General features: G+C 39.5%; 1 protein-coding gene and 1 long non-coding RNA gene across 2 annotated transcripts; one reads left to right on the forward strand and one right to left on the reverse strand.

Annotated features, from left to right (window-relative positions):
- The first annotated feature begins 17,117 nt into the window (after positions 1-17,117).
- Positions 17,118-111,088, forward strand: LOC124789824. The gene is made up of 6 exons (XM_047257309.1): positions 17,118-17,382; positions 42,878-43,072; positions 77,876-77,961; positions 86,280-86,404; positions 100,852-100,977; positions 110,740-111,088. Exons 1-6 carry the CDS (start codon positions 17,291-17,293, stop codon positions 110,869-110,871), a joined length of 756 nt encoding a protein of 251 aa, XP_047113265.1. The 5' UTR covers positions 17,118-17,290; the 3' UTR covers positions 110,872-111,088.
- LOC124789825 lies at positions 88,352-111,774 on the reverse strand. The gene is made up of 2 exons (XR_007016172.1): positions 111,585-111,774; positions 88,352-88,555 (listed from the first exon to the last, which is right to left on the reverse strand). It is a non-coding gene; the product is annotated as an uncharacterized LOC124789825 (long non-coding RNA).
- Positions 111,775-144,179: the final 32,405 nt, after the last annotated feature.

The raw sequence follows: 144,179 nt of genomic DNA on the forward strand, positions 1-144,179 counted from the left end.
AAGAGTACTTGTATACCTTCGGACTTTAGAGAAACCTCTGAAGGATGACTGGGAACATTGTCAATTAAAAGGATAGCTTTAGTGGAACCTTTTTTTCTTTAGCTCTTTTCTTGCTGCTGCTACAAATTTTTTATGGAACCACTTAGAGAATATAGTATTTTTCTGTCCATCCACGCTTTCTTCTGAGCACAATACTGCACTGGTAGAGTATTTATGTCAGTGTGTTGAAAACAACGTGGATGCTGTGATTTTCCACTCACCATAAGCAGTAGTTTATGACTACCATTTGCATTACAACACGCCATTAATGTTACGCACTGTTTCTGTTGCTTGTAACCATGAGCTTCCTTCTCATTCTTGGCAGCTAGTGTTTCTCATTCTTGGCAGCTAGTGTTTATGAAGGAAGCATCTTGTAAAAGATGCCTGTTTCATCAGCATTATACAAGGCATCAGCAGTTCCTCTATTATCTTATCGTTAGCTGAGTGACTTTCCCCAGTGACTGTCAGCTGCCAAATGCCCTGTCATTTTTTCCAGTTTGATTGCCAACCTTTGCTTGCTGCAAGTAAGTTAATACCGCCAAGTTGTGTATTAAATGCAGCTGCTTTTTCCTTTATAATTGGGCCACTGACTGGAATTCCTTTATTGTGTTGTTGTATGAACCATCTATAAACAGCTACGTCCAGTTCGTCATTCTCACTGTTTTGCATAACCTTCCGTTTCCCCAACTCACTATCCACTTGTGTTGAGTACTGCCGAATAAGATGTTCTTTGTTTTTGATGTCATAAATAGTTGCTCGACCAACATTGAACTCAGCAGCAATGGCTTTCTGCGAAGAACCCCAATTTAACTTATCTGAAATTTCGAGTTTCTGCTTGAGGTCTAGTGTAACGTGTTTCCTTTTAAAAGACATGGATCCAAACTGTAAAGAAAGCTACAAATTCAAATACAGTATATAAAGCATTGTTTAACCAAGCGTTGTTGTGCACGATGATTCATTGTGCATGTTTTTGGATGTGCGATGGATTACTGAGAGGCCAGACTGCAGAGGGCCGGATTAGTTAGAGTGTAGTGTATGCTCAAGTGCCAGTATTATAGATAATAACATAAATAATAAACAACTTTCATAATGCACAAAATAGTATTAAAAAAACTATAAAACAAATAGGTAAAGAAGCCGCAATGAAAGAAAACATACTGCTGCATGTAATCAGTGCCCTTCTTTTGGTGCCAACGCCGGAATGATGCATAAGAGAGAAATGGTTACAGGAGCGTGACCCTCAGAGGGGCCCCTCGTATCCTGTGGCATGCTGTTGCAGGAAAAGAATGATAAAATTCCGTATCAGTGCATGAACAACATTATCTAGATAATGCAGTATATTATATAAACAGAGAAGTAACTAGAAAATACAAGAGTTATGCGTACAACGTATGGAAACGAAGTAAATATGTAAGGCACTCTATACTAAGTGAACTATCAGTAATAAATTGTCGTCAACATACCGTTTATAATAAATAGTTTTATCTTTTAGCTGCGGAAACTTAGCAAAAAATTGACATTCTAAATCGTTGACAGAAATATCTGCTAAAGTACCAGCTAGACTATTACCCATCCCAAGACCATCTTTTTGACAGTAAATTTTGCTGTTGAAGGTAAAAAAAAATTGTAAACTAAGACAAATTCTAGAAATTTGATTAGTTCTGTACATTTTATTAGTAATAGAAGGTGACACAAATGAGGTCAACACATTTGCCCCAACAATAGGTAGCATGCACCCAAAAATAACTTTTACTACTGAAGTTAAAGAAGAGGGCTCCATTAACTATTTTGACCTTACTATTAGGAAAGTTAACAACAAATGTAAGTTTTCAATTTTTAGAACACCTACAGATAGTTTCATCAGCGCCAGTTCATACCTTTCTCCCCAATATAAACAGACCTCCATGGTTCACTGGCTTCTTTGTCTACCTTTGGACAAAAGCGAAATATGTAAAGAACTCAGTATTTTAAAGCAGGTTGCGGTAGCTAACTGCTTTTCTGTAAATGATGTCATGCGCCCCTACAATAGGCTTAAGAAACGTATAACAAACAGCGCACGCACGCACGCGCGCGCGCACACACACACACACACACACACACACACACACACACACACACACACAAAGTAGAACCAGTAAAGACAGAACGAAAACCATTCCTATGAAATTTAATTGGAAAATGTCCTTGCAAATAGAAAAACATTTTAAAAAGTTTGATGTCAGATGTGGCTTTCGGATTAACAACACCCTAAAACTGCAAATAAAACATAAACTGAAAGCGATGTATGACAAATTTGATGGCTCTGGAATATACAGGATTGACTGCAGTAAGTGTGACAAATATTATGCCAGTCAAACAGGCCGATCTTTATCTTAAGGTTTAAAGAACATTCACAGCCATGGAACAAAACTATTTTGGGACAGAATTTATCTGAAACTGGTCAGTTTATAGGGAGAAAGAATTGTATGTGTATTCTCCAAAGAGTGGAAAATGGCCGTGCCCTTAATTTGTTAGAGGAGCTTGAAATTTATGAAGCAAAAAAGAAAGAACCAACAAACCTGCTTAACTGGCAGAGTGACTTCATGCCCAGTGCCTACTTTGCTTTGTTTGACAATGTTTTACTTTAATCACTGAACGCCTCTGTTATATATAGTTTATTGATAGTTTCACATAGTATAGGGTGCCTCACATATTTGTTTTTGTATGTTGTATGCATAACTCCAGTATTTTCTTGTTCCTGCTCTGTTTATATAATAAACTGCATTAACTAGATAATTTTGTTCATGCACTGGTATGGAATTTTATCATTCTTGTCTTGCAACGGCGTGCCGCATGGTACGAGGGGTCCTCTGAAACTCACGCTCCTGTAACCACTTCTCTCGTATGCACAGCATTCTCACGTTAGTGCTAACAGAGGGCGCTGATTATATGAAACAGTATGTTTTCTTTCATTGTGGCTTCTTTAGCTATTTGTTTTATAGTTTTTTTATATTATTTAGTGCACTATGAAAGTTGTTTATTATTTATATCATTACCTATAATATTGACACTTGAGCATATGTCAAATACTGTCTCTTAACTCTTCCTCTTTTTAGCAATCTAACTTTTGTGGTGTTATACTTCATCACTTTTTATTACTGTAATGTCTCTTATACCTTATAAGACCATTATAGACTTTACCAATTGTTTTCCCCCTTTATTTTTCATTGTTCAATTAATCATTGAAGACTTGTGTATACCTACAGTAGTGACATCAGGTGAACTTAAAACACAAACATCTTGTGGCTGCTGTACGGCAGTTTGTTTTGAACACTAGTGCTGCTGAAAGGATGACTTGTACAGATTTATGTATATTTGACAATGCCACTGTAGCTGCAATACATTAGGACATTGTTTTTATAAAACAGGCATGCCTCTTGATACTCAAGGCAAACAAATGTATATGTATGTCAGTAGTACTTTTCATTATGGGCTATTTTCTTGTTTTAAGCTGTAGACAATCGGCTAGTGTATTTATGTTTTGCCATATTTTGCTGCAGATCCAAAAATGGTCATTGTAGACCAAAACTGGTAATCTGTTGACAAAAAGTTTGTGATGATAGATGTAAAGAAAAGGAAATTTTTTCTATATTCGTGTCACTGTTTTATTTGTGACAATGTCGCAGCTTGTGGACCTAGCATTTGCTCCTGAAATTTGGTCAGAATCCCTTTCCAAGTATGTTGCCATTATCTCCGTGTTATACTCCTCCAGCTCTCCATCTGTTTGTATCTGTCCCCATACTGTGCTCATCCAGTTATTTCAAACTTTGTTTAGTATGAATTTTCTCTGCCTCATTTTGCGATTTATGTAGTCTATTATGCTATTATGTTAAACGATTCAAAATCCTGCATGGAATAACAATAACATGGAAAGTAATGAATTTTTGAAAATATGTTATAACACGATAGATAACAAATCTACTCATCCAGGAGGAAATACACATAAAAGTTAAGAAAATGTGCAAGCTTTTGGAGTCATTGGTGGTTTTTTGTACTGCCTGAAGTTTTGTAAGGGAAGGAAGAGGAATGAAGGAAAATTACTAACTGAACGGAATGGAAAGACTGTTTGTTGAGGACTGCACCAAATGAGTTTTGAAAACATGGGATCTTAAAGATGGAATTCAGAGTAGTAAGCAAGAAAGAGATTACTGACAAAAGTCATGCAAGAGTTAATAAGAGCAGAAAGCTAATTGCATTCATTATATCTGGTGGACATGTGTCATGGAGAATAAAAGTGACAGTAACCTAAAATGGAGTGAAGAAAGGAATAGTTACTGAAAAGAAGAGCTGAGACCAAAGAAAACACTAGAAATGCCAAGTTGGAATATCAACAATATTGTGAAAGGAATAGATTGCTGCTCACCATAAAGGGGACGCATTGTGTTGCAGACAGGCACAATGAAAGTTAAACACTCAGCTTTTGGCCAGAGCCTTCTACAGAAAAGAAAACACATACAAGCAAGGACACCTCATGCGTACATGATGATATATAATGGTGTGTGTGTTCTGAAAGTTCAACGTGTTAGTCTGTTCATTGTGCCTGTCTGCAGCTCAGTATGTCATCTTCATGGTGAGTAGCAATCTGTCCATTTCGTAATATTGTGAAGACCAAAGAAATTAATGTAAATTAACGCCAGGTGGTTGGTGAGAACTGAGAACATGTAATGCCATTTCCCCCAGCTGTGTTGTTCTGAGAAACTGATGTCTGAGGGAGAAATCTGACTGGCACGTTTGGTGAAACAGGCACTGAGATCGTGACTGTCATGTCGTAGAGCATGCTCTACCACAGGTTGTTGTGTAGTTGATTAATTCATTCAAGACCAGGATAGCACTGAGTGACAAGTGGTGTGCTCCAGAGTTGTTTGTTGGAGGACCGTCAGTACCAGAATTGGATGTGATGGCCCGAGAAATCTGCTTTTGAACTAGTTTAGTGAGGTAATTGCTTCCAGTGAAGGATGAGGTGAGAATGGTGGTGTATTAGTGTACAGTGTCTGCTTCTGAACAAATATGTTCACCTTGAATGCCAAGGCTGTGTCAAGGGAACGTTTGACATGGAAAAGACGGCAACTGTCAAAGTATAAGTACTAAATGATTAATGGAAAATCTCATATAAAGATGTGAAACAAATACTAACAAAGAGATAGAGGGGCTGGCCAGTACTTACCTCAGCTCAGTACAGCCGATAGATACACAAAAAACAGAACCAAAGTAGTTAGTAGATTTAATGTTAACAGATGAGTGTAGCTGACCATCAGTGAGGATGAGGTCAACATCAAGGAAAGTGGCATGGGATTCTGAACATGACCATTTGAAATTTAATTGGGAGGATTTGTTTAGAGATTCCATAAATTTTAACAAGTCAGCCTGTGACCCCCTCCCCTCTTGCCAATTGGTTTTGCAATAATATAACAGTGACTACATATGCCTAATGAATTTCATTTTGGATGAGGTTATCACCTCCGAGGAAAATGTGACCAGTTACTGAAGAGAAATGTACAACAGGCCATTCTAATGAGCAATCTATTCTACTCCTGCATATTCCATTTATTTGGATTTGGTTTAAAACTTACAGTGGCATTACTTACGTAAAATTTGAAATGAAAAGTGATACCAAATTACTCAGTCCACAACAAATCTAATTGACACAAAAATTAGTTAATATTATTGCAGCCCAATTGGGCATTGTTCGTCCAACATCAGGTCAATAGTGCGGAGAGCAGTGAAAATGTGTCACAACAGGAGGTTCACCCAAGTTTCTAACAATGCAATACATTACAAAATAATAATGAATAAAGAAAGTGGTTGTCTTATATTGTTAATGCTCAGATCTGTTAATTTAGGAAAAGGTACTTAAACGCGTTATTGAAAAGTAAATGATTGACTTGCTGTCGCTATTTCACTACGACACTGATTTACGTAACCTTAGATTAATGTTTACTTTTGTGCACTAGATTCCTGGACTAGGCAAGCTGTGTACTTTGAAAAGATTGTAATTACTTTGAAATTTTGCTGGATCAAGTAAGCAATTGTTAACTTTCAATAGATAGACAGTAGCAAAATGTGAACCAAGCTGGTACACAATAGCCTTATTACAACAAACACAGAGATGACATATGTGAAGTTAATTTATTCTTTTCTTTGATTTCCAGTTGTCAGAATTACTTTAGTTTTATAATTTTAAGTTACTTTACTTTACATTGTCTTCACTCAATGAGAAAGAATGACTTGTCTTTAAATATTACTGAGCAATACTGATAACTTTTGAACCATAATTATTAATTACTTTCAATTATATTTTTAGCAAAAAAACAAAATTGGAAGTGATAGTCTTTAATCACTTTCCTTTTAGGTATTTAAGCAATGACACTGAAGTATTCAAAAACTGGAAAGGAGTGGGTGCTTAAGTAGGTGACAATGACTGAGGGTAATTAAAAGATCGGATACATGCAGTTTTTACGTACAACACTTATTTTTGAGATCAAATTCACTGTAAATGTGGCTGAGTAATGTCAGACAAAAGTTTCTAATGTGAACGAAAATAAAACCTCGTTTCAATTTGTTGCAGGTGTTAAGTTGTCATCTACAATGCTCCCATTGCTCCATGTAATACTGTGAGCACATCTTGATTCACAGTGACCAATAATGGGGTAGGCTGTTGATGTTATTGGACCGCTTACATCACCCCACACTCGTCGTTCTCTTGGTGCCTCGCTGTAATGATCACGCCTCACATAGGCTCGACTTTCTACAGTACGTGTGCTAACTCTCACATCTCACAACCAAGTGAGCCTCCTCCACACTCTGCTCTGACATCGCATTTGTGTCCAGGGACAGCACTCCTACACAAGTCTTTACTGTCTGCCAACAATGTTTCTTTTCCTAACTATGCTCAAGAGCAAGAACCCAGAATAAGTACAAAATAATTTATACATGCACAGTACATGCCACATTTCTTATTAGCAAATAGTATCTAAAGTAGAATCATTCTGCAGTTAGCTTCAGATGCTGGTTCTCTAAATTTTCTCACTCGATAGTGTTCTTGAAAAAAAATATCACCTTCCCTCCAGAGATTCCCATTTGAGTTCCCGAAACGTTTACATAATACTGGCGAGTTGCTTGAACCTACCAGTGATGGATCTGGCAGCCTGCATCTGAATTTCTTAGATGTCTTTTTTTAATTCAGCCCAGTACTCTCAAGTAGTACTCAAGAATAGGTTTAATATAGCATCGTACTTGTGGTCTCTTTTACAGGTGAACCACACGTTCCAAACTTCTCCCAATAAAGTGAAATCATCCATTTGCCTTCCCCACTACAGTTCTTACATGCACGTTCCATCTCATATTGCTTTGCAGTGTTACGCCTAGATATTTAAACGAGGACACTACTAATGCTGTATCCAAATATTGCAGGTTTGTTTTTCTTACTCATATGCATTAACTGACATTTTTCTACATTTAGAGCTAGCTGCTGTCCATCACACCAACAAGAAATTGTGTCTGTTGTCTTGTACCCTCTTACAGTCACTCAGCTTCAACACCTTCCCACTTGCCACAACATCATCAGCAAACAACTGTGGATTGCTGCCCACCTTGTCCACCAGGTAATGTATGCATATATAAAATGGTAGCAGCCCTGTCACACGTACCTGTACCATTTGTGATGGCATCTTTCCTCTGAAGAACACTTGCCATCGAGGACAACATACTGAGTTCTGTTGCTTGAGAAGTCTTCAAGTCACTGACATATCTAGAAATGTATTCCATATGTTTTTATCTTCCTTAAGTCTGCAGTGGGACACCATATAAAATACTTTTCGGAAATCTAGAAATATGTAATCTTCTTGTTGCCTATCATCCATAGTTTGCAGTATATCATATGAGAAAAGGGCAAGCTGAGTTCTGCACAGCTGACACTTTCTACAACCACATTTATCTGTGGGCATAAGCGTCTTGGTCTGAAGGAATTTTATTGTATTATGTTCAATAATTTTGCAGCAAACCAACGGTAAGGGTGTTGATCTGTAATTTTTGGATCCGTTCTTTTATGCTTCTTATATACAGGACTCTCCTGTGCTTTTTTACAGTCACGTGGGACTTTGCACTGGGTCAGAGATTGGTGATAAATGCAGGCTAAGTAAAGGGCCAGTGCCATAGATTACTCTTTTTGCAAAGAGTTGGGATTCCATCCAGACTTGTGACTTGTTTGTTTTCAACTCTTTCAGTTGTTTCTCTATGCCAGGGATGCTTATTAGTATGTCGTCCATACGAGATTCTGTTCAGTGTTCAAATGAAGGTATGTTTGTAAATTCTTCTGTGTAAACAATTTCTTAAATGCAGGATTTAAAACTTTGGCTTTCATTTTGCTATCTTCAACTTCTGTAACAGACTGGTCCATGAGAGACTGGTTGGAAGCGTTTAAACCCACATAACGTTTTTACATAGGATCAGAATTTTCTCGGCAAGATCTTTTGCTTTGCACATATATCTCTTCACAGATGCACAGATCTCTACTAACCTGTACCTGTCATCATTTGTGCATTCTCTTTCAAACCAGGAGTGCAATAACCTTTGCTTCCTCAGCGTTTTCCGAATCTCATTGAACATTGTGATTCTTTTCTGTCCTTAATCCATTTACAAGGCAGATAGTTCTCCATACCACAATATACAGTCAGTTTAAATTTTATCAATAATTCCTCTGTGTCCATCTTACTGGAACTAGGTGATGTCAGTTCATTGTCTAAATGAGGTTTTAACAACTTCTTATCTGCTCTTTCTAGCTGAAACACTCTCCTAGCCTTCTCGACTAATTAATTAGCTTTCATAACCATAGTCGTTGTGATATCAAGGTCACTAATCCCTATCTCTGTACTGATGCCATCGATAAGGTCTGGCCCCAAACCTGGTCCTCAAACAGATTTCCCATGCTATGTCATGATAAGCCCCTAAGTTTCCCACAACCCCCAAGAACCAGCTGCACAGAAGAGCCCCCCTCCCACCCACCCACCCACCCACCCACCTACCCCCCTCAAAAAAATTACCTACTATCATCCTGGACTGGAACAACCAAAGCATATCCTTCTCTACTATCTGCCATTGTGCCCAGAAATGAGGGATATGCTACTCAAGATCCTTCCTACCACTCCTCTCTTGGTATTATGCTGTCTACCCGACCTACTCAATATCCTGGTCCATACCTATGCCGCACCCACTACCAACCCCTGACCACACGCGTCATCTCTGTGTGGAAGACCTAGGTACAAGATTTGCCCGATTCACCCACCCAGCACATCCTGTATCAGTCCTGTCATAGGCGGGCTTATCCTATGCCACCAGAGGCAGAGCCACCTGTGAAAGTAAACGTGTCATATTTCAGCTCTACTGCAATTTCTGTACAGCATTTTATGTGTATATGACCATCAGCCAACTGTCTACCCAAAAAAAGGGCCACTGCTGAACTGACCGAGTGCTGCTTCACAACCTGTGTTATCTCCCCTCCCAACACTGGCTTTCCTGAATTACATAGATGGGAACTATCCTAGTGACACATCCTTCTTTCCTGTAATCCTAGCCTCAATCTCCACAACTCTCTGCATCCACACCCTATTCCTGACAGTCTCCCCTTCCTCTGTTCTGTCACAGCTTCCTAACCCACTCCGCCACATCGTTCTCATAGTGCAACGCACTAACTCATGGGGTCGTATGGGCATGTCACATTCCTATCTGGCACACCTGCTGCTTCCGTCTGAGTTACGAGCCAACCTCTCCAAGACCACCTCCCGCTCCCAGTCCACTCCACCTGCCACAACCCCTCACCTGGTCTTCCTGCCAAATTGCGGTCTTGGTGTTGTGCATCCAGCCAGCACAATGTAGCTGTACGGGTGCATTTATATGTGCCTATTTATGCGTACTCCAGATCGAAAGAGGATTCATCTGAATGCTAGCAAACTTTTCAGTGTTGTTTGGGCTGTTGACAACTCAACCACCTATACAATTTGGTGAGTTGTCATCTTTACTCACAAATTATTTGCTTTGTACTTCCACATTTGATAATCCACACACACTCCTCTATTGTAATCCCTTGAAAGGGGGCCAAAGACAACTAATAAAGCTTCTTCTACCATCTATAAGCAATATTAATGTATTGCCCAATATTTGTGTTAATGATGATTTTAACTTTATGGGCATTAGGGCCGTGGTCCAAGGCATATTTCTCTTCCCAACATTTTGTCTTCCAGTACTGAGTTGGCATAGCCTCTGATGATATATCCAGCATTGGAAGATGAAACATTAGACAGAGAAATATGTTGCAGACCACGGCCTAATGCCCATAAAACTAAAACCACCAAATATTAATGTAGTTGCTAATACGGCTAACAGCTTCATGACGTACTGTGGGTCAAGTCATGTATTTGTGTTGCATTAAAACATTGAAACATATATCAGACATTTGCACTCCCGACACCATTGACTCCTGTTGCATACATACATTTTTAGCAAAGAATGTCTGCAAGTTTGCGGTGGATATATATGTCACAAGCCATTAAAGAAATAACACTCCTTTTGCTTTATTCTAGGAGGGTTTTATTCTTCATGCCTATTCCGTATATGTTGCTTTTTATTAATGTATTGGAGTAGTTTACTACATATCTTACAGTGTTTTAACTTTCAATTACAGCCAGTCCTCCGAAATAGGTGGAATATTCTCTTCTAGGCACACGCTGATTTAACCAGACATATTACCCATCACTAGTTCCTTTCTGTATCTGACTTCAGCCTCATTTGTTTTAGAGGAAATCAAAACTCGTGCAATACTGTTTGAGTTTGTTCATGTACAGAATAGGCTGAGGAGCAGGCATCATTAAAGAGTACGAAAGGAAAAATGAAAACAGTTGTTTATTCCCGTATAAATTACGATATGGTATGCCAGAAGTGATTTTCCAGGACAGAAGGTATTCACATCTGAAGAGTGATAAACATGTGGGACCTAGGTCTCTGTAGGAACAAGGAAGGAAGCGTATCCTAACCAGTTGAATGCCGGTAAAAGAGAGAGTGGGAGGCTCAGACTAATGCTCCTCAGTGGCAGGCAGTAGCCACCCCGTACACTGTTTAAGAAAGGGCTCCTTTTGTGTGCAAATTCCAATGTTACAACAAAAGTATCAGCAACCATTAATTATTTTATGTTGCAGTTACATTCACATTCAGATTTTTGGTGTCTAGATCAGGACACATTGGTCATTGTCAAAGCATTATTTAGAGTCTTAAATCATTATGACATACATTTCAACAATGTAGGAAAAGATAGTGTCTGGAGTTTCCAGTGTTTGACATACATTTCATATATTTATTTAGCTTTAGGAGCAGTGGTCTACTATCTGACAATTTTTAACAGTACTTTTTGCTTTGGTTAGCAAATCTCTTCTTCTTATTCTTCCTTCACATTTTCGCTGAACCCTGTGACAGTCCTTGTTTGTGTTTCTATTGTACACTTTTTTCTGTTATGACCTGAGCCTAACTGCCCTGCATATTTTATTGTTAACATTGGACCATTATGGTCAGATCTTTGTCTACGCTCCTCCTTATTACAGGTGGATGCTTCGCATCCTGGTGTCTGAGTGACCTGCCCTTTGTTTTTTTAAGCTTTCCCAACCCATCCTTTTTCCTCACTGACAGAAAAAGTGTTAGCTTTGAAACTTAGGTCGTGTCTCTCTCTTACATTTTAATGTGACTGTTAGCAGTACCACACATTTCATCTTTTGAAGGCAAATACTGGCCACCTGTTTTGTAATAAACTTGCTAAACAATGGCAAAGCTGGGCTGGAATAATAACAATATGGAAAGGATGCATCACTACTCACCACATAAAGAAGGCATTCAGTGGCTGACAGGCACATTGAAAACACTGCTAGACATGTAGGCTTATACAGGACAACAATTTGCAGCCTCAGCATCAGTTTTCAGTGTGACTCAGCAGAAGTGATTTTAGCATCCAGCAACAGACCAAAGGAGACTATCAAGAATTCTTATAACTATGGGACTATGTTAAGTCCTCCATCAGGCAGAAACCAAACAAGGTGCGCGTACGCGGGCCACACACACACACACACACACACACACACACACACACACAGAGGTATAACTTACACATGCGTGGTCACTGTCATCACGAGGTGCTAAGGCCTGTTACCAACTATTTTCTGAAATGAGCAGCGATCGTTGCCAGTATGGGTAGCGGGGACACGAGAGAGAGTGGGGTGGGGAGGGATTGCAGGTAGAGATGGTGAAAGATGTTAGTGCTGCTTTGTGAGTGTGCAGGAACATGGTGGGGATACAATAGTGGGCTGCTAGGTGCAACACTGGGAACCAGTGCTTGTGGTAAGGGGGAGGGAAGGGTGTGAGGAGAGAAGTAGAGGAGAGGAAAGGGCTGTGGATGTGCAATGGTGTGTGTGTGTGTGTGTGTGTGTGTGTGTGTGTGTGTGTGTGTGTGTGAGCTGGAGAGGGAATAATGAAGGGGTAGGCAGCTGGAAGATAGTGACTAGTGGAGGGTGGGGCTAGTGGTGTCACAGGAATGAAGAATATGTTGCACAGAGAGTTACCAGCTATGCAGTTAAGAAAAGCTGGTGTTGGTGGGATGAAGGTCTTTCTCTGAGGGCTTCACTGGCCGAAATTATCCTTTCCAACTTTCCCAGAAAAAGACCTCCTGTGCCTTATATCTCTAGTCACCTACAATCTCTCACATACCACTGTTGGCCACAAAGGAGTACCTCACTCTTGATCCAGCACCACCCAGAACGGGAGCAAATCAACAAGTACTCTGCTAGGGTTTTGACTACCTCTCATTGTGCCCCAAACTGAGAAATATCCTCCCCACCCCTCCCTCAATGGTTTTCCACTGGCCGCCCGACATACACAATACTCTTATCTGTTCTTCTCCTCTCCTGTCCCTGCCCCCTGCTCTGTGGCTTGTATTCCTGCAGTAGACCTAGATGCAAGACTTGTCCCATACTTGCTTCACTACATATACTCCAATTGCATCACAAACATCACTCACCCCTTCAAAGGCAGGGCCATCTGTGAAAACAGCCATGTGATCTATCAGCTTAGCTCCTACCACAGTGCCCCATTCTGTGTGATCGTGACCACAACAAGCTGTCTGTCTGAATGAATAGCGACAGCTAAACTATGGCCAAGAGCCAGCTAGATTGCCCAGTCATCAAGCAATGTGCTGGCATAATTTTCTCAATTTTGACAACTGCTTCACAGCCTTTGCTGTCTGGGTTCTTCCCACCGATACTATCTTTTTTTTAACTACACAGATGGCCGCAGTCCCTGCAACATATCCTGCATTCCTGTAAATCCTGACCTCAACCTTAGCTACTCCCTGTCTTCCACATGCCCATCACCTTCCCTGCTCTCATTCCCAGCAGTGGGTCTGCGTAGCACTTTGCTCTTTTCTACTTTACTACTCTCCCCTTTGCCCTTCCCCCTCCCCCGGCACAGCCTCGTGATGCTGCACCTAGCAGCCCACTATCTTGCCCCACCACAACCATGTTCGCTCCCACAGGCAGCACTGTCACCTTCCCCCACCCCCACTCCCACCCCCACCCCTGCCCTCCTATTCCTCTCCCTCCCTGTCTCCTACTCTTTCATACCTCCACTACCCATACTGGCAAAGATTGCTGCTCACCTCAGACACAGTCGCTATCGGCCTTTAGCAACCAGAGACAACAGTGGCCAAACATATGCGAGTTGGGCATTGGCGAATATGTGTGGGTTTCGTATTGTCTAGATCTGATGGAGGACTCAGTCTGATAGCTAATAATATCTAGCAGTATTTTTTTTTTACTATTTTTTTTTTATTTTTTTTTTAGTGTGCCTGTGTGCCTTTCACAACCTTCTCTGTATGGTGAGTACAGTCCATCCTTTTTGTATTGTTGTACGTAGTTATTTGTGTATTCCATAGATCATAATTGTGACCCCCTCACTATTACACGCTGAGATATTCTTCTATGGAGTTAGAAGGAATGACTGACTGGAGTTTGATCATGTGATGTACATAGTTCTTTATTTATTTGTCTTGATCACAAAGTTTTTTTTTTTTTTTTTAAAAAAAAAAAAGTTGCTGGTTTCATCTATACAATAGCCGTCTTCAGGCTGTACAATAGAAGTAAAATAAAAACATTACTATCTACTACAGTAAGAGATTAAAATCAAAGGACAGAAAATGTAAGGTAAGCATGATATACCTCTCATTCTGCTGCACGGCAACATTTTATAACCATGTAAAGGTAATGAGTTTAAAGTGCCATGCACATACTTCAACGAGACATGTATAGGATGCAAAGCTATCCTAGAGGTCGTCGATGCATGCATATATGAACCTCCTCTTAATTAGTTTCTTTAATCATCTGTACATTGTGTGTGCATCCACAACCTCCAGGATAACTTTGCATCCTGTACATGTCTGGCTTATATTATTTTTACATGGTTGTGACTTGTTTCTGTGCAATATCATGCTTGTATTATATTTTCTGTCCTTTATCTCTTATTGTATGAGATAGTAATGTTTCTCTTCTGCTTCTAATGTAGATCCTGAAGCTTGCTATTGTGTAGACAAAACTGATAACACTGTTCAAAAAACTTTGTGATTGAGGCAATTAACAAATTGTGTAGAAGCAATTGTCAAACAGGTATAATTTCAGTTTATGTTAAGAGTTAATTTTCTTCACATTGCTAGGTAAGCGGCCAAAATTTTCTGTGACCGAATATCTCACTTCTTTCTGTATCATGCTAAAACTGGGTAGTGAGCTGTGCAACTCATTCCTGTTCCTGGTATTGTGTTTATAAATTTTACTGGTGTTTGTCAACTGTGACTGACAGTTGACGACAAGAAGCTGTGAAGCCCCCTAGAATAATGGATTTCCTGTTAATCTACATCTACCTCAATTCTCCACAAACCCCTGATGGTCTATGGTGGAGGGTACTTCTAGGACCACTAGCTGATCCCCTGCCTTCCCTGTTCCATTCGCAAATGGTGCATGGGAAGAATGATTATTGGTAAGCCCCTGTATTAGCTCTAATTTCACAGTTTTTTCATCATGGTCATTTCATAAGATGTGTCTGTGAGGAAGTAATATGTTGTCTGATCATCCCAGAAAGTACTGTCTTGAAATTTCAATAGCAAACCCCTCTGTGATGCATAATGCCTTTCATGCAGCATTTTCCACTGGAGTTCGTTAAGCATATTTGTAACACACACATGCTGATTAAATGACCCCGTGATGAAATGTGTCTGTCTTTGTTGGATCTTCGCTGTCTCTTCTATCAGTCCTGCCTGATATAAGGGTCACAGACTGATGAACAGTATTCAAGAATCGGTCAGACAAGTGCCTTGCATGTCACTTTTTTCATGGACGAGTTACATTTCCTTCAGTCTGTCATCTTCTTTTCCTACTATGTGTCTTATATGGTCATTCTTCAATAGTGTAGACGTATAGTAGTGGATTTATCTTCCTATGTATGTGCAATATGTCACATTTATTTATATTAGAGTCAACTGCCAGAGACTGCATTGTTTGCCAGTCTTCTGTAGGTAATGTTGGCAATCAGTACTGTCTTCTGGCATCGATTCTTTCTTATAGACAACCGCATCATCTGCGAACAGTCTTAAAGAGCTTCTGACACTTTCTTCTGGGTCATTTATACACCCCGTAAACAGTAGTGGTCCTATCATACCTCCTTGAGGTACTCTGGAAGTTATCTTTAGATATGTAGATTTTTTTCCATTAAGAGCAAATGCAAGGAGGTAATCAATCCAGTTACAAATCTGCTCTGATACTTGGTAAGCTTATACTTTTTTCACTAACCTTATTTCTAAGTTTAGTGATTGTTTTATGGAATTTCTGTTATCCTTTCATTTTTGTTTATTGATGTTAGAAGTTCATTCTTTTTGTCTATATATCTTCTTACATCTGTTATGACAGATACTAAATCAGTTTTCTCTTGGATCTACTGATTTGCCTAAGCTGTAATGTATTGTTTAGCTAGTAGCAGTTTCATTTGTTGCTATATTTATCCTGTAGTTCTGCCTGTCAGATGATTTTACTCTAAAATATAAACTTATAATACTGGAAGTCCATTGGATAGTATGGATACAGCTTTGGTCAGCCTGGGTGGCACTGGCAATTAGCTGTGTTATTAGCTTCTTCTCAGAAACATTCAGATCTCAAAGAGTAGACACAAATTCTGACAATCAAAATGCAAACAGATCTTGTTTAAAGTGATTAGCATTCCAATGTTCACCGAAATAATGTTTTTCAGCTTCTTCTTCTTCTTCTTCTTCTTCTTCTTTGCAACCCCTTTCCATTCTGTACAACTTGTAAGGAAATCTAAATTCAAAAATTATTAGAAATTTGTCATCACAGGATCAAAAAATTTCTTGTCATTAATGCCACATTCCAATGTCCTCCCACTCAAGAAAATTAGTGCTTAATGTCAACAGTTTATGCTCACAGTTCCTGATGATCTTTCACCTAAAACTGAACATGGTGTGTAAGAAACCTCTTGTAACATCTGTCTGTGATCCTGGATTCAATATTTGTGATACTGAAAATGGCCAGGGCCTCCACAGTCATCCTAATTGGTTGTTGTGTTACTTCTTTGCAGGGAAGAACATATAACTGACTTTAAATTCTAGGATAAGAGGCTTCAGTATTAAAGCCTACCAATTTTCTCTCTACTGATCCTTGCTCGAGTTGAAGAAAAGAATTATTTCCAACGAGGTGATAGATTTCAAACAGAAAAGCAAACAAAATAGGTCTCAAAGATAACAAATGGTACTAACAAATGTTTGTTAGTATTTGTGCTGTTCCTAGGATTGATATAACATTTACATAATGTCTTGTTATATGTTGCAGATCATGTCCATACAGATATAATTTTTGTTTATGCGTAAGCTTAGTGTGTCAGATACCACAGCTGTTCAGGCAGGAAGTTATGATAACTTTGACCTTTGTCAGACTTACTGATAGCAGAGTAAGACACCATGAAGCTCTGCAGTAATCTCATCCACTGCCATATTTGTTTTGTCAACTGCACTGCTGAGACAGACTTTTTGGCTGCATGTCAAAATTTGGGAGTTTTTGAGAACTAGTATAAAAGAGTGGGAAACTGTTTGTGAGGAAAATTTGTGTGTGTGTTTTTCTTTGCCAATATCATGGAAATTCATATGTATGCTAGACACACAGCTATTCTGTGTATACTTTCCTTTGTTATCTCTTGGGCAGATGTAAACGCGCTACGACACAGGTATGCCAGTTATTTTTTCTCATGACCCATAACTGAATTTCATGCAGATTGTTATAAAACAAATTCTCTTGTAAGTAAATGCTGTCAAAATTATTATGAAGTGTAATAACAAAAATACATATAGTTCATGCTAATTTTAAAACAGTAAAAGAAAGTTTTCATAATAGGGCATTCTTTGTTTGACATAAATCAATTGAAGAAAGTATTCTGAATATTTAGATTATCCATACATGGAGCTACTCAAAAGCAACTCATTTCTGATTCGAGTTAGAATCAGGACACTTGGGAGACACTTCATTTGTAAATCAGTCCAATTCTGCACACAGCACTACCAGGCACAAACTCGCAAGTAACCAGTTTGTAAGCAGCTATAAGTAACTCACCTTACCAGTAACCAATGACTCTAGTTCCTCATTTCGGAGAGATCAAGTGTGCTGATAGTGAAATAAATTTCTTAATGCCATTCCAAATGTGCATTAAAATCTTTTCCTAAATCTACTTAAAAACATTTTCAGATTATCCAGATTTTTCTTTCGTCAGATTAATTCCATTCAAAATAATGTGATTAAAGTGAATGCTTCATCTGCTAAAAAATAACAGAGGGAAGGGCTATCCTTCGCATAGTAATTTTGGAAGGGATGGAGTATCAAGAAATCCCCTTTATAAATCACTGTAGCGCTGTTTAATTATTTCATAAAAAAGATAATTTAGAATCTGTCTTTCTGCAGTTCCTTCACTGCCAGGACAAGCCTGTAGTTCACATCTTTGTGGATGTATGGATGAACTTGACATAATCGACATACCAAACCCAAAGATACTTGAGCATAATGGCAATTGGTCACACCTGTCCTCCAGGCTCACACATGGCATTCGCTGTTTCCATTCCTTCACAGGAACACTATGCGTGGAACTGCGTTGTCAGAAAGTCCAATCAGTGATTTCGATCAGCAAACAGTTCCTTTCTTTCAGTACCTCCATATATGACAACCTCATTTGTTGGTCTGTGTAAGTACCTTTAAAATGGCTGACTTTCACCACTCACATGCTTACACAGATGAACACAGACAGTTATGCTGCTACCAAAATAAACAAATACACACACATAATGGGTTTTATATAGCAGTGTTGAACTGCAAATTCTATTTAAATATAACAAATTTATGATGACAAACAATCCATCATGAGCGCTGTTTACAAAGGAAAATGACCACTTGAGTATCTAGGCTACTAAGTAGACCTGACATATAATTTACGAAATTAAACATCTATCCCTGCTACAAAGTAACTCTCTAATCTTGGGAGCCTCTGTGTGTCAAAGGACATAATGATAACATTTTAGTAGGTGCTGTAAAGTGACTTACTGTAATATAATTTGGGCACATTAACCAGTAGTCATACATAAATAGGAAGAGGACGGTGAGAAAAGCAGAGCACTACTTTTGTGTATGAAATATAGAATTACTCTGAGTGAATACGTCTCATCGAGAAGTGTAACTCCATTCTGCCCGGGTGATCATTTTTATAGTGAAGTGTATTAAGCTGATGGATATTTCCATTTGCTGTTATGTTAAAGAATTAAGTTTCCCAGTAAAACATAACAAAACTTTAACAAAAAAAAACCTCAGCCTGAGACTTGGTAGGCTCTTCCACTGTTGTATTTACACCATGAAAAAAAGTTTTGCATCACCCGGTTCCCAGAACTCCTGAAGATAGATGTTGACTGCGGATATTGTATCACAGACACAGTCCCTTTGATTGTTCAGAGATGTCACTAAACCTGGCCAAAGATGTAAGCAACCTTGTATGAGCAGTGTCTGCTAGACAGAGGGGGTCCGATAGCCGATCAGTTCCAGTTGTTCCTCCAGGAAGGAGGTAGACGGCTAGTGTTGTCTGTAGTTCAACCATGCCTAGACGGTCAATGCCGCAGTTCAATCGCTTCCCCATTGTTACTTTGTGCCAGGAAGGACTCTCAACGAGGGAAGTGTCCAGGCATCTCGGGATGAACCAAAGCAATGTATGCTGTTCGGACATGGAGGAGATACAGAGAGACAGGAACTGTCGATGACATGCCTCATTCAGGCTACCCAAGGGCTACTACTGCAATGAATGACCGCTACCTATGGATTATGGCTCAGAGGAACCCTGACAGCAACACCACCATGTTGAATAATGGTTTCCATGCAGCAACAGGACGTCATGTTATGACACAAACTGTGCACAATACACTGCATGATGCGCAACTTCATCCCGATGTCCCTGGCGAGGTCCATCTTTGTAACCATGACACCGTGCAGCGCGGTACAGATGGGCCCAACAACATGCCTAATGGACCGCTTGGGATTGGCACCACATTCTCTTCACCAATGAGTGTCACATATGCCTTCAACCAGACAATCGTCAGAGACGTGTTTGGAGGCAACCCGGTCAGGCTGAATGCCTTAGGCACACTGTCCAGTGAGTGCAGCAAGGTGGAGGTTCCCTGGTGTTTTGGGGTGGCATTATATGGGGCCGACATACTGGTGTTCATGGAAGGTGCCATAATGGCTGTATGATTTGGGAATGCCATCCTCTGAACCGATAGTGCAACCATATCGGCAGCATATTGGCGAGGCATTCTTCTGCATGGATGACGATTCGTGCCCCCATCGTGCATAACTTGTGAATGACTTCCTCCAGGAAAATGACATCGCTAGACTAGAGTGGCCAACATATTCTCCAGACATGAACCCTATCAAACATGGTTGGGATAGAGTGTAAAGGGCTGTTTATGAATGATGTGACACACCAATCACTATGAGAGGTCTATTTCGAATGACTGTTGAGGAGTGGGACAATCTGGACCAACAGTGTCTTGTCAAACTCGTGGATAGTATGCCACAACGGATACAGGCAAGCATCAATGCAAGACGATGTGCTGCTGGGTATTAGAGGTACCAGTGTGTACAGCAATCTGGACCACGACCTCTGAAGGTCTCGCTGTATGGTGGTACAACATGCAATGTGTGGTTTCCATGAGCAATAAAAAGGGTAGAAACGATGTTTGTGTTGATCTCTATTCCAATTTTCTGTACAGGTTCTTGAACTCACAGAACCGAGATGATGCAAAACTTTTTTTGGGGTGTGTTCTTTATACAATAATTAAGATGTTTTTGATACATTGTTAGTTCTTAAAAATGATTAATTGTACAACTAAAATTTACACTCTTACGCAAGTCCAAGCATTGAAAAGTGTTCTACAGTAAACAGAGATCCTCTTTACCTAATATGAGGCATTGTTGAATATGTTTTTCTATAAAAAATTTTATCCGTTACATGATGATAACAATTAGTTAAAAAGCCATTAATTTTTTTGGGAACAAAATTAATTTCCAAGCTACTGAATGTTGATTTAGTAATGAACAATATTCGTCTACATTCCTAAGTTAAGCAATTTCAGCAACTGGTATCATCAATTTTTTGTGGAATTTTCTAATAAAGTAAATTTAGTTAAAATAATTATTTGAAAGCCAGGAAGTATCCTAGTTGAGCATAAGGTAATTACAAACATGATACAATTGGAAACAAGATTAACCATGTTAACAGATATCTACAGAATATATGTTCTACATGTGGCCAGTGTATTGGGATGATGATCATTCCTGTCATTGATAACTTCATGATATTGTTACCATGTCTGCTGCATTAGAGTAGCCACTTGTTGATATATTGCCCGTGTGTCTCCATCTTGGAATCCTCAGCTGACATTTTTTTTAAACCGTTTTTCTGACATTGAGCCAGCAAAAGTCACTGGCATTGTAAAAGGTGGTTGACTACCAGCAATAGAGGATGAGCCTTCAGCAATGCCACCCACTTGTGCTGGCAAAATACCATGGAAATTGGTGAACAAACGTTGACCAAAGATTTGAAGGGAGAAGCCAACAGGCGATTTGTCGTGTATAAAATAATTCTCTTTCTGATGTTCCATTGAGTCAGTTACAAGAATACAAAAAAAGTATGTTAATTGATCGTTTCATTGGTTTTCAATAGAGTATTTTAAGCATTGTAAAGGAAAAAACACACAATGGTGAAACAGCCAAACATCAGTTTGTAAAATAATAAATACTGTAGGCTATTACATGAGGGTTGTGTGTTTTCCCTTCATAATGTGAGGGCAAATTAGAAAGCCTTTGCCCCATTTTTTTTTAGTCACATTACAGCTGTAAATGGGAAGTCAACAAATCTAATCCCAGCATTGGGTCTGTTTTGGTTCATGCCAGCCATATCTGCTGGTAGCACTGCCGCACGGCGCTGCTGTCAGTTGTTAAAGATGCTGGTTGTGCTTCACATGTCCACGGCATTAGAGTAACGAAGTGCGATTCGTTTTCTATGGAGCAAGAGACAAATGCCCATCAAGATCTACAGGGATATGCAGCCCAAGTATAGGGAAAACTTTCTTGCTTTGAGAACTGTGAGGTGGTGGTAGTGGTGGTGGTGTGAGTTCAATAAAGGCGGTCAGTCTTGTATGACAAAGAGTGGTCAGGGAGGCCCCATTCATGACTGATTGACAACATTTCCCATGTGGATGCAATGGAGGAAGCAGATCGGTGTGTGCAAATCACGGTCATTTCCTGGGAGCTTGGCATATCGTATGGAAGTGCCTACGACATCGTTAACAGGTCCTTAGGATACTGGAAGATTTCACGTCAGTGGGTGTCTAAGTAGTTGGATGACATGATGAAAGGCAAGAGAATTATGTCTTCACTGAATCATCTGGAACAGTACTCCAAGAAGTGTGAAGGTTTCCTGGACTGCATTGTTACTGATGATGAAATGTGGATACTGCATTTCTCGGCAGAATCCAAGCAGCAGAGCATGGTGTGGGAACGTTCAGGTTCGCCTGTGACAAAAAAATTCTGTTCAGCACCATCTTTTGGGAAAGTAATGTTAACGGCCTTCTGGGACAGCCATGGACCGCTCCTGCTGGATTTCATGCCACAAGGTGCAACCATCAATGCTGACAGTTATTGTGCCACACTGTGATGTCTGAGGGCTGCCATCAGGCGAAGGTGCTCAGGGATTCTCAATGTGGATAGTGTGATTCTGCTCCACAACAATGCGAGACCACTTGTGGCAATATCAGAACTGTCAAAAAGCTCTGGGCAGTTTGCTGGGAGATTCTGGACCACCAACTGTACAGTCCAGACCTTACCCATAGCAATTTTCATGTTTTTGGACTGCTAAAGAAGTTCTTGTCAGGACAGCAATTCACGAGAAATTATGAAGCAAAGACAGCAGCTAGATGGTGCTTCAGTAATCAGCTGGATGAATCCTACCACAGAGGCATCTCAAATTTAGTGCTGCATGGGAGAAAAGTGTGAATTGGTCTGGGGAGTATGTGGAAGAAGTGTAAAGTATGTAGAATAGGGTGTGTGTGTGTGTGTGTGTGTGTGTGTGTGTGTGTGTGTGTGTGTTATTACCTGTATGTTGAAAGGATCTTCCCCTAGAAAATGGAATTTAGCCTTCTCTCTTTCATTCTCTGTTTTGGTGCGAGTGTGGTCACTAATTGATTGGATTCCATTACTGATTTAACATAAGACCAAAAATTCTAAGAATTTTTTGTCAGCTTGGTAGATAGAATTTAACTTTCAAATTATGCACAGTTCTCTTTTTGCATATTTGAGCTTTGATAGTTTTTTGTTTGTCAACCAGACTTTCATTACATTTAAATTCGAGGTGTTCTCTTTGCTTTCAGTGCAGCTTTTTGACTCAGCTGATGAATCACACCTAGTCTTTCCCATCCTCTCACAACCTTGATCAGCATATACCTGTCTAAAGCATATTGTACAATACTTCTTAATTTTGTCTGTTTACACTCAGTTTTCATAGTTTCAGAGATGAATGTTTCATACTGACTGCTCTAGTAATCTGAGATCTGTTTCTTGATCCACTTATAACAAAGGCTGTCAGTAAACCATATGTTTATGGGCATTTTTCAACATAGTAGCCTTTTAGGGCCACTCACTTTTGCCACTGGTGCTGCAGGCTCGTTATACCCTCTTTGTAAAACTTTTCTTTCTGCCTGGTAAAAAAGGCCTCTACGTCAACCATGACCTCATCTGACTGAAAATGAGTTCCATGTAGATGTTTCTTGACCTTAAAGAAGAGATGAAAGCCCGAGTGGGATCAAATCAGGTGAATAAAGTGGGTGTCAAAGCATTTCAAAGCCACAGGACTCAATGACACGCATCTCAGTGACAGATGTGTGCAAAGGTGCATTGTCCTGATGAAAGAGCTCTCTTTTTGTTAACATCCCGACACATTTCGCTTTGACAGCCTCCGTGAAATGCACACATAGTGCATCTGACATCACTGAGTGTGCTGTCCATGTGTAGAATGGCGAAGGCATGCAATCTATCTGCATTTGATTGTGATGGTCCAGAGATTTGGCACTAGCATTTTGAAAATTTCATGACTTGCCAGGTGTTCAAGGAGTACTGTGGTGAGTGTCCAACACACAGCAAAACCAGACATCATGGTGTTGGGCAGCCACCCCTCGTTACAGATGTTGGACACTGTAGGGTGGGCAGACAAGTAAAATGGAAAAGGTGATGATCTGTGGTGGAACTAACATCTGAATTTAATGTTGGGCAGAGTACAAGTGTATCTGAACACACAGTGCACCAAACACTTCTAACGATGGGCCTCTGCAGCTGATGACCTGTGCATGTGCCACTGTTAACACCACATCAACAGCTATGATTGAAATGTGCACATGACCATCAGCACTGGATGCCGCCACAGAGGTAGAACATTACACCACCTGATAAATCCCTTTCATTGTGCAGGCATGAGGGCAAGACTCGGTCATCTTCCAGGGGAACAGCTCCTTGACACCTGTATTACGGGACACAGACAAGCTGATGGCAGCTCCATTATGTTCTGGAGAACATTTATGTGGACAACCATGGCTCCAGTGGAGGTCGTGCAATACACCATGATGGCCAAGGAGTGTCATACACTGGTTGTAGACCATGTACACCCCTTCATGATGATGATGTTTCCCAATGGCAGTGGCATTTTTCAGCAAGATAAATTGCCCTGTCTCAAGGCCAGGAGTGTGAGGAACTGGTTTGAGGAACACAGTGGTCAGTTTCAGTTGATGCGCTGGCCCCCCAACTCACTAGATCTGAACCCAATCCAACACATTTGTAATACGATTGAACTTGGCATCAGAGCTCATCGCCCCCCCCCCCCCCCCCCCCCTCCCCAGGATTTGTAGGAATTAGGTGACTTGTTTGTGCAGATGTGGTGCTGACTCCCTCCAGCAACCTACCAAGGTCTTATTGCTTCCATACCATGATGCTGCAATTCATAATACCAACTTTTCTCACAGTATGTTATTTTTTAATTGCAAACCTTATACAGTTGCAGTGAAGGGTTTGCAATCTGTGGCAGTACTTGGAATTCTGTACGTCCCTAATTTAGAACAATATCACACACACCTCAGCATGTACCATATGCTCTAGTCACTTTATAGTCTCATCCAACAGCTGGTAAGCTGTATCAAAGCACTGCACTGAACAGTTATTTGAATGTCGTGAGTGGCAGTTGAATCTCGTGAAAATAAACTTTTAAGTATAGTTATTTATAGGTCCCCTGACTCTGACTTTAGGGCATTTCTGCGTAAGCTAGAGATGGTTCTTCATTCAGGGAAACAGTAGCACAACCACGGACAATATTTTTATTCATTGTTCTTTGGTAGGTAGGTATTCTGGGTAGTAAAAGGATGAATAGCCTTTCAGACCATGATGCACAAATTTTAATGCTAAAACGTTTCTTCATACAAATAAATGTTATATATACTTGGAAACTATGTATAAAAGCTAATCCAAAGGCAATAGAGAGTTTTTTTTAACCTTGTTAAGGAACAAGAGTGGCAGGATGTTTATAGTGCCGATAACATAGATGATAAATACAATGCTTTCCTTAACACATTTTTCATTCTCTTTGAAAGTTGCTTAACATTAGAATGTTCAAAGCAGGGTACTAGCAGTAAAAGGCAGCCTGAGTAGCTGACTTGTGGAATAAGGATATCATGTAGAACAAAGTGGGAATTATATCAAAATGTTAGAAGTAGTAACAATTGAGCTACAGTAACCCATTACAAATAGTACTGTAAGGTGCTTAAAAACGTTATTTGGAGGGCACTCATTCATGAAGGAAGTGTCTGGTCAGTAGCACAAGGTCAAGGATATGAAGTCAGTACATAGTAAAAATATTTCAATTACATACAAGTCAGATATATGTACAGTATTTAACAATCACTTTCTCAACATAACTGATGAATTACACAAAACCTTAGTTTCAGCAGGGAATCATGTAACCCTCTTGGAATATGTCTTTTTGAGACTGATATCTGAAATACTCTTCCACGGTACTGACAGGGAAGAGACGGAGTCAATAGTTCAACTTTCGCCATTGATTTAAATCAATGCCCACTCACAGGTAATGTCTGTAATTCCTTTGTGTCTTAATTTGTAGTGGCTACTGGATAAAAATGAAGTCAGTTCTTTCAGACATGTCCCAAAGAACAAACAATACATACACAATATATAAGAGGGAAACATTCCACGTGGGAAAAATATATCTAAAAACAAAAGATGATGTGACTTACCAAACGAAAGCGCTGGCAGATCGATACACACACAAACAAACACACAAAATTCAAGCTTTCGCAACCAACGGTTGCTTCATCAGGAAAGAGGGAAGGAGAGGGAAAGACGAAAGGATGTGGTTTTTTTTATGAGGGAAACATTCCACGTGGGAAAAATATATCTAAAAAGAAAGATGATGAAACTTGCCAAACAAAAGCGCTGGCAGGTCGATAGACACACTAACAAACACAAACATACACACAAAATTCTAGCTTTCGCAACCAATGGTTGCCTCGTCAGGAAAGAGGGAAGGAGAAGGAAAGACAAAAGGATATGGGTTTTAAGGGAGAGGGTAAGGAGTCATTCCAATCCCGGGAGCGGAAAGACTTACCTTAGGGGGAAAAAAGGACAGGTATACACTCGCACACACACATATCCATCCACACATACACAGACACAAGCAGACATTTGTAAAGGCAAAGAGTTTGGGGCAAACTCTTTGCCTTTACAAATGTCTGCTTGTGTCTGTGTATGTGTGGATGGATATGTGTGTGTGCGAGTGTATACCTGTCCTTTTTTCCCCCTAAGGTAAGTCTTTCCGCTCCCGGGATTGGAATGACTCCTTACCCTCTCCCTTAAAACCCATATCCTTTTGTCTTTCCTTCTCCTTCCCTCTTTCCTGACGAGGCAACCATTGGTTGCGAAAGCTAGAATTTTGTGTGTATGTTTGTGTTTGTTAGTGTGTCTATCGACCTGCCAGCGCTTTTGTTTGGTAAGTTTCATCATCTTTCTTTTTATATATATATATATATATATATGATATGAATATAATAGAGGGAAACATTCCACGTGGGAAAAATATATCTAAAAAGAAAGATGATGAAACTTACCAAACAAAAGCGCTGGCAGGTCGATAGACACACAAACAAACACAAACATACACACAAAATTCTAGCTTTCGCAACCTATGGTTGCCTCGTCAGGAAAGAGGGAAGGAGAAGGAAAGACAAAAGGATATGGGTTTTAAGGGAGAGGGTAAGGAGTCATTCCAATCCCGGGAGCGGAAAGACTTACCTTAGGGGGAAAAAAGGACAGGTATACACTCGCACACACACACATATCCATCCACACATACACAGACACAAGCAGACATTTGTAAAGGCAAAGAGTTTGGGCAGAGATGTCAGTCGGGGCGGATGTACAGAGGCAAAGATGAAGTTGAAAGACAGGTGAGGTATGAGCGGCGGCAAATTGAAATTAGAAATTAGCGGAGATTGAGGCCTGGCGGATAGCGAGAAGAAAGGATATGCTGAAGGGCAAGTTCCCATCTCCGGAGTTCTGACAGGTTGGTGTTAGTGGGAAGTATCCAGATAACCCGGACGGTGTAACACTGTGCCAAGATGTGCTGGCCGTGCACCAAGGCATGTTTAGCCACAGGGTGATCCTCATTACCAACAAACACTGTCTGCCTGTGTCCATTCATGCGAATGGACAGTTTGTTGCTGGTCATTCCCACATAGAACGCTTCACAGTGTAGGCAGGTCAGTTGGTAAATCACGTGGGTGCTTTCACACGTGGCTCTGCCTTTGATCGTGTACACCTTCCGGGTTACAGGACTGGAATAGGTGGTGGTGGGAGGGTGCATGGGACAGGTTTTACACCGGGGGCGGTTACAGGGGTAGGAGCCAGAGGGTAGGGAAGGTGGTTTGGGGATTTCATAGGGATGAACTAAGAGGTTGCGAAGGTTAGGTGGACGGCGGAAAGACACTCTTGGTGGAGTGGGGAGGATTTCATGAAGGATGGATCTCATTTCAGGGCAGGATTTGAGGAAGTCGTATCCCTGCTGGAGAGCCACATTCAGAATCTGATCCAGTCCCGGAAAGTATCCTGTCACAAGTGGGGCACTTTTGGGGTTCTTCTGTGGAAGGTTCCGGGTTTGAGGAGATGAGGATGTGGCTCTGGTTATTTGCTTCTGTACCAGGTCGGGAGGGTAGTTACGGGATGCAAAAGCTGTTTTCAGGTTGTTGGTGTAATGGTTCAAGGATTCCGGACTGGAGCAGATTCGTTTGCCACGAAGACCTAGGCTGTAGGGAAGGGACCGTTTGATGTGGAATGGGTGGCAGCTGTCATAATGGAGGTACTGTTGCTTGTTGGTGGGTTTAATGTGGACGGACGTGTGAAGCTGGCCATTGGACAGGTGGAGGTCAACGTCAAGGAAAGTGGCATGGGATTTGGAGTAGGACCAGGTGAATCTGATGGAACCAAAGGAGTTAAGGTTGGAGAGGAAATTCTGGAGTTCTTCTTCACTGTGAGTCCAGATCACGAAAATGTCATCAATAAATCTGTACCAAACTTCGGGTTGGCAGGCCTTTCTTCATCAAACAATTGTTAGCTTCATTTCCATAATCTGCCACCACCAAACCACTCCTTTTAATACATCCTCACGTAGTTTTTTCGAAATTTTCCCGAATTTCTCCACCCTTTAACGTGTTTTGGCGGCAACACAACCACCTAACCTTTATGCACATCATTATCTACCTACACAAGTTCACCACAGGATCAACATAGCCCAGCCCTAACCAACCCTTTTTCGCCTTTTTTCACACCAGATCTCCATTTGCTTTCTAATTTTACCTTTATCTCTCCCCATATATTTTTTCATATTTATTTTCATTTTCATTTCAGCCTCGTGTTCCACTTTCCACCTTCTAGTACCATGTCACCCTCACAACACCTTCACAACGACCCCATTAAGTTTTATTTACATTCCCTCCGCAAACATGCCTTCGCCCTAGCCAGATTACACTCCCATATTTTATTTTCTCAGGCTTGTCTGACATTTGGCATCACCCCCAAAGGCCTCACACTTAAAGTTCCCATCTCTGGCTGCAACCCTTCTTTCCATCAGTCCCTATACCAGTTCCAAACCAAACAATCCATTGCCCTCACCCACCTAATCCTTCACCTACACATCCACTCAGCCAATCAACACGCCCATCAACTCCTATCCTTAATAAAAATCCTCAATCTTTCCTCTCCCACATCCACACCTGTTGTTCAGAGCATCCTCCTACAGGCCAACCGCAAATTAGAACAGCATGCCACCCTCCACCTTAAAAAACTATCCAATCTCCTGGTTTCCCACCTCCGGAAAGGCAACTCACTCACCCTTCACAACCTTTCCAGCAAACCTCAACCTCCTCTCATTGCACACAAACCCAGTCTCTCCCATCTACTCAATCTCCCACTTCCAGCTCCACTCCCTCCAAAACCTCAAAATTCCAATCAACGCAATCTGGAACCACAACACCCCAATTCAGTAGTTAACCTTTCCTCCAAACCTCTCTCCCAATCCGAAACCTCTGTCCTATCCAAAGGCCTCACCTTCAGCCCCACTCCCAGATTTAACCAAACAGCCCTCGTCAAAGATTTACTGTCCTACACCCCTACTCTCTGCTGGAAATATCACTTTGCCACGAAGAAAAATGATCCTAATCCTACTCCTAATGATCCAACTCCCCAAGACACTATCCAAATTGAACCATGCCTGGAACAGTTCCGTCCTCCGTCACAGCGGGACCCACCTCCTCTTCCTCAAAATCACCCTCTCCTAACCTTCCAGGAATTTCTGACTTCCAGCCTTGCCTCTCAATCCTTCTTAAAAAACCTTAATCCTACTCCCAACATCACCACTGCTGAAGCCCAGGCTATCCGTGATCTGAAGGCTGACCGATCCATCGTCATTCTTCCGGCGGACAAGGGTTCCACAACTGTGGTACTTGATCGTCGGGAGTATGTGGCTGAGGGACTGCGTCAGCTTTCAGACAACACTACTTACAAAGTTTGCCAAGGCAATCCCATTCCTGATGTCCAGGCGGAGCTTCAAGGAATCCTCAGAACCTTAGGCCCCCTACAAAACCTTTCACCCGACTCCATCAACCTCCTGACCCCACCAACACCCCGCACCCCTACCTTCTACCTTCTTCCCAAAATTCACAAACCCAATCATCCCGGCCGTCCCATTGTAGCTGGTTACCAAGCCCCCACTGAACGCATCTCTGCCTACGTAGATCAACACCTTCAACCCATTACATGCAGTCTCCCATCCTTCATCAAAGACACCAACCACTTTCTCAAACGCCTGGAATCCCTACCCAGTCTGTTACCCCCGGAAACCATCCTTGTAACCATTGATGCCACTTCCTTATACACAAATATTCCGCATGTCCAGGGCCTCGCTGCAATGGAGCACTTCCTTTCACGCCGATCACCTGCCGCCCTACCTAAAACCTCTTTCCTCATTACCTTAGCCAGCTTCATCCTGACCCACAACTTCTTCACTTTTGAAGGCCAGACATACCAACAATTAAAGGGAACAGCCATGGGTACCAGGATGGCCCCCTCGTATGCCAACCTATTCATGGGTCGCTTAGAGGAAGCCTTCCTGGTTACCCAGGCCTGCCAACCCGAAGTTTGGTACAGATTTATTGATGACATTTTCGTGATCTGGACTCACAGTGAAGAAGAACTCCAGAATTTCCTCTCCAACCTTAACTCCTTTGGTTCCATCAGATTCACCTGGTCCTACTCCAAATCCCATGCCACTTTCCTTGACGTTGACCTCCACCTGTCCAATGGCCAGCTTCACACGTCCGTCCACATTAAACCCACCAACAAGCAACAGTACCTCCATTATGACAGCTGCCACCCATTCCACATCAAACGGTCCCTTCCCTACAGCCTAGGTCTTCGTGGCAAACGAATCTGCTCCAGTCCGGAATCCTTGAACCATTACACCAACAACCTGAAAACAGCTTTTGCATCCCGTAACTACCCTCCCGACCTGGTACAGAAGCAAATAACCAGAGCCACATCCTCATCTCCTCAAACCCGGAACCTTCCACAGAAGAACCCCAAAAGTGCCCCACTTGTGACAGGATACTTTCCGGGACTGGATCAGATTCTGAATGTGGCTCTCCAGCAGGGATACGACTTCCTCAAATCCTGCCCTGAAATGAGATCCATCCTTCATGAAATCCTCCCCACTCCACCAAGAGTGTCTTTCCGCCGTCCACCTAACCTTCGCAACCTCTTAGTTCATCCCTATGAAATCCCCAAACCACCTTCCCTACCCTCTGGCTCCTACCCCTGTAACCGCCCCCGGTGTAAAACCTGTCCCATGCACCCTCCCACCACCACCTATTCCAGTCCTGTAACCCGGAAGGTGTACACGATCAAAGGCAGAGCCACGTGTGAAAGCACCCACGTGATTTACCAACTGACCTGCCTACACTGTGAAGCGTTCTATGTGGGAATGACCAGCAACAAACTGTCCATTCGCATGAATGGACACAGGCAGACAGTGTTTGTTGGTAATGAGGATCACCCTGTGGCTAAACATGCCTTGGTGCACGGCCAGCACATCTTGGCACAGTGTTACACCGTCCGGGTTATCTGGATACTTCCCACTAACACCAACCTGTCAGAACTCCGGAGATGGGAACTTGCCCTTCAGCATATCCTTTCTTCTCGCTATCCGCCAGGCCTCAATCTCCGCTAATTTCTAATTTCAATTTGCCGCCGCTCATACCTCACCTGTCTTTCAACTTCATCTTTGCCTCTGTACATCCGCCCCGACTGACATCTCTGCCCAAACTCTTTGCCTTTACAAATGTCTGCTTGTGTCTGTGTATGTGTGGATGGATATGTGTGTGTGTGCGAGTGTATACCTGTCCTTTTTTCCCCCTAAGGTAAGTCTTTCCGCTCCCGGGATTGGAATGACTCCTTACCCTCTCCCTTAAAACCCATATCCTTTTGTCTTTCCTTCTCCTTCCCTCTTTCCTGACGAGGCAACCATAGGTTGCGAAAGCTAGAATTTTGTGTGTATGTTTGTGTTTGTTTGTGTGTCTATCGACCTGCCAGCGCTTTTGTTTGGTAAGTTTCATCATCTTTCTTTTTAGATATATATATATATATATATATATATATATATATATATATATATATATAATTTATTTTTGAGGATAAGGGGCAAAGGTCACGACATTGGTAGTGTGTGGATAAGTTGAGAGTCTGATGGAAGGCATGCTTGGGTAGCCCATGCAGCTCTGATGACCTCTGAGTTTGGATGGCTTATTGGTCAGAGCATCTCCCTACTAGGCAGGAAACCTGGGTTTGAATCCAAGTCTGACACAAATTTTCAACTTTCCCAATTGATTCAACCAACCTTAGTTGTAGCCAATGTCTGTAATTCCTTTTTGTAGATTAATCACATCCAAGTAATAGCACATAATGAAAAGACAAAATTGGACACTCTATACAAACTAATTATTGCTGCCACCTACTGCTCATGCCAAGGAGTACAGCACTATACAACAAATTCAACTTACAGGAAACTAATGCTCGATAAATACACAAATGATTATGAAAAGTTAATAAATACTACTCAACACAGATAATGTGTTACTGTTGTCTTCTTCACAGATGTACATAAGAAAACAAGTACACTAAATGTCATATGCGAACTATATACAGCATGATTCTGCCTTCTTCATGCTCATTTATGATTAGAATGCTACAGTATTGCCAACTCCAAAGGTCTTTAATAAAACTCTGTGCTTTGTACACATTTTTAAAGTATTGTTTGACAAACACTGTGGTTCTGATGTGACAAATGTGGCTGAGTCAGATCCCAAAAACAATACTTCATCAATAGGTGATACATCAACTGAATTTGTGCTTATATATGCACAGGTACAAAATGAGTGCCAATGGCCTTGCCACAATGGTGACACCGGTTCCTGTCAGATCACCAAAGTTAAGCGCTGTCGGGCTGGGCTCGCACTTGGATGGGTGACCATCCGGTCTGCCACAAGCTGTTGGCATGCAGGGTGCACTCAGCGCTTGTGAGGCAAACTGAGGAGCTACTTGAGAAGTAGCGGCTCTGGTCTCAGAAACTGACATAGGGCCGGGAGAGCGGTGTGCTGACCACATGCCCCTCCATATCTGCATACAGTGACGCCTGTGGGCTGAGGATGACATGGCGGCCGGTCAGTACCTTTGGGCCTTCATGGCCTGTTCAGGAGGAGTTTAGTTTTATAAAATGAGTGCTATGCTACGTAAATTATATGTACAAATAAGAACCCAGGTTTCATTAAAAGTGGATTTGGTAAATTTTTAATTCCGCTTGCAACTATTACTTCCGAGCTTTGTGATGATCATTTTGCCATCCTTCATGATTAATGAAGTGTTTTCTTGACACCTTGTGGAATGACATGTCCACTGCTGGAATTCTCACTCATGATGCTAAAGATAAGCAAAATGAAGCTAATATGCAAACATGGATGTGAGTTGGGCTACTACAGCAAGCATAGTGCACAGCAACATTCAAACAGCGTGCCCATGGCTAACTGAGGTAGTCACTAGGGGCAGGCTGGTCACTAACTGAAGTCATCTAATCCACCATGCACATGCAGCATGATTCCAGTGATACCAGACACAGTGTCTTCATAGGGCCCTCCATTGGCAATGTAGCTGATACATGTAACTACTTCCAGTGTAATAAATAGTATTTCTTTTATGGCCATGTGTCTCCTTGTGTTCCTAGTTAGAAGGAAATTGCTAATGAGTGAGGGTGGGAGTTTCATGTATTTCAGATCCTGTGGTTTTTCTGCCATTCAGCTCTTCCTTGGAGGATCTACTCCATTTACATCTCCAGCAACAGCAGACAAATATGGCCATGCTGGGGGTGGTTGTTGGCTACGGTGACCCAGGTTCTATTGCCAGTAGTTCATCCATCCTCTTTGCTCAACCTCCCTCCCCCCCCTTCCCCCCCCCCCCCAATTGTTAATTCATCAAAAGTCTTGGATGCTTATGAGAAACAGCTTTGTCACCATTCTGTCATTCTGTGGCCCACAAGGAGGTCTGTAAGGCTGTTTTCTTATTGTGGATCCCCCTCGTATGTATCACTGTGTCAATTAGCTCCTCTGCAAGAGCCAACATCACTTGCTTCTGACGATATGTGTTAATTGCTGTCGTCCTACCACCACAAGTGTATGCACGTGGTAGCTGCAGGTGTTGAATTCTACCAAAGTCATAAACAACAGCAGCAATTGTATTGAGCTTGGGCGGCCAAACTTCACCACCTCAGTTGTAAGTGTCAGTTCATCACTCGTGAGTCTCAGGAGTCTTATGCGGACACCATTGTCAGACACAGTCATTCATTTGGCTCTACACAAGGAGGCACATCAACATGCCCTTCAGCTTGAGGACCCTATGTTAGAAGAGGTTTTCAACATTGCATAATCATTCAAAGTCTCCAACACTGCAGGCTGCCAATTAGAGGGTTGGAGTGATGTCACCATTGTTGACAGTATGCATCCTCAGCACACAGAGCCTAACGAGGTGTGGGAAGAGGCGGTGGCCACACTACAAACAAGTCAACTGGGCCGATGCAGTCAAACATGCCTTTAGCAGCAGGAACAGTGAACACTGCTTCCTTCATGTCCCTCTTGTTTTGCACAGCATTAGGAGGCAGCCAGCCCTAAGTGATGGACCTTTTGCTATAAAAGTAAAAAAAAGTCACTTAGCAGTTATATGTCAATCTCTACCTTTCTAGGAGCCATCGCAGGAATCAGCGAACGCCGATATTCACGCTGTTCCATCATCATGTTTGCCATTGTCTGTAGGCCACAACAAACTTTTCATTGAATTGCAAGTGAGGGCTAAACCATTAATCCTACAAGTTAACACTGGGGCCGCCATGTCCTTACTCAGCTCAGACGTATGCCAGGCTAGGGTCCCCATTGTTGCCACAACACGAGTATTGATTGGTAAGCTACAACAAACTGCAGGTTCCTATTCTTGGCCATTCACTACCGAAATAGTTTACAAGTTAGTTGTCTGTTCTGTTATGTATTTGGTAGTTAATGACGCGAGTACCGAAAGTATGTTTGGGCTAGATGCCTTTGCTACTTTAGGTTCTTCTATTATGGACACAATGCATCTCGTGTCCAACCAGATGCCTTATTAAGTGTTGGATTCCTTGTGTTCTGAGTTTTTAGGTTTGTCCGCCCTGCGATAGGTTGTGCAAGCACTTTCACAGTGCACATCGCCCTCGAATCCTCCACCTGCCCTCACTTTTTTTGGGCACAGCCAGTGCCAGTAGCTTTACACAACAAGGTTAAGATGGAGCTGCATGGGTACATCCTTAGTGACTGTAAAGAGCCATTCAGTCAATTTCTGCTATGTGATGACTTTGAGGTCACTACTAATGCAGTCATTGATATGTATCCCCTACCTCACCCAGAGGAGTTGCTCACAAAGTTGACTGTGGGTCAGTTCTTTTCGAAAATAGACTTAGCTGAAGCCCACCTTCAGATTCCGTGGATGAGACATCAAATCAGTTGCTTGTGGTTAATAAGCCTTTTGGCCTCTTATCGGTATCAACAGCTAATGTTTGGGGTAGATAGTGCACCTGACACATTTCAATATTTTTTAGACCAAGTTACGTCTGTTGCCCCTCAGTACATTAACTGTCATGATGATATGATTTTGATGGGTGCTACCTTGGTGGATCACCTATGTCACCTCCATTTATTGTTTACTGTTCTACAGGCTATGGGCCTCAAACATAATTTTGCCAGGTCTCACTTTTTCCATTCTTCCAGTGTTTATTTGGGTCAAGAAATTTCCCAGCAGGGCATGCGCCCCATGGAACAACATGTCACCACAATTACAGCTTTCTCTCATCCATATAATCTACAAGAAGTTCTGGCATTCCTTGGTAGTGTGGCATACAGTCACAAGTTTATTCCTAGAGTGCCTACTATCACCTACCCATCACATCTGTTAGTTCAGAAACATGCTCCTTTTGTGTGGTCTGCTGTGGAAATGGATCTGGTACTCCAACAGGTTGTATGCACAATACAGCATGGGTGGCTCTACTGGCACTGAGCCAGGCATCGAACCTGCTTCAGAAATTTTATGTGCTATGGCATTGCCTCACTCTTTCAGATGATGTTATTTTCCTATCAACAGAAGGGTTTACTCACTGTGTCACGGTCTCAGTGGCTCTATGGTGGGAAGTCCTCAGCTTATTACATCAGGGCCACTGGGAAGTCTCTTGCATAAAACTGCTAGTGTGCCACCATGAGAAGATGGCGATGGCATGAATACATACTTTTCTTGCTTCACTCGGGGCCCAACCAACCTAAATCCATCATTGCCTCCTGGAGGTAGCTCTTTAGCTTGACAGGTAGCTGCTTAGATAGATCTATGTTCAATAAATTATATTCTTGATAAACAAAGTGATGTGGAACATGTCAACTGAACAAAAGCTTGTACTCAATACTCTAGAATTCCTGTGTGGTACAGGAATTGTTAATGAGAAACAACTGCACCTTACTGTGATGAAGCAAGCTGGGATAATTTTAATTCCCCTCTTGTTATGCTTCTGCCTCCTTAAATTCATTTTGTTCCTTTCAACTATGTACCATTAACATATGTGAATATGATCTGCATTTCCACAAAAGAGAAAGGTTGGACCTTAGTTTTAAAGTAAATAACACCAGATCTAATTTTGTGCTTAGTTTTACATATGTAATTGATTTTCTAATTTATTTTGACTATTCCTAGTTGGTACCTTTCATCACAGGGTGAAATCAGTAATTGTTTCATAACTTAAATTCTATTGTTGGCATATAAACAAATATAAATCCTGCACTGATTATAAACGTTTGGAAGATGAAATGCTAGTAATCTTGAAGTATCTATTTGCCTATAGTCGGAAACATGTTAGCAGAGCCAGTCCTTCATTAATTCCAAAGTAATTAACAGTCTTGTCAGAAGTATTGTTTGCAGAACTATATTTGTTAATTTCATGATTTAAACAAATAATTTGGCCTAACTTTTGTAGTAGAAGAAACTGTTAAAAAGAAGCAATTTTTTGATGTATTCAATCAATTTAATGAGTTAAGTTTTAATCGTAATTTATGTAAATTTCACTTGAAACAATGTGTAGTTTCAGCACCTATTATTGTGATGATATATAAGGGCCCAAGTTTTGGTCACGAGACAGTCAGTCCATGGCCAAGTTTCAGATGAGTAACCTGTGCTGGTTAGAACAACAACAATGCTTCAAATTAATTGTGGAATAAGTGTTAAAGCCCCCCATGAACCATGGACCTTGCCGTTGGTGGGGAGGCTTGCGTGCCTCAACGATACAGATGGCCGTACCGTAGGTGCAACCACAACGGAGGGGTATCTGTTGAGAGGCCAGACAAACATGTGGTTCCTGAAGAGGGGCAGCAGCCTTTTCAGTAGTTGCAGGGGCAACAGTCTGGATGATTGACTGATCTGGCCTTGTAACATTAACCAAAACGGCCTTGCTGTGCTGGTACTGCGAACGGCTGAAAGCAAGGGGAAACTACAGCCGTAATTTTTCCCGAGGACATGCAGCTTTACTGTATGATTAAATGATGATGGCGTCCTCTTGGGTAAAATATTCCGGAGGTAAAATAGTCCCCCATTCGGATCTCCGGGCGGGGACTACTCAAGAGGACGTCGTTATCAGGAGAAAGAAAACTGGCGTTCTACGGATCGGAGCGTGGAATGTCAGATCCCTTAATCGGGCAGGTAGGTTAGAAAATTTAAAAAGGGAAATGGATAGGTTAAAGTTAGATATAGTGGGAATTAGTGAAGTTCGGTGGCAGGAGGAACAAGACTTTTGGTCAGGTGATTACAGGGTTATAAATACAAAATCAAATAGGGGTAATGCAGGAGTAGGTTTAATAATGAATAAAAAAATAGGAGTGCGGGTTAGCTACTACAAACAGCATAGTGAACGCATTATTGTGGCCAAGATAGACACAAAGCCCATGCCTACTACAGTAGTACAAGTTTATATGACAACTAGCTCTGCAGATGATGAAGAAATAGATGAAATGTATGACGAGATAAAAGAAATTATTCAGGTAGTGAAGGGAGACGAAAATTTAATAGTCATGGGTGACTGGAATTCGTCAGTAGGAAAAGGGAGAGAAGGAAACATAGTAGGTGAATATGGATTGGGGGGAAGAAATGAAAGAGGAAGCCGCCTTGTAGAATTTTGCACAGAGCATAACTTAATCATAGCTAACACTTGGTTCAAGAATCATAAAAGAAGGTTGTATACCTGGAAGAATCCTGGAGATACTAGTAGGTATCAGATAGATTATATAATGGTAAGACAGAGATTTAGGAACCAGGTTTTAAATTGTAAGACATTTCCAGGGGCAGGTGTGGACTCTGACCACAATCTATTGGTTATGACCTGTAGATTAAAACTGAAGAAACTGCAAAAAGGTGGGAATTTAAGGAGATGGGACCTGGATAAACTGAAAGAACCAGAGGTTGTAGAGAGTTTCAGGGAGAGCTTAAGGGAACAATTGACAGGAATGGGGGAAAGAAATACAGTAGAAGAAGAATGGGTAGCTTTGAGGGATGAAGTAGTGAAGGCAGCAGAGGATCAAGTAGGTAAAAAGGCGAGGGCTAATAGAAATCCTTGGGTAACAGAAGAAATATTGAATTTAATTGATGAAAGGAGAAAATATAAAAATGCAGTAAATGAAGCAGGCAAAAGGAATACAAACGTCTCAAAAATGAGATCGACAGGAAGTGCAAAATGGCTAAGCAGGGATGGCTAGAGGACAAATGTAAGGATGTAGAGGCTTGTCTCACTAGGGGTAAGATAGATACTGCCTACAGGAAAATTAAAGAGACCTTTGGAGAGAAGAGAACCACTTGTATGAATATCAAGAGCTCAGATGGAAACCCAGTTCTAAGCAAAGAAGGGAAGGCAGAAAGGTGGAAGGAGTATATAGAGGGTTTATACAAGGGCGATGTACTTGAGGACAATATTATGGAAATGGAAGAGGATATAGATGAAGACGAAATGGGAGATAAGATACTGCGTGAAGAGTTTGACAGGGCACTGAAAGACCTGAGTCGAAACAAGGCCCCGGGTGTAGACAACATTCCATTAGAACTACTGACGGCCTTGGGAGAGCCAGTCATGACAAAACTCTACCATCTGGTGAGCAAGATGTATGAGACAGGTGAAATACCCTCAGACTTCAAGAAGAATATAATAATTCCAATCCCAAAGAAAGCAGGTGTTGACAGATGTGAAAATTACCGAACTATCACTTTAATAAGTCACACCTGCAAAATACTAACGCGAATTCTTTACAGACGAATGGAAAAACTGGTAGAAACGGACCTCGGGGAAGATCAGTTTGGATTCCGTAGAAATGTTGGAACACGTGAGGCAATACTAACTTTACGACTTATCTTAGAAGAAAGATTAAGAAAAGGCAAACCTACGTTTCTAGCATTTGTAGACTTAGAGAAAGCTTTTGACAATGTTAACTGGAATACTCTCTTTCAAATTCTGAAGGTGGCAGGTATAAAATACAGGGAGCGAAAGGCTATTTACAATTTGTACAGAAATCAGATGGCAGTTATAAGAGTCGAGGGGCATGAAAGGGAAGCAGTGGTTGGGAAAGGAGTGAGACAGGGTTGTAGCCTCTCCCCGATGTTATTCAATCTGTATATTGAGCAAGCAGTAAAAGAAACAAAAGAAAAATTTGGAGTAGGTATTAAAATCCATGGAGAAGAAATAAAAACTTTGAGGTTCGCCGATGACATTGTAATTCTGTCAGAGACAGCAAAGGACTTGGAAGAGCAGTTGAACGGAATGGACAGTGTCTTGAAAGGAGGATATAAGATGAACATCAACAAAAGCAAAACGAGGATAATGGAATGTAGTCAAATTAAATCGGGTGATGCTGAGGGAATTAGATTAGGAAATGAGACACTTAAAGTAGTAAAGGAGTTTTGCTATTTAGGGAGTAAAATAACTGATGATGGTCGAAGTAGAAAGGATATAAAATGTAGACTGGCATTGGCAAGGAAATCGTTTCTGAAGAAGAAAAATTTGTTAACATCGAATATAGATTTAAGTGTCAGGAATTCGTTTCTGAAAGTATTTGTATGGAGTGTAGCCATGTATGGAAGTGAAACATGGACGATAACTAGTTTGGACAAGAAGAGAATAGAAGCTTTCGAAATGTGGTGCTACAGAAGAATGCTGAAGATAAGGTGGGTAGATCACGTAACTAATGAGGATGTATTGAATAGGATTGGGGAGAAGAGAAGTTTGTGGCACAGTTTGACTAGAAGAAGGGATCGGTTGGTAGGACATGTTTTGAGGCATCAAGGTCTCACAAATTTAGCATTGGAGGGCAGCATGGAGGGTAAAAATCGTAGAGGGAGACCAAGAGATGAATACACTAAGCAGATTCAGAAGGATGTAGGTTGCAGTAGGTACTGGGAGATGAAGAAGCTTGCACAGGATAGAGTAGCATGGAGAGCTGCATCAAACCAGTCTCAGGACTGAAGACCACAACAACAACAAGAAGTGTTAAAGAATTAGGCTGTGCGTAAAAACAGTGACAGTGTCTGCTCCATATGTACCTGATTATTCTTCAAGATCTGTGGACTTTGTGGTTAGGTTTTACTGCTCGTAGATGTTCAACAAGAAACTATTGTAGCAGTATGTGGAGTTCCGCCTGCTAACTATTAATGAGGCTTGTCAAAAGTTAAACAATAGTGCACTGGCTGTATAACTGTGTATTATTAGGGGGTTGTGAACAGTGAAATTAAAGTACTGTAAACCATAACTGTGCATATGTCGGCTACATCATTTAAAGTAGTCAGTGTCGCAATCCACACAACCCATTTTTCAGCCAGTAAATCGACACCGAGAGCAATCGTCAACAAACAAAGAAATTAAAAGCAGGCAGAACCACCACACTACATCTGAAAATACTTCTGTCTGTCAGACATTTCACTTCCTTGTGGAGAATGTTAAAGAGTTTTATAGCTCAGCACTTTACTCTTTCCTGTGTCAGTCTTAGATTCTGTAGAATGAAATGCAGATCATTTTCCCTTCTAGTATTGTATTTGTGAACGTCCTCATTACTCTCAGACTGCAATGTCTTGCTGACAACAGATTTTTCAGTAAATACACTGCACGACAGAATTAAAGGATCACTTTTTTGAAACCCTGTAACTGTCTTCCATTGTGACATAGAAGTTTGAAATTTACCTCAAGGGTGCGCACAACCTTCCTCTCTAATGATGCAAAAGCTTGGCACTCTGTGACATTGCCCTTGGGCTCAATGACACTTCAAGCACAAGGTGTAAATGCGTGCAAAAGAGCTCAGAAATTTGTGTGATGTGTAAGGTGGTTAATGATGTCATACTGGCACAAAATTTCACCACAGTTCTGTGCAAGCCACTGTAGATGTGTCACACGCTGGGAAGGTCGTCACACCTCGTCTTACACACGTTCACCCTTTCTTTTGGTATCTGTGCGACAGATGTCAGAACAGCGACACCAAAGGTTATCGAGATTATCATCCTGATGCTCATTGCACTGAGAACTGTCACTTTAGATGGTGAAGAGTGTTGGTGTCAATGCCCTATGGAAAGGAGTGGCTTTATTGATGCTCTTTATGCCACCCTCTGAGGCTTTTTCGTGTCAGTTCTGAGAAGCAAAGTGTCAAATCTTTTCTTCAGCCACTCATAAGAAAACCATGTGATTTCAGCACTGGGTATCACTGTTCTGACCCCGTCAAAAAAAGGGATGAAATGTGGGTAAGAGGAGGTGTGACGACCTCCCTGACATGTGGCACATCCACAGTGGCTTCAGACAGAATTGTTGTGAAATTTTATGCCGTTGTGACATGATTAATCCACCTTACAACTCACATGAACTTCTGACCTGTTGCTTTTTTTGCATGTGTCGACACCCTACTGTCTGAAGCATCTTTCATCCTGAGAGTGACATTGCATAGTTCCATGGTCATGCACCATTATAGAGGGGGGTTGTAGGCACCTTTGTGCCAAATTTCAAAGTTACTCATCAGAATAGGAAAAAATTATAGGGTTTCAAAAAAGTGATCCTTTAATTCTGTTGCATTGTGTGGATGCACGAATAGGCTGTGATTAATATTCATTGTTGCATAAACAGATGCTTGTATGATGCACTTTTGTGAACACCACAGATAATTCAAATTCCTTTTTGTGCAATCAACTTCTTTCCATTGAGTGATAAGTTGCTGCCAGAAAATTATCCTATAGGACATCAGTGATTGAAAATAGAAGTTATTGGTTTCTATGCCCCCCAAAGATGTGAATTCTGGTTAAAATGTGTGATCTAAAACATTTTAGCAGGTATTCTATATGAGTTTTCCAGTTTAAGTTTTCACCAATATGCAACACAATAACTTGTTAACTTTATATCCCTTCAATTAATTTTTGTTGGTACACTATGTTAATAGGAGGTGGAGTATTTTTGACAATACAGAATTGTAGGAGCTGTAGTTTTTAAACTTTCGGAACCCATTGTTAAATATTTACAAAACTGTAATTTACTAGTTTTGGTATCACTGTTCCTTTGTATGTTCCAACAATAATGTTTTTCTTATCTGCTAAAAGGGCTAATTCTGTCTCCAGTTGATAATTAACAGAGAGCAAGAACAGTAACAAGTCCCTAATTGAACCCCTGCGGAATGGTTATTGTGATTTCTCCCATGCAGATAATGTGGCAGTGTCCTTTGTCCTAGTGTAATTTCCAGCATTCTGTTTCCCAGCCACACACATGCTGAACCATATTTCCAATAATAACTACTTTAACTGGAGAACCCCCTCTCACTTGACAGCATTTAAGGAAAACATTACTTGTTACAAATATTTAAACTGTGTCTATGTTTATATCACCAAATATTTTGAAGCAATTGATTTCTCTCTTAAAACAGATCCAATGAAGCTGTATACAGGAAGAGAAGAGAGGTTATAATTGATCCTGATGTAAAGGAGACGTTAGAGCAGTTAAAACAAGACACTAAGCTGCTAGAGAGTGCTCTCATAAATCACAGAAATAGTTTGGAACAGCTTGAAGATAACATTGCAGAAATGAAAGCAGCCTTGAACAAGCAGGATAATAACACAAGGCATGTGGTTAGTTTATACAAATTCATTCATGAGCACCTGATTAAGAGACAGCTACCAAATATTTTATGAAGTGCTCTGTCTTCATTGTGTGTAAATGAGCATTATTGCTATACTAGTTGAAATAATTATTGTTTCTAGGAACAATCGCATGAATGTTTTTACATAACTGGTTTCAATACTCTCAATAAATCTTCAGATCTAAAAGTAAAACTTCAGTGTGCTACATGGAGGAGCATGTATTGGCTGTCTTGATCAATTATTGATTAACAGTGGACCTGGTTATTTCATTTTTACTGTGTATTTTAACTTGTGCACATAGCTTTAGTATACATTGATAGATTTTTTTCCCCCTATCAGTGAGTAAAACATTTACCGGTAGACTGTCTTTCTTGATGAAATTTTAGAATTGGCTCTTTTTTTAGATTCTTAATATTATTGTTTGCAAAGAAGCTTTCAGTTTCTTTTGTTTATATGCCTTGTTGTAAATGAGAAAGGAGAGTATTTTTTTGTTGGTCTAGGGAGTTACGTAGCTTCTAGGTCACTCCTTGTAGTTGAAGCTGCATCAGAACACTTCATGAGATCTGTCACCCGATGTAACCTCTGGTGTATTTATCTTTTTCTTTTTAATCCGGTCACCATAGTAGATTCTCTTGAAGCAGAGGTCCTGCTAATCATTGCCTCTAAAATCCCATGTGTAGCTGAGGAGAAGCTTGACTTCTTCACATTCTGTAGCTGTTATGGGAGCAAAAAAAGATAACTTATACTTAAATCATGAAAAAGCACATCCATTAATATCCTTTTATATTTTCTTGAGTGGGTGTACAGATCATTTGAGTGACTCATGAATTAAAGAAGAACACAACTTTTTATACAACATAAGCCTTGAAGGCTCAACATGAGAATACAGATTACAATATATCACATTTGTCACTAAACCATCCTTTCTTATTTTTATTCTTGGAGAGTGTGGTTGCTCTTTGATGATCAAGCTACGATGCCAAAACGTAAAAGGCCCCACCCACAGCAGGTGAAGCCATTTATTTGTCATCACATCTTGCTGTTTTCTCATATTTTACACCTCCCATTTAATACCTGCACACCTGTGCACAGTATATGTTCTGCAACTATCTCCTTGCTTAATATTACTCTGTCACGATCATCTTTCCTTTCACTACACAAAGAGTGTGAAGTGTCGTTTGCCTAAACGGCATGTTCAAAATGTATTTCTATTGCCAGTTTTTGTTGCTGATATTTTCTCTTTTTTATTTTTTATTTAATTTTTATATATTTCATTTTCTTGCATGTCTGCCTGGGATATTTTTATTTTCTTTTTATTTATTTATTTATTTATTTTTTTGCACCTTATTCCTTTTTGAAGGTTTTTTAAAGTAATTATTCCTCACCTTCCTGTAACGTCAATTTTCATATTTACCAGTTTTTTTATAAAGTGTATGGATTGGCATGTTTTAAAAAAGGCCCAGCATTATGCCAATCTATTTCTACTCATTTCTGTCTGAGACAATTTACCTTTCTTTCACCATCTGTTTATTAGTTCATCACCTTAGTACAACTAGATAACAGCAAATATATTGGAAGAAATATGTTTGAAAATTTAACAGAATTTTAAAGCTTCACTATACTATGTTTGAAATAATTCTGATCTGATGTATTTAATTTGAAAAGTATAGTACTTGTATTTGTTGCACTGGTCCACATGGTGAGTTACCTGCTTGTTATTTCCGAAATAAGCCAATTGCTATCTATAGTAAAGTATTTATTTGCAGAAAAATACATAGTGTTGTTGAAAGATGCAAAATTGTTTTAAACATACACAATAATGCTGAATATTCAGGAATTCATTCACTTTTTCACCTTTTTTTGTTTCAAAAACAATTGCAGTTGCCCGAAGTCATTTACTGATTTTCAGATGATGATTTACATCTTTTTGAATCTTCATGATGAAATAGGTTTTTATAATATGGCCAATATTCTGATCTGAGTGCAGGAAGCACTGACTTGAACAGGGGTGTCAAATCATTGCACTTTTTCTCTGTTATAGCTAGGATGGATGTGTACAAAGATTTGGTGTCTGACAATGTGATCATGTTGACTTTTCTTGTTACAGCCCAGAACTCTAAACACTTCAACAAAGTGTTCTTTGTATTGAATATAATAGAAGGAAACATTCCACATGGGAAAAATATATCTAAAAACACAGATGATGTTACTTACCGAACGAAAGTGCTGCCAGGTCGATAGACACACAAACATAAACGTGAAATTCAAGCTTTCGCAACAAACTGTTGCCTCATCAGGAAAGAGGGAAGGAGAGGGAAAGACGAAAGGATGTGGGTTTTAACGGAGAGGGTAAGGAGTCATTCCAATCCCGGGAGCGGAAAGACTTACCTTGTAATTTACAAATGTCTGCTTGTGTCTGTGTATGTGCGGATGGATATGTGTGTGTGTGCGCGAGTGTATACCCCTTCTTTCCCCCTAAGGTAAGTCTTTCTGCTCCCAGGATTGGAATGACTCCTTACCCTCTCCCTTAAAACCCACATCCTTTCGTCTTTCCCTCTCCTTCCCTCTTTCCTGATGAGGCAACAGTTTGTTGCGAAAGCTTGAATTTCACGTGTATGTTTGTGTTTGTTTGTGTGTCTATCGACCTGCCAGCACTTTCATTCGGTAAGTCACATCATCTGTGTTTTTAGATATGTTCTTTGAATTGTAAACAAATAGATGCCGTTTTATGAAGTTTACCCATCACATCCTCTGCTGTTTGACTGGCTTCATATTCACATCTTCTTTCTGCATAGTCATGCAGTGATTCAGACAATACTTCCAATTGATAATATTCTCATGGCTTATTTCATGATCAACTTAAGGTTTGTTATCCTTCCTCCTTACACTTCTGACAATAGTTGTCTGATCAGCAGGCTATCTTTTTTGACTCTTTTTAGCTCATTTTTGTTTGGTCGCTTCCTTGTCTGTTCAGTTCAAATTTTGCAATTGATTTTAAACTAACTTTCCAATGAGCTAGAGACTTGAAACTTTCAACATAGCTTAGAACCAGATGACAGTGTAGTACTGACTTTCTTTCTTGTCTGGTGTGTGGAGGACAGTACTTTGTGCATCATTGCCATTTCACCCTTTTCCCATTCCAGTCACAAATGGTTGCTGGTAAGCCTCTGTATGTACTTGAATATCTGTAATTTTTATCTTCATGGTCTTTTCACAAGGTATTTGCAGAAGGAAGCAATATAATGATCGAGTCAGAAGAAGAGAAACTGAAATAAACCTGTTGTAATCACATCAAGATGTTTGAAATCGATTGAAAAATTTCACACATTCAAGACTATAAAGAGGAAAATAATTATTTCAACAAAAATTGATATTTAATGTACCACGTCTTTAGATTGGACTACAAAGTACAAAATAATTTCTGCTAGCTGCTTGCAGATTCCTAAACCCATACAAATGATCCTAAAAACTTTTTATTCTGAATTTTTGTGAAAATACTTGTAAGATTTTAAGTGAAAAACGTGGGATGCATGCAGTACATAATTGATGCAGGAATAGTTCACCTCTTTGCTATATTCCCAACATAGTATGCTAGTGAAGTATTACAACTAAGTAACTGAAGTTATCTACTTGTAGTATTATAGTTATCTCATCATTGGCAATCCCTGTTACAGCTCTACTGGGCAACTCAAGATATCTGTTTGTAGCACAGAAATACTCCCTGGGTTTAATACCTATTTGTTGAAATGCAGTAAATCCAGAGAGGTGTCCAGTTGTAACATTGAATAGAGCATATCGAACTAGACAAGAGTCATACACATAACTCAAAGGTTCAAAACATCATGTTACCTTGTTGCAGTAAGATGACAAACTAATTCCTATGTATTGTCAAATTGTAATAAAAATAGTAAATGGCTTACTGATTTATATTTTTAATTTTTCATAGTTTAGTCAGTCTTTCATTTTGCAAACTTCCTGGAGCTGTGTTTTGATCCAGGTCATTTCAGTTTCCTGTTACTTGAGACTGAGTTATTTTCAATTTTAATTTTTGCATATTTTGGTATGAGTAATGGTTATGAACTTTTCTTACTATAATCAATTTTAGCATTACTTGTAATAACTTTTATTGTCAGTTTCATAAGCGCTCTAATATATCTGTATGCTTGTATCAGAATGTATTTAATAAAAAGTGAAAAGTTGATCATTTTCATTGTCATTGCTGCATTCACTAAAGTAACTTTGGTTTCAAAACACAATCACATTTATGTTTTTGGGTAACCAGTTCCAAATGCCTTAAAAGTTTATAGGGGCTTAAAAACAAAAATTAAGACTTCATTTTGTTGCATAGAATCAGCATATGCTGTCACTCATCAGTTGTTCGTTATGTGCATCAGTATATCAATCCGACAAAACCCGATTAAGCTCATATCCATTTTATCTCTTTTTGCCTCATTGACATTTCCTGGATTTCAGCATCAAAACGACTTCATAACTGCTTAAAACCAAAATTGCAATTCTGGCATTTATGATAAATGTGTACAGCCAATGGGAAAAATATTGTTCAACATTTTTTTCATATAGGTCATGCCATCTCTTCCTAGGGTCCCGAATGGTATTTTCTACAAGAGAGTGCTGGTAAACATCAGAAATGAAACTAAATATCCTCAAATATTCAAAAACAAATTAAAAGGATGCCTCATTCATCACTCTTATAATTTATTTGTATATTTGGATTCATGGATCTAAATGCCAAGTAACTGTAATATTTGTATTAAGCAGGCCTTCACTTTGGCAGTATACAGACAGTTGATAGACATCTGTGTAAAGTGTCAGTGACAGTGGAGCACAAATGGCAAAAGTTCAAAACCATCATTTAGTATCCCTTAGACAAGTATGTTTTGAGCAAGATCTTAAGAGATGGGGAAGACCCACTGTGGTTTAATAGCTGTGTTAGAAAACTGCTATATAGACAAAGAGAAATTTATCACATATCCAAGAGAATTCAAAACCTAGTTGATAAACAAAAGCTGTAGGAAGCAAAGATCAGCGTAAGGAGAACAGTGAGACAAATGAACACTTACTTTGAAAGTAAAATTTTGTCAACAGATCTGATGAAAAACACTAAAAGTTTTTGGTCTTACATAAAATCAGTATGCAGTTTGAAATCACTTATTCAGTCACTCACTGACCATACAGGCACCAAAATGGAGAATAACAGAGATAATGTCAAAATACACAGGGGAGGGGGTGGGGGGGAGTAGCATGGTGAAGCTGAGAATCTCTAATGGGCAGATCTTTGAAGATGGACACAAGCTATCTGTGAAAGCATGCTCCAAAAGTTTCAAGAATCAGCATTAATTCAGTAATCTGGGAGTGTATTAGAACTACGTATATATTGCTCCTATTGGAGAGAGATTAGAGTTGCATCTGAGGTGTGCATGTCCTGATCAGTAGTGTCCCAGGTGTGCTCCATAGGTTTGAGGTAAGATGACTGGGGCCCACCCAAGCATGCTCATTCCTGTGAACTGTTTCTCAGTTTTATCAGAATTTGAGTGTGATGGAATGGAGCATCGTTGTGCTAAAGGGGCAGATCATATGCAGGATGCTGTAGGTGAACAAAGAGATATTCACATGATCAGACAGATTGTTCCTGTAACAGTTACCTTATTTCATCCCTTGCAAATCTCCCCCCACAATACATTAACCATCTGCATGGACAGGATGTTCTTGTGAAGCAGGTTGCATCACCTCCTGTGGTATTTTCAGATCTACATCTGTCCTCTATAAATTACTGTGTATGTCATGGCAGAGGGTTATTTTTTATTGCACCCTATATTTAAGTTTCTTCCCATTTCATTCAGGGTGGGGTGTGCAAAGTATGGCTGCTTGTCTGCCTCTGTTTGAGTCATTACTTGTCTAAGTTTGTCTGCTTGATCTTCACAGGATAGATACAGACAGGGCTGATGAATAGTTTCTGTGCAGAAATATGTATTTTGAAGTTTACTAAGCAAGTTGCAGTGAGCTGCTTGCTGGTTTAGATTTTTCAGTATACCTATCACCTTCTTGTTCCAGATCAGAAAGCCTATGATAATTTTCACCACCCTTTACTGTATACGCTCAGAGTTCCCTGTAAGTCTAATCCAACATGGGTCCCATACACTTACGCAATACCATTCCATATTAATGTGGTAGAAGAGGAGTAGTATGGCTTTTGACATGGTAGATCAACAGTAGATCCAGTCTTTAGCTGAGTAGGAGACAGTTGTTGGAAAGACATTGGGGGTATAGGAAAAATCTGGTGATGACCTGTCTTGGTTAGTGAAGGCTCACAATAGTGTCCACAGAGAAAATGTATGGAAAACTTGGGAGGAAGGGAGTTGAAAACAGACAATTGAACTTATTCAAGAGATGTGTGACACCTGTGTCCAGACCTAAGTTAGAAGAACTGATTGACTTATGAATGTTATGGGCTTGAGACAAGGAAGTGTGATTTCACCATTATTATTTATAACAGCAATGGATGAAGTCATGAAAGAGACAAAAGAAGTTCATAGGGAAAGGGAGATGATCTTATGGCTATTTGCTGATGATATCATGGCTTGAGGAACCAATGGTAAGGATGTACAAGAACAAATAGATGTCTTAAATGAAAACATCAAGAAATATGGAATGAAATGCAGTGTGGAGAAAAGTAAGACTATAATGGTAACCAGAGGAGACAGAAGGCGAGAGAGAAAGGACAGGCTATTGAAATTGTGGATAATTTTAAATGCTTAGGAAGTGTGATAATAGAGAATGCAAGAATGGAGGCAGAAGTTAACTAAAGGGTACAACAGAGGACTGCATTTTACCAGTGTGTGAGGAACTTAGTCTAGGGAAGGTAGGTGCCTTGAAGCATACAGAAGTACTGTAGAAGATATACTTCACACCCATGCTAACACGTGCATCAGGGACCTGAACAGTGACAAGAAAAGAGGAGTGTAGAATTCAAGTTAGTGAAATGAAATTCCTAAGAAATATGTTGAAGAAACAGAATGAGAAATGAAGATGTTAGGAACAAAACTGGAGTAGAAAAGCTACATGAGAGAATTGATGGCCTGATGCTGGGTAAAGGGGGAACTGACACTTGCACAATATTCAAGTGTGGAGCAGTGCAAGGGTTTCGTATGCAATTTCTTTTTGAATACAAACTGCAGTTTCCCAATAGCCTACCACTGACTAATAGCCAGCCATTATCTTAACGTACCATAGGGTTCATACTGAGGCATATAGATAGTCATTTTTTGCTTGCTCTATTTGTGAGTGCAATAGAAAAGGAAATGACTAGCAGTGGAACAAGGTACCTTCTGCCATGCACCATACAGTGGCTTGTGTAGCATGGATGTAGATGTAAATACAACCAGTCCTATGTGGGTGTTTCACTTCATATCTCTACCCATTGTTTCTCCTAAATGTTTTGTAACATGACAGACTCTATTTGTGACTCATTAATCCTGCAGTCAAAAGATACTACTTTTACATATTTCGTCAAGTGCAGAACTTTGGCAACTCTCTCTTTCAATGGACAGAAACGCAGTCTTTAAACCACTCTGATAGTTTGTCAAGCTCTAACGAATATTACTGCAGTTTTTATTGGATAGAACTTCCTCATAAATAACTGTATCATCTGTGCAATATGCCTAAGATTGCAACTGATACCATCTGCTAAGTCATTAATGTATAACATGAACAGCGATGATACTATTATGCTCTCATAGCGCACACCAGAAATTATTTCAGTGCCTATGGACAATACTTTGTACCAGACAAAGTGCTGTGTAATTTGTAATCTTGCCCTCCCTCACAAAATTTGTTGTTTGTCACTCTTAAAAATAATTTACTCTTTTAATAAGCTTTTAGAGGAATAAGATTTACAAATAACTTTTTTAATTATGTTCTTTTCTTGCAGTTGGCTTCAATTCTTCACGTCTGGGGGTTGATTCTTGAGGCTGAAATTTTTGACTTTGTAGGTTCCAAATGACATGATAATTCTGAAGTAAACCTGCTCCATAATTTGTGTTTCTGTAATTTTTTTATTCTATCACATTTTTCTATGCTACACTGTCTTTACAATCTCCACTTTTAAATCAAAAATTACATTGTTATTGCCAAAATTAGAAACACTTCCAACCACATCAGAGGCATGCCCACTACTAACTCATTCTGCAGAACTAACAATATTCCAAAGAAATTACAAATTTTCTTAACAAATGAATATCCACCAATTTATGTTGTTGTTGTTGTTGTTGTTGTTGTTGTTGTGGTGGTGGTCCTCAGTCTAGAGACTGGTTTGATGCAGCTATTCTATGCAAGCTTCATCATCTCCAAGTGCCTAATGCAACCTACATTCTTCTGAATCTGCTTAGAGTATTCTTCTCTTGGCCTCCTTCTATGATTTTTACCCTCCACACAGCCCTCCAATACAAAATTGGTGATCCCTTGGTGCCTCATAATGTGTCCTACCACCTGATCCCTTCTTCTAGTCAAGTTGTGCCACAAATTCCTCTTCTCCCATCTAATCTTCAGCATCCTTCTGTAGCACCACATTTCAAAAGCCTCTATTCTCTCCTTGTCGAAACTATTTATCGTTCATGCTTCACTTCCATACATAGCTACACTCTGTACAAATACTTTCAGAAAAGACTTCCTGACACTTAAATCTATACTCAATGTTTCGCTTCTCCAGAAACGCTTTTCTTGCCATTGACAGTCTACATTTTATATCCTCTCTACTTTGACCATCATCAGTTATTTTTCTCCCTAAATGCCAAAACTCATTTCCTACCTTAAGTGTCTAATTTCCCAATCTAATTCCCTCAGCATCACCTGATTTAATTTGACTACATTCCATTATCCTCATTTTGCTTTTGTTGGTGTTCATCTTACACCCCTCTTTCAAGACACTGTCCATTCCATCGAACTGCTCTTCCAGGTTCTCTGCTGTCTCTGACAGAATTACAGTGTCATCGGCAAACCTTGAAGTTTTCATTTCTTCTCTGTGGATTGTAATTCCTACTCCAAATGTTTCTTTTGTTTCCTTTACTGCTTGCTCAGTGTATAGATTGAGTAACATTGGGGATAGGCTACAACTCTGTCTTACTCCTTTTCCAACTACTTTACTAGTAGTAGTAGTAGTAGTAGTAGTAGTAGCAGCACCTTTATTCATCTGTAGATTTCATTTTACAAGAATATAGGACATGTAAAAATATTTACAAGTTTATCCCAATTTAAAATAAACTAATTTGTATACACATACACTTACAGACTTCTAGTTAAAGACAGTCATTAGATTTACTCCTGGTATACTATACTTTTTGTACAAATTACTTATTACATAATGTAATGCCACACTGTTCACTCATATCTCATTGCCAGTCACTGCACACACTATACACACATTGTTTCATAACACTTCACTCACTACACACACACACACACACACACACACACACACACACACACACACACACTGGTGATCTCTGGGCCATTTTCTGTAATGCAGCTTCCCATTTGCTATCTTGAAAAACTGAGTCAGCATCCCTCCATAATGAGTGAGATGTTGAGCTCAGAAAGAGGAAGAGATGTTAGTATTGTGCTACGCATAGCTTGGGGGTAAGTTTTTCTAGAAAAGGAAAAAAGAAGGAAATAAACATAGTTTGAAGATGTTATGTGGAGTTTTGGATGTTTTATAATCATTATTATCATTTATTTGTATAACTTTTTTTAACCAAACCCCTACTCTGTTTTGTCTAAGTAATCCTTCAGTGTATAAAATGTATTGCATAACAGGTACTTTTTAGCTGCCTGTTTGTTGTTGTTGTTGTTGTTGTTGTGGTCTTCAGTCCTGAGACTGGGTTGATGCAGCTCTCCATGTTACTCTATCCTGTGCAAGCTTCTTCATCTTCCAGTACCTACTGCAACCTACATCCTTCTGAATCTGCTCAGTGTATTCATCTCTTGGTCTCGCTCTACGATTTTTACCCTCCACGCTTCCCTCCAATACTAAATTGGTGATCCCTTGATGCCTCAGAACATGTCCTACCAACTGATCCCTTCTTCTAGTCAAGTTGTGCCACAAACTCCTCTTCTCCCCAATTCTGTTCAATACCTCCTCAATAGTTATGTGATCTACCCATCTAATCTGCAGCATTCTTCTGTAGCACCACATTTCGAAAGCTTCTATTCTCTTCTTGTCCAAACTAGTTACTGTCCACGTTTCACTTCCATACATGGCTACACTCCACACAAATACTTTCGGAAACGACTTCCTGACATTTAAATCTATACTCAATGTTAACAAATTTTTCTTCTTCAGAAACACTTTCCTTGCCATTGCCAGTCTACATTTTATATCCTCTCTACTTCGACCATCATGAGTTATTTTGCTCACCAAATAACAAAACTCCTTTACTACCTTAAGTGTCTCATTTCCTAATCTAATTCCCTCAACATCACCCGACTTAATTTGACTACATTCCATTATCCTCGTTTTGCTTTTGTTGATGTTCATCTTATATCCTCCTTTCAAGACACTATCCATTCCGTTCAACTGATCTTCTAAGTCCTTTGCTGTCTCTGACAGAATTACAATGTCATCGGCAAACCTCAAAGTTTTTATTTCTTCTCCATGGATTTTAATATCTACTCCGAATTTTTCTTTTGTTTCCTTCACTGCTTGCTCAATATACAGATTGAATAACATCGGGGAGAGGCTACAACCCTGTCTCACTCCCTTCCCAACCACTGCTTCACTTTCATGTCCCTCGACTCTTATAACTGCCATCTGGTTTCTGTACAAATTGTAAATAGCCTTTCGCTCTCTGTATTTTACCCCTGCCACCCTCAGAATTTGAAAGAGAGTATTCCAGTCAACATTGTCAAAAGCTTTCTCTAAGTCTACAAATGCTAGAAACGTAGGTTTGCCTTTCCTTAATCTAGCTTCTAAGATAAGTTGTAGGGTCAGTATTGCCTCACGTGTTCCAATATTTCTACAGAATCCAAACTGATCTTCCCCGAGGTTGGCTTCTACCAGTTTTTCCATTCGTCTGTAAAGAATTTGCGTTAGTATTTTGCTGCTGTGACTTATTAAACTGATAGTTCGCTAATTTTCACATCTGTCAGCACCTGCTTTCTTTGGGATCGGAATTATTATATTCTTCTTGAAGTCTGAGGGTATTTCGCCTGCCTCATACATCTTGCTCACCAGATGGTAGTTTTTTGTCAGGACTGGCTCTCCCAAGGCCGTCGGTAGTTCTAATGCGATGTTGTCAACTCCCGGGTCCTTGTTCCGACTCAGGTCTTTCAGTGCTCTGTCAAACTCTTCGTGCAGTATCGTATCTCCCATTTCATCTTCATCTACATCCTCTTCCATTTCCATAATATTGTCCTCAAGTATGTCGCCATTGTATAGACCCTCTATATACTCCTTCCACCGTTCTGCTTTCACTTACTTCTTTGCTTAGAACTGGGTTTCCATCTGAGCTCTTGATATTCATACAAGTGGTTCTCTTTTCTCCAAAGGTCTCTTTAATTTTCATGTAGGCAGTATATATCTTGCCCCTAGTAAGATAAGCCTCTACATCTTTACATTTGTCCTCTAACCATCCCTGCTTAGCTATTTTGCACTTCCTGTCGATCTCATTTTTGAGACGTTTGTACTCCTTTTTGCTCATTTACTGCATTTTTATTTTTTCTCCTTTCATCAATTAAATTCAGTATTTCTTCTGTTACCCAAGGATTTCTACTAGCCCTTGTCTTTTTACCTACTTGATCCTCTGCTGCCTTCATTACTTCACCTCTCAAAGCTACCCATTCTTCTTCTACAGTATTTCTTTCTCCCGTTCCTGTCAATTGTTCCCTTATGCTCTGCCTGAAACTCTGTACAACCTCTGGTTTAGTCAGTTTATCCAGGTTCCATCTCCTTAAATTCCCACCTTTTTGCAGTTTCTTCAGTTTTAATCTACAGTTCATAACCAATAGATTGTGGTCAGAGCCCACATCTGCCCCTCCAAATGTCTTACAATTTAAAACCTGGATCCTAAATCTCTGTCTTACCATTATATAATCTATCTGAAACCTGTCAGTATCTCCAGGCTTCTTCCATGTATACAACCTTCTTTTATGATTCTTGAACCAAGTGTTAGCTATGATTAAGTTTTGCTCTGTGCAAAATTCTACCAGGCAGCTTCCTCTTTCATTTCTTAGCCCCAATCGATATTCACCTACTACATTTCCTTCTGTCCCTTTTCCTACTACCGAATTCCAGTCACCCATGACCAATCATAAACTTCCTCGAGAGTTTCATTTGCTTTCTCTGTAAGGAGTTCACTTGTTTTCTCAGTGGCTATAATATTCCTGTCATCAGCGAACAGAATTTTTTCACCATGAGTAACACTACTGGGAAAGTCATTGATGCATATCAGGAATAGTATTGGTCCTAAATGCTACTTTGTGGAACCCCTACATTGATGTATTTTGGTTCTGATAAGTGTTTTACAATATTCTTAGATCTATTTGAAGTGTGTGTTATCTCTGCCCTTTGCACACTATGTGTTAGATATCATCAAAACCAGTCATTAGCTACCCCTCTTATTCCTAATGCTTCTAATTTATTTAATAGAGTCTTGTCTTTGACTGTATCAAAGGCCTTAGAAAGATCCAAAAATATGCCTGTGACACACTCATCTTTGTCAAGAGCATCAAGTACAACTTTTGTAAATTCTACTATGGCTGACTCTGTATTTTTGCCACTTTGGAAACCAAACTCTGATTCGCTTAAAAGATTTTATTTATTCAGGTAATTCATTAATCTGTCTTTCATATATGCTTCTATTATTTTTGAGAATGGTGACAGCAGGGAAATGGGCCGGTAATTTTCTATGTCTTCTGCATTAACTTTCTTAAGCAAAGGTACAACTCTTGCCTGTTTTAACTGCTCTGGAAATGGCCCTGATGTTAAGGATTCATTTATTATATCTGTTAAGGGGCCTTGTATAATCTCTACATTGTTTGAGTACACACATTGGTACTTCATCTAAGCCAACTGACTTTTTATTTTTTAGTTTTTGAACAGTTTTATTGACTTCATTCTCTGTGATTGGAAGTAACATCATTGTATTTAGTGTAACATTATTTACAGGGTTATATTTGTTTTGGGGAATTTTTGCTGTAACTTCTCTGCAATACTTGGAAAATGCTCATTTGCTAAGTCTTGTGGATCATTTATTACTTTATCCCCTTCCATTAGCAGTATATTATTCTGTGTTTGTTTTCCTCTCCCTGTTTCCTTTTTTATAACATCCCAGATTGCTTTGCTTTTATTCTCTGCATTTGTATATTATTTTTTCATTAAATGACTTTTTTGCAGCAGTCAGCACCTTCCTGTAGATCTTTTTGTATCCATGATAGAAATTTCAGAATTCTGGATCATTGAGACTCTTTTTCATGGAACTGAGGTATTTAAGTGATTGGGAGGACTCCTTAATACGTGCGGTTATCCACCTGTTTTTGTGAGATTTTGATACAGACATACATACTTTTGGAAATGCCTTTTCAAAGTTCAGTTTAAATCATGTGGAGAATTTAGAGAATTTCATATTCACATTGGTTTCCCTATACACTTCATCCCAGCTTTGTTTTGCTAGTTCTTCTGAAAAATCTTTTATTTTGATTTCTGACAGATGTCATTTGTAGGCTTGTACTTTAGGGAATGATTCGATGCCTGATTTTACTGTTGTTATTTGACTGAGATGGTCTGATAGTCCGAGATCTTTTACAGCTACATCACATTTTTCCCTGTCCATATTTGTGGCCTCATGGTCAATTACTGAAGCGGTCATTGTAGTAACCCTTGTTGCAGTATTGACCAATAGGGACATTCCAAAACTTTGAAGGATATTTATGAGGGTGCTGCTGGATTCATTTATGATGTTAGTGTTAATGTTAATGTCCCAACACAGAATTATGTTGAACTTTGTACTTGAGACTAGAACTTTTGTTAATTTATTGAAAAAAGTGTCCACAGTTCCACTGGGAGATCTACACACACACACACACACACACACACACACACACACACCACACACACACACACGATTAATTTCTCTTACTGTACTGAAGTCATGTCTTGATTTGAACTGTGTTACTTTTCCTGATATAAATGCATGATCCTCCACCACTTGAAGCAGTTTTACAGTAAGAGCTTGCCCTTTCATATGATGGTAATAGTACATGTTGAATTTGTGTGTCTCTACAAATGTTTCTTCGTCCCTTTGATGCCCCTCAACTCTTACAACTGTTATCTGGATTCTGTACAAATTGTAAATAGCCTTTCACTCCCTGTATTTGATCCCTGCCACCTTTAGAATTTGAAAGAGAGTGTGAGTGTTTGGGTCATAATCGTTATAAATAACAACCCGTTGATCCACTCGTTAAAACAATGAGCACATTTATTGTCACACTTCAGATATACATCTTTACACATCGAAAGTATCACATAGACAGAACATAATGGCCGCCTTCGCCCAAGGAGTTTTTGCACGCCAGAGATGTTATGGCACGTCAGTGTTGCCACAGAGTCTCTCCCCCCCCCCATCCCCCTGCAGTGAGGAGCACGTGGCTCTGGCTGTTGTGGGGGGAGGGTGCAGGTGTCGCGCCGTCTTTGTCCGGAGGTGGAACTGGGCAGGCCGGGGCGGGGCCGGGGTTCGATCCCTTTTGGATGGAAAAATTTAATCACGGTGCCACACTGGTGGGAGTATGCAGCGACCGGTTTGTGAGCTGACAGGGGGAGGGGGGGGGGGGGGGGGAATACATGGAGACACGGTGTACAACACGTACAGTGTCCCCGTGGCGTCAATGAAAGATTGAATGAGGGAAGGATCTAAGGAATTGGGGATCGGTAGGACTGGAGAATGGAAAGTTGGAAGATGTCATCATCGGCGGAGTGGGGGAGGGGGGGGGGGGGGGGGAGGGGAGGGGGAGCGTGGTTGACTAAGAGAGAATCATTTGTGGTAGTTATACAGATGTAGACGTCAATGGAGACGGTAGTGGGTTGTTGAACGTCGGGTGAGAAGTGTGTGACAGGTGTAGCAGGAGAGGGTGGGGTGAAGGGTGTGGACCCCGGACCCTGCCCAGTGAGGATCCCCGGCATTGGGGAAGGGGGCATGGCCGGTGTGTCGTCCCTTGAGGAGGCAGTGGTGTGGAGGTCATCGTCTGTCGTGGTCGGTGGCGTTGGGTCGCTGGAGGTGTTGTCGTCTGCAGTGACCCACACCAGCTCAAGTCGAGACACTGACACTGTCGAGAGTTTGCCTTTGATACAGATGTCAAATGTATTTGACGGGCACCTAAGTATCCTGTAAGGGCTTGTGTATGAGGGTTGCATGGCGGCACGCACTGTATCGTCCCTAAGCATTACAGCTTCACACGTGGCTAAACACTGGTGCACGAATGTTTTAGGCGAAGTGTGTGCTTTCAGAGCGGGTGCTCTCTGCACTCGTATTGTCTGTCGTATGTTCTCGATTAGCACAGGGTATTCAATGGCATTGCCTCGACCCATCTAGTTGTTCTTTTGATAAAAGTAAGCAAGTATCGGTAACCATCCACCTGGGGAAGGGGGCAGACAATGTCGATGTGGATGTGGCGGAGTCTGCCAGAAGGAGAGTGGAAGATGCCTGACGGAGTGTGCAGTGGCATCCGACTTTGGACCGCTGGCACGAAATACAAGTGCAACACCAGTCACGACAGTCTTTGAGAAGTGAAGGCCATACGAAACGCTCGGCGATGATGCACGTAGTTGCGCGAATGCTTGGGTGGACGAGACTGTGCAGTGCGTCAAATACTGAGCGACGCAAAGACGAGGGGATGAGGGGGCGTGGCACGCCAGTGGAAGTGTCACACCATAGTTCCGAGCATGTGCCAGGGATCATCTTGCGCACCAGGCACAGAGAGTGATTATTGTCAGATAAAAGCCTTGCCAAGGAGTCATCATTTGTTTGCGCTTGAGCAAGAGCGTCGAAGTCGATTGAGGAAGATATGCCTGAGATCTGGGAGAAATAATCAGCAGCTATGTTATCGGATCCCCAAATGTATTGTACATTAGTTTTGTATTGTGAAATGAGGTCGAAGTAACGGACCCTCCTAGGAGGTGGGTCGGCTGGAGGGTTCGTGAGTGCTTGGGCGAGAGGTTTGTGGTCTGTAAATATCATGAACGGGCGTCCCTCAACATCTTCACAGAAATATCTAATGGCTTCGTAGACAGCTAAGAGCTCTCTGTCAAAAGCATACCATTTGCAGTGAGAGGGAGAAAGTTTTTTTGAAAAGAACTTAAGAGGATGCACCACCTCTCCTCTATGTTGTTGAAGTACTGCGCCGATAGATATTTCACTAGCATCCGTGGTGAGTGAAAGTGTTGCATCTGGATGTGGATGGGCAAGCGTGATGGCTTCCACAAGTGCGGTTTTGAGTTTTTTGAAAGTCGCATTCATGACCTATGTCCTCGGCATGCACCTGTCACCTGAAGTTTGTGGCCCAAGCAATATGTAGTTCGGCAGCTCTTGGAAAGTGGCGGCAGAAAAAATTGATCATTCCTAAGAACTGGCGGAATTCATGATATGTTTCTGATATCAAGAGCTGTTTGATAATGTCTATTTTCTCTTGTGTGGGCCGGATACCATCAGCTGAAACTGTGTGTCCCAGAAAAACAACAGAATCCTGTCTCAGTTTGCATTTGTCTTTGTTGACGATCACACCATGGGATTGTAATGTGTCGAACAGTGCCTCGATGTGAAGCTCGTGTTCCTCCCGAGAGGAAGAAAAGATCAAAATGTCGTCCAGGTACGTGTAGCAGAAACGTAGGGGTCGTAACACCGTATCTAAGAACCTCTGCCAGGTTTGGGCAGTGGTTTTCAATCCATAAGGTCTGTGAATGTATTCGAAGAGGCCGAGGGGTGTGGTGATGGCCGTTTTAGGGATATCTTGTTCGTACATTGGTATTTGGTGATACGCTTTCTCACAGCTACCACACTGAGTAGCCTGCCAACTGAGAAGCGAAGTCCTGAATGTTCGGTACTGGATAATTGTCCATGATTGTGCGGTCATTGAGATGTCTATAGCCACCGCAGAGTCTGTAGGAACCATCTTTCTTTGCGGTGAGATGAATCGGTGACGACCAGTCACAGGAGGATGGGAGTACAATGCCTGCTTTTAATAGGTCCGAGATGATTGCTTTCGCCACTTTGAGTTTGTGTGGATTCAGGTGTCGTGGTCAGTGTCTGACTGGAGGGCCCCCAGTCGTGTTGAGTTTGTGACATGCACCGCTCGTGATTGATAACATGCTACACGCGCGGGGTGCGTCGTTAGCTTTTGAACACTTGTGCAATGAGTCAATGATTTGAGCACACGCCGGTTTTTGCGAAGAGCGAATACCTTGAGGTGAGGCGAGTTCAGATTTCGTGCTCTGTAATGTCTGTTCAGTACGCTCGATAAGGGAGGTGAGCTTGGCCTGCGTTTGCTTGAGTTCACTGATTTCTTGTCGCTGTAGTAGCACACCGCAACTTTTACTAGTTAACTTGGCTGCAAGAAGAGCACATTCGGTCTGCAATAGTGAAATGTCAATGTTTGTTGACCGAATGGGTGATACAGATGCAGTGGCCATGAGGACGATAGTCTTTTGCGAAGGTTGGTGGACTAACGTACTTCGCAGAATGTCTAGCGAAAATTTGTAGTGTCACAGAAAGTCAATGCCTAAGACCGGACAAGTCACCTATGCCACATGAAAAGTCCACGAAAACTTCGTTTTTTGACAGTTTGAGCATTAACTGCGCCGTACCTAACACTTTGATATGAGAGTCATTAGCCGCACAGAACAGTCTTGGCGAGGAAGTTAACACAGTAGGTGTGAGAGCTGGAGGTATTACACTCGTATCAGCACCACTCTCAACGAGGGGGATGACATTAGTATTTTGTAAATGAATCCAGAATTAAATTTAATAATAAGCATCAGATTTTCTAATTAATAATAGGACTTTTAAGTGTGCCAGATATTTTGTAATTTCAACTTTTTCTAAAAGAAGAGTAATTTTAACTGTACATACAGAGTTAGTACATATTGATAGAGACAAAGAAAATAAATTAATTTCTTTTTATGTATTTTAACCTGAAATATAATGCATCATATACAAAATCATATGAAACTATTTTAGTTAAATATCTGAGACAATATTAACCTGTTTAAAAGGTAGAAAGTATTTTTGGTATCAATAACTTCTGTTAAATAAAGGTAATGTTGGAGGAGGGTGTCTCTTTACAATATCCCCTTCACAAAATTCAAAAACAATGTGTTTACAATATTTTGTGACACACTATAAGGTGTACCAAACAGTGTACAATGTGATGCCAAAAGATAGAATACAGATGTCTAGAAGTATCTGATGCATAACATATTACAGAAAACATAAGAAAAATATCTGCTATACAAGTCATAATCTATACATATTTCAGGACATGGCATTCAGATTTTCAGATCTGAGGAACATTCTGTCACAAGACAGTTGATACAAAGTCAAAACTACAACATTGCAACACTAAACCAGAGAAATAAATACAGAGACAAGGTGAATTACTAGAATTACAAATTGTAAGTTTACATCTCTAAAATCATACTTTCAAAACCTTCAAAAGAGAAGAAAACGGCGAGTGAGCTGACTTGAAAAACTCACGACAACGGGTACAGACCAGAGGAATATACTCAATCTTGAGTAGGATTATAGCTCAAAATCAGTCAGCCACATAAACCACAGTACTTAAGGATATGTTGACTCATAAAAGGGCAAAATAATGAAAAATATTAGGGCCTAAGCTTACGATGTGGGGGCTGACCCATGAATCCGAACCACACCTGGTACAAACCAGCAAAAAATGTTTTGACACAACAAAATGAATAAAGCTCATAATCATATCAATAAGTTCAATCATATGCAAAGAGTAATTGTAAGAAGCATCAAGCCTCAATCAATGGTTGTACCCTCTCCTTCAGTACACACACATAGTTGCAATGACCAGGGATACCCAAAACAAAGTTAAACATGACTTTGCCCACAACTCAACTTCCAATCAGATACAACATTGCATTACTCAGGATAAATACAGGTACACAGAGTCTAAATATCTTTGAGTGGTGACATAATCAAGTAGCTTGAGGACCAAAATCAGTGTATGAATGCAGGCATGTATACATCTTGTTATATTGTCTATACTAACAAATGTTGTCTACACTGTTTGCTAATTGTCCATACAAACTAACCTACATACATAAAGGTGTAGATGAGTCATTTACAATTGATAAAAAAAAATAAAAATAAAAACTGATTTAAAGTTACATAATGTATTGGGAAGTTAACCCCATACTTGAAAAAACATACATTTATGTAGACTAACACTGTCTTTGGCAGTCTTGGCACACAGTTTACAAATCTCAGTCACTACACTGATGTGGTTGACAGATGCTTGAGTACATTACTCTTGTTAAGTCGACTGGTCCAGCCAGGTACAGCCATTCAACAGTGTAGGGAGTGGATCTGCCCACATCTTTCAGTTTCCTCCCCAGAGTTCTCATCACATGCTCCAACAGATAGGTAGCTTCCTGTTTAGCATTCACATCAAATCCTGAGACATTGTTTTGTGTACTAAATATATTGTTCAACACCTTCTTCACATCACACAGCATATGCTCTCCCTATTTGTATTCCAGAAGCAATTACGTAGGATTTACATCAGATAGGATTAAAAAGTGTTCACATTTGAAACTTTAATAAACAGAGCTAAGTGCAATGAGCAAAGAAAAAAAAATTGAACTAACAAGGTGATACACAGAGATATACTAAGATACTATCCCTAATTTTTGCAGTACAAATTATGAACATTGTCCCAATTCAAAATTGTTAAAGGATCTACTCATTTAGTCTCATGGCATATATGTATCAAATTCTAAATCACAAATCTATTATGGAACATAATTACATAGTGTATAATAGATTTTACCACAGTCAATAGATAAGACAAAACTTTAGAAATCACATCATCATACATATTACATTCCTGACAAACAATACACGTTTATAGAGTCTTATGACTCTGTAAATAGATTTAATCTCAGTCAATAGATAAGACAAAATTCTAGAAATCACATCATCTTGCATACTAAATTCATGACAAACAAAACACAATTATATAGTATTCTAAATCTGCAAACGTAGTGTATATTTTCTTCTAGATTAGGGGTCATTATGCATCCATGTTCAAAGGTTTTGTCATCTATACTAAATGTTATCAGTACTTGAAATTTTACATACTTGCTTTGCTTACCAGTAGCTTTACACGTACAATGGACATTTCCACAAAATTCTTACTATACTTCATCTTGTCTCAATCAAACAGTTCCCTTCCCACTGATCAGTCTCAATCTTAATGTAAGGACACCCAAAATCTGAATCATCTTCTCTGTTATTAGACACTTCATGCAAAAGATCACTTTCTATTTCATCAAATGCTGCATCCACATTGTCTTTGCAGGGTTTATCAACTTTATTGGTATCATAGTATTGCTTTGGTTACTCATATTGTCAGGTAAAGACTGAACACAATGAAACAATTCTATAGCACAACTGACATCACTTATTACAGACGGAACACAAAATATGTTACTGTCAAAATTACACTTCCTACTTATATCTTCTGCCACTTCATTTACCAATTTGGATACAAATTTTGTCTAACTACAGCTAACTTATTCCAGAACACACATTTATCTATGTTATCATCAATCTGGTCCCAAACAAACTTCGAAAAGTTTTCACCTTTATTCTCTAGGCTTACAGATAACTCACCTTTACTGTTTGAATCATTACTCTGTATGACTTTAATAAAAAATTGATTTGACTGGACTGGTATACTTTGACTCTCAGTTACATCATCACATACATCACTTATTTTATCTGTATTGTCAACATCATTCACAAATAACTCTAAAACTTCATTGTTCTTATATTCCACAAATACCTGACACTCACCATCATCTTCATAATATTCTTCCAAAATTATTTCAACAACAACATTAACACAAGTCTGATCTCCATCAGTCATTTACCTCACCTACATTCATTTGCAATAAGCTACCAGTGTCAGACTCAATAACCTTAGTTATTTCATGGCTCTCATTCACATATACACCAAAAATACCACCTAATTCAGATCCAATACAGTTATCATCTGATTTACATGCATCAATAGCACTGTTTTCTGACCAAGAGGAGAAATTATTAGTACATTCTACGTCAAAATTCTCGTTACTCTCACATTCTGATTTGTGATTAGCACCTACATCACTATAATTAAACATAGTATCCCAAAACTTTTGATCAAAACATAAATGAGGAATCTGCTATTTCTTCCGTTCAACTTCAGATACCTGTGACACATTATTAACACTGTTATTATTGTCTAATTGCAAGTGTAAATTAGGGATCCTGTACTTGTTGTGTTTCCTCACCCCAAAACTGTAGCCCTTCATTGAGGCACACTGCCATTTCCTGAGTAATTACCTCTATGATTGTTTCTCCTGTTAAGCTGCTGATAGTTATCCCCAGTTTTCCTACTCTGTTGATCTACAAAATTTCTGTCTCTCTTAACATTCTGACCATGATAGAATTAGCATTATCTCTGTTTCTGTAGTTATTACCATTCCATCATCCCAATTGTTATGGTACATATGTCTTTCTACTGCCTTATCCAGCCTGTCAACATATTGTAAAAATGGTTCAAGGCAATTGTCAGGTCTGTGTACTAAATCCCATTGCAACCTTTCTGGTAATCTCCTTTTGAGTGCATCGGTCAGTGTCATTTGGGCAAATAGTTTGTCAGGGTATGTTAATTTCTTAAGCTGGTTCTTACAAAATTCTTTCAGACTACTGTCCCTATTCCTATAATTAGGACCATTCAAAAATTCGCTTTTAATTCTCCCTTGTTCAGCTTCTGACCAAAATTTATTTAAATTTTTTTTTTTTTTTTTTGAAACTTTCATATTTTTCCCACTGACTTAAATTTAAATTTACTCAAGACAGAGATTCGCCTTCAAGACATCTTTTAACAAATTTAATTTTTTGATTGACACTCATGCCTGACACAAAACTATCTCTACAGTGATGCAGAAAATCCACTGGATGTAAATTGTCTGATGGAAAACTTTTGATTGGAATGTTGGACTATGCATTACCATTGTTTGAATACAGATTTTTGTGAGTACAATTTTCCTGAACTGCTGAAATTTTTTGATCTAAAACTTTTACATTAGTTTGCATATTGTTTTCAACATTTAAAATTTTTTGATCTAGACTACTAAAGTTCTTTTCCATTTTTTCCACTTCGGCCTTCTGTTCAACTCTGACATCATTAATATTCTTCAGTTGTTATCTTGCATATTCAGCAGTAAACTCCTTTTCCAAAACAATAAATTTATTTTCTAAAACATCAACTTTTCCATTCACACTTTTTAATCCCTCCGTCAACCATTTTTTAGCTGCAAAACCTGATTTGGTTTTGGTTGGTCTATTTGGTATTGTACTCTGTCCATTTTACTATTGTTTTCAGTTCTTATTTCAGTTAGCTGATCATTGCTGCACTAAATTTGATACTGTTATCTGTCTGCATTTCCTCTAGTTTTGCCAAAATCAACTGCATGATATCAGTTTGTACTGTTTCTTTGCTGACTGTGATTTCACTTGGTTCAAACATGTCCTGGCTTGGTCCTACAGCTTTCACTTCTACATCACTACTACCCTCATCTCTAGTCATTTTGTTACCTATCTCATGTTTCTATATACAAATTAATTTCACAAGGTTCGCAGGAGAGCTTCTGTAAAGTTTGGAAGGTAGGAGACGAGGTACTGGCAGAAGTAAAGCTGTGAGTACCAGGCGTGAGTCATGCTTCGGTAGCTCAGATGGTAGAGCACTTGCCCGCGAAAGGCAAAGGTCCCGAGTTCGAGTCTCGGTCGGGCACACAGTTTTAATCTGACAGGAAGTTTCAATTTCACAAGTAGTTTGTATTTATCCATCCTTTTTTTATGTCCCTTGTTGTAGATGTAAAGTCCTCTTTCAATTTATCTGGTCCGTCATTGTTGGTAGTATTTCGTCACTGTTGATACAACTTTGTTGGGCAGCCCTCGGTCTTCTTTCATCAAGTGATTGCAACTTCATTTATATATAAACTGCAATGACACAAATTACTTTCCCTTCTTCTGCAACAGACAAAACTTCATTATCAATCAATCGATCCTGGATGAAGCCACCAATTGTAATCTTACCCTGTCTCACAAAATTTGTTGTTTGTCACTCTTCAAAATAATTTACACTTTTAATAAGCTTTGAGAGGAATAAGATTTACAACTAACTTTTTTACTTACATTCTTTTCCTCATAGTTGGCTCCAATCCTTCACGTCTGTGGGTTGATTCTTGAGGCTGAAATTTTTGACGTTGTAGGTTCCAAATGACATCATAATTCTGAAGTAAGCCGGCTCCATAATTTATGCTTCTGTAATTTTTTTATTCTTTACATTTTTCTATGTCACACTGTCTTTACAATCTCCAATTTTAAATCAAAAATTACATTGTTATTGCCAAACTTAAAAACACATTGTGAGGTAATGGGGAGTTGTGGTGCCCTGAAAATATTCTAAGTTCGGAGTTGGTGTGGCCGCACGAGCCACTCAGCGTGCACAGACTGCTCTTCAGGCTGACCACATGGTACTGGGACGTTGGCCAAAGGAAGAGGGGTCCAGCCTGAACTGCTTGGCTGGGAATTCAATGGTGACACTGTGTCAATGAAAGAGACTTGTATGCTGAGAGTGCCAAAGATGACAGACTTTGTGAAACCATTATGGCAGACATTTCACAGTTCGGATAGAAATTAATAGTAGCCAGATGAATAATGATACCTCAAAAAGAAACAAGTACATTACTGTCATTTGCACGAAGCTTCTGATGATGTAATCAGATTTTCGATATCTTTATTAGTTTAAACTTTAGTATCATACAGCAAATTATACAAGTAACCCCCAGCAATGAATTTCCAAAATCCAAACAGTTCATCCAATTTCATCAATCAATGTCTCTTTCAAAAGCTATTAGTGTAAACCTAAATTGGTATAAATTACAGGCATGTAACTTGAGTAGTACATGAGTTATTAGAGGTAAAAATAGCCGATTACTATCGATCCTGTCATGCCGTAAGTACTCCACAGTTACATGAAAAAATGGTAGCAGCATGCTTATAAATATATTTATTCATCTATGCCTTTGTTTTATCTGATATATGCTATTCGTGAAGAAATTGGTCAATTATTTGCTGTGTTTTAGAAAGCACAGAGACATTAGGCTACTGGCCTACTTTTGCTTGCTATTCCTTTGATATATGTTTATTTAATTTGTTTATGTATTTAATAATGTATGTTAGAGCATGTTTATGGTCCAGCCTTAGGAATGTTTATTTAATTTCATGTTATTTAAATGTAAATTCAGTATTTTGAATGTGTTTCAATACATTTGTGAGTATGTGTTGGCTTTGAGGCATGGAGGGAGTGCTCTAGCCAGTCACAGTGCTCATGAATGGGGATACTGGGTGGAAGTTGGAGAAGAGCATCGTTTCAAGAGAGGACAAGGGGCAGTTAGGAAGAGTGTAGTGCGAGTGGATGGCAGAGGACACGGGGAGAGTCCGGGACGGTATGGCGTGACAGACGGTCGGCAGAAAGACTTGGACAGTGGAGCAGTTTGCACGTGGTCGTGGAAATATTTCGGAGTGCTGACCTGTGCTCTAGTGTGATTTCCGTGGCTTCTGCAGTGAAGATGTAGTATATGTTCAGAAGTGAATATCTCACGAGCTATGTTGTTGTTCAAAATTAATTATGTGGAATAGGAATCTATTGTTTCCCTGTTATTCAACTTGTATTTTATTTAATTGCTGGACCGTCGACACCAATAAGTGTTTTGTAGAAATATACCGCTTTCTCAAAGTACTTCTACTATCATACTTGTCATTTAAAGTCAATAAGATAGTACCTGCAGATTTTATTTAATTGCAATCTTTCATTTATAAATTTATATGTTACATTCATAATTTGAAATTGCCAAGTGATAGAAACCTTCGACCATTCAATTCATGTGTGTATTCTTATCATGTACTGTAGACTCAGCAGTATTTGGCCTGTAATGCAGCAACTACGTATCCCAGCCCCTAGACAACAAAACCACCCAAAACTTTTAACATTGCAACTCTGAGTCAGAGGGTATGTAGTTGAGAGGGCCACACCACATCATTTCATTCATCATTGTTTCTGGAAAGCCCGTAACAGCCAACCGCATCAGAGGCATGCTCACTACTAACTCATTCTGTGGCGCTAACAATATTCCAAAGAGTTTACAAACTTTCTTGAAAAATGAATATTCACCAGTTTATGTTATTCTTTTACATATGAATCCAGAATTCAATTTAATAATTATCACCAGATTGCATAATTAATAATAGGCATTTTAAGTGTGTCAGATATTTCGTAATTTCAAATGTTTCTAAAAGAAGAGTAATTATAACTGTACATACAGAGTTAGTACATACTGATAGAGACAAAGAAAATAAATTAATTTCTTTTTACACATTTTAACCTGAAATATAATACATCATACACAAAAACATGTGAAATTCTTTTAGTTAAACAGCTGAGATAATATTAACCTGTTTAAAAGGTAGAAAGTATTTCTGGTATCGATTACTTCTGTTAAATAAAGGTAATGTTACAGAAGAGCGTCCCTGTACAATTTCATATGTTTAAACTTTTATATTTGGTATGAACATTTTCTTTATAAGCCTCACTGATCAATGTAGTAGTGAATCAAAAACTTTTCATAAGCCTGGTTCATGGTGTGGGTTCCTGTGTCATGTCCTAGTTCATGAACCACGGGCGACGTATGAGTGGCCAAGTAAGTGGTCCTGACAGTCGGGATACCAGTTACTTTGGATAAGGCTGGGCATCTCGGACATATTCTGAGTCGTGATCACCTTTGTGCTCAGACGGCAAAGACTACTAAATCCACTGGTTAGTCCCTCAACCGTTCGGGGTAAAGCTCAATGGAACCCAGGGCAAGTAAGGCTAGCAACCTGCTTCCCTGGTACTTTAAATATGATGCTGGCAACAATCAGAGCAAAATGCCTCGGACCTTTGGAAGTGACGGAGTCCCACCTCTAATTGAGAAACCAGGGACTCCTAAGATACAACTTGGCAAACGAAAGATGGGGAGCTGTTAATATCAATGGGGGCTACTCAGGGACAAAGGTAGAGCTGGCAGAGGCTGCAAGTAAGATGGGGTTGGATGTTTTAGCTGTTAGTGACATTCGGGTAAGGGGTGAGATAGAAGAAGAAGTGGGAGAATACAAGGTCTACCTGTAAGGAGTCAAAGCAGGAATAGCACAGTGGGGTGTAGGGCTTTACATCAGGAAAGAAATGGAACCCAGCGTTGTTGCTATAAGGTATGTAAACAAATGACTGATGTGGATAGATTTGACAGTGTCTAGCAAGAAAATTAGGATTGTGTCAGTATATTCACATTGTGAAGGGACAGATCAAGATAAGATGGATAGTTTTTGTGACGCACTCAGTGATGTAGGTGTTAGAGTAAAGGACAAGGACAGTGTTCTGCTCATGGGTGATTTTAATGCCAGGATTCTAAATTGAACAGAAGGGTATGAAAAGGTTATGGGTAAATTTGGAGAGGATTTGGAGGCCAACAGGAACGGGAAACAACTCTTGGATTTCTGTGCCAGTATGGGCTTAGTAATCACAAACTCATTTTTTAAACATAAGAACATTCACCGGTATACTTGGGAAGGCAGGGGAACCAGATCTGTCATTGACTATATAATAACAGATCAGGAGTTCAGGAAGGCTGTGTATTCAGGGGACTCTTTGATGACACTGATCACTATTTAATCTGCAGTGAAATTGGTATTGTGAGGCCGAAAGCGCTGGAAGTCAGGTCCATACGTAGGAGGATAAAAGTGGAGAAAAATCAAGATAAGGAAATCAGGCACAAGTACATAACAGTGATCTCAGTTAGTTGAATGTAGTCAATTACAGTCATTGGAAAAGGAATGGACAAGGTACAGGGACACAGTACTAGAAGTGGCTAAAGAATGTCTTGGAACAGTAGTGTGTAAAAGTAGGAGGAAGCAAACAGCTTGGTGGAATGACACTGTCAAGGCAGCCTGTAAAAGGAAAAAGAAGGCGTATAAAAAATGGCTACATACTAGAACTCAGGAAGACAGAGAAAGATATGTTGAAGAAAGAAACAAAGCCAAACAGATAATTGCAGCATCCAAGAAGAAATCTTGGGAAGACTTTGGAAACAGGTTGGAGACACTGGGTCAAGCTGCTGGAAAACCATTCTGGAGTGTAATTAGCAGTCTTCGAAAGGGAGGTAAGAAGGAAATGACAAGCATTTTGGACAGGTCAGGAAAACTGCTGGTGAATCCTGTGGATGCCTTGGGCAGATGGAGGGAATATTTTGAAGAGTTGCTCAGTGTAGGTGAAAATACGATCAGTAATGTTTCAGATTTCGAGGTAGAATGGGATAGGAATGATGATGGAAATAGGATCACGTTTGAGGAAGTGGAGAAAATGGTCAATAGATTGCAGTGCAATAAAGCAGCTGGGGTGGATGAAATTAAGTCGGAACTCATCAAGTACAATGGAATGTCAGGTCTTAAATGGCTACACAGGATAATTGAAATGACCTGGGAGTCGGGACAGGTTCCATCAGACTGGACAAAAGCAGTAATCACACCAATCTTTAAACATGGAAACAGAAAAGGTTGTAACAACTACAGAGGTATCTCTTTAATCAGCGTTGTGGGTAAAATCTTCTCAGGTATTGTTGAAAGGAAAGGGCGAGTATTAGTTGAGAACCAATTGGATGAAAATCAGTGTGGGTTTAGGCCTCTTAGAGGTTGTCAGGACCAGATCTTTAGCTTACGGCAAATAATGGAGAAGTGTTATGAGTGGAACAGGGAATTGTATCTATGCTTTATAGATCTAGAAAAGGCATATGACCAGGTTCCTAGGAGGAAGATATTGTCTGTTCTACGAGATTATGGAATAGGAGGCAAACTTTTGCAAGCAATTAAAGGTCTTTACATGGATAGTCAGGCAGCAGTTAGAGTTGACCATAAATTGAGGTCATGGTTCAGAGTAGTTTCAGGGGTAAGACAAGGCTGCAACCTGTCTCCACTGTTGTTCATATTATTTGTGGATCATATGTTGAAAACAATAGACTAGCTGGGTGAGATTAAGATATGTGAACACAAAATAAGCAGTCTTGCATATGCGGGTGACTTAGTTGTGATGGCAGATTCGATTGAAAGTTTGCAAAGTAATATTTCAGAGCTAGATCAGAAATGTAAGGACTATGGTATGAAGATTAGCATCTCCAAAACGAAAGTAATGTCAGTGCAAAAGAGATATAAACGGATTGAGTGCCAAATAGGAGGAACAAAGTTAGAACAGGTGGACGGTTTCAAGTACTTAGGATGCATATTCTCACAGGATGGCAACATAGTGAAAGAACTGGAAGCGAGGTGTAGCAAAGCTAATGCAGTGAGCGCTCAGCCATGATCTACTCTCTTCTGCAAGAAGGAAGTCAATACCAAGACTAAGTTATCTGTGCCTTATCAATAAGGTTGAGGTTACGGATATGAAAGTAGCTAGGATGATTGTAAGTACTAGTAGATGGGAACAATGGCAGGAGGGTGTCCACAATGAGGAAATCAAAGAGAAACTGGGAATGAACTCTATAGATGTAGCAGTCAGGGAAAACAGGCTTAGATGGTGGGATCATTTTACATGCATGTGAGAAGCAAGGTTACCCAAGAGACTCATCGGTTCAGCAGTAGAGGGTAGGAGGAGTCGGGGTAGACCAAGGAGAAGGTGCCTGGATTCGGTTAAGAATGATTTTGAAGTAATAGGCTTAACTTCAGAAGAGGCACCAATGTTAGCACTGAATATGGGATCATGGAGGAATTTTATAATGGGGCCTATGCTCCAGACTGAACACTGAAAGGCATAATCAGTCTTAGATGATGATGATGATGATGATGATGATGATGAAGATGAAGCCTAGAAACATTGATGAACATAGTTTTTGCTATCTAATGCACTGACAATGCCATGTATGAAGAGTGTGAGTTGAGTTTTGTATGCCTGTGGGTTTTGTAACTTTTGCTGATTTCCATGGAGAAGATTACTTTGTTCCCTGTAGATCATAATGTTTGAAATCAACATACGTTCAAGAGTTCTGCTGCAAGTTTGTTTAATTAATATAGAATAGTAGTCTAGAGACCAGTTATACTTCCAATTTTGTAGATAAATGTGGTCTTCTCACCTTTTTCATTATGGAGAACAGATTTCTGCTCAAGGGTTTTACAGTAAATTATTGTCAGGAATGGAAGTATTTGACTTAAAAATTCCGTATAAAACACAGTGACTCCATCAGGCTCTGTGATCGTACTGAGCTTCAGTTATTTAAGCTGCTTTCAGCTCTGCTGCTACTGATTAATATATAAATACTTCTCAGTAGCTCCACAACTACTGAATATTGGCTCAGAGCCTTGAGTTCTACACCAATTCCTATATTCCAGCTCTGCATCCTTTGACATTGCCATGAAGGACCATTCAGTGGTGACTGGCCCATTGTCATCTGTCAATGGCATCATTCTGATGCACCATGAAAAGTGTGTAGTTAGCCATAATCAGCTTCCCAGGAGCTACGACTTCTCACTAAATTTATTTATTTATTTATTTATTTATTTCTTGTTCCGTAGATCCAGTTAGTGAGTCAATCACAAGGATATGGAACGTGTCAAATTGTACAGGTTTCAATTTAAACTTACAATAAATACAAGGGCAATTCAATGGAAAATTGTACATAGTTTAAGTAAGACATACTATAAATAAAGTAACAGATACAATGTCAGCTAGATAACATAACTACCATTTGACAGAAAAAGGAGTTTCAAATAAAGGTTAAAGATAAGAGCACAAAGTTAAATCAGATATTAGACCTACAAGAGTAAATACATGTACAGCCAATCTGTTGTTACAAAAAGTGCGCTAATGCCCAAATGCACAATAAAATCAATTGAACTACTTCTAGACACAATAAGTTTAGTGATGGTATACATTTTCTTTCAGGTATTCATCCACAGTATAATAAGATTTCTCTGTCAGGTAATCTTTGAGAACTTGTTTAAATTTTGGCAGTTCTGTATGAACACATTTGATATGTAGTGGTAGAGCATTGAACAGCTTAATGCTGGAGTAGTAAACTCCTTTTTGTACCAGAGTGAGACGTTTCATTTCTAAATGTAGATTGTTTTTGTTTCTGGTGTTATAACCATGGAATTTACTGTTGTCTTGGTAGATGGAATAATTTTTGCACACAAAGGTCAGCAAGGAAAAAATATACTGTGAGGCAGTTGTTAGGATACCTATCTTCCGAAACAAGTGCCTGCAAGAGTGTCTTTGATGGACCCCACACATTATTCTGATTGCTTTTTTTTGGATGGTGAAAACTTTTTTTGCAAGTGGTTGGTTCCCCCAGAATATGATAGCATATGACATCAATGAGTGGAAGTAGCCAAAGTAGGCAACCTTAATAGTGTCAACTTCAGCCACTGAAGAAATTACCCGTAATGCAAATGTTGCCGAGCTAAGTTTTTTACATAGATGAAGAATGTGAACCGACCAATTACATTTACTGTCTATGTAAGCACCCAGGAATTTTGTGTCTTCAACTTTCTGTATTGGTTGATCTCTACATTTTATGTTAATTTCATCGGGATTACTTTGTGATGTATGGAACCTAATATAATGAGTTTTATCTGCATTGAGCGAGAGACCATTTGAGGAGAACCAATTTAAGATGTCATTAAAAACAGTATTTGTAGTTTTTTCAAGATCATGATCAATCAAATCGTCAATTAGAATTGTGGTATCATCGGCAAACAGGGTAAATTTGCTGTTTGTCTCAGAACAAAGAGGAAGATCATTAATAAAGATGAGGAAAAGCAGTGGGCCCAAAACGGAGCCTTGAGGCACACCACACGTTATCGTGCCCCATTCAGACGAGGCAGGTTCTCCAGAAGAGCCATTTAGCATTACAGTCTGCTTCCGATCCTGTAGATATGATTGTAGCCACAAGCCAACAGTACCACCTAAACCATAGTATTCTGCCTTTTTCCAAAGAATTTGGTGGTTTACACAGTCAAAGGCTTTCGTAAGATCACAAAAAATACCCACTGGAGACATTTTTTTGTTAATGGCTTCCAAAACTTGGTTGCTGAAAGAGAATATTGCCTGTTCAGTACAAAGACCGGCACGAAACCCAAACTGATTTTTGCTTAAGATACTGTGGAAGTTGAGATGGTCTACAATCCTCCTGTGCATGAGTTTTTCTAGAATTTTCGAGAAGGTAGTTAATAGGGATATTGGGCGATAGTTTGTAACAATGCTTTTATCCCCTTTTTTAAAGAGAGGAATCACTACAGCCAACTTAAGTCTGTCAGGGACAATCCCATCTTGTAGGGATGCATTGAATATGTTGCATAAGACGGGACTAACAAATTTATAACAGTGTTTCAGTATTTTACTAGAAATATTGTCCACACCAGCAGAATTTTTATTTTTTAATGATCTAATTACTCTTATGACTTCGCTTACAGTAACTGGAGGTAAGGATAACTGTGGGATTCTGTTGCTAATAGCTTTCTGTAAGAGGTACAATGATTCTTCCATAGAACCATTACAGCCTGTCTTCTCTGCTGCTCTCAAAAAGTGGTTATTAAATATTTCTGCAACCAACTCAGGTTTCTTTATGATACAGTCCCCTGTATTAATCTCTACCTGAGACATGTTCCCTGTTGTCCAGCCAGTTTCCCTCTTTATTACATTCCATATAGTTTTAATTTTATTTTCTGAGCTTTCAATTTCTGATTTTATGCACATACTTTTAGATTTATTTATAACCTTCTTGAGAATGCTACAGTAAAGTTTGTAGTGTTGTCGTTTCTTTGGATCATTAAAAGTCCTGAGAGAACTGTATAACATCCTCACTAAAATATCTCCTTAATTGTCATCACAAAGCTGAGTGCACCCCTTTCCAGTTTCACCATGGTAAAATCCCTGCCAGTACCAGGAAGTGAACCTGGGTCTTTTGTATGACAGTCAAACACTCTGACCCCTCAGCTACAGAGGCAGATACTCTAATTCCTATATATTCTGAAATATTCATATGGTTTGAATGCAATTTCCTTCTTAAATGGAAATTTGTAAGTCATCATAATAAGAAGAGAATCCACTATCCAGTCCCCACAAGTCACTGTATACTAGTTCTTCAATTTGATTGTGCCCCAAAATGTGCCATTTTTTTCACCGAGTACTGGTGCAATTCACCTTTTGTGTTTGATAATGAATCAGAAAGAGAAAAATGGCAGTGCAGTTGACTGGCAGAAAAGCAGCGAAATATGTTTGTATGTAGCCGAGTACAAAGATGTAGTGGATTTCAATATTTCAAAATAATGGTTCTCCTATTTTGTCTTAAATAATTAAAAAATAGTATTGGACTGTATGTCTAGGGAAAGGTGGAGTGATGGGAAGGAGTGAAACCTGGGTTTGGGTTGTTTGGGGAAGGAGACCAGACAGCGAGATCATCGGTCTCATTGGATTAGGGAAGGATGGGGAAGGAAGTCGGCCATGCCCTTTTCAAAGGAACCATCCTGGCATTTGCCTGGAGCGATTTAGGAAAATCACAGAAAACTTAAATCAGGACGGCCGGACGTGGGAGAGTGAAACCTGAACCAGATCATAAGAACTCGGAACTTTCGATAGTAAAACTAAGGATTATAAAGAAAATTAATGTAATAACGAATTAAGAATGGGTCTACCTCTGTGTAAGTACACAATTACTGGCTTGCTTTAATACCCAAACATGTTTCATCACAGTTGTGGCATCCTCCCACATACCTAAATTAATACACTATCAGCATTACTATATTTGGCTTGTCCTGACCAGTGGCATGTTTATATTTGCATGCGAAACGTGTTTTTGTGTAGTTGAAATGAAGTTTTCTCTTGCACATTTGTGAATCCTGCATCTTGTTATATTTTTGTGACTTGGATAAATGTTTCACTGCACAATTTATGTAATTATACAGTGAAACTTGTACCCAAGCCACACCAACATAACAAGATGCAGGATTCACAAATGAGCTGGTGAAAATGTCATTTCAGCTAAACAAAAACATGTTTGGCTCACAAATACAAACTAGTCACAGCTCAGGACAAGCCAAATATAGCAATGATGATATGTATTAATTTAGACATGGGGCTAGATTTTGGATAGCCACATGACACAAACATATACTGAAAGGAAAAAGAAAAGAAAAAAGCCCGCTGAGGTTGCCACAACTGTTGTGGAACATGTTTGTGTATTAAAGCAAAACAATAATCATATACCGGGTGATCAAAAAGTCAGTATAAATTTGAAAACTTAATAAACTATGGAATAATGTAGATAGAGAGGTAAAAATTTACACACATGCTTGGAATGATGGGGTTTTATATTGTGTGCTCAGCCGCCAGTTTCGTCATGCTTGGCCTCCCAGGTCCCCAGACCTCAGTCCATGCGATTATTGGCTTTGGGGTTACCTGAAGTCGCAAATGTATCATGATCGACCGACATCTCTAGGGATGCTGGAAGACAACATCCGACGCCAATGCCTCACCATAACTCCGGACATGCTTTACAGTGCTGTTCACAACATTATTCCTCAACTAAAGCTATTGTTGAGGAATTATGGTGGACATATTGAGCATTTCCTGTAAAGAGCATCATCTTTGCTTTGTCTTACTTTGTTATGCTAATTATTGTTATTCTGATCAGATGAAGCGCTGTCTGTCGGACATTTTTTGAACTTTTGTATTTTTTTGGTTCTAATAAAACCCCATGTCATTCCAAGCATGTGTGTCAATTTGTACCTCTCTATCTACATTATTCCATGATTTATTCAGTTTTCAAATTTATATTGACTTTTTGATCACCCGGTACTTGCAAAAAGGCAGACCCATCCTTACTGCATTATCATTTTCTGCAGTCACGGGGACTGTGTCCAAAATTACAATAAGATAAAATGAATGTATTTAGTGCTCATTGCTGTTTTGTACTTACAGCTTTTTGTGGGAATTCTGCTGATTTTTAATTCTATGTACTTATCAGGTATATTTGTGTCTGATTCAAGTCTAACTTAATCATCTTCAAAATGTGACATTAGTTATCTCCAAATGGAACCTATCTTCACCTTATGTGTCATGATGATATGATGTTTATCTGTTATTCTTATTACTGACAACACATTAAACATTTTTATGTAATCAGTCTCTTGTTTTTGACACTTCCTTGCACCAGTAAAGTTTAGGTCATGTCAGTTGACAGCTCTTACCACATTTGTTGTCATTAACTGTAAATTCAAAATATTGTGTTGGAAACAGCTTTAGGTGACTGTGTTAACCCTCACTGGTACATAACTATGTATGTCTTTGCATACTTACGCTTACAAATTCAAGAGTAAGTAATGTGGAACTTTTCGTTTTATCACTTGCAGGGCGTTGCAGGAGAAAACAACTTCCATATTGGACTTTCAAAAAGAATTTGAAGTGGTAGTATCTGGCTTCAGGAGTGAACTAGCAGGTAATGACTGCTTTTTTAAAAGAATTTTCCAACGATCAAGCTGCTCATTGCAATGTTGGGATCCATATCATATATCAGGTCACAACAGTGGCCATCTTCTGTATATTATTAATTAAAAAAAGCATCCAAGGAGTTTGAAATAGCAAAAACAAGCCTACAAAGGATTCAGAAAAATTTGATATTGAGAACATATAGGCCTACTTTCCTTCAAGGCCTAAATGAAGATGATCTGGACAGGCATATGGAATTCTGCAAATTCTACACTTTCAGATACGAAGCCAGTCCTGAGTTTTACAAAAACATTCTTCAGACTGACAAAACCAATTTCAATATGAATGGCAGAGTGAACAGACACAGCTGTGCCCACTAGGGTTCTACGAATACCCATGTGGCATGGGGAAAAAGTTAAAATCTCCTGGCATGTATGTACGGGTAGGTATTTTCAGTGGGTTAATAGGGCATAGGGATTTTCAGCAGTGGGCTAATAGGGCCACATGGAAATGTCCATTTTTTGAATGTTTGCAGCCAGTTAAGGAAAAATTGATTTTGGCATTAAGATGGAACACCCCCACATTCTGGAGTTACTGCGAGAGACTTTCTAAATGAAAATTTTGATTAATGGCTTGGCAGATGGGGTAGGCCACACTATTGAATGGCCTCCATGGTCCATGGATATCAAACTCATGTATTTGTCAGTTGGAGGTATACTACAAAATTAGATCTATTCAATAAAGATTTGTGACAAAATTTGGAAATCAGTGCTGTGAAAGGTTACAGATATAGTTTCTCATTGAGTATCAATATCTATACCTTACACATAGTGGTGTAGCACAGCAGCACTGCCACCGGGGGAACCCCCAGTGATCGAGAAGCTCAGTTTGTCACCATCTTTATGGGTGACACAGAAGGCAAGGAGTAGTAGAGAATCATGGCTGGAGGTTGGACAAGTTTGGAAAATATGTTCCTACAAGCCATGAGAAGTTCAATAAATTCGTTAAATGTTTCAGTGTTCATGCCCAGGATTGATAACTCATCAACCTTAGAAGCGAGTTGTTGGCAAAGATTGGTAGAAGGAATTTTTACATCTGAAAAGTAAAAACAACCTGAGTGAATATCAGTACATGTGATTAAAAATGTTAGGAATGTGTATTGTGACTCATACTAGAGACATTAAGCCTTGCAGTTCAATGATGCCAGTGTCTCCTTTTGAATCCTTTTTATATCTATAGATTTTGTGAATGTAAATGTGGTGACTTTGATAGGGCATGTACCAGTAGGCACATGGTCCCAATTTTAGTCTTTAGGTGCATGTTCCTTGGGAGTGAGATGCCCACTCTAAGCTGTGCAGCATAAATATTGATCCGATCACTGTTATTATATCAGCACAGCTAGTTTTAGAGAGGCATTTGGCCTTGATATATACAAATAACAGACTGGGCATCTTATAGTCAGGAAGATGCAGTGTTGCTTAGAACAGAATAAGAACCACTTTGAGCACTTTTTGTAAGTTAACTGAGCTCTACATCTATGAAGCATGATCCAAAAATATGGGGAATGAACTTTTTTTGGCAGGAACTGCTGACACTACAACCATTTGATGTATTGAGTTGTTGCGTAAATTCATAGTTTTTTCCATAAGTTTAATAAACACAACATATACATGTAACAGAGACTTCAGTTATCAATAATATGTTCATCTTCACTATCTACAACAGTCTGCCAACATTGGGGTAACTTTTCAATTCTGAAACTGTAGAAATCACGTGCTTCTGAAGCAAACAACTTGTCAAGCCATGTTCAGAGTGCATTTTCATCTGGAACGGGACGTCCTTGAAGGTTGTTAGATAGAGAGGGGAAAAGCTAAAAATCTGAGGACGCAAGATCAGATGAATAAGGTGGGTGTGGACTGACTTCCCAACTCGATTCCTGTATAGTGCTAGCAAAAGGTGGGTGGGCAAATTGTGCAGTAGCATCACTTCACACAGTCTTCCTGGGCACTGTTGTTGGATTGTGTCTGCAAGTTGTTGACAGCAAATGTCAGTTGTTGACAGCAAATGTCAGCAGTGATGGTTACATCTCAGGAAGGCAATTGGTAGTACATCACACCATGGCTGTTCCACCTGATGCATATCATTATCTTTTGTGAATGCACACATGGCACTGTATAGGGAGTTGCTGCTTTGTTTGGGCTCAGCCATTCCTTTTTTTCTCTTCTGTTATGATAAAGACATCATTTCTCATCACCAGTAACAATACGGGATAGGAATGGCCAATCTTGTTCACAAGCCAATTGATGATGAGCAAGCAGAGATGAAAATATGGCCACTTCTGATTTTGGATTTTGGCATAGAGCATGCAGTACCCATATGTCTTATTTTTGAACCTCCCCCATTGTTTACTTGTTGGTCCATAAATCTCTGTGTCACTATCGGTGTATTAACAGACTTCGGTTGTACTGGTCTCTCTTTGTATATTAAATCTATTGAGTCCAGTACAGATAGAAAGTATTTGATGTCTTGTTCTGGGATGGTAATTAATTTTTCCCTAATGTGGGCAGGAAGATGGTTCTTTAAAATGTTCAGCACATCTACTTGAGATACTAGGTTGAAGAAAGATACAGAAGAATATATCTGGAAATATGAGAGCTGTCAGAAGAATAAACTCCATAGGGGACACACAAAGGTACCTTCACAGATCACAAAGACACCGGAACTCATTTTTGGGAGGCCTGATATTAAAATAGTAGGTCGGACAGACTGAGGAAATAAGTATATTCTTATGCTTCAGGATGCACTGACCAAGTTTATGAACCTACTGAATGGAAAGATGCTGATGTAGTAGTCTGTGTGTTAGTTTAAAAAAATTGTACTGAGGTATGGATTACCTTTGGTATCATTAAGTGACATGGGAAGTAATTTTATGGGTGAAGCCCTGAAGAGAATATACAAAATGGTGTGAATCATGAAGCCACAGTATGCTAGCATTAGAGAGGTCACACTAAACATTAATAGAGTTGTTGCGACACCATGTAAATAGAGCTCAAACCGACTTGGAAAGTTAGGTTCCATATGCAGTTTACATGTAGAATACGGCAACAGACTGTGTGACGGGATATGCACCACATGAATTGGGCTTTGGAAGAGTGTGTAGCAATCTGAAGATAAAACAGAAGGATCCAGCAACTGAGGTTTAACTTTGATTATGTGGCAGAGCTAAAAGAGTGCATGCAAGAAATGCTCTGAGGCACATTCACAATGCAAAACAAGCAACAAAGAATATTATGGTAAGATGCGAATACAAAACATTTTTATAAATATGTCAGTTCTTTGACGATAGCTCCCGATGAGGCAAGTTGCATAAGTTAGATACACAGTTGTGGAGACCCTTTACAGTAGTACCAAGAAAGGGACATAAGAAATAAGTATCTTATTGCCAACAGACTGAAAGAATTTTTCTAATTCCAGATGTTTGCACTGTACTGCATCATCAGTATTACTCTCCTACTAATTGAATTTGAGCTCAAAGGACAAGAACTGTGTATACAGACAACAAATTTCCAATTGGCACCCAGACTATATTGTGACATGTGAAAAGTGAGAATTTACTGTGTAACTTGTAGAATTGTGAGTTACTTTAATTTTGCTACAGCTAAAGAAAAAATTTGAGTACATGGAAGTTGTTACAAGGTGAGCAGTTGGATATTGTAAATATAAGTTGGCTTAATTGAACAAGAATGCAGCAGTGCGGAACTTGGGTTACGTTGGCATGTAAGAAAAACTGAAAAAGCACGAGGTGTAATTGGACAATTGGCATGATGTGAATCCTATACAGGGAATTGAAGAATCTTAAATTGGTGGAGAAGATCTGTAAAATCTTGTATGGCATGTTAGATGAAGAAGACACCACACACTCCAAGGTGAAGATAGATGTGTTAGAAGGGGATCAGAAACAGCTAGTCAGACTCTTGAAGGGGCTGATGACCATAGTTAAAGCAACTTTAACTAGTTTTAATCAAATGGTAAGCTCCATAATGTAAAAAAGGAGAAATGATCATGCAGGGAGTGAGTAGACACACAGTACACTGTGAGAATAGCACACAACGCACAATTACAGAGAGCAGAAATTTTGATCACTGTTAACGAACAGCTAATACAGCTTACAGGTATATTCTGTGAATTATAACAGGAACATGACATTTTAATGTCACCAACAGCCAACATTCAGAAAGGTATTTTGGAGTAGTATCTGATCAATCACGTTCAGATTGTAAATTATTTAGGACTGATACAAGACACCATCAAGGGCAAATGGTTCCCTGTCACTGTTATGGTGACAGCAGTTACCAGTTGACCAGAATTATGGATCTGGATGTTTTCATTACTGGGAATATTTTAAGCTATGTGTTAAATATCCAGATAGTAGAAGATGAAATTTTACAACTTGCATAGAATACTGCTGTTGCCATTGGATGTAGACAGAATAAGACATTTATTTTTATACATTGCCCCCAAAAAGTATCTACTGATAACAGATGCAAAAAGATAGTATGCCCAGCAGAGTGATGAATGGCTGCACTGTAAAACAGTAAGTCAGAGCCTCAGAATACCCAAGCAAATAATCATACTTTTATTCATGTTCAGCCACGCGAGGTTAAGATGCTGCAATTAGAATGAAATTTTCACTCTGCAGTAGAATGCGCTCTTTTATGAAACTTTCTGACTGATTAAAACTGTGTCATGGTCTAAGACTTGAACTCAGGACCTTTGCCTTTTGTGGGTAAGTGCCTATGGACTGAGCTACCCAAGCACAACTCATAACCCACCTCATAGCTTTGCTTCTGCTGGTACATGGTATTCTACCTTTCAAACTTCACAAAAGCTCTCCTGTGAAATTTGCAAGACTAGCACTCCCAGAAGAAAGGCTATTGCAGAGACATGGCTTAGCCACAGCCTGAGGTATATTTCCAGAATGAAATTTTCACTCTCAAGTGGAGTGTGTGCTGATATGAAACTTCTTGGCAGATGAAATCTGTGTGCTACACCAAGACTCAAACTTGGGACTTAGGTCTCCAATTCAAGACTTGGCCCAGCACACAGTTTTAATCTTTCAGGAAGTTTCATATCATGCTGCAACTATAGTCCGATCCATGAACACTGGCAGTTTGCGCGTGTCAAGACAGGGATGGGGATGGCATTGTTGATGATTTCAAGCAACAGTTGCAGTATGCAAAGTGAGATACATATCTTCAAGAATACCTTAAAGTTGGGTGATAGAGAAGTGTTTGTATACTGTCAAGGATTATCTGAAATGACATCTAAATATTGTTGGCAACTATGGTAATGATTAACTGCTATGATTAAGAGGAATTTTACAATATTTTCAATAGAACAATAAAATATGATGTACAGACATAGCTAGTAAATCAAATAATGTATGCATTTGCTTGTGTGTGTGATTATATATATTATAATAGAAGGAAACATTCCACATGGGAAAAATTATATATAAAAACAAAGATGAGGTGACTTATCGAACGAAAGCGCTGCCAGGTCGATAGACACACAAACAAACACAAACATACACATAAAATTCAAGCTTTCGCAACAAACTGTTGCCTCATCAGGAAAGAGGGAAGGAGAGGGGAAGACGAAAGGAAGTGGGTTTTAAGGGAGAGGGTAAGGAGTCATTCCAATCCCGGGAGCGGAAAGACTTACCTTAGGGGGAAAAAAGGACAGGTATACACTCGCACACACGCACATATCCATCCACACATACAGACACAAGCAGACATATTTAAATACAAAGGACAAACTCTTTGTCTTTAAATATGTCTGCTTGTGTCTGTATGTGTGGGTGGATATGTGCGTGTGTGCGAGTGTATAATATTTGTCGTCCTTCAACTGCATAAGAACATCATGATGAAATATAGCTTTTATTATAAGTATGAAAATAATAACAATGATTCATCAGTCAATATTTCACGTTTTACATATCCTTCTACCTTCCATTTGTTCATTTTCTACATATGTTTTTCAATCTGAGAAGCACACCAGAGAAAAAAATAGTCACATGCCCCTCTCCACCCCATCCTCCTGTTGAGCAGACATCATGTTAGCATCATGTAACATGGCCCTCTAGCCTTGATAATGGCCTCCATTCAGTGAGAAGGAGTGTCTGCAAATTTCTTTGGGTACACCATATTCAGTTGAATCCACTCATTGATGTAACCTGATGGAGCTATCAAATGTCAATTACTATTTATGATAAACCTGCTGTCCAATTAGTCCCAAACATGTTCTATGGGACTACAATCAGTTGGTTTAGTGGGACAGTCAAGGTGTGCCAGGATGTCTTAGAGTTAATCAAATGAGGTAAGTATTCAAGCAGTTCTGCGAACCTGGCTGTTGTGATTTTAGAAGATGTGAGTATCCCCCGCATACTCATCACAAAGACAGAAGAGAAAGGACAACAAAATTGTTGAAATAAACGTCCTGGTTCACATTTATGGTAACTTGAATGAGGGTGTCCAAGTGATGGTGTGAGAAATATGCCCAAAACATCACAGAACCATCTCCGAACTGAAATTACCTCACCACACTATGTGGCCTCAGTGTCTCATTGGGTCATTGGTGGCCTTGACGCCACTGAGCAGGCCTTGACACCACTGAGCATTTGAAAAAAGGCAAGATGGCAACTCATCAGGCCACAGTACTCTGAGATGACAAAAGTTATGGGATAGCAATATGCACATATACAGACGGTGGTAGTATCATGTGCACACAGTATAGAAGGGTAGTGAATTAACAGAACTGTCATTTAGGCACAGGCGATTCATGTGAAAAGGTGTCTAATGTGATTATGGCCGCACATTGGGAATTAACTTGGTAGTTATAGCTAGACACATGGAACATTTCATTTCAGAAATTGTTAGAGAATCCAACATTTTGATTGCACAGTGTCAAGAGTTGTGCTGAGAAGACCACATTTCAGGCATTACTTCTCACCACAGTCAAGACAGTGGCCGACAGCCTCCACTTAACAACTGAGAGCAGTGACATTTGTGTAGAGTTGTCAGTGCTAACAGACAGGCAACACCGCATGAAATAATCATAGAAATCAATGTAGGATGTACAACGAATATATCCATTATACAGTGCGGTGAAATTTGTCATTTCAAAAATGATCTGTGAAAATGTTATACCAGCTAAGTCATCATTGTGGTGTCAAATGATTAGTATATGGTGGAACATCAGCACGTATCATATGTTTTCATTTCTTGTTATTTTATTTGTGATATGCTGAGACCAAGAGATGAATACACTAAGCAGAGTCAGAAGGATGTAGGTTGCAGTAGGTACTGGGAGATGAAGAAGCTTGCACAGGATAGAGTTGCATGGAGAGCTGCATCAAACCAGTCTCAGGTCTGAAGACCACAACAACAATGCTGATGTTCCCTGCCATATTTTTTTACAATTTGATACAACATCACTATGTGACTTTCAGTGTTGTAACAAGAATGTACATCTAATAATGTTACAAGATCCACTGATAACAGTATAGATCTGTTGAAACCAGTCATAGTAATAAAAAGAATTGTTAGTGATCTTGGAAAACGTGATTCTTCAAGAATGACATAGATATTTACAATATGAAAATTTCTAAGGTGATTGTTTAAATGTAAACTTTCACCAATTTTATAGGGAAAAAATTAATATTAGTGTGAAATATATTTCAGATGTTTTCTGTGTTCATGCAGAGCTGGCTGGCACATTTAAAACTTTGTAAACATTTAATTTTTCACTGTAAATGTGGAAAAGTATAATGAATGTAATATCCATGATTGGTGTATATTTATATAAGGGCCAGTGCCAAGTCAGTTCGTGAGCCAGTTTTGAGGCACTTTTTGTGAGGCAGCTATGAAGCAGTTGTCTATGATCATCTATGCTGAAAATGTCTGTGCAACACACAAACTGGTCTGTCACTCCATAGTTTGCGTTAAGACCTCTACCTCTCACAACTTGTGACAATGAGCCAATTTCAACAGCAAAGTGTTCAATAATGCTACTTACTTTTCCTTTTATAACCAGAATTTCTAGGAAATTGTCTTTAATTAGTAGCACTGTTGTAGTTGTATATTTAGCTGTAGGTGGGAGGGTATATCAGAAGGTTCTACTCTATCTACAGCACACAAGAGCCACCAATCAGCCCTTTTAAGTGGGTGACTGATAGTTTGGTTGTCACCCTTTACAGCCCTCGTTACAATCTTGTCTGTATAAAATTTTTGGTATTTGTTTGCAAAATATCTTGTTGGTTTTTAGATTTGAAGCATGAACTGGTCGAGGACAGAAATGCTGTGGAACAAAAATTTATGGCCCCACTGGAAACACTGAACCAGACGGTACAGCATCTAACACACAAGGCATATGAAGACCTTTTGCATCAAGTGAGTGAGAGTTATTTATAATTTTATCTGATAGTTTTATGAAAAAAATGTGGAGTGGAAACAAATGCCAGATGCTGGTTGCTACTTCTCTTACCACATCGACCAAATATATGAAAAATAATATATGTTACTTGTTTTTTTTTGCATAACATTATGTCAATTAAATTCCATTATATAAAGAGACTATCATGTTATTTTTTATTACAAATAACTCTTTTCACCGTGTTAAAGTTTCCTCAGATATACCTAAAAGAAGAGCTTAGCAAGGACGTAATTATATGAAATTATAAATTAAGCAGCATGCTTCTAAGCTGCACTAAATTTAAAAAAATATTTTTAAAAAGTAAATTAACACTCATGAGAAACCATCAAATAAATACATATCAACTGCTGGTAGGTTGGTTATTCAGAACAATGCCAACAAACCATCTAAAGGAAGAACAGTCTCGCAAGTTACTCTGGAACAAAACCAAGTGTATGAATTTAAAAGGATAAAAACCAGAGAAAAATTATGAAGGAAAAAATAAAAGGGGGGGGGGGGGCGGCAGCACAGGCGAATAAAGTCATGCAAATTACCTGGAACAGGCATAGCTGTCATGTGAAGTGCAGTGTAAAGCCATACATACATCAAATGAATCTGGAAAGCAAATGAGTAAATGCTCTATTAGATGGTAAAACGTAACCAGATCCAGAAGCACAGCATGTTTTACATTTTTGGAGGTGATAACATCACTACCAGACATACACCAATTAATCTGTTAACAACAAATGTTTATTTGTCACAACTTTACAGGCACCAGAACACGCCAGCTAGTACTCCAACAGCTCTCTTCTTAAGCCTTTTTGACAAGGTGTATTTTTACATCTTTTAACAATTACATTCTTTGACATTATTATGTTATTTCATGTTTGATGTTACAATTGCAATAAGTTAACGCCTCAAATTCTGACATTACAGAGTTTTAGTGGAAATTAAAATGAGTACAATGATATTTCCGAAATTAACAATCTTTTCCAAGTGCAATTTTGAAACATACAAACAGTTAACAATTAAGTTCTTATTATTCAGTCCAGAACATTCTCGAATATCTTTCCATAACTTAATTAATTATGTGATTTTATGAAACACTTTTGAGCTGGTAATATTTCTACAATGTCAAAATTACAATTCAAACATTCCAAAGGGCTTTTTTCAACATTTGAAGGCTAAAATGCGGAACAGTTACGTACAACCCAAAAGCTTTAAATCATATTACAAAAGATTAATGAATCATTCTTCTAACATTATTTGTCATACAAATTGTCTTTATCAGTCAGGATATGTCTTCATCTTCTCTAGTTTTCGTAATATGTGGACATTGCACAGAATTTCTCTATAGAATGTTCCAGAAACATTAATTACGAGTTTAATTACAGATTTTTAGTTGGTGATTTCTGTAAGAATATGTTGTCCTGCCTTTCAAAGATACATAAATGTTAAGCTTTTCTAAAATTAATGGTTTACACAGTTAATTTGCATTATGCTAAACAATGAACTTTTACAAATTGAATTATAATTACAAAACTGAATGAGAAAGGTTACTAACATTTATCCATTATTAACACTGATTCCAGAACTTTTTCTTTTCTTCAAAACATCCCAAAATTCATAGCAATGTGGTAATGACTTATCCTAACTGTACATTACTTTACCTGATTAAGAACATACATTAATTGGTCTGTGACACAGTTTAACATTTTTGTTACCACTATTTCACACTGTTGCAGTAGGTTACCTCATTCATTAATTGTTCTTATACACTACCCATATCTGTTTTAGTGTGTATTGTGTACTATGAAACCTGCTGTATTGGGTACTCCACATGACAGCCTGTTTCATTACACAACCCCCCCCCCCCCCCCCTCCTGTCATCACTTTCACATGAAACACGGAAGGGATTATGTCCCTACTTTACAAACCCACACAAAAATAATTTTTTTTTTTTTTTTTACATATCTTTGGCATCGCCTTTTCTTGAGGAATGGTGTCTTCTTTCTTGAAGACTGGTGTCGTATTTCTTGGAGACTGGTACACCTTAGCGGCACACTCTAATCTTCAGTCCCTATCTGATACTTGGCATGGCTTTCTTGTACACTGCTGGCTACCATAGGCTGCAATAGCACAGTCCGCTATTAGTACACAGTATACAGTGGTCAAGTCTAGTTAGGAATGAGTGAAGGAGGGTTTAGTCTTTTGTGGATAGGTTGTCAAGAACAAAACAGGTTCACAGAAATTTTTACATGTAATTGCACAAAGTTCGAATTATTCTAAAAGATTTGTTTAAAAGTAAGATTAATTTAAAGAATTTCTTAAAGCTAAGAGAGGATAGATTGACAGTCGGAGAAAATTGATTATACAGGATAACAGAATAAGTGTAAGATGCAATGCTACCATATGAAAATGAAACATGGCAATTACCCAGCTAGGGGACCCAGTGTTCACCAAACATTCAGCATACAAAGAATGTATGCTCCCCTGAGGAACAAATATATATAACATAACATAGTATACAATATATCCTGGTAAAAATACATCACAAAAGCATTTAAAATTTCTATAAACATCTATTATAAAATATTTCTTACATTTTTTTAATATAATTTCAGATGGTCACATTTCATAGGCCAAACAGTGCGCCAGAACTTGGACAGAGTAGACGGTAAGCATTCAGATGTGGGCTGTCTTGAATTCTGAAAGGTCTAATGTATATGTCAAACAACTTTTTTACTTCACCACCAATCACTTTAGATTTCTCTTGTGTTTTACCAGGGACTAAGTCATCAATTTTAAATTGTGTAGGATTCAATCTTTTGTCATGTCTACATTTCTTTATGTCACCTTGAGATTTCATGGTTTTTCTTACAATTTCCTCTCTCTCTTGAGTTCTTAATGGTTTGCAGACTGGGAAATCAATGAAATCACTAATTGGATGTGGTGGTTTGCTATTATACTGTATTTCATAAGGTGAAAAACCTGTTGAGGAATGCTGCAGGCTGTTCATAACATCTTCGGGTTTCTCAACATAGTCAATCCAGCTACCATGATTAGTATTACAGTATGTTCTAAAGAATCACCCAATTTCTCTCATGTATCTCTCCGAAGGGTTTGCTGATGGATGATAGGCTGAAATAAGAATGTGGTTTATCTTATCATCTTCAATAAAAGCTTTCCATGGTCCAGAAGTAATTTGAGTCCCACTATCTGATAAAATTTTCTGAGGTTTTCCTACCCTGCTAGAATAGTCCTCTCTGATTTGTGAAATAATGCTCTTACTGTTTGCTTTGTGAAGAGGGTATAACTTAATGAATTTTGAAAATACATCCACCCTAACAAATATAACAGTAGCCTCTTTTGGTCTTCGGTAATGCTCCTTGTAAGTCCACAGCAACTAACTCATGTTATTTTGGCAAGATGTTCTGCATCAATCCTCTACTAGTTTGGCACCTGTCAAAATTCTTCTAACTCTCCTGGCTATATTGCTAAAGTATACATTCTCTTGGATTTTCAGGATACACTTCTGAATTCCACAATGGCCAAAACTTTCATGAATATATTTAATGAGTACATCAATGTATTTATCAGGCCAACATAATTTCCATACATCACAATCTACACTGTTTCTCTTGGATAGAATACCCTTGTAACTTTTTTTAATAATCTGCCACTTTCTCATGTCCCCTTTTTCCTAAAAAACTTTTGACCAGTTTACAGTTCTCGTCTTGGTTCTGATTCCAGAGGATGTCATTACAAATGTCTCTGATTTCTTGTTCATTGTCCACCCCTCTTAAAAACATAATTTTAAATTCTTTTTCACATTCCCCACTGTTATCTTCAAAGTCACTGCCCCACAGGTAGCCTAGACAAAGCATCAGCAACTACGCTATCGGACCCTCTAAGATATTTTATTGAGTAGTTACACTGCTGTAACAAGAGTGCCCACCTGGTAATCCTTCCATGATGTAACCTACATTCTTGAATATAAATTAATGCCTTATGGTCAGTGTAGACAACTACCTGATGTTCCAATAAATAATTTCTGAATTTACGAAATGCCCAGTAAATGGCCAAAAGTTCCTTCTCTGTAACAGTGTATTGTTTCTCATGTTTTTTCAAAGTTCGACTAGCAAAAGCGATAGACCTGTGTTCTATTTTCCCAGTTACATCTACTTCTTGGAAAAGGTGAACCCCTAGACCATAATCACTACTATCTGCCATAATGCAAAAGGGTAAACTCAAATCGGGATGAAATTTGACTGTTACATAATTGTGATTTTGTTTCTTCAAAGGCAGCTTCACATTCATGACCCCAAACCCACATTGCGTTTTTCTTCAGCAATCTGTTGAGACTTGGAACATTCAAAGCTTGGGTACTAATGATTTTTTGGTAGTAACTGCACATCCATGACTTCTATTGTTTCTTGGTTTTAGAAATTGGGAATTTCACAATTGCCTCAAGTTTTTCAGAATCTGGCAAAATACTCTCCTCAGAAATGCTGTGGCCCAGAAACTTCAATTTTTTCACAGCAAACTTACATTTAGATAGTTTAAGTGACATTCCCCCCTTCCTTAATCTATTGCAAACCTCCCTCACAGTATTAATATGTTCCTCCCAGGTTTCTCCACTAATCAAAATGTCATCTACAAAGACAGTTAATTTTGACAAAAGTTCTTTTCCCAAAAGGAAGGCAAGAGCTCTAATGAATTCTGGTACTGAAACATTAAGGCCAAACGGTACTACACAATACTGGTAACATCTTCCCACATACAAAAAGGTAGTATACTTTCTGGAATCATTTTCTGATTCTTCTTGGTGAAATCCCGAAGTGAGATCTAAACTAGTCATGTATTTCATTCTTTCATATTTATGTAGTAACTCATCTATGTTCTCTGGCTGATCAGTTTCTCTTTCCAGTTGCTTATTTAGGTGTCTTGAATCAAGCACAAGCCTAACACTACCATCATGTTTTGCTACCACTACCAATGGGTTGTTGTATTGGCTCTTACTTCTCTTAATGATGCCCCACTCTTCCATCTTTTGAAGTTCCTTTTCTACATCTTTTCTTTTTGCAATAGGTACCCCATAAGGCTTTATGAAGAAAGGCTCATGTAGTTTTAATCAGAGTTTATACTGATAGTCCTTTACTTAACCAGGTCTGTCATCAAAAACATCATAGTAATTCCACAATAATTCTTCTAATTCTAACTTCTGTTCTTGGTTCAATTCATCTGATTCACCTAATTTTTCTTGAGCTGTGTCTCCATAATCTCATAAGCCTCCCGCTCCCGGGATTGGAATGACTCCTTACCCTCTCCCTTAAAACCCATATCCTTTTGTCTTTCCTTCTCCTTCCCTCTTTCCTGACGAGGCAACCATTGGTTGCGAAAGCTAGAATTTTGTGTGTATGTTTGTGTTTGTTTGTGTGTCTATCGACCTGCCAGCGCTTTTGTTTGGTAAGTTTCATCATCTTTCTTTTTTTATATATATATATATATATATATATATATATATATAAAAAAACAAAGATGAGGTGACTTACCGAACAAAAGCGCTGGCAGGTCGATAGACACACAAACAAACACAAACACACACACAAAATTCAAGCTTTCGCAACAAACTGTTGCCTCATCAGGAAAGAGGTAAGGAGAGGGGAAGACGAAAGGAAGTGGGTTTTAAAGGAGAGGGTAAGGAGTCATTCCAATCCCGGGAGCGGAAAGACTTACCTTAGGGGGAAAAAAGGACAGGTATACACTCGCACACACGCACATATCCATCCACACATACAGACACAAGCAGACATATTTAAAGACAAAGAGTTTGGGCAGAGATGTCAGTCGAGGCAGAAGTGTAGAGGCAAAGAAGTTGTTGAAAGACAGGTGAGGTATGAGTGGCGGCAACTTGAAATTAGCGGAGATTGAGGCCTGGCGGATGACGAGAAGAGAGGATATACTGAAGGGCAAGTTCCCATCTCCGGAGTTCGGATAGGTTGGTGTTGGTGGGAAGTATCCAGATAACCCGGACGGTGTAACACTGTGCCAAGATGTGCTGGCTGTGCACCAAGGCATGTTTAGCCACAGGGTGATCCTCATTACCAACAAACACTGTCTGCCTGTGTCCATTCATGCGAATGGACAGTTTGTTGCTGGTCATTCCCACATAGAATGCATCACAGTGTAGGCAGGTCAGTTGGTAAATCACGTGGGTGCTTTCACACGTGGCTCTGCCTCTGATCGTGTACACCTTCCGGGTTACAGGACTGGAGTAGGTGGTGGTGGGAGGGTGCATGGGACAGGTTTTGCATCGGGGGCGGTTACAAGGATAGGAGCCAGAGGGTAGGGAAGGTGGTTTAGGGATTTCATAGGGATGAACTAACAGGTTACGGAGGTTAGGTGGACGGCGGAAAGACACTCTTGGCGGAGTGGGGAGGATTTCATGAAGGATGGATCTCATTTCAGGGCAGGATTTGAGGAAGTCGTATCCCTGCTGGAGAGCCACATTCAGAGTCTGGTCCAGTCCCGGAAAGTATCCTGTCACAAGTGGGGCACTTTTGTGGTTCTTCTGTGGGGGATTCTGGGTTTGAGGGGACGAGGAAGTGGCTCTGGTTATTTGCTTCTGTACCAGGTCGGGAGGGTAGTTGCGGGATGCGAAAGCTGTTTTCAGGTATATATATATATAAAAATAAATAAACAGAATAAAAATTTGCTGCTTAAATAATTAAAAGGAAAATTTTGAAAGAATGATTGAAAATAAATTGGACAGTACACATATCCTTAATGAATATAAACAGACCTTCAATATTCGTTACATTTATTCACATTTAAATTTATGTACTTCTTTTTCTTGTTACTGTGCATAAAGCTTGGTACGACAATACTGGTTCTGGGTCGCTCCCCTTCTGCTCATGCAAATTATTCTTGTCTGTTTCGATCCTCTAGATGCAGGATTCTTGGCACATTGCAGAGAGATGAACAGATGGGTATCATTGCTGGGAATGTATGAATAAACTTTGGTATCTTGATAACTTTCTTTATTACTTTCTAATGCACAATTGGAATACACACTTATGAACAATACCAATGCGGCAGAACTCGTCACACGTCCACCCGCCACCACTTACAGACACAGACTTATGAATCTAAAGCAATTAAAAAATTGAAGAGCATCTCTCTACCTCTTTTGTTTCTATGGCAATGTTATCTATGGAACGAAATCATTAGATTTTTTTACACTGCTCTACTAGAATGGGAAACATGGGTTTCCTCTGCACTTTAGTTTCAATGTGGCCATCTATTAGACCATTTACTCGACTGCTCTCCAGGTTCATTCAACGTACATGTGGCTCTATGCTGTGTTTTGCCTTGTGGCTATGACTGTTTCAAGGTGTTTCCCATGACTTTATTTGCCTGTACTGCCCCCCCCCCCCCTCCCCCCTTTATTTTTCCCTTCATAAATTTTCAGTGGTTTTTATGCCTTAAAGTTCGACCTTTAGTTTTGTTCCAGTGTAATTTGTGAGACGGTTCTTCCTTCAGATGGTTTCGTACCATTGTTCTGACCAACCACCCTGTCAGTCAGTGAGGTGCATTTCTTAAATAGTCTTTCATGGCTGTTAATTTCTTTTTTAAGAACTTTTTAAATTATTTTTTTTTTTTTTTAATTTGACATAACATAGAAAAATCAAAATTCATTGTAGCTTCTCAATCCCTCTTGAAGACAGTTCTGAATATTTTTGTGTCATTTAACATACTCTATTATGTTCTTTTTTTACCATTTCCTTAAAGGTCATGCCTTCTTTTTAATAGTTATCTTCACCCACCTGGATTTTATTTTCAATTCCATTAATTACAGATAAAACTATATTACTGTTTGCCTAATACCTTTGTTTAAAAAAAATCCCTCTTGCTTAAGTATGTATAATCTTTCTGCTCCCAAGATGCTGAATTTGGTGCTTAATTTAACCTGCTAAACTTCCAAATTATGGAATAAATTATCATAGCATACACTTCTGAAATTTCTTGTAATGAGTAAGTTTTTTCTATCACTGTTACCATTGCCAGTGTCTGAGCACCTAAAATTCTTAAGTTGTTTAGGACCATCGTATACAGTTCTCTTAGTGTCATATAAAATATAGTTATTTTCATTTCTATTTCCATATATTTTCTTCTGGGAGGAAGTGCCAACTACAAAAGTATTAGTTTGGCAAATTTTGATAATGCAAGACTTCTATCATATCTGGTAATTATCCTGCCCAAAATTTCCCATTGAACATCATCATCATCATCATCATTTAAGACTGATTATGCCTTTCAGCGTTCAGTCTGGAGCATAGCCCCCCTTATAAAATTCCTCCATGATCCCCTATTCAGTGCTAACATTGGTGCCTCTTCTGATGTTAAACCTATTACTTCAAAATCATTCTTAACCGAATCTAGGTACCTTCTCCTTGGTCTGCCCCGACTCCTCCTACCCTCTGCTGCTGAACCCATGAGTCTCTTGGGTAACCTTGCTTCTCCCCTGCGTGTAACATGACCCCACCATCTAAGCCTGTTCGCCCTGACTGCTACATCTATAGAGTTCATTCCCAGTTTTTCTTTGATTTCCTCATTGTGGACACCCTCCTGCCATTGTTCCCATCTACTAGTACCTGCAATCATCCTAGCTACTTTCATATCCGTAACCTCAACCTTATTGATAAGGTAACCTGAATCCACCCAGCTTTCGCTCCCATACAACAAAGTTGGTCAAAAGATTGAACGGTGCACAGATAACTTAGTCTTGGTACTGACTTCCTTCTTGCAGAAGAGAGTAGATCGTAGCTGAGCGCTCACTGCATTAGCCTTGCTACACCTCGCTTCCAGTTCTTTCACTATGTTGCCATCCTGTGAGAATATGCATCCTAAGTACTTGAAACCGTCCACCTGTTCTAACTTTGTTCCTCCTATTTGGCACTCAATCCGTTTATATTTCTTTCCCACTGACATTACTTTTGTTTTGGACATGCTAATCTTCATACCATAGTCCTTACATTTCTGATCTGGCTCTGAAATATTACTCTGCAAACTTTCAATCGAATCTGCCATCACAACTAAGTCATCCGCATATGCAAGACTGCTTATTTTGTGTTCACATATCTTAATCTCACCCAGCCAGTCTATTGTTTTCAACATATGATCCATAAATAATATGAACAACAGTGGAGACAGGTTGCAGCCTTGTCTTACCCCTGAAACTACTCTGAACCATGACCTCAATTTATGGTCAACTCTAACTGCTGCCTGACTATCCATGTATAGACCTTTAATTGCTTGCAAAAGTTTGCCTCCTATTCCATAATCTCGTAGAACAGACAATAACTTCCTCCTAGGAACCTGGTCATATGCCTTTTCTAGATCTATAAAGCATAGATACAATTCCCTGTTCCACTCATAACACTTCTCCATTATTTGCCGTAAGCTAAAGATCTGGTCCTGACAACCTCTAAGAGGCCTAAACCCACACTGATTTTCATCCAATTGGTTCTCAACTAATACTCGCACTTTCCTTTCAACAATACCTGAGAAGATTTTACCCACAACGCTGATTAAAGAGATACCTCTGTAGTTGTTACAACCTTTTCTGTTTCCATGTTTAAAGATTGGTGTGATTACTGCTTTTGTCCAGTCTGATGGAACCTGTCCCGACTCCCAGGCCATTTCAATTATCCTGTGTAGCCATTTAAGACCTGACATTCCACTGTACTTGATGAGTTCCGACTTAATTTCATCCACCCCAGCTGCTTTATTGCACTGCAATCTATTGACCATTTTCTCCACTTCCTCAAACGTGATCCTATTTCCATAATCATTCCTATCCCATTCTACCTCGAAATCTGAAACATTACTGATCGTATTTTCACCTACATTGAGCAACTCTTCAAAATATTCCCTTCATCTGCCCAAGGCATCCACAGGATTCACCAGCAGTTTTCCTGACCTGTCCAAAATACTTGTCATTTCCTTCTTACCTCCCTTTCGAAGACTGCTAATTACACTCCAGAATGGTTTTCCAGCAGCTTGACCCAGTGTCTCCAACCTGTTTCCAAAGTCTTCCCAAGATTTCTTCTTGGATGCTGCAGTTATCTGTTTGGCTTTGTTTCTTTCTTCAACATATCTTTCTCTGTCTTCCTGAGTTCTAGTATGTAGCCATTTTTTATACGCCTTCTTTTTCCTTTTACAGGCTGCCTTGACAGTGTCATTCCACCAAGCTGTTTGCTTCCTCCTACTTTTACACACTACTGTTCCAAGACATTCTTTAGCCACTTCTAGTACTGTGTCCCTGTACCTTGTCCATTCCTTTTCCAATGACTGTAATTGACTACATTCAACTAACTGGTACCTTTCTGAGATCGCTGTTATGTACTTGTGCCTGATTTCCTTATCCTGAAGTTTCTCCACTCTTATCCTCCTACATATGGACCTGACCTCCTGCACTTTCGGCCTCGCAATCCCAATTTCACTGCAGATTAAATAATGATCAGTGTCATCAAAGAATCCCCTGAATACACGTGTGTCCCTCACAGCCTTCCTGAATTCCTGATCTGTTATTATATAGTCAATGACAGATCTGGTTCCCCTGCTTTCCCAAGTATACCGGTGAATGTTCTTATGTTTAAAAAAGGAGTTTGTAATTACTAAGCCCATACTGACACAGAAATCCAAGAGTTGCTGCCTGTTCCTGTTGGCCTCCAAATCCTCTCCAAATTTACCCATAACCTTTTCATACCCATTGAACATATGTTCTTTAATTTTTGTCCTACTTTTGCTCTGAAAATGCTCCAGTATTATTTCTTAGTAATGTTTCCTGTAACTCTTTGCAGAATTATTCTTCCTCATCAAGTGATTGTGAATATTTGGTGCAGTCCTTAACAAAATTACTCAGAGATGTATATCTCTCTCTTTAAATCAGCATTTTATGGAATAATTACAAGCAATGTAAGACTTCAAGTCACTCACTTTGGTCCAGAAAGGTGTCTATTATTTAAGGGTATACTTTTTCAAGCACTTACAGCAACCATAAGAAGTTTAGCCAGTAATAAAGCACAATTTAAGAAAAACCTAAGGAATTTATTGGCAGCCAATTATTACTCTACTGATCAATTTAGCAGAACCAGATGATTTATTTGTTATTTAACTGTATCACATAATATGAATGTAGCACGCTCCCAATTATTCATGTTAATGTGCAACCAAAACTGTACTGATAGAAAAAAATCCTCAATTAACATATCTTAACAGTCTGGGAAGCTAAAGTTTGCAGGCACGTCCTTCCAGTAAAGTAAAGTTTCGTCATTCTTGCAAATCTGTTCTGGGAGAAATCTGTTATGTTCGATGTAATTGTAGAATTTGCTTCAAAAAGTATTAGCTGCATTTTGTCAGCACCAAGTTTCTCAACCTGATCAGCAATTTCTCAAATCCTGTAGTGATGTTCATTAAATATAGCAAGCCATCCTGATGAACTGTTAAATTCTCCTTGAGTATTTAGAGTTTTCTGGACCTCTTTTCCTTTCTCTATTACCATCAGACTTTACATGGAAGTCTCTTCTACTTGAACCACAAGTTTCTTGTAAAGATGAACTTTGCGGGCCTGTATGCTTTGATGGGTCCTGTTTGGCTTTCAGGTTTGGTTTCAGAACTTAACAGATTGTCTTTTTATTCTCTCTCTGTTTGTATGCCTATTCCTTAATTCTGCCAAAGTTATATTGCAAATTCTCACTTTTCTAAGTTTTGTATAACTTCTAAATTCTTCTTGAATGTTAGAACAACACATTTGCATTTACTTGCCATCTTCCTAGAACATGTAAACCATCTGTAGCTTCAACAACAACAACAAAAAAATGATGCAGGTCCATATTCAATATCAGTTATACTTTTTAGGAGCTATAAAATTATAGAGACATGTCGGCAGCTGGAAAATTACGATAAACAGTGCACTCCTCCTGTTTAACAGTTTGCCTTCATTTTGCATCAAAACAGAGCGAGAATTCTGATGGGACTGTTCCAGAAAAAAACTTGAATCAGTTTCTTTTACTAACAGCTTTAAGTGAGTTGAAAATCATCAACCTTCAGTTTTTAGGAGAAGGACTAGGCAAACACATAGACTGTAATTTGGCCATGGACATGTTACAAAGGGTAGAGTCCCTCCATTTATCTGAAGATGAAATGAGAAACACTGTAAAAATATTTCAGCGATGTCCAAGAATAGGACAAGCCCGCATTATCTTTTGATGGTGAAACTTGAATATCATACATTCTTAACAAAAATATTCATTGTAATAATTACAGACTATGTTAGGCTTTATTTTTTAACAATCACCAAACTATGCGTGGATAATACACAAACCTGATAATCCTCAGCCAGATAATCGTGATCATCATGCACTTTGCAATACTCAATTTCACCAGAGGAATGTTATCTGCGTAAGTAATCCTTATAAACAATTACTGTTTTGTATATGTTCTATGGCATTAATTTATTTATTTAACCAGTTTTCAGCTTACAAGGCCACTCTCAGAATTTAACGGACTTTTGTTGTCAAAATATAACTACAATGGAAATTCCTAGATGGAATAATACGTAAAATGAAGGAAAGGCAACCAATCACTTATAGCTGACTGATGTCTGGCACATAGAAACACTCAACAGAATACAGTATCTACACTCTTTTGAGCTCTCACTCTTTTTCTAGCAACAGTAAACACATTCACATACACAACCACACAAACACCAAATCAGTCACACCTGCAGCCTTTTCTGAAGTGAAGTGTGTAATGCATCACTAACTTGGGCATTTTTCTGGAGATATTGAAATAAGCCATTGTCAAATAACTCTGTAAGAAACATGATAAGAGAGATGTCAGTAACTACTGATCATTTAACCATGGATATCATTTTCCAAAATGTTTGACTGATGCATTCTAGAATAGTTTCACGCCTGAGGAACAATAATATCATTTGTAAATTGCAGTTTGAATTTAAAACAAGTTGCTCACCTGAGAATGTCATTTGCACATTCACTCACCAAAATTTACAACCATTAAATAACAAAATAGCACTTTTTTGTATTTTCTGTGAATCACAGTGCTCTGTGAGATAAACCTATGTTTTATTGATTTGATGGTGTAGCCAACAAATGGATGTTGTCATGTGTAATCAAAAGAATGCAAAGCGTTGCACTTAATAATTCAAACAATATAAGCAGGAGAAATTCTTCTCATAGGAGAAATAACTTACTCAGCTCCATAAGTCTCAATCTCAGGTCTGGTATTATTACTCATATATGTAAATGACTTTCTATCTAATATACAACAAGCACAATTAATTATTTTTGCAGATGACACTAGTACATACATACACCAACAGAAGAAATAGTAAATACTATAATGTTCTTGAAAGTATTGTTCTGTGGCTATCTGCAAACATTTCCATACTCAAAAGGGGGGGCAGGGGGGTGGGGGGGGGGGGGGGAGCGGGACATCATGGAACTCCTCAAACAACTCAGTTCAGTCATGTTTACACTTAGAATTATTGCAAATCTTGGGGCAAACAAATCAATAAGTTGGCATATCTTCCATATTCTCCTTCAATAATGTATTGGATAATGTTCCGGAGTAACACATTTTAAGGTATGTCTAAATTTCTCAGAAATGTGCTGTAAGAATAATATGTGGTGCTCACCAAAAACTATCCTTAAAATAGCTGTTTAAGGAGTTTTGATTACTGCTTCACAGTATATTTAGTGCCTCGCGAAGTTTGCTGTAAACAGTCCACTGCACTTCAAAGGGAACAACAATGTATATAACTACAATGCAGAAGGAAAAAAAATGAAATTACTCCACATTGGTAATATCTGAAGTGCAAAATGGTTTTGTACAATGCTATTGCCAAAATTTTTAATCATCTACTCATTGATGTCTGACAGACAGCAAAGTTAAATTTGAAAACAAACTGAAAAAGTTTATCCTTGGTGATTGTTTGTGTGCTGTAGAAGAATTTCTGTTATTGTAATGTGTAAAATGTAATGGTAGAAATTACTGATTCACATCTGTACTTAAAAAGAAAACTTGTAAATGGCCAGCATGTAGCCATATTTACATATGAGTGTGTAGTATGAATGTATAATGGCTCCTTTCACATCATTACAATTAATGCAGTGCAAATTATCCATGGAGCATGAAAGTAACTGACAAGCTTTATAGTATGGGAGAGGGTACATTATTAACCAATATCAATGCCCTACCATGTACTTTTCTTTGTTCCACTGTCAAATGTTGAATGAGAAAATTAGTAGCACTCAGTACAAGATGTAATTTCTCTGTTTTTTTGTATTAGAGAAATTCAGACCTACTTTTTCGGACTATTTCATTCGCCTTGCAGATTGCAGAACTGAAGGCAGAACAACGACGACAAGCATCTGTGGCTTTTGAGGCCTTTGAGCACACACAGAGCATGAAGGAGGCCTTGCAGGAAATGTTGCAGTTTAAAGAACAATACATTTCAAAGGTATGTAAACAGATATGTTCTACACATCTCCTCCAACACCTCTAACTTGCATGTACTGACACTAGAGATGATTATGTTGACAGGATGCATGATTTAATATACCACCTATTTCATTATCAAATGTTTTGGATAGTTATAGAAGCTGAATTAGCCAACATTTGTGCTCAGCTGGCTACCATGTAGGGTGGAGGAAAATGCATTGTTTACCTCTATCATCCTTCTACCACATCCTTTGCCTTATACCACTTGCAAATGTTAGACAAGAAAAACTGATGTCTTACCAGCCCTCTGCATGAGATTTAATTTCTCTAGTTCAACTATTAGAGAAATTCAAACCCACTTATTATAATCATTGATTAATTATGAGTATGAGTAACAACTACATGGAGTGTTGCAGGCCGCTTTGTGTTTTTGTGTTGTAATAAAACATTGAAATGTATGTATGTATCTTACATTCATGTTGTTAGTGCTATTGACCACTCTTACATAACATGAATGGGGAGGCATCATCAGATGTTAAGGTGTCATCTGGAGTTCCTCTAGGTGGTATGGTGAGCCGCTGCTGTTCATGATATACTGGGTGCTCAATAGGTGTGAACCACCCTTCTAAAACTATAAACAGGTGGATCAACAGAAATTTATAGTCAAATGGTATGAGATGTGAGAGAGAGTGGTGGATGTGTGAAATTATGTTACCAACATGGTGATCATTAGAGAATTATAGGATATAGGTTCTGCCTTTTATGGAAAAAGACTTTTTTCTTGTTACCCAAACATGTTTTGGTTCCTTTGTGCCAGCAGTTGTGGGTTTTGTTTATTGAAAACTATAAAAAGTAAACATATTTTAGAATGTAACTAATCTAACAAAGTGAGGCCTAAAGTAGGTTTTCGTTTGTTTTTGTTCTTCCTGCGATTTTACATTATATGGTTTTGGAGGACCTTCTGTAAGGTATCCTGCGCTGATAGCTTGTAATATGCAAACAAACAGTATAAATATGAATTTCATCAGCAAGTTAACACAGTGTAGGACACCATACAGATGGTCCTGTGAAACCATATAATGTAAAATATTGGTAAGAACAAAAACTTTCTTTAGGTCTCACTTTGTTAGATCAATTACACCCTAAAATGTATTCACTTTTTTCAGTTTTCAATAAACAAAACTAATGATGACACGGAGCAGTGAAACATGTTTGGGTAACAAGAGAAAACAGTGTATTTGCATAAAAGGCAGAACCCATATGCAATAATAACTGCAAACACAGAAAGAAAGACAAGAGCAGCAGATCCAAAAGATGAATCATAATTTTCAGTTGGAACGGGGATCATGTGACGTACCAGACACACAAAGAATTACACAAAAAAACAATGATGTCTTACAGGTGATCATAGTCTTATTTCTTCTTGTTATATCTTATACAGGACTAGGTTTGTGATCCCATCCACATTACGGTGGGATGTCATGCACCTTCTCCACCTGAACCACTGGGTTGTTTCTCGTACAAAATTGCTGGGCTGCTGCCACATGTTATGGCCGGGTATTGACAATGAGATGACACGTGTTGTGTCAACCGTCAAGCAGCAAGATGGGCCTCTCTTTCCCTGTGGCCTGCTCCCCCCCCCCCCTGCATGCCCCCCCCCCTCCAGTACCTCAATTTTCCAGGCCCATCCTGAACAGCCAAACGGTTCAGCTGGTCCATATGTTCAAAACCCAGATGAAAAAATAAATCTATCTTCTCTGAGGAAGCTCTTGATAGGTTCTCAAGTTCCTACTGATTGACTCCAGTTGGCAGTTGTAGCCCAACAGAGCTGCTTCATGGCTGGCAGCCCAGTACAGTGCTCCATCTGCTCCGGCCAACTTCCAACCACCCGTCTCACGATTCCTTCCAGGCTCCGCTGCCTGGGCCTAAGGGTTTGGGCGCTGTCCTAAGTGGATACCAGTGGTCAACTATCACTGCTGAGGCTGCTGCTTCTGCATCATGCGCATTTTTGATGGCTCTATGTCATGACACGACAACCAGCTCTGCTTACAAGTGACCAACCATGAGCCAGAGAGCCCTACTCTCCCATGGCTGCCTCCATCATCAGCACCGGCCCTCATAATGCAGCCCGTGCCCCATACAGCTCCTGTGTCATCTTTGTTCTGTATGCTGCTGCAACCAGGCAGAGTAGCCAGTGCCAGGCCACCATCTTCATAGCCCCTGTTGCTACTGCCTCCACTGTCTTCTCTGGCGCCTCCATCGCCAAGTGCCTGCCCAGTTGTTGACACAGTTCCAGTCCCTCCATCACCATTTCTCCCTTATGGTCTCTCTTGGGGGAGTGAGCACTGCACATCTTTACATCTACGTCATTTCACACAATATGCTCCTGTGATGACATGACAGCTGTTGTCCCTATCCGATGAAGGCTCTTATATCTCCACAGTGGACACTTTTCCCCAAGGGGGACAGGAGCGAGTGTGCATAATCAATCTGTGCATGCCTCCACAGCCGGCCTGAAGAGGCCACCTTGCATTGGCAGAGGCGGTGCAGCAAGTGCTGTGGCACATGCAAAACAGCTTTGTATAAGCTGGCGTGCCAGGCCTTTGTATGCTCAACTGTTAGATTGAGCTGTAATGTGTTCTGTGGTTAAGTGTGATCTTCCTAATTCCTACTTCATTCATTGTCTTGGTGTTTCCCTTCTTGGAGAAGTGGAATAAAAGCTGGTTGGTGGGAATTCTGATATTGTGATTGTACAGTACAATACTTGTGCTCTGGCTATAAGACTGCTCCAGTCAACATGCTGGATGCTAGACTCAACTTCACTCTAAACGTAATCCAAAGAACTCCAAAGAAACATGTAGCTTAGTATAGTAACCTTACAACTGGCAGGTTGTAGGAATCAAGAATGGATCAGAGCAGTAGCTGCAACCTACATAGCCCCAAAGTAAGTAGTAATTTAAGTAATGATTGAAATAGTCCTAACTAAAATAACTATTGAAATCTTTATTACTGCTAGAGCTCTAAGAAAAACACATGTTAATCAATACTCCATACCGCATCTGGAAAAAGAGAGCAATAATTTAAACTTGCAGAAAGTATTAGTGCCTTAAAAATATTCCTATTCAATAAATTTAGTGTCTTCATATACTTTCATAGTGGTCTATCATAATTGTGAGTGTGAATAATGGAAGGAGTAAAAGTAACAATTCACCGAATGGTTGAACTTTTGAGTCTTTGATAAGCACAGACATGATAAAAATGAGAATATTGCTAACTTTACACTGGATTCTTCTTCAGAGGTGTTGAGTACAGTATCTTACAGATTTTAAAAAAGTCACAATAAGGGATGTGGAGAATGTTATATTATCATTAAAAATTAAAAACTCTGCTGGGTGGGATGGGATACCCACTAAACTGATTGAAGCAGTGTGTGGCATAATAGCACCTCCCCTAACTAAAATATTCAACCATTCTTTTGAACAGGGATGCTTTCCCACTGTTTTGAAATATGCTGAAGTCAGAACTCTGTTAAAAAAAAGGGCGAGGGAAGACATGGGAAACTATCAGCTTATTTCTATTCTTCCAATACTGTCAAAAGTGTTAGAGAAAGTAGCTGCAAACCAGATCAAAAAAATTATTGTAAAAAATGATATTATTATAAGTAACCAATTTGGATTTCAGCCAAGTAAAAGCACTTTGTATGTAGTGGACAACTTTGTTGAAAAGATACGCAAATGATTGGATCAGAGCAGTAAAGTTGCAGTCATCTTCTGTTATCTCACAAAAGCATTTGACTCTGTGAACCATGACTTGCTTACCTACAAATTAGGGATTAAGGACAATGCCCTAAATTGGCTAACATCATACTTACACAACAGAAAACCAAGGGTAACTATCACCTCAGATGCAGTAAACTATTATTCTACAAGATGTGCCTCAAGGCTCCATTTTGGGGCCAATCCTGTTCCTATTCTATGTAAATGACTTACCCATAAATATAAATTCCCCATCTGTTCTGTTTGCAGACAATACTCCTGTTTTAACTGAAGATGGTGATGCAGGAAAAATTCTGAGCTCCATTGTAAGCACACTGAATACCTTAGAAAACTGGCTCCAGTTAAATGAACATTGCAAAAATCCATGTGGTATACTTCAAAACCAAACTTTCGAAATGTATGGAACTTAAGATACAACATAACAATCAACCTATGAAAGGAGTTGACACAGTCAAATTCCTGGGACTAAATGTGGACGGGAACTTAAGCTGGAATACACATTTTGACTTCCTATCAAATAAACTAAGCAGTTTCGCATTTGAAATACGAATACTAGCAAATTCCACTGACTAGGGTGCACGAAAAATTGCTTATCATAGCTATTTTGAATCTGTCATTAGACGTGGGATAATTTTCTGGGGAACTCCAAGTAGTGTATCTCGAATAGTGAAACTGCAAAAAAAATTTGTCCGATACATGTGTACTGGACAGCAAACAGAGTCTTATCGCCCATTATTTCAGAAACTGCAAATCCTAATTATTCCCTTCATATACATTTCTGAAATTATAATCTTCCTGTACAGTAGACAAAAATTTTTTTGAGGGAATCATTTTAGCCGTACATATAACACAAGAAATAAAAATAATTTTATGTTACCCATACACCAGATGAAATTATATGCATGGACCCCACATTATATGGGGATGACAATATACAACAAGTTAATGAGCAAAAATATATTTAATATGAAGCCAGAAATGTTAAAAATGAGGCTACAGCAGATTCTGTGGGAGAAATGGTACTATTCAATAAAATAGTTCATAGAGGATGAAATGATCATTTGAGCAAGGGGTAATTAAATGTTAGATTTATTGTATGTATGTATAGCAAAATTGTATATTATTATTTCTTCCCTTTCTCAGATGTTATGTCTGGTTATAAATGGAAAGTGACGTGGACCTTGATCAAGCGTGACTTCCTTTTAACTGTACGGTATATGTTGCTTTGCATTTAGGAACTTTCGGATAATTGAACATGTATCAATAATTACAGATTTCTATAGTTGTACATATATGTTTGGATGTAGATGTATTGCGTTGATGTACTGGTGGATATTGTGTAGCATGACTCCTGTAGTTGATAGTATAATTGGTATAATGTCAACTTTATCCTGATGCCACATGTCCTTTACTTCCTCAGCCAGTTGGATGTATTTTTCAATTTTTTCTCCTGTTTTCTTCTGTATATTGGTTGTATTGGGTATGGATATTTCGATTAGTTGTGTTGATTTCTTCTTTTTATTGGTGAGTATGATGTCAGGTTTGTTATGTGGTATTGTTTTGTTATCTGTTATAATGGTTCTGTTCCAGTATAATTTGTATTCATCATTCTCCAGTACATTTTGTGGTGCATACTTGTATGTGGGAACGTGTTGTTTTATTAGTTTATGTTGTATGGCAAGTTGTTGATGTATTATTTTTGCTACATTGTCATGTCTTCTGGGGTATTCTGTATTTGCTAGTATTGTACATCCACTTTTGATGTGACCTACTGTTTCTATTTGTTGTTTGCAAAGTCTGCATTTATCTGTTGTGGTATTGGGATCTTTAGTAATATGCTTGCTGTAATATCTGGTGTTTATTGTTTGATGCTGTATTGCAATCATGAATCCTTCCGTCTCACTGTATATATTGCCTTTTCTTAGCCATGTGTTGGATGCGTCTTGATCGATGTGTGGCTGTGTTAGATGATACGGGTGTTTGCCATGTCGTGTTTTCTTTTTCCAATTTACTTTCTTTGTATCTGTTGATGTTATGTGATCTAAAGAGTTGTAGAAGCGGTTATGAAATTGCAATGGTGTAGCCGATGTATTTATATGCGTGATTGCTTTGTGTATTTTGCTAGTTTCTGCTCGTTCTATAAAGAATTTTCTTAAATTGTCTACCTGTCCATAATGTAAGTTTTTTTATGTCGATAAATCCCCTTCCTCCTTCCTTTCTGCTTAATGTGAATCTTTCTGTTGCTGAATGTATGTGATGTATTCTATATTTGTGGCATTGTGATCGTGTAAGTGTATTGAGTGCTTCTAGGTCTGTGTTACTCCATTTCACTACTCCAAATGAGTAGGTTAATATTGGTATAGCATAGGTATTTATAGCTTTTGTCTTGTTTCTTGCTGTCAATTCTGTTTTCAGTATTTTTGGTTAGTCTTTGTCTATATTTTTCTTTTAGTTCTTCTTTAATATTTGTATTATCTATTCCTATTTTTTTGTCTGTATCCTAGATATTTATGGGCATCTGTTTTTTCCATTGCTTCTATGCAGTCGCTGTGGTTATCCAGTATGTAATCTTCTTGTTTAGTGTGTTTTCCCTTGACTATGCTATTTTTCTTACATTTGTCTGTTCCAAAAGCCATATTTATATCATTGCTGAATACTTCTGTTATCTTTAGTAATTGGTTGAGTTGTTGATTTGTTGCTGCCAGTAGTTTTAGGTCATCCATGTATAGAAAATGTGTGATTTTGTGTTGGTACGTTCCAGTAATATTGTATCCATAATTTGTATTATTTAGCATGTTGGATAGTGGGTTCAGAGCAAGGCAGAACTGGAAAGGACTTAATGAGTCTCCTTGGTATATTCCACGCTTAATCTGTATTGGCTGTGATGTGATATTATTTGAATTTGTTTGGGTATTAAGTGTGGTTTTCCAATTTTTCATTACTAAGTTTAGGAACTGTATCAATTTAGGATCTACTTTGTATATTTCCAATATTTGTAGTAACCATGAGTGAGGTACACTATTAAAAGCTTTTTGGTAATCAATGTACACATAGTGTAGCGACCTTTGTTTAGTTTTAGCTAGATGTGTCGCCTCTGCATCTATTATCAGTTGCTCTTTACATCCTCGTGCTCCTTTGCAGCAGCCTTTTTGTTCTTCATTTATAATTTTGTTCTGTGTTGCATGTGTCATTAATTTCTGTGTAATGACTGAAGTTAATATTTTGTATATTGTTGGTAGGCATGTTATGGGGCGATATTTTGCTGGGTTTGCTGTGTCTGCTTGATCTTTAGGTTTCAGATAAGTTATTCCTTGTGTAAGTGCATCAGGGACTGTGTATGGGTCTGCAATGTAATTGTTAAATAATTGTGCGGATGGATATGTGTGTGTGTGCGCGAGTGTATACCTGTCCTTTTTTCCCCCTAAGGTAAGTCTTTCCACTCCCGGGATTGGAATGACTCCTTACCCTCTCCCTTAAAACCCACATCCTTTCGTCTTTCCCTCTCCTTCCCTCTTTCCTGATGAAGCAACCGTTGGTTGCGCAAGCTTGAATTTTGTGTGTACGTTTGTGTGTCTATCGACCTACCAGTGCTTTTGTTTGGTAAGTCACATCATCTTTGTTTTTAGATATGTTAAATAACTTAGTTAGATGTGAACGTGTTGAGGTGAACTTCTTTAGCCAGAAATTTGCTATTTTATCATTTCCAGGGGCTTTCCAATTGTGCGTAGAATTAATTTCTTGGCTGACTTCATGTTGCAAAATTATCACTTCAGGCATTTGTGTTATCATCTTGTATGAGTCTGTTTCTGCTTGTATCCACCATGCATGCCTGTTACGTTGTACCGGGTTTGACCATATGTTGCTCCAGAAGTGTTCCATATCTGTTATGTTGGGTGGATTGTCTATTTTAGTGTGTGTGTTATCTATTGTCTGGTAAAATTTCTTTTGGTTTGTGTGAAATGTTTGGTTTTGTTTCCTTCTATTTTCACTTTTTTTTGTATCTTCTAAGTCGTTTGGCCAATGCTTGTAATTTCTGCTTCTTTTCATCTAATTGCTCTATCGCATCTTGTTGTGAGATTTTACCTAACCTTTTTCGTTTTTTGTCTGATATTTCAATTCTTATAAATTGTGTTAGCTGTCCGATGTCTATTCTCAGTTTTTCTATTCTGACCTGTAACCTGTGTTGTCATGCTGGTTTTGTGGGTTTCTTATGTGTGTTGGTTGGTTCTGATCTCTGCCTAGTGTGTATATTTAGTGTAGTGAGTGCTCCTACATAAACCAGTAGTTGTAACTCTTCCATAGTTGTATTTTTATTTATTTTGTTGTGTATGATTGTGTTGATAGTTGTTATTGTTGTTTCGACTTGTGGTTTATTTGGTGGTCTGTGCAAGAATGGTCTAATGTCTGTATTTGTGTCTTTGTATTCTATATATGTCAATTGAAATTTTTCTTCTATATCTAACATATGTGTCACTTCATGTTCTGGTGGCTGTCTTAAGATTTCGTTTTCCTCTGATTGTTTAATTGATGCGTGTTGTTCTTTGTTTGTTTGCTCTGGGGTGTTTGAATCCATTACTGTATTTTCTTCTTCTTCTTCTTCTTCTTCTTCTTCTTCTGATTGCTCATTATTTTGTTCCAGTATTTGTTGTACTTGTTGTTTGATATTTTGTAATTCTGACTGGGGTATCCTGTTATTTTTGATTATTACACGAATCTGATCAGCTAGTCATTGTTCTGTTAAAAATTTTAATTCTGGGTATCTGGTAATAAATGTTGTGTATACTTGTGATCTGTATCCAGTTGTGTTGGTTCCTAGGTTTGTTGCTTGGTAATAACAGAACATGAGGTGTCGGTTAACTTCATCCGACCATCTCATCCTCTGTCTTTGTTTTCCGCCTAGAGTGGTTGCAGGAAGCATGTCCTGCAAAACACCTCTATTTGGATTTAAATCATTTTCCGTGTGGCTAGCAGTGTCATTACCATTGTGGACGGGCATAGGGTTCAAGCGTCGTCCCCGACCATGACAGCGCTTGTCCGAGGCTTCTTTAGTTCTGTCCTGAATCAACTGATCACACTAAAAGAGGAGTTAGCCCTATTAGTGGTTTGTTCTTTTTGTCGACTTTTACAACTGGCACAACATACCGGAGGCCTATTCTTTTCTCGAGCCTCCACGGGGTTTATTATTATTATTATTATTATTATGCTGTCTGTTAAAATCAGCTGTTCCTTGTTTATGGTGAAATTTTACCACAATTTGAAGTGTCTCTGTACCTGCATGAAGTGACTTAGATTATGCACTTTATGAGACAGACCTCCATGGCTACATTATCCTGACTGATTACAGTCTTAATCTTGTTTTCATATGTCTCAATTATTTGGTAAGTTATTATATTTACTCTGTTCATTATTCATATTGCACTGAGGACATCTTGTGACAGTCCTTTATCAAAGAAACTGTTGATAACTGATATATATTGTTTCACACATTATTTTATCTGGGAGTTTGTGTCATTCAATGAGAAGTATCAGGATTTCAGTCATGTACAAGTAATTCAAAAGATATGACATGCTGGAGCAACTTTATGATGATGGTGTGACACTAGATACATTGTTGTTTGTGCCTTGTACAGAGTTGCAGTTTATGGCTACTTTCTGACACTACTGGAATTAATTTATGATCATTTGGGAAATTCACACATAATGTCATGTCATACATCTGTATTTGGTATATGCCCCTGCTTATGTTACCCATAGTACATCAACCACATTTGCCGTCCCTAGAATGGCTGCAGAATTAAACAGTAGTTGTACCTTCTGACAGTGTTATTTCCATCGTAAAAATAATGGAACTACCATTAAGTATTCAGTGGTTACTGTTGCTTACAAATAAAAACTGTAGAGAATAGTCTCTCAACTGTTTCATAACAGTTCTCTCAATTATAAGCTGGTTTTATCAGTATTTTACAAGAACTTATATATACTCATATTTTATATTATTTTTGTAGGCTGACCAGCGAGAGAAAAGAGCAATAAGCAACAAATGCTCTCTTAACGTCCGCCAGAAACCTGAAGATGGCCGTATTGATGTGCTCATGGTGATGGATCCACCAAATACTGAATCTTCTGCATGTAATTAGTGGTACTTTCATAGCAAGCATTGTGTACATTGTGAGGCAGTGTAGATAACTGTTAACATCTTATCACACTACTGTTTATTTGTGTTAGTTTCTCTTGATCTGACTACATGTAACATTTTTTTCAAAAATTAAGGTAATATTGCAGACCAGAATAAAAGCTTATATTGTTGTGTAATAAATAAGTTTGATTTTTCTGTAAATAAAGTCCATGAAAGAACTCCATGTTTTCTATTCAAAATAAGATTTCAGTTGCACCAGAAGTACCATAAAACCAAAAAATAATTTCATCCTGGATCATTCTCCCTAATTTAAAGTGCAGTTTGATTCATTTATTATCATCATCATCATAATCTGCATCAATTACTACAACAATTTCAACACACATTAAAATAAAAAAATAAACGTTTGAATTAGAAACAGTTTTGGTCGTAAATGCAGTTGCTGTACCAGACAGCTTAATGGAGTGGAAGATATTTTACAAAATACACATGTGCAATTATTTACACTGTATAAACATTGAACTGTACAGACTACACACAAATGTCAGAAGACTCAATCCAGTAGAGTATCCTATCAGATGTTTCATGTATATCACCAAGGAAACACCTGATACGACACTCTCACAGTGTAACTCATTGTCTGAATAACTACAATCATAAGTACTATCAGTGCAAGAGCCTGACTTGTAAATATTGTACTGTATTTGCACATACCTTCTCCAGTCCAGTATCTGTTAAGCTGTATCTACTCCTCCCTAGGATGGTGAAGGAACTGAACATTTAGATTCTTAATATGTTCATGGTTCTGGGTTTTCGTGACTTGTTACATTTCCATTCAGCGTCCCTGTTGGATCTAGTAGAGAGCATTTGGATTCTGGTTTTGAGACACTTGCTAGGCATTGACAGTACATCTTTGTGACTAAGGTTGATTTATTTTTAGATGCTTGTTTTGGCAAAGGTTGTAGAAAGCCACCTGGTGCTGAAGGTGAAATAGACAGAAGTCTAATAGTATTGATAGGTAGCACATAAGTGTAGAAATACTGCACCATTAATGGTTCTCGTGGCTGCATTCAAATGAACATCAACTACCTTCTCATAGCACTGCGGAGCCAAACTGGTGCAAAGTATTCTGCTGTAGAGAGTTTCACCCTGAGGATGGTCTGTATTTACTCCCCATATACTACCTACTAACTTGCTCACAATCTTCACTTATGTTTGTAACTTATTAACTGTGCTGGAAAGGTGTTTATGATATGCCAGCATTCTGTCTAAAGTGATACCAAGATATTTTGGCTTATCATTGTATTTGACAATGCCAAGAGGGCCAAACTGTGTGCTGATCTTTGCTGATGCTAAATAATTAGAGGTGGAAAAGAAATATTAAGTCTAAGTTATCATGTCTTAAAATATTGAAGAGTTTAGTGAGGCTGTTTGTAAGGTGTTCTTCACATTAAGAAAGATCTTGACTCTGATATCAAACTATAATATCGTCTGCATATTGGAATTTCTGGCAGGTCAAGTTCAGAAAGTCTGCCCTATAGACTGGCTTTAAAAGTGATGATAAGGAATGAGAACCATAAGAAATGCACAGTCGCTGAAAAATACGTACAAAGAAGATTTATTAATGCAAACAACATAAGGGTTTTTAATGGTATGCTAAAAAGGGTGCAGTGGGGGATAGAACAAACTGATGATGTACACAAAAAGTATGATAGTTTTCTCACTGATTATAAATATTGCTATGATGTAGCATTCCCATTTAAAAAAATTAAAGTCAGTGAGAAGTCAAACACATGGGTAACACAAGGGATTAAAAATCAGCCTTAGAAACTTAAGCAAACCTGCTAAAATAAATACAACAATAAAACCATACTATAGGAAGTATAGAAGGGTCTACAGGAAAGTTTTACAGGCAGCGAAAAGGCTAAGCAATGATTCAAACGTTAACAAGGAAAGCAATAAATAAAAATTGATTTGGAAGGTTATAAACAATAGGATAGGAAAATGTAAAACCAAGACCAATAATTTCAAAATTAAAAGTGAGGGTAAAGTGATAGAATATGCTCAACAGATAGCCAATATATTCAATGAACATTATGTGAACGTGGCACCGAGCCTAATTAAAAGTCTGTGCAATTCAAACAACAAAAACATAAAAGTACCAACTTGTAAAAAGACAATGTTTCTGTACCCAGTAACAGAATGTGAAGTTAGAAATGCTATCAATAAACTAAATAATAAAATGTCTTGTGGTATTGATGGAATTCCAGGCAAGGTAATCAAACATAGTTCCACCAGTATAGATACTCACCTAACTGACATTATTAATACTTCCCACCAAAACTAAAACTCTCCACAATAAAGCCACTTCACGAAAAGGATAGTACAGCTGACATTAATAATTACAGGCCAGTGTCATTATTGTCAGGTTTCTCTAAAGTAATTGAAAGAGTAATGTATGAAAGGCTAGCTGACTTCCTGAATAAAAATAAAATACTGACTAATGCTCAAAATGGGTTTAGAAAGAACAGATCCACAGAAACAGCAGTCTTCCTATTCATGAAAATGGTCCTAAATGCCTTGGACAAGAATGAATTAAGCTGTGGGATATTTTTAAATTTATCTAAAGCATTTGATCTAATCAGCCATGGCGTATTGCTTATGAAACTAGAATTTTATGTTGTTCTTGTGTATATAAACAATTTACCAAACCATCTGACAGTTGCAGAAACGGTGATGTTTGCTGATGACACTAACATTTTTATAAAAGGATACACTGAGTATAATCTACAGCAGTGTGTCCCTAGGTCAATAAATGAGACAGTAAAATGGTTTAGCGATAATGCTTTGATCATAAATAAGGATGAAACGGTATTGATGAATTTCAGTAATATTAAAAGTAAAGCTAGAAGAAGACTAAAAGCTAAGTTAGAGAACTATGTCATTGCAAAAGCTCCATGCACAAAATTCCTAGGTATATGGGTGGATGAGCACTTGATATGGGAAAAGCATCTAGAAGTTTTGAGTAAAAAACTAAGTAAATGCTGCTATGTGCTAAGAATGCTTTGGGAATGTTGCAACACTGAATCACTGCTGTGTGCCCATTTCACTTATATGAACAGTTTGCTTAGATATGGCGTGATCTTCTGGGGAAATACATGTATGGTAAAACAAGCTTTGAGGCTTCAAAAAAGGTTTATTAGAGTAATGAAAGGGGCTCCCTGTAGAGTGTCATACAGGGAAATATTTAAAGAATTTAAAATAATGACTCTTAGGAAGAGTCTGCTTTCTGAAAACTCACCAGGAATTTTCAACATTAAATAATCATGTTCATAACCAAAGTCACTGACAATGATGTTGCAAAAGCCCTCAGTGTGTTCAAAAATTCATATTCAGCTGGAATTGATCATATCCCAGCAGGTGTAATCAAAAACTGTGAATACACAATTGCTGAACCATTAACTCACCTCTGTGACTGTTCTTCCCAGGCAGGTACTTTCCCTGAAGCTCTGAAACTTTCTGAAGTAATTCTTGTCTTCAAAAAAGGTGGTAATAAAGATATGAATAACTACAGGCCTATCTCAATCTCGTCCTGCTTTCCTAAAGTTTTGGAAAAAATAATGTACAAAAAAATAATGGACTTCATTGAAAAAGAAGATTTACTAAGTTTAGCTCAACATGGGTTCAGAAGCAACAAATCTACTGAAACTGCAGTATATGATTGCATAAATATGCTATTAGATCTGTTAGATAAAAAACAACCCATAACAGGCATATTTCTGGATCTGTCAAACGCTTTTGGCACAATTGACCACAAAATAGTGCTGGAAAAAAATAAAACACTATTGTATCAGAGGAATTGCAAACAATTGGATTGCTTCATTCCTAACCAATTGGATGCAGAGAGTCAGCATGAAATACACTAATAGCCAAACCAATTGAATAACCAACATTGTATCAAGTAATAAAACTGTAAAGCGAGGTGTACCACAGGGCTCAGTATTGGGACCTCTACTTTTCCTCCTGTATATTAATGACTTGAGCCTGAATGTAGAGGCACACAAAACAATAATATTTGCTGATGACACAACTGTACTCCTCAAAGGGGAGAATACAGAGGCTGTGCAAAAAGCTGTGAACTTGGCCACTGAACAACTCAGCAACTGGGCTAAAATCAACAGATTAACTATCAACACCATAAAGACAAAAAATTCTTCTCAGCCACTTGTCACTGTGAATAACCAGCCAATAGATACTGACACTGTTTTCAAATTCCTGGGTCTTTGGGTTCAAGATAACCTGAAATGGAATACACATACAGGAAAATTAAATGCCACAATTAGTACTGGCTGTTATGCATTGAGTGTACTTACATACAAGCCCACCTAAAATCTACATCTACATCTACATGATTACTCTGCAATTCACATTTAGTGCTTGGCAGAGGGTTCATCGAACCACAATCATACTATCTCTCTACCATTCCACTCCTGAACAGCGCGCGGGAAAAACGAACACCTAAACCATTCTGTTCGAGCTCTGATTTCCCTCATTTTATTTTGATGATCATTCCTACCTATGTAGGTTGGGCTCTACAAAATATTTTCGCATTCGGAAGAGAAAGTTGGTGACTGAAATTTCGTAAATAGATCTCGCCACAACGAAAAACGTCTTTGCTTTAATGACTTCCATCCCAACTCGCGTATCATATCTGCCACACTCTCTCCCCTATTATGTGATAATAGAAAACGAGCTGCCCTTTTTTGCACCCTTTCGATGTCCTCCATCAGTCCCACCTGGTAAGGATCTCACACTGCGCAGCTATATTCTAACAGAGGATGAACGAGTGTAGTGTAAGCTGTCTCTTTAGTGGACTTGTTGCATCTTCTAAGTGTCCTGCCAATGAAACGCAACCTTTGGCTCACCTTCCCCACAATATTATCTATGTGGTCTTTCCAACTGAAGTTGTTCGTAATTTTAACACCCAGGCACTTAGTTGAATTGACAGCCTTGAGAATTGTACTATTTACCGAGTAATCGAATTCCAACGGATTTCTTTTGGAACTCATGTGGATCACCTCACACTTTTCGTTATTTAGCGTCAACTGCCACCTGCCACACCATACAGCAATCTTTTCTAAATCGCTTTCCAACTGATACTGGTCTTCGGATGACCTTACTAGACGGTAAATTACAGCATCATCTGTGAACAACCTAAGAGAACTGCTCAGATTGTCACCCAGGTCATTTATATAGATCAGGAACAGCAGAGGTCCCAGGGAGCTTCCCTGGGGAACACCTGATATCACTTCAGTTTTACTCGATAATTTGCCGTCTATATTCTGAGGAAATTCTCCAACTGCCCTGAGCACATTCAAAATACAGAAGAGAGCAAGGATTATTACTGGGAGCAAACCCAGAGACTCCTGCAAACCCAGCTTCAGAAAGTTGGAAATCCTTGCACTGCCTTGCCTATACATTCTCGAGACTCTAAAATTTTTCAGAAACCACATAGTGCCAACTGACTCCAGAGCCGTAAAAAATAATGAAATACATAAACACAACACCAGAAAAAACTCTAATCTGCATGTTTTACGTGCAAACACTCAACTGTGTAAAAAGGAAGCTTTCCACATGGGCCTCCAATTGTTCAATAATCTTCCCACTAGTATTAAGTCCATCGAAGACAATATAAAATTTAGCAAAGCCAGGAAAGTCATAGTAGTTGTGTCACTGTTTTTACTCTATAAATGAATACTTAGAACAGAAATCTTGCTATTTGTGTTAAATTGAAAACATTGAGCAATTGGAGTGAAGTAAACCTAACCAATCTTTGAAATAAAATACATTAGGATACTGTATGTTAATTATGTTAACTGATATTTTCTGACATCTGCAACACACTGTGTATCATTAGATCATATGGAATAAATAAATAAATAAAACAAGGAACAGAGATGATTTTCACAGAAACACCCAAAAAGAAGCATTCTACTAAAAAAGTGTAAACTACCAGCCCAAAATACTTGTTAGCGCATTGCCTGCTATAATAAAGAAAATTAAAGAATTTCATAAATTCAAAGTAGATCTTAAACAATTTTTACTAACACATAGTTTTTATAACATTGAAGAATATCTGAATATGGAAAAGTAATATTATTTATAATATACTGATATAAAATATTTGTATTTATTATTCAAGTTTTTGAAACTAATTAAATATAAGAAATTATATTATAATTGACTGCATCCATACAATGCATATTGTTAATGGATGAATAAAGAGACTAAATTGAACTGAATTGAGATATTGATTAACACCAGACCAAAAACAGAGCCTCAAGGGAAGCCATCATTCAGTACACGTGATCAGCTCTTCTTTTTGCCTTGGTGTACTTTAAACTGCCAATCGCTCAATATGTTGCTTAAGAGGTTATCTACAGTTTTGCAAGGTACTGTTTTCAGACATTTTAATATTAGACATTCATACCACACCATGAAATTAGGTCAGTGAAAACTGCACCAGTCTTGAGTTTCTTCTAGTTGCTACTACATGAATAGTCAAGGAGAGCACTTGCTCACAGCAGCTCTACAATATTTCTCTACAACATTTCTCTACAACATTTAAATTCCTCTTGTTCAGATGGTTCCACAGAATCAACTTGATCTTGTATTTGATTTAATATCATAGTTTCCAAGAGTTTGTAAGCATAGCTAAGTAGAGATACTGGGCAAAAGTATTCTGCAGCTGTTCCTTTTTTCCCTGACCATTCTCTTAAATTTTGCTGCTAATGTTACAGTGTCAAGAACTTAGTTGAGAAGGGCAACTAGCCACTTTCGCATTGTAAGTCCACTGTGCACAAAAAATTCATGCTGACGTCCAGCTCCATCTGCAGCTTTTCTACATTTGTGTGGCTAAGGGCTGCCTCCAGTTCAGCAATCATAAATAGAGAAGAGAATTCTGGGTAGGATTGTAAGGACTTTTTGACTTCAATAAGTGCTTTCTTTACTTTGCTTAATCGCCTGTAACCTTGGAAGTTCTCACTAGGTGTTAGTGGTTGTGTCACATAAGACTACTTACTTCTTTGTGTTGTGGGAAGTGTTTTCCCTCAGTTTCTGAATCTGTATTCTAACTTTTGTACTGGAGTATATGAAGTCAAAGGTCCTGCTTTAGTTAAATCTTTAAGTAAATGTTGTTTTAGCTTTGGGGATAGTTGGTGACTGAAAGTTGCTCTTATTACACTTCAGTGATGTGTCTGTCAACTCCTTTTTGATGTCATTAGAAATATGGTTAAATTTACATTGTTCTTCATTTCTGAAACAACAAATGGCTCTTGACAGCAAAAATGATAAATTATGTAAGCTCCATGAAGAGAAATGAAAATATAAAAATTTATTGAAGAAAATAACTTTATGTATGACCATATATCTATTAATATAATGGAAGGAAACATTCCACGTGGGAAAAATTATATATAAAAACAAAGATGAGGTGACTTACCGAACAAAAGCGCTGGCAGGTCGATAGACACACAAACAAACACAAACATACACACAAAATTCAAGCTTTCGCAACAAACTGTTGCCTCATCAGGAAAGAGGGAAGGAGAGGGGAAGACGAAAGGAAGTGGGTTTTAAGGGAGAGGGTAAGGAGTCATTCCAATCCCGGGAGCGGAAAGACTTACCTTAGGGGGAAAAAAGGACAGGTATACACTCGCACACACGCACATATCCATCCACACATACAGACACAAGCAGTCTGTATGTGTGGATGGATATGTGCGTGTGTGCGAGTGTATACCTGTCCTTTTTTCCCCCTAAGGTAAGTCTTTCCGCTCCCGGGATTGGAATGACTCCTTACCCTCTCCCTTAAAACCCACTTCCTTTCGTCTTCCCCTCTCCTTCCCTCTTTCCTGATGAGGCAACAGTTTGTTGCGAAAGCTTGAATTTTGTGTGTATGTTTGTGTTTGTTTGTGTGTCTATCGACCTGCCAGCGCTTTTGTTCGGTAAGTCACCTCATCTTTGTTTTTACATATATCTATTAAGTTACAGTATCAGTAGAAGACTAAAACAACATACATTTGAGAAAAAGCAGCTATCATAATGAGGGACTGCAATTGTGGTCCATAGAGTATGGAAGTGACTGAGTAATTAAATAACCTAGTCACAGAAAGAAGTACTGTAATGGATTCTTCAACACTGCCCATTCAATGATCTGTCTTCAAACAAGAGATTGACCATTTTTTATAGATAGTTTGCATTGAGTCCCACGTCTCATCTATAGTTCTGAATTAGTACTTATTTTGTTTGTTCATTGTTGATCTTGTTGTCTTCCATGGAATGTGCTGCTGGTCCTAAGTCACTGTCCATTTACCAAGAAATATTAAATGATCAAAGGATTGTTATCGAGGTAACTTCCAATGGTTATTCCAATAAATGTAGTTTCTGAACTTTGAAATGGATAGATTCTTCAGTTTTTCCACACTCAGCACTAATAAAATATAATATTTCTGCCTTCAAAAGTATTAAGAAACAATATCAAGTTCCCTTGCAACAACTCTTCTGCCAACTCTTCTGCACAACACATTCCTGCCAAGACTATGTTCCTCCCACCCAACAAACAAGAAAAGCAATCTCGCACAGAGGTCAAAGAGTTTATAATGCTGTCAATAATAATCACTGGTACAACTTTGAAATAAATAATAAAATAGATTTTCCTGAGTTCAAGCTTAAACATTAATTCAAATGTGCAGGACATAAGTATTTAAGTACAGAATAACTCATTTTTATGAATGTGTATCAAAATTATTTGTATCAAACTAAAAAGATCGATGCCCACTGGGACTGTACAGTTCTTTTCATATTATTGGCTTCATTCATCACAGTACTCATGTCTGACGCTTTTGTTCACAGAATAGAAAAGCTGCCTGTATGTTTCTCAGTTTCCTATGGAAACATTTACAATAACTGTATTGCTGCACACTTGTCATGAGCCCAAAAGCAAATATATTTCTCGACATCAGATGAATTTTACACCACAAAAAGAAATATATTTCTCAAAGTGAAATAAATTTTCCCTATCTTAATTGTTCACATTCTGCTAAGGACATTCTGTTAAGGCATGGATGGGAACAATTTTTTTCACATTCCTAGACAGTTATCAACTGCCTTACACCCAAAAATCGAGAACAACAATGGTTACAGAAATCATAACCACTCACCGTTACACATAGAAAGAATGATTGAGATAAGTGTAGGGCAACAACTAATTAAGACAGAGGTCAGGAGGATTACAAAATTGCAGGATGTGTTGTAGGATATAGCAGCCTTCAAAAAGTGTTTGAAAATGTAAAGCGGTGCAAAATCTTTGAAATCTTTAGAAAATTAGATACAAGCTACGTAAAAAGATATTCATTTACTGCATGTACCAGAACCAACAGGGAATAATTAGAATGGAAGATCAAAGGAGATGTGTTTGGATGAAAATGGAAGATGGTACATTCTTTCTCTTCTACTGCTCAACCTGTATTTTGGAGAAGCGATGAAGGAAATGAAACAATGGCTGAGAAGCAGCATTAATTCCTCAACCATGCTCAATGAACTGGAATCAGGCAGGCTCTCCGGTCTCAGTTTGGGGTGCCTGGTGGCACCGTGTCGGGTGCTCTACAAACAGTGTCCGGGACTGTAGTTGTCTGGGACTGTAGTTATCAACATTTGGAAGGCTCTACAACATGTATTTAGAGTTTTATATCAGATGCAATGGTCATAATACCTAGTGTAAGTGCTATCTAACAGATATTGCTGGCAGATCTGTTGTTTGGAGATGAAAACAATGAGGACTTTAATGACAGTGATACAAAAATGTCAAGTGGCAAAGGCAATGTCGAAGAAGTGGGGAATGCTGACAATTCTTCTGCAAGAACATGATCTGCTAATTGTCATGCAGGTAGGATGCATACAGGTGGGTACCAATAAACTATTGGGAATTCTGTTCTTTTTTGGCAATGTTATTTCTACAAGATGTAGTTCAGAAACCAGATTTTGAAATGTATTACTTGAGGAAAGAAATTCTTGAAGAACTGGTTTCTCAAAAAGCAATGTGTATCCCTTTGCTCCTTCAGCAGAATCATTCATGAGACTATCAAAATGAATCAAGTGAAATGATTTCACAGTAAATATTCTGCTTCGAAAATCTTTGAATTGTTGCAACTTAGAATTATTCAATTTGAGAAAAGTGTACCAAAACACATCAGATTACACTGTGTTGCAAGAAAACACCACTACGTGTGGGAATAATTACAGGGGCAAGCATGTCAAATTTTTTCTTTTTGCCTTTTGGCACATTCAGATTAGTCATCATCATCCATTGTCCTTTATGATATTTGGGTAAAACCGCCTTTCTATTGTGAACTTTGTCCTGTCTCTCTAATGCTTTAGTATTCGTTTTTTTCACCTGCCACACCCCAGATTGTTTTCAACTTTGTGGATAAATCCTTAACAGCCTAAATATCAGTTCCTGGTGGGGTCTTGAGCAATTCAAACGGAGATGGCATCTTCCGACCGAACAGTACTTCATACGGAGACAATCCTATACTTTCATGCACTTTTGAGTTATACGCCATGGTTACAAAGTCCAATAGGGTATCCCAATTGTTGTGTTGCAAATTTACGTAATAACTTAACATCTTAGCTATTGTACAATGAACTCTCTCAGTTCGACCATTAGCCTGTGGGTGTAATGCGCTCGTTCTCAATTTCTTTACATGCAACAACTTGCATAACTGTTTCATCAAATCGGACCTAAAATTTGTCCCTTGATCTGTAATTATAGTTTCATGTGTTCCAAATTTCTATATCCATTGAAGTACCATTGCGTGAGCCACTGTTTCGGCTCGCTGGTCCGGAATAGCTGTCATAGACACATAGCGCGAAAAATGATCTATTATTGTTAAAACATAGCGATTACCCACTGGTGTTTGCACAAACGGTCCTAAGGCGTCTATGCCAAGTAATTGGAGATGTCTATCTGCTTGCGGTAGTCGTTGCAACACAATTTTCTGATGACTCATTTCCGCACGTTGAGCACACGGAATGCAATTCTTTACATACTGATTGACATCTTGCCTACGCGTTGACCACCAATAACTCTGTGCTACCCTACTTTCCATTGCTCTTCAACCTGAATGACCAGAAAACATTGAATCATGTGCTTGCCTTAAAATTTTGCTTCACAGTTTTTCTGGTACGACTATGCGTGGACCGTTCCTAGTTTTACGGTACAATATCCCGTCTTCCATGATGAACTGTCTCTGCAAGGTAAATCGTTGACAATCTGTGTCAGTGGTTTGTGCCTCCACCCATTCGTTCTCATTTATTCCTGTTTTTTTCCATGGTGCATACTTTACGACTCAGACATCCGCGTTTCCGTGTAATTTACCCGGTCGATGAATCACTTCAAAATCATACTCACTAAGACACAAAGTCCACTTAGTTAAACTACTCATTGGGTCTTTAAGCCCTCACGACCACTTAAGTGCTGCATGGTCAATAGTCACCTTGAAACATCGTCCATACAAATAACACCGGAAATAAGTTATTCCGAAAATTAATGCCAATAACGCCTTCTCGGTTGTTGAGTAATTTTTTTCTGCATTGTTTAGCTGTCTGGAAGCATATGCTATCGGGTGTTCCTGCCCATCTATTTCCTGAGATAATACAATACCCAAAGAGTCACAAGATAATATAAACTGCTTACTAAAATCAGGGAAAGCCAAAACCGGACTACATGTTAACAATTTTTTTAAGTTTTGAAAAGAGTCTTCGCATTCTGCTGACCAGTGAAATTTTGCTCCCTTCTTCAACAACTGCGTGAGGGGCCTTGCAATTTCCACAAATTTTGGAATATACCTCCTGTAAAAATTGGCAAGACCTAAATAAGACTGCAACTCTTTTACTTTTGTAGGTTTCGGAAAATTCATTACTGACTCTACAAGTTTTGGATCCATGTGGACACCCTCCTGTCTTATAATATTACCTAAATAATGGACTTCTTGCAACAAAACAATGACATTTTTCCATATGAAGAGTTAACTGCGCTGCTTTCAGATGATCGAAAACTTTGCACAAATGGCGCACATGTTCTTGCGCGTCCATTGAGAAAACAATTATGTTGTCCAAATATACCATGTACTGATTAGGTTTCAGCCCTCATAACATGCTATCTAGTAACCGTTGGAAGGTTGCCGGAGCATTTTTGAGTCTGAAAGGCATTCGCCGATACTGAAAATGACCTGTAGGTGTTGAAAAAGCTGTCTTTGGTTGGTCTTCCGGGGCAACCTCCAACTGGTGGTACCGGCTTCGAAGACCCAAGGTCATGAAGTACCGAGACTGACCCAAATTATCCAGAGTTTCAGTGATATTAGGCATTGGGTATGCATCCGATACAGTTTTTTGATCCAGGAAACGATAATCACAACAAAAACGATATGCCTTACCCCATCAGGAGCGGACCAGGAACTACTACTGGTTTCTATTATCCCATCCCTAAGCTGTTGATTAATAAATTCTTCCATGACAGGCTGTAAATTCTTTGGAACACAATATGGACGTTTATACACTGGTGCTTCATTGCCAGTGGGGATGTAATGCTGAACTAACGGTGTGGCAGGCAGTGGACCATGAGAATTAAATAACTCTTTATATTCCGTCAAAAGGTTCTCCATGACTTCTGTGTCTTGCCCTTCTAAATGTGCTACTTTACCCCTCAGTGTGGACCAGCTGACAGACTTTCCCGGCATTGTGTAATCTGCTGTGAAATCCTTATCCAGTTCATCTTCCCCTATTATCTCCAGATTCGCTATTACAGTACCCCATGCTAACTGCATCTCTTCAAGGCCAAAATTATCAATACTGATAGGCACAACCTTTTTCCCTTCTATTTCCCACACGTAGGACATGCTACGGCGCGTAAAACACTTCATTTTATCCAGCGGCTCATTCTCAGACAAAGGTTCAATGACACACAACGAATTTACTGGCACACTAGCTCCAACATCTGCCCAGATTATTTTCCCTGTACCCTTCGGTATAGTATTCCGTGAGTTAATCTTAAGGGACCTTGTACGCAGTTTAGGTGCCCCACCTGATTTCTGGCAGTTCCTTGTGACAGTAATGGTTTTTCGGCCGCAGAACCTAGGCGAAATTGTATTCCATCCAGTTCCACTGTACGCCGTTCCAGATTAACTTTTGCGTAATGCGCAACCAGGAAATCCAATACGAGTATGATATCGTAGCTGCTGCCAACAACTGAAAGAACTTCTACCTTCACCTGGAAGTTCCTCATTTCCACTCGGAAGATTAACACTGCTGATCCGAGTGACTTCACCTGTCCCCCACGCACGCCACTTAACGCCCAGCGTGGTGGTTTTAATTCTACTTTACCAAGTACGTTTCTACTCACCATGGACACCTGAGACCCGGTATCCAATAAAAATTTGCACGGTCTGCCCCTCACCAACCCAGTCAGAAAAAAGTCTGCCACTGATTCTGCACTAGCATTAATCCTTACCGGGGGTGTTGCACAGTGGACACACCACCACCTGCCCTGTTTAACTGAGGGGGGTGAGGCCCACCTTGCGGTTTCCTATCATGTTTCTGCCAGGACCCATTGCAATTACACTCCCGATGACCCCAACGTCTGCATATCCTGTACAGCAGTTCCTTGCAATCGCGTCTAATGTGTCCCATCCAACCACATCTGAAACATTTTATTTCTGCATTAAACACTGCTTTCCTGTCCCACGTCTTTGTTACTGCTTCAACTTCCTCTAACGCCACAGCGATTCTGACTGCCTCATTGAGAGTCTTAGGGTACTCCATCCTAATCTTGCGAGAGGTTTCAGGTTGTATTCCCCGCAAAAATGCGTCTAGTGCCCTCTGCTCAGCTTCCTGCAGAATGGCTTCATTAACCCTATCGGAATCCATTAGCTCATAGGTATTAACATTAATTTTTTGAATTCGATCTACAAAAGCTTCTATTGATTCCCCATTCCTTTGATACATTCTATTCAATTGTTCCCGATAATATCTAGACGTATTTTTCCTCCGATATCCTTCCAGCAACCCTTTTTTGAATACTTCAAATGTCTGAGCATCCCTTAATTCTTCATGGCATGTAAAGTATGCTCTGGCATCCCCAGTTACTTTCAACTTAGCCACATGCAAAAGTGTTTCTGCACCCCAATTCCCCAATTTAGCGGCCGTGCTAAGGTTCTCAAAAAAAAAAAAAAATCATAACATCCTCCCCAGCTTTTTCCAAGAAAGGGGTGACCAAAGACGCAGCGTTAGTGTCAAGAATTACTGTGCTTCTTTAAACCGAGCAAGCTCTATCTCTAATTCCGGCACTCGCCCAGTTAGCTGCTGAATAGCCACCTTGGCTGACAAAGACTGCTCCATCACTACCAGCTATCAAATCAAGACTACAGTAATCCCAGAAAGAAGAACAGGAAGGGAAGACAGACTATGCTACAGGTTCAGACGAACCATCAAACGAAAAATTGGCACTTACTTGTCATATTTCAGGAGTTGCTGATCCATTGTTGCCCTTCTCAGGTGCCACATATCCTCATCGATTACCAGCCACAATTTCCTCCAAATCCAGGGAGAAGACCACTACTGTCACCAATTGTAACAGGAGTGTGTGATGCGCAGGTTGCCCAACAGACACCATTTGTAATAGGATGACCGGAGCGGGTGACGTGGTCGGGGTTGTAGGGTGTGGCTGGGTAGAAGAAGGTGGCTGTTTTTAGCAATCTTCCTCTTTATTGTTGGTTCTATCAATACGTTTTCCGGTAGCTCAACCCCACCGCTTGTGTCGTGGTGGAGACATGCTGATGCACGCAGCCCCGGGGAACGTGACGCCGCGCTCGGTCAGCGGCTGCACAGGTGGTAGGAAGTTAGCAGCACGAGGCCCAGCCCAGCTCGCTCCTGCAGACGTGGCAGCTTGTGACGACGCTGGGAGTCACAGGTGCAGCGGCGGGCAACGCCCTCCACCGGCCGGTCCTCAGGAACAGCGTCACTGATGACGATGACGTGACAGCGACCGAACACCCAATCGGTCGAACTGAATGCCGACACCCACCTCTGATGCCCTCAAATAGTGCAGACCGCTGCTGAATCCGCCAGTTATGCAGCGGCGTGTTTATTAGAAGGTTCTCGATGAGTTGGCTAACGCAACCGCGCCACACGCGGCCCGCGCCTGCGTAATTCTGCTAATGGTGCATACTGGCTGTTGATGGCTGCCGCACACGTACACACATACCGACGCTCGTTGCAAAACTGTGTCACCTGCATAATGTGCTGGCCAGCCTTCGTCCGCCGTCTGTTGTGAGGCTGGCGCATCACGCACTGAAATACATTAAATCATTATTTCGCACCATATTTCATAAAAATAACCCCTTGTCCTCTACAATAATTAAAATAATAGTACATGATAAATAACAATGGTTGTCTTTCTATTTATTAGGAGGCCTTTTACTCTTGATCAGAATCAATAAAATAAATTTGATCTGGTCACTCACAGTTTAGCTTTTCTTGAGCATTACCATTCCCTTCATATTGCTTTTCTTTCTCTTCTTTTTCCTTCCTTTCCTGGCTTTCTGCTACATGTTTTTACTCTTTGTAGAATTTGTGGTCAATTTGGGGAGGGGAGTGGGGGATGAAAATGAGAAGCTTTTAAAGATCATTGTGTTTTGCCAGTTTCATAGGATTTGATATGGTTTTTTGTTGAAGTCCTGGAAATCTTTGAAGTTGTCTGCCCAATTTTTTTGTAGGTTTAAGAACTTTTTTGGCAAGAGCCATGGTTGCACTGAAAGATCCTTTAAAAAGTAAAGTAAAAGGATTTTTCCAGAATGAAATTTCCACTCTTTAGCAGAGTGTGCACTGATATGAAACTTCTTTACAGATTAAAATTGTGTACCAGACCGAGACTTGAACTCGGGACCTTTGCTTTTCGCGAGCAAGTGCTCTTCTGACTGAGCTACTCAAGCATGACTCATGAACCACCCTCATAGCTGTACTTCCACCAGTACCTTGTCTGTGGCTGAATACCTCACTCCTTTCTGTACCGTGTTAAGCCTGAGTGGTGAAGTGTGTAATCATCGCTCTCTGGAGAGGCAGTGCTCAAATCTCTGTCACATCATTTAGATTTATGTCTACATCTACAAATATACTCCACAAGCCACCTGGTGGTGTGTTGCTGAGGGTACTTCCGGTACCACTAACTGATCTCACCCCCACCCACTCCCCTCCCCCATTCCACTGACGAATGGTGTTTGGGAAGAACGATTGTTGGTAAGCCTCCGTTTTAGGTCTAATTTCTCAAATATTCTCATCATAGTATTATGTTTGTGAATGTTACTGTTGTGTTACAGCTATGACTGGCTGTTGACAACAAGCTTCATAAGAGAATAAATGAACTGTAAAGCCTCAGAAAATAATTAGTCTCCCATTAATCTGTATTATCACATTTATAATTTCTGTGATTGTTTGGTGGAATTTAACATATTTACTGCTGGCAACCTGTTTATTGTCAGTAATACCAGCTTGTATCTTCCCAGATAATTTGTACATACTTGTTCCATTGCACCATTTCCAATGACGTAGTGATAAACATACTGTGGCTACTAATACCTCTGTTGCCCTTTCATTTTCTTGTATTGATATTTTTATTCTTGTTGTGTATTTTTATGAAAGACATTAAGTAAATTTTCTCTTAGATCTACTGATTTGCGCAGGCTGTAGTGTATTGTTTTGCTAGGAGCACTCATGTCCAGGAAAAACATAACACCTCAAATGACTATAGATAGGCTGTTCATATTCACAGGATATCTACATTAGTATGTACTGCAGAAATGATTAGCATTTCAGTCAGCTGGATGCAGCATGTGTCCTGTTGCCTGATGGGCACAGGGTCCACCATGGGCCCTGATAACTTGTTCCATGTGTAATGGCATCGGCACATATAAGGCATGAATGGCATCCTGTGATATAGTCATCCATGCTGCATTCACCTGGTTTCAAAATTCATCTGTAGTGACTGGTATTGGGTCACAGCACTACACCTGTCATTTCACTGTATCCCGCACATTTTTGATTGGCAATAAGTCTGGTGATCTGGCAGGTCATGGCAAAAGGCTGACATGCTGTGACACCAAGAAGACGTGTTTGTGCAGCAGCATGTGGTCATCCATTGTCTTGGTGAAAAATGATGTCTGGGGTGTCGTGCAGAAAGAGTATGGCTACAGGTCGCAGGATGTCTTTCATGTAGGTCACACTGGTCACAGTGCCCTGAACATACACCAACCATGATTTGTGTTTGTACCCAATAGTACCCCAAACCATAAGGCCTTGAGTTGGCACTATATGTCTTGTCTGAATGCAGTCACTGTGATGCTGCTCCCGATGTCTGTAGCGAACAAAAATGCAGCCATCATTTTCAAACAAACAGAACCTGGATTCATCCAAAAACACTGTCTGATGCCATTCCTGTCCCCAGTAATATTCCGTACACCATTGCTGTCTAGAATATTTCTGCACAGTCATCAGAAGTGGATAAGTGGATGACATGCATGTAACCCAGGCCATAATAAATGACAACAGACTGTCAACGCTGATAGTGTATGATGTCTTATGCTGTTCCACTGTTGCACCAGAGGTCCCACATGAGCAGCAATTTCCCAGATGGATGCATCACATTCTCTCATGCCAATAATGTTCCCTCTTTCAAACTCACTTATTTCACGGTATGGTTTGTGCATATGCCTGCACGGCTTCCTGCATGTCTTCTCAGGTCACACGGATCCATTACTTTAGGTTTATAGAGACAATGAGAGCTGCAGACACATTGTACCGGTAAGTGCTGTTGTGCCACAGTATCAATGTTGACGTCGAACCTGCAATCCGACATGGTTCAAATGCTAATTATTTCTGCAAAACATACTAATGTAAATGTCCTGTGAATAAGAACATCATGTCTCTAGTCATTCAAGGTGGTCTGTTTTTTTCTGAGCACGAGTGTTTATTTACCATGGAGTTCTGGCTGCCAGATGATTTTATGCTAAAAATGTCTATTCAAAATACTGAAAATCACTGGGATAGTGTGAATACAGCTTTGGTCAGCCTGGGTGCCACAGGTAGTTAGCTGAGCTAGTAACTTCTCATCACAAACATTCAGATCTCAAATAGTAGATATGAATTCTGGTCATCAGAAGCTAAGAGGATTTTCTGTAAAGTCATTAACATTAAAATTTTATCACTTGACACTTCTGGGCTGAGATGCCGTGGTCCATACATAAGACTCTCCCCTGACGTTTCACCTTCGACTGTGGAAGGCATCCTCCGAGGACAATCAGCATGCTGCAACGAGAGCACAAGTGAGCGCCATATATATAAGCCATCCAGAGGGTGCCGCTGTCAATCATGTGATGTCAGCGGTGCTATGATCTCTGATATTGCCAACTTTCTCAATTTAAATTAATCGATTATCACACTGTTGCTGCAATGTTGACATCCATATCTTATCCAGCTTAATACCTTCATCTTTTCTATTAAAATTATTGCAGTGTTTGGCAATCTCAATGGCCTCTCTGTACATTTGCACATAATAATGTGATGTCTTTGCTGTGATGGTTGTCTCATTAAACTTTATTTCATGATCACCTTCATGAAACACATGTTCCGCTACAGCCAATTTATCAATATGTCTGAGGCGGCAGTTCCTTTTATGTTCACCTAGATGGGTGTTGATGATGCTTCTTTTTGTTGTGCCTATATAGACCTTTCCACAACTGCACTGAATTTTATAGACACCTGGTGTAGCTAGAGGATGTCGTTTATCTTTTGCGGATTGTAAACATTCTTTTATTTTTGTGGTGGGTCTGAAAACAGTTTCCACATTGTACTTGCTTAAAATTTTTCAAATGCAATCAGTGACCTTACTGATGAATGGTAAGAACACTTTCCCCTTAGGTTGGTGTCAGTCCTCGTCCATCCTGGTTGTCAGTCTAAGCTGTAGTGCACGATATATCTCCCTGTTGGAGTACCCATTCTTCTTGAATGTCACTCTAAGGTGTTCAATCTCATCATCTAAGTGAGCTGGTTCACATATTTTGTGCGCCCTGTCTATTAATGTTTTAATCACCCCTCTTTTATGTCTTGGGTGGTGATTAGAATCTTTCTGCGGATAACGATCAGTGTGTGTGTCTTTTCCGAAAACCTTATGACCCAATGATCCGTCACAGTCACATCTAAGAAGTTCAAGTGATCATCGATTTGCTTTTCCATAGTGAATTGAATTCTTGGATTAATACTATTCAGATGTAACAGGAAGGCATCCAGTTCCTCTTCCCCATGGGTCTATACAACAAATGTATCATCTACATAGCGATACCATCTGGCTGGTCTCTTTCTAGCTGTTTGCAGCACCCGTTGTTCAAAGTTCTCCATGAACAAGTTAGCCACAGCTGGACTAAGAGGACTTCTCATAGCCACCCCGCCAATCTGTTCATAAAAAAACATTACTATATTGAAAATATGTTGTTGTGAGGCAATGTCTGAATAATGCCAAAATATCACTAGGAACAATGTCCGCCATACATGTGATCACTTCATTCACCGGAATCATGGTAAATGATGACGCCACATCAAAACTGACCAGGATATCATTAGGGCCCACAATAATTTCCTTAATAATATTGACGAAATGATATGAATTTTTAACATGACTGTCAGTTCCACCAACATGAGGTTCCAGCAGCGAGGCAAGGTGTCCAGCTAATTCATAATTCAGAAAAGACACACACACTGATTGTTATCTGCAGAAAGATTCTAACCACCACCCAAGATATAAAAGAGGGGTGATTCAAACATTAATAGACAGAGCACACAAAATATGTGAACCATCTCAATTAGATGATGAGACTGAGCACCTTAGAGCGACATTCAAGACGAATGGGTACTCCAACAGAGAGATAGATTGTGCACTACACCCTAGACTGATAACCAGGACGGACGAGGACTGACACCAACCCAAGGGGAAAGTGTTCTTACCATTCATCAGTAAGGTCACTGATTGCATTGGAAAAATTTTAAGCAAGTACAATGTGGAAACTGTTTTCAGACCCACCACAAAAATAAAAGAATGTTTACAGTCTGCAAAAGATAAACGACATCCTCTAGCTACACCAGGTGTCTGTAAAATTCAGTGCAGTTATGGAAAGGTCTATATAGGCACAACAAAAAGAAGCATCATCAACAGGAACTGCCGCCTCAGATATATTGATAAATTGGCTGTAGCAGAACATGTGTTTCAGGAAGGTGATCATGAAATAAAGTTTAATGAGACAACCATCACAGCAAAGACATCACATTATTATGTGCAAATGTACAGAGAGGCCATTGAGATTGCCAAACACTGCAATAATTTTAATAGAAAAGATGAAGGTATTAAGCTGGATAAGATATGGATGTCAACATTGCAGCAACAATGTGATAATCCATTAATTTAAATTGAGAAAGTTGGCAATATCAGAGATCATAGCACAGCTGACATCACATGATTGACAGCGGCACCCTCTGGATGGCTTATATATATGGCGCTCACTTGTGCTCTCGTTGCAGTATGCTGATTGTCCTCGGAGGATGCCTGCCGCAGTCGAAAGCGAAATGTCAAGGGAGAGTCTTATGTATGGACCACAGCATCTCAGCCCAGAAGTGTTAAGTGATGACAACACCTGCGCTGAAAGCCTTCATTCTATGGTTAAAATCTTAATTGAAATAATGTGTTTCAGCTTCCTTTTTTTTCACTTCTTTCCACACACTACAACATTTCTGCATATTTTAATGCAAGAATTGTTTTAATTTTGTTTGTCCAGGACCAAGAACTTCATCCTCTTCATTAATGCCACTTTTCTTTCCTTTTCCACTCACAAAAAATAGTTTTTAATGCCACAAATTAATGCTCACAGTTTCTGATGATATTTTATCGAACACTGGACATGGTGTGTAAGAAATCTGTTATAAAATCTGACTGTGGTCATGGAGTTCCGCATTTCTGGTACTGTAAGAGGCAAAGACTTCCACAGTCATCCTAATTATGAACTATCATGTTATCACTTTGTGAGGAGGAATGGTAGAACAAACAGTATTACAAACAAAATACATACTAATAACAGTTTTCTAGTATTTGTGCTGCTCCTAGGCTGAAACAACTTTGTATAATTTATTGTTAAGCATCACAGATCGTGTCCACATATAGTGCTTGGATAAAAATATGGAAGGACCAAAAATGCAACACAACACCATGCCTAATATGGTGTAGGAAACCAGTTACTATTTAAAACTCCTTCCAATCATCTAAGAATGGATACAAATAGGTCCTGTATGGTTTTCAGGGGAATCCTATACATACCATTCTTTCTGCAAAATACTGACAAGTTCAGGTAATGATGATGGGAGATAGGTAGTGATCACACACTTGTTTTCTCCAAATGTAGACCACCAAGGCTCAATAATATTGAGATCTGGTGACAGTGGTAGCACAAGACCAATCATCGGTGATTCAAGCTTTGCAAACAGGGCCCTGTCTTCCTGGGACACAGTGGCACCACTGGGAAATGAAAATTGCTCCATGGCGTGCACATGATCAGCCAAAATGGTTATATAACCATTGACAGTAATGTAACCTTGCAGAGTAACCAGGGGCCAATTGAATACCATGAGATGGTTGGCAAATCATCACCAAACCCCACCATGTTTCGCTCTTGGGACATAAATTTGAACAGAAGTTGGAAACAGTGTGAAACAAGACTCATCTGACCAAATGACTTTCTTCCATTACTCCATAGTCCAGGTTTTATGGCTTTAGCACCACGTTTTCATGGTTTTGGAATTTCAGCTACCCCTGCAATTCCCTGCTTATGGATCTCCTTTCATCTTGTTTTAGTTCTTATAAGGTTTATGCAAGTGACATTCAGATCCGCAGTTATTTTTGCAGCTGTCCTCTTATTTTTTGTTGCAATCCTCTTCAGTGACCATCTCTCACTATAGCTCAATGCACACTTTTGTCTGTGTTGCGACATAGTGGATGATGATGTTCCACTTTCCCTGTATGCTGTATAAATCTGCAATACTATGATCCTTGAGACACCATACATGTCAGCTCCCTTGGTTACAGATGCACCCACCATATGAGCACAATGTCCAAATTCACTTAGCTCAAACATAATGCTCTCACAACAACACAGAACTCTTTTTCTGACCATGGCTGTTACTTGCAACATATTGAGGACATTTCACAGGCACTGTTCTTGACCAAATACAACATTGCAACCTGCAGCCATCAGCATTTGTGTTCAAGCATGCATTTCTCCTGTGTTTCCATATTTTTGTCCATCCCCCATATACACTCCTGGAAATTGAAATAAGAACACCGTGAATTCATTGTCCCAGGAAGGGGAAACTTTATTGACACATTCCTGGGGTCAGATACATCACATGATCACACTGACAGAACCACAGGCACATAGACACAGGCAACAGAGCATGCACAATGTCGGCACTAGTACAGTGTATATCCACCTTTCGCAGCAATGCAGGCTGCTATTCTCCCATGGAGACGATCGTAGAGATGCTGGATGTAGTCTTGTGGAACGGCTTGCCATGCCATTTCCACCTGGCGCCCCAGTTGGACCAGCGTTCGTGTTGGACGTGCAGACCGCGTGAGACGACGGTTCATCCAGTCGCAAACATGCTCAATGGGGGACAGATCCGGAGATCTTGCTGGCCAGGGTAGTTGACTTACACCTTCTAGAGCACGTTGGGTGGCACGGGATACATGCGGACGTGCATTGTCCTGTTGGAACAGCAAGTTCCCTTGCCGGTCTAGGAATGGTAGAACGATGGGTTCGATGACGGTTTGGATGTACCGTGCACTATTCAGTGTCCCCTCGACGATCACCAGTGGTGTACGGGGAGTGTAGGAGATCGCTCCCAACACCATGATGCCGGGTGTTGGCCCTGTGTGCCTCAGTCGTATGCAGTCATGATTGTGGCGCTCACCTGCACGGCGCCAAACACGCATACGACCATCATTGGCACCAAGGCAGAAGCGACTCTCATCGCTGAAGACGACACGTCTCCATTCGTCCCTCCATTCACGCCTGTCGCGACACCACTGGAGGCAGGCTGCACGATGTTGGGGCGTGAGTGGATGACGGCCTAACGGTGTGCGGGACCGTAGCCCAGCTTCATGGAGACGGTTGCGAATGGTCCTCGCCGATACCCCAGGAGCAACAGTGTCCCTAATTTGCTGGGAAGTGGCGGTGCGGTCCCCTACGGCACTGCGTAGGATCCTACGGTCTTGGCGTGCATCCGTGCGTCGCTGCGGTCCGGTCCCAGGTCGACGGGCACGTGCACCTTCCGCCGACCACTGGCGACAACATCGATGTACTGTGGAGACCTCACGCCCCACGTGTTGAGCAATTCGGCGGTACGTCCACCCGGCCTCCCGCATGCCCACTATACGCCCTCGCTCAAAGTCCGTCAACTGCACATACGGTTCACGTCCACGCTGTCGCGGCATGCTACCAGTGTTAAAGACTGTGATGGAGCTCCGTATGCCACGGCAAACTGGCTGACACTGACGGCGGCGGTGCACAAATGCTGCGCAGCTAGCGCCATTCGACGGCCAACACCGCGGTTCCTGTTGTGTCCGCTGTGCCGTGCGTGTGATCATTGCTTGTACAGCCCTCTCGCAGTGTCCGGAGCAAGTATGGTGGGTCTGACACACCGGTGTCAATGTGTTCTTTTTTCCATTTCCAGGAGTGTATATAGAAATTTTATTTGTGCTTAAGCTCTGTCTCTCATCTACATCTATACTCTATGTGTCACATGGTACCAGCTATTAGGGCTCTTTTCCATCTCCACTCATGTATAGAGCACAGGATGAATGATTGCTTATATACCAATGTGCATACTGTACGTAGTCTAATCTTGTCTTTGTGATCCCTGCATGTGCAATATGTGGGGATGGGGGGGGGGGGGGGGGGGGGTTGGAGTGTATTCCTAGATTCACTACTTAAAGTTGGTACTAGAAACTTTTTGAGTAGATTTTCTGTCTTAAAGTGTCTGCCAGTTTGGTTCTTTCAGCATCTTCGTGACACTCTCATGTGTCTCGAACAAATCTGTAACCATTTGTGCTGTCCTCCTTCATATCCATTCAAAAGCCCCTGTTAGTCCTGTTTGGTATGCATCCCACACACTTCAGAACTATTCCAGGATGAAAAACTTTTGAGGCTTTTGTGGCCATCTGTTGACAAACTGCCTGTTTGCTTCTGTCTTGGTTTCTTTGGGTGACATTTATTTGATGATTTTTTTAGATATTTCACCAGAATGAGTGACGGGCATTGTCAAAGCTTCATGCTCCATTGCTGGTGCCTCAACCACAGATTCTATGTACCTGTTGCACAGATGTCTGAGAGAATTTCCCTAGTCATTATCACTGCGGTTCTCCCATTACTACCTGCAATGGTCATTCACTGTACCATGTGATGCTTCCACCCAGACGCTTTCCTCGAGGCTAATAGATACTGGATTCCCTTTCTCCAGTGAATGGCCATTTCAGGTAGAAAGAGGAGAGACAAAGTGGTAATACCAGGGAAAAGCCCTCATGTGTTGGTGTGACAGATACTTACAATCTGCAGCCATGAGCTCGATTCCAGTCTGCCACAAACAGTGGTGGATTTAGTTTCGACAATGCCAGCCACTCATCCTGGCAAAATGTCAGAAAAATCATGAAACAGACATCAGCCTCTCTCTCCTTTATTTTTTTTTTTTTTCTGCCTGCTTTACCTATGACTGAGACTATGTGATAAGTCTGTGGTGTTCGCCTGGTTTATGTCTCTGCCGATTATCCTCGGTGCCGACGTACTGCATTGGTACAATGGCTGAAAAATGTGGTTTTTAATTTCAACACTGATTACTGTGTATAATGTAGCCAACAGGTACACAGTTGCGTTTCACAGTTCTTTACTTTAACTGTTCAAAACCCCCCAATAATACACAGTGCTATATTGTTTAACTTTCGATAAGCCTCATTAATAGGTTGCAGGCAAACATCCACATACTGCTACAATAGTTTCCTGTTGAACATCTAGGAGCAGTAAAAGCCTGACCACACAGTTCACTGTTCTTGTAGAATAATAAGGTATGTATGGAACAGACACTGTCATTGTTTTAACACATGGCCTATTGGTGTAACATTTATTTCACAGTTAAGTGGATGCATTGTTGTTAATTTAACCAATACAGGATTCTTGTCTGAAACTTAGCCGTGGACTGACTGTCTCAGGACCAAAAATTGGGCCCTTGTATATTCTCACAATAATAGGTACTGAAAGCACACATTGTTTGATGTTTAATTTACAGAAATTACAATTAAAACTTAACTCATTTGATTAACTGTATACATTGAAAACTAGTTCTTTTTAACAGTTTCTTCAACTACAAGAGTTAGGACAAATTATTTGTTTAAATGATGGAATTAACAGATATCGTTACACAATCAATACTTTTGACAAAACTGTTAATTACTTTGGAATTAATTAAGGGCTGGCTTTGCTAACATGTTTTCAAATAGAGCCAAATAGATGCTTTGAGAACACTATTAGTTGTTCCTCCAAATGTTTCTAATTGGTACAGAATTTACATTTGTTTATGAGTCAACAACAGAAACAATTACTAATTTTGCCCTATAACGAAAGATACTAACTAGGAACAGTCAAAATAAATTAGAAAATCAATTACATACATAAAACTAAACATCAAATTCGATCTGATGTTATATTCTTTAAAACTGAGGGCCAACCTTTCTTTTATGAAAATGCAAATTATGCTCACGTATGTTAATTGTAATTAGTTAAAAGTGAAATAATAATTTAAAGAGGCAGATGGCAAAACAAGAGGGGAAGTAAAATTATCCCAGCTTGCTTTGTCAAAATTCCATTTCATATCCCTACAAATTGTTATACCCACAATTTGTATGAGTTGACCAATCTCACTTGTAACTCATTGATATTATGGTCATGGGACACTATATTTCATGAAGTGCACAATTTTACATTTCAGAACAGTTACAGAAAGTTGCTAATCTTAACACTACTTTGAAGTGTTATCAAGATTTGACTGAATATTTGTGCAGCTTCTTTGAGACAGAACTTCATTATACACTCCTGGAAATGGAAAAACGAACACATTGACACCGGTGTGTCAGAACCACCATACTTGCTCCGGGCACTGCGAGAGGGCTGTACAAGCAATGATCACACGCACGGCACAGCGGACACACCAGGAACCGCGGTGTTGGCCGTCGAATGGCGCTAGCTGCACAGCATTTGTGCACCGCCGCCATCAGTGTCAGCCAGTTTGCCGCGGCATACGGAGCTCCATCGCAGTCTTTAACACTGGTAGCATGCCGCGACAGCGTGGACGTGAACCGTATGTGCGGTTGACGGACTTTGAGCGAGGGCGTATAGTGGGCATGCGGGAGGCCGGGTGGACGTACCGCCAAATTGCTCAACACGTGGGGTGTGAGGTCTCCACAGTACATCGATGTTGTCGCCAGTGGTCGGCGGAAGGTGCACGTGCCCGTCAACCTGGGACCTGACCGCAGCGACGCACGGATGCACGCCAAGACCGTAGGATCCTACGCAGTGTCGTAGGGGACCGCACCGCCACTTCCCAGCAAATTAGGGACACTGTTGCTCCTGGGGTATCGGCGAGGACCATTCGCAACCGTCTCCATGAAGCTGGGCTACGGTCCCGCACACCGTTAGGCCGTCTTCCGCTCACTCCCCAATATCGTGCAGCCCGCCTCCAGTGGTGTCGCGACAGGCGTGAATGGAGGGACGAATGGAGACGTGTCGTCTTCAGCGATGAGAGTCGCTTCTGCCTTGGTGCCAATGATGGTCGTATGCGTGTTTGGCGCCGTGCAGGTGAGCGCCACAATCAGAACTGCATACGACCGAGGCACACAGGGCCAACACCCGGCATCATGGTGTGGGGAGCGATCTCCTACACTGGCCATACACCACTGGTGATCGTCGAGGGGACACTGAATAGTGCACGGTACATCCAAACCGTTATCGAACCCATCGTTCTACCATTCCTAGACCGGCAAGGGAACTTGCTGTTCCAACAGGACAATGCACGTCCGCATGTATCCCGTGCCACCCAACATGCTCTAGAAGGTGTAAGTCAACTACCCTGGCCAGCAAGATCTCCGGATCTGTCCCCCATTGAGCATGTTTGCGACTGGATGAACCGTCATCTCACGCGGTCTGCACGTCCAGCACGAACGCTGGTCCAACTGAGGCGCCAGGTGGAAATGGCATGGCAAGCCGTTCCACAGGACTACATCCATCATCTCTACGATCGTCTCCATGGGAGAATAGCAGCCTGCATTGCTGCGAAAGGTGGATATACACTGCACTAGTGCCGACATTGTGCATGCTCTGTTGCCTGTGTCTATGTGCCTGTGGTTCTGTCAGTGTGATCATGTGATGTATCTGACCCCAGGAATGTGTCAATAAAGTTTCCCCTTCCTGGGACAATGAATTCACGGTGTTCTTATTTCAATTTCCAGGAGTGTAGATAACTGCATCATCCGCAAAAAGTTGAAGGTTGCTAATAATATTGTCCGCAAGGTCATCAATATACAACATGACCAGTGAGGGTCTCAACATGTTTCCATGGGGCATACCAGAAGTTCTACATCTGCCACTGAATCTCCATTCAAAATAACTTGCTGCAATCTCCCTACAAAGAAACACTCAGTCCAGACACAAATTTCACTCGCTTCCCCATAAAATTATATTTTTGATAATAAGTGTAGTTGTGCGACTGAGTGAAGTGCTTTTTCAGAATGTATCTGGTTACCTTGATCCATGGTTTTCAGGATGTCATGTATGAAAAGTATGAGCTGTGAGCCATACAATCAATGTTTTTGGACACCATGCTGCTTGACATGGAGGAGTTCATTCTGTTCAAGACACCTCAATATGTTTGAGCTCAGAAAATGCCGTAAGATTCAATAACAAATGGATGTCAAAGTCACTGGACAGTTCTTTTGTGGATCATAAAATTCCACCCTTAAATGTATGAGAGGAGGGAAGCATTTTAATTACCACTGACACTGAGTGAGCAAAAATATACAGTTTATCTAGTTCTGTTTATAGTTGGACAGTGAACAGTGGTACTAGTGAATTCTCAGCAATACCATTGGAGCAACTTAATAGTTTGGGCCTCCATCATTCACAAGTACGAAGATGAGTGAAAACTAGAAAATTTCAATCATAGTTAATGAAAGTTCACATAATAACTTAGCTGCTCCATATAATGAGATAGTCAACTTTGATATCATCTGGTGTTGTTGCTTCAGAAAGTGTAAAGGGAGATGGCATCAATAGTAACGAGCACTAACAACCCCAATGCCCATGGCCTTACTGCTATTGAACACTCCCTCTCCCAATGCCCAACAAATTCGAAACCAACAACCTCATTCCTAGTCTCCATGACCAACTATATCTTCACCCACAATTACTTCTACTTTGAAGGCATTGCCTACAAACAATTCTGGGATACGGCTATGGGCACCTGCAAGGCACCATCCAATGCCAACCTTTTCATGAGCCATCTGGAGGAGTCCTTTCTAAACACCCAGAATCCTAAACCCCTCACCTGGTTCAGATTCATTGATGACATCTTTGCAATCTGGACTGACCTTCACCTCAAAGATGGCTAGATCAATACTTCTGTCCATATCAGACCTACTAATCACCAGCAATACCTCCACTTCAACAGGTGCCACCAATACCAAGAAGTCCCTTCCACACAGCCTAGCCACGTCATGGTCATCCCATCTGCAGTGGCGAACGGTTCCTCTTGAAATATACTGACAGTCTCACTGGAGCCTTCACAGACCATAATTATTGTCTCAACCTTGTACAAAAACAAATCTCCAGTGCCTTATCTTTCCAGTCTTCTACCAACTCCCGAAGTCCCACCATCCGGCCACAGAGGAGCATTTCCCTCATAACTCAGTGCCATCCAGGACTGGGGCAACTGAATTATATCCTCCACCAGTGTTTCGACTACCTCTTGTCATGGCCTGAAATGAGAAATGTCCTGCCCACTATCCCTTCCCACCCCTCCAACCATAGCACTCCACTGTCCACCAAACCTACATAATATGCTCATCCATCCTTACACAACCTCTGTTCCCATCCTTACCTCATGGCTCATACCCGTATAATAGACCTAGATGCAAGACCTGCCCCATTCTCCCACCATCACCTACTCCAGTCCAGTCACAAACATTGTATATCCCATCAAAGGCAGGGCTACTTGTGAAACCAGTCATGTGATCTACAAGTTGAGCTGCAGCCACTGTGCTGCATTCTGTGGGCAAGACAACTAACAACCTGTCTATCTGCATGAATGGCCACTGACAAACTGTGGTCAAGAAACATGTGGACCACCCTGATCCTGAGCACAATGCCAAACTTGACATCCTTCATTTCAATGACTGCTTCACAGCCTGTGCTATATGGATCTCTCCCACCAACACCAGCGTTTCTGAAATATGAAGATGGGAACTTGCCCTGCAATATATCCCACGTTCCTGCAACCCTCATGGCCTCAACCTTCATTAGTCATTGTCCTCACCCATCCAGCCCCTTCCCTGTCGCCATTCCAGCACTACACAGCCCTCATTCCACCATTGCACCCAGTCTTCTTACTTCTCTCCTTTTCCGTTACCCCCTACCCCTCCCCACCTCTCACCTGCCCACCGTCTAACCTCCAGCACTTCACTGTCTGCCACCCTTACCCTACTGTCCCTCTCCCTCCCTGCCTCAACCTCCTCCTTACCCCCACCCAGTCAACACTTCCATCATGCACTTGTGCTGCTGCTTGCAGTGTGGCTCAGTTACATGTGCTTTTCTGTGTGTGTGTGTGTGTGTGTGTGTGTGTGTGTGTGTGTGTGTGTGTGTGTTTGTGTTTGTGTGCAAAAAAATGGGCCACATATTGCCCTACATGTTCTGATATCCAGTTTGGTAAAGTTTACTCAATTTCATATACAATTTCAATGAATTTTACAGTACAATTTAAATTACATTTTAGTTAATTATAAACAAATCACTTTGAATGAAGTATTGTTAACAGTACTTTCGTTTGCTGTCAAGTAGAGCTATAATTTTAGAGAATCAGAATGAATAAACGTCATAGCTTTTCAGAAGTAGGAGAGAAGTAAATTTTCAAGAATATTTGGTGCAACATGACTACACAGTTCATATCACGAAATTTCAAAGTTGGATTATTACCAAACAGCTTACTCCCTTTGATGCTAATGTAAATTGGATAGCATACTAATGTGAAATTTAATCTCAGGTAGTAAACTCATTTGTACTAATTTTTTAAAGAGCAGTTTACTGCTAGAACTGGGTATAGACGGAACAGTATGAAGACCAGAAAGTTAAAAATTTTAGCTAAATTGACCTCTTCATAGAATGCTGACATGAGGAAGCAATTTCAGATAGGAATGGGATGGCAGTCCTATTTAAATACAACCGAAGAGGTTTACTAACCAAAGGTTAGTGAAATGCTCTTCTACAATCCTGAAGGTGGAATGTAGACAATTGATAAAAGAATTACAAACCAGTACCCAGAGATATACTATCAAATGTAGGTGTAAATGTCAAAAATAGTGGGATGCAGGTGGCGTGAAGCACCAAAAACATTAAATCACCAAATCACATAAGAGAAATCATGGGTAATATGTGTAACACTCAAAACATATAAAATTATAAAGGTATAGCATTAATCGTGGGTAACATTTTAGAAACAAACAATTCAAAATATAGAAACTTACAGTGATGTTAGGTATCAGTTACAACAACATATCCTAAAAGCATATATGAGATACTCCCTAGGTGTGAATCAAAACAAAGTTCAAACACATGTAACATAGGATTCCTATCTAAGTAGTACAAGATACATTTCTGCATTCATCTTGAAATTTCATTTTCCTGTGCAAGTTATTTCTTCTGGTGGGATCTCCACCCTCTACACTGTAATGTGGCATTTCGAGCAACACTGTCTTTTTCAGTGCCTGAAACCCCACACTATATAAGTTTTCATCTAGATGGATGACATCATGTACAATAAACAAAGGATTCTGTCATTTATGTACATTTATGATAACGATTATCTGTTTATCTCATTTTTCACTTCAGAATGCAGTTCCTGAAAGAGGTTATTTCACCACAAAACTAGACAAAACATGTAGTAGAAACCAGTGGCAGATACAGAAAAACCTCAATAAGGGGAAACTAAAGATATCTTAAGCTACCTTTGCTTTTACCGTAATAAAAAATAATCGAGTCACATGCAAAGTTTAAGAAAGTTTTAATTAAACTGATTATACACATATACAAGACAATGCTATCTTTTATGATATAAAAAAGCTACAATTGTGGTTCTCTTCCTTAAATAATGAATTATATGCACCTATTCTTCTGGAAAATTTGTTAATTACATTGTCAATAGGAAAATCAATGTCAAGGTGAGTGCTCAACAGAGCTAAGCCATTAAATCGATCCTCCTTCATTGGCGACCTCAGCCATGTCTTTGTACACTGCAATGTTGAAAAAACTTCTTTCTACTGCAGCAATAGATGCAGGTAAACAAGCAAATATTTTGTACAGTGTGTGCAATGTAGGATATTTTTACTGGGAAATTACTATGACTTACTATTATTAATACTTCACAATCAGCTGCTCACTCTCACTCTTGACGAATCTTCACACTTGCACTTGCTACAACTAGGGCGTTTTACTTATTCATTCTTCAGTCTTTATATTTCTGCTTCTGAATGTAAACTAGTTTCCTACTCAGCAAATATTCCATATTTATAATGCTATGTTTTGAAGGTTCTCTGTACAAGAAAACAGTAGAATACGAGGGTTGGAACTTTATTAGAGGCAACTATTTATTTACAGCTTGTATAAAATAGATACATGTTTCAAAGTTTTACTGACCTTCAAAGTAGTCACCAGCATCGTGTATAAGACATTGCCAGCAATGTGGAAGTTGTAGGATACTCTTAGCAGTGCCAGTTGTGTTGACAGTTCAAGCGGCACCGTCTATTGCCCGATGAATTTGTACCAGTTCTGAAGCGAATGCCGTGAAGTGTTTCCTTTAATTTAGAAATCGAGTTGAACTCGCACGGATTTAAGTCAGGGAAGTATAGTAGGTGGTATAGCACTTAGCAGCCCCATCAGTCAAACAAATCAGTAACAGCTTGCACTCTACGTGCTTGAGCATTGTCCTGCAAAATGATGGTCATGTCCTGCAGAAAGTGTCATCACTTCTATCTCTAAGCTGGTAATAGGTTGTGTTCCAAAAATGAACAACATTCAATTTTTGGTGGCAGAGAGAGTTGGAGGCCATGAAATTTATCGACAGATGAAGACTGTGTACAGTGAGTACAGTCAGAGTTGTTCAAGTGTTGTGGAATGGCATAAACAATTCCTTGAGTGGCACAAGTCACTGGAAGATGATGTTCGTCCTGGACAGGCTCATCGTGTCATCACACATGGTTGCGGGAGTGACTGCTTTAGTCTTGGACAACCGCAGAATCACCATAGATGAAATCCATCAGTTACTGGGTATTAGCGTGGGCACCACCCACACCATAATGCATCAACGCTTGAACTTTTGAAAAATCTGTGCGCTCACCAACTGATCGCCGAACAGCGCAATACTCGAATGGCGCTGTCTTTGAGTCATCTGCAACGTTATCATGAGGAGGAATATGGCTTTCTGTCATGTATTGTCACAGGGGACAAAACATGGTGTCACCATTTTGAACCGGAAAGCAAGTGTCAGAGCAAGCAGTGCAAACATGTGACTTCACCACCTTCATAGAAATCAAAGGCCATGCACACCAGTTCTGCTAAGGTCATGATGTCATTTTTTGACCCCAAGGACCCACTGCTTGTCCAGTTCCTGGAACGGTGAACCACCATAAATGTCCAGCATTATCAAGCCCCTTTACAGAACCATAGATGAGCCATCAAGTCGATACACCAAGGCATGTTGTGCAATGGTGCAATGGTGTTATCCTCCTGCATGATAATGCCTGCCCACACATGACCAATGCAATGAAGATGACATTGCAGCACTTTTGGTGGGAAA

The sequence above is a fragment of the Schistocerca piceifrons genome, chromosome 3, assembly GCF_021461385.2.
Source record: "Schistocerca piceifrons isolate TAMUIC-IGC-003096 chromosome 3, iqSchPice1.1, whole genome shotgun sequence".
Lineage (NCBI taxonomy): Eukaryota > Metazoa > Arthropoda > Insecta > Orthoptera > Acrididae > Schistocerca > Schistocerca piceifrons.

Excerpts from the sequence above, each read along its gene's own strand:
- LOC124789824 (XM_047257309.1), top strand. The coding sequence starts at position 17,291 with ATGGAAATTCATATGTATGCTAGACACACAGCTATTCTGTGTATACTT. Across the intron at positions 43,073-77,875 it reads AAGCAGGATAATAACACAAG|GGCGTTGCAGGAGAAAACAA; the intron begins GCATGTGGTTAG and ends TATCACTTGCAG. Across the intron at positions 86,405-100,851 it reads ATGAAGACCTTTTGCATCAA|ATTGCAGAACTGAAGGCAGA; the intron begins GTGAGTGAGAGT and ends TTCGCCTTGCAG.